General features: G+C 39.1%; 6 protein-coding genes across 10 annotated transcripts; 2 read left to right on the top strand and 4 right to left on the bottom strand.

The window, feature by feature from the left end:
- Window positions 1-1,091: 1,091 nt before the first annotated feature.
- Window positions 1,092-40,806, bottom strand: SARNP (SAP domain containing ribonucleoprotein). 2 transcript variants are annotated; one of them, XM_052001792.1, is made up of 11 exons: window positions 40,694-40,806; window positions 32,759-32,858; window positions 32,403-32,449; window positions 32,051-32,118; window positions 29,641-29,692; window positions 26,721-26,794; window positions 26,277-26,305; window positions 24,719-24,744; window positions 23,328-23,396; window positions 3,357-3,446; window positions 1,092-1,408 (listed from the first exon to the last, which is right to left on the bottom strand). In XM_052001792.1, the coding sequence occupies exons 1-11, from the start codon at window positions 40,727-40,729 to the stop codon at window positions 1,367-1,369; spliced, it is 633 nt and encodes a 210-aa protein (XP_051857752.1). In that variant the 5' UTR covers window positions 40,730-40,806; the 3' UTR covers window positions 1,092-1,366. The 2 variants fall into 2 exon arrangements, with proteins under 2 accessions (XP_051857752.1, XP_051857753.1); XM_052001793.1 differs by lacking the exon at window positions 40,694-40,806 and adding an exon at window positions 38,362-38,438.
- A 215-nt stretch (window positions 40,807-41,021) lies between these two features.
- ORMDL2 (ORMDL sphingolipid biosynthesis regulator 2) lies at window positions 41,022-43,389 on the top strand. Its single transcript, XM_052001794.1, has 4 exons — window positions 41,022-41,133; window positions 41,708-42,013; window positions 42,129-42,280; window positions 42,882-43,389. The coding sequence occupies exons 2-4, from the start codon at window positions 41,840-41,842 to the stop codon at window positions 43,015-43,017; spliced, it is 462 nt and encodes a 153-aa protein (XP_051857754.1). The 5' UTR covers window positions 41,022-41,133; window positions 41,708-41,839; the 3' UTR covers window positions 43,018-43,389.
- Window positions 43,390-43,500: 111 nt separating this feature from the next.
- On the bottom strand, window positions 43,501-48,669 carry DNAJC14 (DnaJ heat shock protein family (Hsp40) member C14). Its single transcript, XM_052001786.1, has 7 exons — window positions 48,571-48,669; window positions 46,786-48,237; window positions 46,029-46,135; window positions 45,634-45,753; window positions 45,188-45,348; window positions 44,671-44,773; window positions 43,501-44,502 (listed from the first exon to the last, which is right to left on the bottom strand). The coding sequence occupies exons 2-7, from the start codon at window positions 48,178-48,180 to the stop codon at window positions 44,277-44,279; spliced, it is 2,112 nt and encodes a 703-aa protein (XP_051857746.1). The 5' UTR covers window positions 48,181-48,237; window positions 48,571-48,669; the 3' UTR covers window positions 43,501-44,276.
- Window positions 48,670-49,645: 976 nt separating this feature from the next.
- On the top strand, window positions 49,646-54,901 carry LOC127564945 (transmembrane protein 198-like). 2 transcript variants are annotated; one of them, XM_052001791.1, is made up of 5 exons: window positions 49,646-50,166; window positions 51,520-51,750; window positions 52,331-52,912; window positions 53,460-53,611; window positions 53,718-54,901. In XM_052001791.1, the coding sequence occupies exons 2-5, from the start codon at window positions 51,576-51,578 to the stop codon at window positions 53,853-53,855; spliced, it is 1,047 nt and encodes a 348-aa protein (XP_051857751.1). In that variant the 5' UTR covers window positions 49,646-50,166; window positions 51,520-51,575; the 3' UTR covers window positions 53,856-54,901. The 2 variants fall into 2 exon arrangements, with proteins under 2 accessions (XP_051857751.1, XP_051857750.1); XM_052001790.1 differs by having other exon boundaries at window positions 53,457-53,611.
- A 130-nt stretch (window positions 54,902-55,031) lies between these two features.
- MMP19 (matrix metallopeptidase 19) lies at window positions 55,032-65,317 on the bottom strand. The gene is given in 10 exon segments (XM_052001787.1): window positions 55,032-57,151; window positions 57,404-57,531; window positions 57,926-58,090; window positions 58,590-58,685; window positions 58,688-58,732; window positions 59,189-59,434; window positions 62,379-62,594; window positions 62,800-62,930; window positions 64,657-64,745; window positions 65,102-65,317. Coding segments are annotated over 10 exon segments (1,497 nt in total). The 5' UTR covers window positions 65,192-65,317; the 3' UTR covers window positions 55,032-56,860.
- A 34,166-nt stretch (window positions 65,318-99,483) lies between these two features.
- Window positions 99,484-111,181, bottom strand: PYM1 (PYM homolog 1, exon junction complex associated factor). 3 transcript variants are annotated; one of them, XM_051962985.1, is made up of 4 exons: window positions 110,236-111,181; window positions 109,777-109,919; window positions 100,923-101,016; window positions 99,484-100,490 (listed from the first exon to the last, which is right to left on the bottom strand). In XM_051962985.1, exons 2-4 carry the CDS (start codon window positions 109,817-109,819, stop codon window positions 100,010-100,012), a joined length of 618 nt encoding a protein of 205 aa, XP_051818945.1. In that variant the 5' UTR covers window positions 109,820-109,919; window positions 110,236-111,181; the 3' UTR covers window positions 99,484-100,009. The 3 variants fall into 3 exon arrangements, with proteins under 3 accessions (XP_051818945.1, XP_051818944.1, XP_051818943.1); XM_051962984.1 differs by lacking the exon at window positions 110,236-111,181 and having other exon boundaries at window positions 109,777-110,229; XM_051962983.1 differs by lacking the exons at window positions 109,777-109,919; window positions 110,236-111,181 and adding an exon at window positions 109,530-109,578.
- Window positions 111,182-112,261: the final 1,080 nt, after the last annotated feature.

Genomic DNA, 112,261 nt, shown 5'->3' with positions numbered 1-112,261 from the left:
CACAACTAGACATTAGCAGCTCACTATCCCTTACTTTCTATCATAACTGAAAAAGAGAATTATACACACCTGATATAGTCTCACATTTGGCAAGATCTCCAGTTCCTCTACCCTTAAGGCCTAGGGATTAGAATAGCTAAACCACTTACTCCTGAATTTTAGAGGAATAAAAGTGTAGGTTACAGAGGAGCTCAAGAATAACCCCAAGATTCATTCCATCTCCATTCTAAAAATAATCAACCCTATGTTCTTCCTTTCTTCAAGGTTGTCATCTTGTCCCAATGATAATTTCTAAGTATGATATCTAAAAGAAAGAGGAATAGGTTACTCTTAGGGAGCTTCTAAAACCTCCTAAGAATTAGGGAAGGAAGATCTAGGATGGGAGTTCAAATATCCATAAGGAAAGCATACAGGTATATAACAGATATGTCAGACATCTGTGAAGCCACAGGCTCAAACTCCTACCTGAAAGTTCTTTGAGGGTGGTAAGTAGGGGGGAGGACAAGAACTATACTTCTCCCACAACAGATTGGAATGTTAACATCTTCCCTGAAAAATTCCAATGACATCATTCTGTCATAGATGAACTCAACCTAGAGAGGCAGTACTAGACTTAAGGGTCAGGTAAGTTGGGGTTGAGTTACAGTTCCATTACTAATTTTCGCACAGAGCTTAAGTTTCTAGTTTGTTTTCTGATTTCTTATGCCCCTTTACTTGCCTCAAGATTCCTAAAGCACCTACCCCAACTTTTCACCCTTGAATTCTATTACTATTAAAGTCTCTGTGCCCATCCCGACTGTAATCTGTGCCCAGCTCCCTGTAGGTAGTCCCTCTTCTTCCTCCAGGCCTTCAGCAAAGAAACTAAAAAATACTATGCATCATCTCCTTGGAATCCAATGTCTCCAACTATTCACCTCTCTCTTACTAACCTCCCAAACTTCAGGTCAAAAACCAAGTAGCCATCTAAGCCTTCATATAGTACATAAGAGAGTGACTCGGGGTGAAGGTGATTTTCAGATCATGTCTCATGGACATTAGCTCCTTCCTCTCCTCAGATCATCTCTAAGTGCTAACCATTCAATCAAACACAATTTCTTTTCTAAATTTTTTTTTTAATTAACAACCAGAATTTAAAAAACAAAACAAAAACAAAAACAACAGGGAAAAATAAAACACCTTAAAGTTGTATAATTGCAAAAAAGCTAAAACTGCTGCTGAGGGCTTGTGTATGTATCTGGGATTCATGTCCCCTCATCAAGGAACAAGGCCCAGGAAGGTGCCTGTCTGTGTACAAGTAGGTATGTGAATGACCAAGAAGAATCAGAGATCGGAATCATCAACAGCAGAAGGAAGCAAAAACTTCTCATCAGGCAATACCAAATCGCTCTGCTCTTTTCCTCTTCTTTGCCTGTGAAAAAAAAATTAGGAGAGAAAAATCAGAGGGTTTAGGGAATGGAGAAGAGTAGCTTAAGCTCCTGGCTTCCTTAGTTTTAAACTCACATGAATTGTCACAAGGCCTAAGCCCAAGTGATAGCTCAGGCTTGGACTTGACAGCCAAGTCTTTGATTCCCCAAGTCCCAGGTCAAAACAGAGGGGAATAATCAAGGGGTGGAAAATAGTAAGATTCCTGTAGGAAGGAGGGTCATAGTAGCCTTGGTAGTATCTTACTGTAGGTCCGGAAACAATGGTCTCTTGAAATGCCTGGAAAAGCCTTCTAGGCATGGGGAGGTGGGGGATTTCAAAGGGCAAAGGGTTAACCCTGTGCTATTCAAGGGGAAGGTGAGGGGGGATGCCCTCCCAGGCATTCAAGCCCTAGCAGCAGCTCCTTGATAGGCCTCCAAGCCTATCCAAGAGAGAGGCATATAAATCTTCATTTCTAACAGAATAAATAGCTAGAGGGAGGGGAAACAGAAGCCCCAATCATAGATCTCTCAAGGGAGGGAGACTGGAGAGAGCACAAAACCTGCAAAAAGATCTTTTTGTTCTGGGAATGACCTCACAAAATAGCAGAGTCCTTCATCCTCATCCTGCCATCTCCCTTCCCCAGCAAATAGGGAGGTTCTTCCTCCACTCTCAATGAAGGGAGTCAGGGATAGGGGGAAGATGTCATGCTATTCACATGGAGGTAAAATTTAGACTTCATCCAAAAAACTGAGTGCATACAGGCCTTGCCCTTTTACCACCTGGACCAATGACCCAAGTCTTAGGCACCAAACAAAAACATCCTCTTATTCATGTGAACTCAAATCTGCCTTCAGAATTATTTCCCATACACAATCTTCCCCTCTCTTTTGTAAAGACAACTCTTCCTTCCTTGACTTCTAAATAACAATCTTTCATCTTCACAGCCTAATCAGTTTGGGAATTTTGACACCAAGTTCCAAATGATCAAGCCTAGCTTAACACTTTTTCCTGGACAAACTAGGTAAACTAATTAAGCCTTAAACAAAATTTTAAGCCAAAAATAAAGAAAATAAAAAATCTACTTCCAAAAATTCTTGCAGTAGCCACTTACCAACTAACATATAATACTTCAGTATTTACAAGTAGCTAATAATGAAGACCCCCCCTTCCCCCACCCCATTCCCAAATATGCACACATTTAGAAAAGGTAGGATATAGGAAAGATGTGAGTGAAGGATTCGATCCTTTTTTGTGAAGTTACTCCTAGAATCCTAAAATCTTCTGACTGAAGTAGATTATAAACAACTAAAAACTTCAGTGTTTTACCAAAGATGACTTTATTAAGTTGCTTCACAGGGACTTTTTTTTTTTTTTTAAACACCTAAAAGGAAGTCACTTCTTAAGCCAGATGGAAAGGTCTTAACCTGAGAAGACTAAATATAATTGAAGTGTAGAATATTCATTTCTTTAACACTTAATCTACTGATTTCTAAAGTGGTATCAATAATCCTAAAGCTGTACTACCTTAAAGATTATTCTGTACTTTTCTAAATTTTTAAGTTTACACACTGGGTTAGTCTTCTTATGAATTATTACCAGTCAAAATATCAGTTCCCAGAAGTAAGAATTAGGTCTAAGATATCAGCATTAGGGAAACTGCAGGAATGAGATTTCATCCATATAGCCATTGTTCCATATCAAGACAAGCTTATGTAAAGTAAGTAATAAGGGTGAAGACTTCATTTATTTGGATCCATCTCCCTGCTGGGTGGGGCACTTTGTAAGTTCAAAAATGACTCAAAAGTTATCTGGAAGGTTACTGATCAGGATTAATATATATAATAATCTCAAAATGAAATGTGAAGCAACTAACAGAGAATTTTTATTAAAAAAAAAGCACCAGAAGGTTTCTGAGGAAGCCTTCTAAAGACTTATCCGTGTCATATTCTTACCTCTGTGTCCTCTGTGGTTCCAGTTCCAGCTGAACTTGTGACAATCCCAAATCGCTCCTTCCTCTTTTTCAGCTTTTCATCATCCTCACTCTGTTTGGGGACAATAAGTAAAGGGGTGAAACAATATGGTTCTTGATAACAAGAACCCTGGGTGTGGGGGAAAAATGGGGAGTAAAACTATAACTGGTTAGTTACTGTTTATGCCCCTACCTCTTCCAAGGTTAGTGTTAAGGATTAGAACGGTATTATCACATAGAATTAGCAAAGCAGGCACCACGTAGAGGGCCATGTGACAAAACTGCAGGCTATAGCATGTAGAGCTATCTGCATGTACATGGATGGTCCTCAGAACCAGCAAAAATTAAATTGGAGTTGAAACTTTTCACTCATGAAAGAGATTGAGTCAAGCAGCAACAATGATAAATAATAATCAAAAGTCAAATCTTTAACTCAAAATATTTGACTCAAATTTCTCAGGCAGTCCAGGGGCAGAGAACAGTCATACCTGCAAAGGATAAAAGACTATCTAAATGGGGAGACCAAGATGGTCAACAGGCCCAACTAACAAGCCAAGGTGAAGAGGATATCTAAAGGCCTACGGAGAAAGAAAAAAAAAAATTGAGGCTACAACTAGAGTCTCTTAGGCTATCTAAGCAACCAAAGAACCCATTTTTAGTTGTATGCCTTGCAAACTAAAGATGTTTGGGCTGCCATTGACTGGAGTTGAGCTTTATTAATTTAATGATTGAAGTTGTTCACTTCCAACAACTTTCAAGATTGGAGCTAGAAAAGTCTTATGAATTTTCCCTCTATGACTTCAAAATTCAGTGTATTTATACGTTTAATGTAAGGAAGAATGGAAGTTGTCAAAGCCCATAAAGATCAGTCTCAGAACAATAAATATCTAAAATTAGAGAAGGGATCTCTGAATACAATTTTAATTTTTCCAAGAAAAGATATTCTGGTCCTTAGCACATCAAAACAGAGGTCTGCCCCCACTGCCTTTGCTTCACACCAACTTGGAGGCCCCCATGGGACAGGACAACTTCTTTGGCTTTATTTACAACCAGTAATAAAGATAACCAACGCCAGGCCAGGCTGAAAGAACTCAAGCAAACTATTTAATGAGCTCCTGCTTAGTGCTTCTGAGCTGGATCTTTTTACAGCCCCCAGGAGTTTATATTTCTTGAAAGCATTGCTAATTCTCCTCATGAAGCCTGGCCACAGGTAAGCTACAGCTCTACGGAAGGTATCTCCCACAGTCAGCCTGCTCTACTCAAGATGTCTAGAAATTAGAGCAAAGTCACGTGAGTGATTCAAAGAGATATGGGAAGTTTTTCTAAGGTTTTAAGGAACCGCTTTTTGTTCCCACATTCCTAGGAACCTCCTCTGATATAAAAAGGGCTGCTGGCATGCTCAACTGTGCTCAACTATTTAAAACTGAGTCAAGCTTCCTGAATGTGATTCTAGGTATCAAGTCTCCTGAGTTCCTAGGGTCTGAGCAGTTTGTCAATTTCTATCCTACTACACTTGCCTTCCAAAGTTATAAAAGTCTGAAGAAATTCCTACTCATACGTACCTCTCGACTCATAATCAGAACATTTTAATTGGGCAGACTCCATTTCATGCATAGTTTTCTTGCTTTATTTTCATAATCATCATCATCATCATCATCATCATCAAGCATTCACTTAACCTCTCTGAGCCTCAATTTCCTCATCTGTAAAATGAGGATACCTATTTCAAAAGGTCTGTTTATAGATTAAATTAGGTATTTTTTTGTAGTGTGCTTTGTGAACTATAAAGCACTATATGAAATCACAGGCTGTGCCAGGTCCTATCATACTGAAAAGATTTTGGTTAGAAGCCAAGCAACAGAATATATTTCTGGAAAAAAGCCTAAACTTTTGGATCAGCAAGTAGACAAGATGTTGAAATTTTTGGCCATAGCAACTTTTAAATAACATCTAAACCATACTGAGGACTTCAGTGTGCACTTACAGAAGGATACAGATAGTCATGGATCCTTGAATAGCATGTTGTCAAGGGCAACACCATCCTCTCAGCCCCTCAGGCTTGAAACCTGGGTTTCATCTTCAATTACTCACTATTTCTTATCCTTCCCCCCATATCCAATTAGTTGCCAAGGCTTGTAAATTTCACCTTTGTACTATCTCTTGAATAGACCATCTTTTCTCCTCTGATACTGCTATCACCTTGGTTCAGCCCTCATTACTTCTTGACTATTACTACAACAGCCTACTGGTGAAGTCCATTTGCCTTAATTCTTTCCCCACTCCACTCCATCCTCCCTTCAATTATTAAAGTGATATTCCTAAAGCACAGGTCATCCTTCCTATTCAACTCCAGGAACAAATACAAATTCATCCATTTGGCCTTCAAAATTCTATATGACCTACTTCCTCCAACCCCCAATCTTTTCAGTCTTCTTATATACCTTACTCCTTGCCAATGTACTTCAACCCACTGACATTGGCCTTATGCTATTCTTGTTTATGCCCCATAACATGTTCTTAAACAAAATACTCCATATCTCTCAAGTCCAAGCATTTTCTCTAACTCTATTCCATTTCTGGAATATTCTTCCTCATCTCTCCATACTGATTTCCCTTGCCTCAAGTTCCAACTAAAACCCCATCTTCTACAGGAAGTCTCTCAACTCCTTTTAATTCTAGCGCCTTCTTTTAACTATTTCCTATTTTTCCTGTAGATAGTTTATTTGTACACATTTGCTTGTTATTTTCCCCATTAGATTGTGAGTTCCTTGAGGCCTTTTTTTGGTATCCACCATGCTTTCCATGGTGCCTGGCACATCGTAGGCACTTAATAAAAGTTTACTGACTGACTGATCTAAGGCAACCAAATGTCATCAGTAAATTAGAAGATAGGAATTTGATTGTATGGGGTGGGAGTATAAAGGTCAGGCTAATTTAAAGCAGGAAGTCAATGAGGAAAGGGGGAATATTCAGCATGGAGACTTACAACTTTATACATCTATATCTTAGAAAGTAATTTCATATATGTGTCAGTGAAAAAGTACACTAGATTTGGAATTAGAGATCACTTAATCCCAGCTCTGCTATTTACTGTGTAACCTTGGCCAACAATTTTCACTTCTGGACACTTTATAAAATGATGGGTTGGCCAAGATGCCTCTGGGATCCTTTTCCACTCTGTATCTATGATCAACATAAACTATTACCATTATACATTCTGTGTAAAACACTATATTAAGCATATTTTCTCTAGTATCCTCCTACAACAAGTAGTTAGCAATGGTTTTCCTCCCTTCTCTTTTGGCTTAAAACAAAGAATTCCTTCCTGAAATTTACCTTCCTGTGATTCATTTTCACTTATTCTATCAACTAAAATTCTTACTTAGGAATTATTCCTCATTCCATTAAATTCCTTATCATCCAAGTTACTGGGGAAAGTTTAAACTATATTACTCATCCTGCCTGCCCCATAACATCTAAGAATGGGAATGATGGGAAAAAAATCTCATGACTGAAAATTTCAAGTTCTCCTTAAATGTAGCTTTGGCAAACCTTCAAGTCTCTCAGTCCAGAAGAAAGCAGGCTGAATGCTTAAAATAAGTCACAATCCTCCAAACAGGACAAGAAATCAAAAAGGGTAAATATCATACCTTTTTGGTGAATGGCAGGAAGCATGGGACAATATCAACACCTTACTGAAATATCACTGAAGAAACCAATTCACTATTACTGATTATAATAGCTCAGTCTCTGTCATGTGTACAGAGTCACTACTTTCAAACCTATGAATTAAAGTAGCAAACATTTAAAATGAAAAGAAGCAAGTACTCTTCTCTAACCCCTAATTGAAACTCAAGAGAGCTCAATCATTTCATATATATATATCTGATTTCCACTTCTGTGGGCAAAGCCAATACTGTGGGGACAAACTCCCATTCCTTAGGCTCTGCCACCCACCTCAATAAAATGTTCACTTTATTGTCTTCTGAAATAACCATTTTAATGATGGATGATGTTTACTGATATTGCCCTTTTCAATCAATGTTGAAAAAGTAAAGCAAGCAGAGCACACAGAAGGCTACTCCTTCAACCATTACTCATCCTCTTCTACTATTACTACTAATAATTATTGTTGTTATTACTATTATTATGTCTACCCTCTAGGGAGATAAATTCTCAGGGAATCCCTCTCCTCCAATGAGCTTCCCTTTTAATTGGATCTTTGGTGCCTCTACTAGAGACCCAGGCAGAGCATCTGCTCCAAATTCACCAGGGGCTCCAGAGAGAACAATATAAGACTCACCCCTCCCCCCGATCCCCCAATCTTCCATACACACCCCCACTACTACCACAGAGCCTACTTTGCCCCCCAGCTTCTCACCCCCAGGGATGCTGAGGGTTTTATTTATTTTGTGCTTTCCTGCCTTCCCATTTCTACCCCTCCAGCATCTACTGTTCCCGGGCTAAAACCTCTTTCCATCTTGCCCCGAAGGGAAAGTGCACAACAGGCCCACTAAATCAACGCAGTTCTAATGATCTTTCTCACTTGACCCTTCTAGCGTGATGGTGTCGCATGGAGACAGACATACAATAAACTTCACTCCATCTTTAGCTCTTTGCTGACAGGTTTTGATTCATGGGATGGCGGGACCCATCTGAGGGAAATTACCTCGATCAAAACGCAGCTCTCTCTACATTCATCAGGCCCACTGCTCCCTCAGGCCATGCTCAAGTGCACAAATGGGGTTGTGCATCTGTGGGCAGCACTGACCCCTCTGGCTTAGTGTCATACCCATTTACAAACCCTTCCCTTACCCATTCTGCATTCCCAATACCTCACCCCCCACCATCAAAAGCTGTTCTAGTACTGATAACAGATCTCTTCTTTCTATGAGTGTTCCTATGGGGAGTGAGAGGAGAGATGTGTGTGGAGAAGTAGCTGAGTCTAGGTTACAATCAACTTTATTGGAGGGGAATGAGTTTTTGATTGGAAATAAACACACACTGCTTCTGAGGTTATCAGAAAGGATAATTCTCTACAAGTAATATATAGAAAGCACCCAAATTATCTTCTATCTACTACTTGTCTTCTCGGGCCACTTTATGAGTTTCAAGAACAAGACTACAGATATTAATAATATGAATATAACCAATTCTGGAAGCCAAAGGAAGTAGGAGTCATCTGGCTTTTTCTGTGATCTTTTCACTCATTCAAGTATAAAACAAGTTGGTATAGTTAGTAGAAATGATTTGGAAAGGAGCAAAAAGTGAAATCATAATCCATCTTTAGCAAAGAGATATTCAAGATGAAAGTCTTTTTTACTTCAGTTAAGGAGGGCATTCCACTCTTCAGCATTCACCTCAACCTTGGTCTCCTCTATGACTTTAATATTCATCTAGGATGAAGCATATGGCAGAGGCTGAGTAGAAAACCAAATGAAAGATCTATAACTATCCCTTCATGATTCAAATCTCAGACTCTGGTTACCAATATGATGTAAAAAATTCAATACAATAATTCTATAAAAGTCACAAAGTCAAAATCAGACTGCAATTAGCATAAACTATTTCTAGGTTACATAAGAACTCAACCATAACCATTTTCTATAGCAAGTAGCGAAATAAATATAAGAATGATCTCAAAGGACAAAATTGAAGGAGTGGTCAAAAAAGAAAACAAGAATTTAGGAATGCAGCAAAAATTGAGTTCTTTCTACCAATCAACAAAAATATATACCATCCACCTTCTCTTTCCAAGTCCTTGAAAATCTGGGCTGCCTTCCTTCTGCATATGAAAGGCACCAATAAATAAATAAATGCTGTAATACAATGGAAAAAGTCAAAACACTTGATTTTGACATGTTGTTTTTCTGTTCACTGCTAAATTGTATGACTCTGGGCAACTCGAACTATCTGGGGCCTCCTTCCTTCATCTGAAAAATTAGGGGACTAAACTAGATTACAACTTCCCAACCCATGATCTCAAATTTCAGAGTTATTGCAAGGGTTATCAAGCAGACAGCAAGTATTGCTATTTTAAACTTTATTTCACTCCAAGAAAATATAAAATGCAATTCAAGCAAACAGATCTTCTAAAGATTTTTTCCAAATAAACATGTTACTATTCTTGAAATATTATACAGATACTTCTACAACTAATAATCCATTCAAATTCATTGAAAAGCATGACTGAATTCAGAATAGTTTTTGGTCATCATGCATTTTCTCAATGAATACTTATACTGGGAGTCATAGCTAATTCAGGCCCTAATCATCTCCCAGCTTAATGCAATAGTCTCCCTAATTGGACTTTTCTTTTCCAGTTTCTTTCAAACTACAATTCATCTTTCCCATCCTGCCAAAATAATATTACTAAAACATAAACCTTACCATATCATTCCCAAAAAATTTTAGTGGCCTCCCTACTGTTTCTAGCATGAAATAAAAGATTCTCAAGTAGGCAATTAAGGATCTTTAAAATGTGCCTTTTATGTTCTAAATACATGCAAAGATAGCTTTTCAACATTCACCCTTGCAAAACTGTGTTCCAAATTTTTCTTCCACTGCCTCATCCCCTTCCCCTAGACTGCAAGTAATCCAAGATCTTAAACATGTGCAATTCTTCTAAACATATTTCTACATTTATCATGCTAAAACAAGAAAAATCAGATCAAAAAGGAAAAAAGTGAGAAAGAAAAAAAAAAAAAAACAAGCAAACAACAACAACAACAACAAAAAGTGAAAATACTATGTTGTGATCAACATTCTATCTCCATAATCCTCTTTTTGGATGCAGATGGCTCTCTCCATGACAAATCTATTGGAATTGGCCTGAATCATCTAATTGCTCAAGAGTTAAGTACATAATTGTTGATCATCACATAATCTTGTTGCTGCTTTGTACAATGTTCTTTTGGTTCTACTCACATCATTTAGCATCAGTCCATATAAGTCTCTCTGGGCCTTTCTGAAATCATCCTTCTGATTGTTTCTTTTGGAACAATAATATTCCATTACATTCATATATCATAACTTATTTAGCTATTCCCCAACTGATGGGCATTCACTCAGTTTCCAGTTCCTTGCCACTATAAAAAGAGTTGCTACAAATATTTTGCACATGTGTGGTTCTTTTCCCTTTAAAATTCGATTTTTGCATATCTTTCCAGTCCATTCCCCTTCTTGGACTCTTATATTATATCCAGAGTGGCCTACTTCCTATTTCCCAAATTCAGCATTGCATTTCCTGCTTCCATTCCTTTACACAGGGTGATGAAGCCCATGTTTAGAACGTACTGCTTCTTTATCAAAAATTTCTTAGAATCTGTATTCTCTTTCATGGACCACCTCCCACAAGAACCCCTTCTTGATCTCTCTATTAGTTAATGGTCTATGTTATATGTTGTATGCCTTAGTTTTTTTTGAAGGCAAGAGCTACTTATATTGGATTTTTAATACTAGCAAATGCCTTATTGATAAGACACAGTAAATACTTACTAAATGGTTATGAATTGGAACTACTGAACTAGATAATCTAGAATGACAGCTATAAAAAGGGAAATTCAAAAAGACTGCATCAATTTATATCTATGGATATAATCCTAAAGTCTCCATTTTATTTGTCTTAATAAATGTATTAACACTTTTTAACATGAAATACTTTCAAAGTATACTCTCCAGAACTTAACTAAGTAAAACCATTTAATAACATGATTATAGCTGAGTTAATGTCACTGATCACTTTTTAAAAAATAACTATTATAGAAGTGAAAGTTATCATTTAAGTTTGATAATAGGACACTAACGTTGTTTAAAATAGTCCTTAACAGAGAAGTGAGTGACATACAAACAAAAGGAATAAATTTAAAGAGTGGTTGAAAAGAACATTGAATTGGGAGTCAGAAGACCCAGGTAACAGTTCCATCTCTAACACTTGCTAGTTATATGACTTTTCCCAAGTTGAAATCTAAGCTTCAGTGTTCTCAAAACTGGGACAATAATTTTTGTACTACCTCACAGGGTTGGGGGAGGAGGGGAAGCATTTTGTAAACAGCAAAGTATTATTGAACATGAGATGTTATTTTTTATTAAGATTCCGATTAATAACAGGTAAGAGATTTTATAGTGATGATAAAGCAAATATATATTGTGAAAAATGGCATCCAAATTCTGAGGGGAAAAGCCAGTAGATGGGATGCAAAATCCCCTTGAAAAGTTATGTAGTTGCTTCTGGCTTTCCTCTAACATTTTCCAAACAGAAAGGGAATCATTTAAAAATTCCTCATTACCCAGTCCTAGGGACCAGGGGAACTCATTTCATGGCTACAAAAGTTAAATTGAGGGCTCTGGCAATGGTTTCCATGGTGCACAGAGTGGTCTGGCATTAGTCTCATCTGGGAAATCAGAATTAGATTCTAACTTAAGGGCCGCAGCTGGCTGCTTCTTTTTAAAAGCTGAACAATAGTTGGCTGCAACAATGGCAGCTGGGTACCACTGCTCCTCTGTCCAACATAACTGTAGCTGTTCCTTCTCTGGACAGAGGTATCAAAAAACTGTCTCTAGCTAGGGTCTGGGTTCCAGTCTTGACCATTCCTTCTGGAACCTATCCCTACTGAATCTCAATTGTTTTTGAATTTCAATCTCAAGGAAAATATTTTTCTAGCCTTTTCTCCTCTAACCTAATGACAATAAGAAATATCATTTTAGATTCAATCACATTTATCCTGTCAAAAGGAGTCAGCTGTGGTTCTATCACTGGTAGTCATAGAATTACATTTTAGAATGGGAAGGGCCTTATGGGATTACATAGTCATAATACCATCCTCAATTTTAAGGATAAAGAAACTCAAGTCCAGAAAAATAAAATGACTTTTCTAAGATCATGCTGGGTTCTTCTCCCAACTTGCTCCTAAAGCCAAATATAACTTATAAGTGGAATAAAAATCTAGGAAGATCCAGGTCATTGTATGAAAAACACATAGTAAACCAGACAAAACCCAAGAGATGAGAGAATATGGACTCAGAATTTCCTAAGAATATAAAGGAGAGACTACTTGTTGTGTTTCAAATTAGAGGAACACTCATTTTAACACTTTCAATTAGATGTAAACCACCCACTGCTCCCAAATTAGTACAAGAAGCCCAGTTGGGTCAATATCCCCCTCATTTTTTTACGTAAGGAAGACACGTAACTAGAGATCCTAATATGAAGATCTATCTCTAGACTATTCTTGGTCTATCAGAAAACTCACTGGAATCTTGAACAATATCACTCTATTTTTTTCTAGGACCTTTAAAATTTATGTTTATTGATGATTTTTTATAACTCATTTCACAAGGGTTTACCTTACTACCCCCACTCTACCAAAAAGCCTCTTTTATAACAAAGTACAATTAAGCAAAAACAAATCAACACATGAGCAATGTCTGAAAATATATGCTTCATTCTCTACATCTACAGTATACTCTCTGCTGATGGGGAAAGGAAGGGATGCTTCACCATCAGTCAGTCCTCTGAGGCTGTAACTGGTCTAAAAGGAATGATAAAAATTGTGATCAGAGATGACCTCCGCTGAATACACACTTACAGTTTACTCCACTATGTCAAGGAATATTTACATATCTGCAGATTCCAAGGCATACTGCATTTTTCCAAGAGAATGTAGAGAAAAGGGGAAAGAGTGAGTCTTGTATTCACTTTCCTGTACATCACTGTCTCATGAAGGATGATGAGATGAAAAGCAGAGCCCAGGGGCTGTTAGGTGACAGGAGATTAATGATGACATGGCCTTGACTTCCCAGAGGTAAAGGTTAAGAAATACTCCAGGGTAACTGGGCTTCCAATTTCATACTCTCAGAAGAAATGACATCAACGGACGGTTTTGCTCTCTGAAACACTCCAATGCTTAAACACAAGGCTGTCATCCCCATCCCCCAGTCTCTGAAATTCATCTACATGTGCTTATTCCTTAGTCTCTCCCCTAGTCAGAACAAAGTATATGGGGGGCAGACTATAAACCACCACACAGAGCTAATAAAGAAAAGGGTGAAATCCAGAAAAGCAATGGATTTTTTCCCAACTTCATTATTAGACACTCTCTTCTAACACTCTCACTCAAACACAGCTATCTTCTTCATCTGAGAGATGAGAGAATCAACTTCTTGGAATTAAGAAGGCGAGAATGAATATCAACCAGAATTCAGGACCACCAGGGAATGAATGACTCATCTTACAGGATATGAAGCTCAAGAACACAGGCACCCCAGAACCCAATATTGTCCCCATCACCTTCGATCTCTATTCTGTCCAAAAAAGTCCTTTCCACGACTGAAGTGACAATGCAAAGTAGATAGAAAAAAGACGGCTTCACACTTGAGACACTCCTTACTAAAGATACCCATCACATCCCTTAACTCCAGCTAGGGATCTGTTATCTTTAAGTTTAAGTTAAGTCAGAAAACAAAACTGTCAAAGAAGCCAACAGAACTAACTACAAATATACTAGAATCAAAGAAGAGATAACGAAAAGTTCAGCTTAAATTACGAGATTAAGGATACTTGTGTATTTATTCATTAGTTCCTGGGATCAAATGTTCTCTAAAAGGCTTAAACAAGTTGCAGATCAATACTAAATTCCAGCATAGAACAAAGAGGGCTACTCTCTGGCTTACCAGTCTTTTGCATGGCTACTTTCTGGCTCAAGCCATGTCCTGGGAAACTCACACAGACACCACAGATTTTCCTACAGAAGCCCTGGTGGGAGCTATGTAAGTTATACCCAGGCCTCCCATTAAACTTTACACTTCCTACAAACAGGATCTCCCCTGCAGGGATGTGGATGAACAGACAGGAAAAGAATCACAGCTGGCTATGAAGAGCACACCTGTGCTGGAGCTTAAACAGAGCTGGAGAACACTTCACCAGAGTAGTTAGGTGAGGAAATCATCAAAGAACAGAGACCAGAGACTAAGAAAAAATCAGGGCATATAGAGAGAAAGGCATGATCAACTACTTAGATTCAAATTGCACATAATGAGTATTTTTCTGAAATTTTGGTAGAAAGAATGTGGGAGGACAGGAGAATGGGGATTAAAAGCAATTTTCCACATTTTTTGGTTAAGCGTACAACACTGGGCAGAGGGAAAAGGGAGTGATAAGAAATATAACCTGTAAATCTGTCATCCTTTCTCCTTAGGTTTTTCATTTAAGCTTGTTCTTTTTTTTTTTTTTTTTTTTTTTTTTGGGGGGGGGGGGCATTATACCAAAGCATTAAGTGCAGCATGTCTAAGGCAATGGCTATTTTAAAAATAATAGTGTTCCCAGAACATATACAAATATTCCAGCTAATGTGTCATGAAGGAAACAAAAAAGAAAAAAGTATTTCTATGAACGATTCTAAAGCCCAGGCATCATCCAACTTTTAAAACAACCCCTGTACTGACCCTTCATAGTTCAAACTTCACTGCCTTCATGATTCAATAAAAAATGTTAACTCCAACTTGGTATCCATTACAAAAACATCCCCACTGCTATTACTTGGTCTCCGATCTGGGAATAGGAAAATGAAACCCAGTTAACCACCATGAAAGGAATATGGGGCTTAGAGGTAGAGGAAAAGGAAATCAAGAGGCATTAACAGCTTCTAGATCCTAACAATGAGATTCCCAAAGGGAATGATTTCATTTGAAATTTTGAGAGGTATATATTACCAGGCCAAAAATTGACTTCCCAACAAATCCTCCAAGTATAATTTCAGCTTTTGATTTTCCCTATCTTTAAAAAATGGGAATATTGGTTTTAACAAAAACCATTTTAGCATAAAATTAATTAAGGTTTTTTTTTTTTTTGGTGACGATTAATAAAAATACCAAACATTATTTGAGCATTAGACAAGGTAATATATTTTTTAAATAAAGACAAAAAAAGTTAGCACAGTCCTAGGCCACCCACATATAAGACTCCTAACAATCTTCCCAGATCCAATCTCTTCAACAGGCAGGTTTAAAATTTTTCTTCTAAGTACTCAGACTGTCACCAATTTCTTCTGACGCCACTTAGGTAAGTACCCCAACCCAGAAACTTGCCTGGCAATATGGTTGAAGGTGTTTAAAAAGCAAAATAGACTCAACAGATTCCAGCCACCCGACTCCCTTCCCAGGCTGTGTTTACTCTGGGGCAGGGACCACAGGGGGACCACAGAGAGGAGTAAAACTTGTTTTTTATCAAAGTCATCAGCTCTGACACACTCCAAGAAGGAATGCAGAGCTATGTGTATGGGGGAGGGGGAAGTCTCCTTCCTACCAATTTTCCAATCTCCATTTCTTCAAGTTAGAGAAAAAAGAAAATTAAGGACAAAGCCACAGGATCTTAATGATCCTGTCCAACAGTTTAGGAAAGTCTTAGCAATTATTACCACAGCACCGAGGGGAAACAAGGAGCATGATTTCTCATCAGAAACTTGCCAAGTATCCAGTTTGTGGTCAGCTGGATAGACAGAGCTCCAATTATGTGGTAAGAAAGAAAAAAAAATTTCACCTTCTTTCTCCAATTCTTTTGTCTCCTCTTACATTGCCCCGACTACATTATGTGTTCCTAAACTCTTCTTGTTGTAATTTCTCCCCCCTAACAGAGGCTTAGACAGAATAAAGTTTATAAGCACCCCCCAGTGCCCTAGGTGGGTGAGCAAGAGGGGAAAAAAAAAAACTGACTCCCATTTCTTGGTTAAAATTAGAATACATTTTCAAGAGCCCTAAGCAGGAGAGAAAAATTCCATTCTGCCCTTTGCTCTTCCAAATTCCTACAGCCAAGTGGTTCAACAGCAGTTGAATGGCACACATAATGACATCATTGATTGGAACCATAATAGAAAAGAGTGAGTGGAGCGGGTGGGGTGGGTAAAGGGGGAGAGTAGGGAGGGAGAGAGGGAGGTGAAGATGTATTTGTGTTACAGACAAAAGACAAGTTCTGTTCCTCAGCAGGGACAAATGAAGAACCAGATGACGGGATAAACTGAGGTCAGAGAGTTTCCCCTATTGTTTCCTCTTTAAGAAGCTTCATCACTACTTAAACATTTGTTCAGAAAGAGATAAACATCACCAAGTCTTCTTCCTACCTGTCCCCATCCAAGCAATTATCACACTCATTTTCAGAATATCAAATATTAGGAAAAGATTAGGAATGATTCACATATTGATTGATTTCCTTTTTCCAAGATGCCAAACCTCCACTGAGAAAGACCTGACAAATCTAGGGTGACATCTTAGCTTTGTCCTGAAAGCATTACCACTCCCCAAAACATCATTTCCCTGACCCCAATTTATACACTTACAGAAATCCCTTGCCCTCCAAAAGTTTCAAGAAGAGTTTTTTGAGGAGAAAACTAAAGTATTTCAGGGGACAGAATATATTAGGAGGAGATTATTTGGGAGGTTATATACCTCCCATAGAATCTCAAGAACTAGACATTATTCAAGGTACTCTAGTCCTTTTTTTCTGTCGTTGCTCATCCCACAGATATCTCACAGAGAATACAGAAAGACATTCATTCAAACTTAATGTTTTTAATTTAAAAAAACCTCAGACCTAACAAATAGCTAATTGTCCAATTTAGCTCTGCTTCTGTGGAGCTTTTTGATGTAGTCAAGGAGATTGACCTCTAATTTATTTAATCCCTATTTTATTTATTTAAAAAATTAAGGTTATATTATAATTTCAAATAAAATTAAAAATTAAATTAATATAAAAGTCCTCAAATTCTTACAAGGCTCTTGTTAATTATATCCTAAGAACTAGCTAAGTACTAATTTATGAAGCTTATTTTGAGGATGGGGACAAATGGTCTTGACCAAGATGCATTACAGTGTGGCCACAAAAAGACCATCATTTACTACCTGTGGGTGCTTAGATATGTCATTTAGCCTCTTTGGGCCTCAGTTTTGTCAACTATAAACTGAGAGCATTAAACATAATGATTTGTGAGTTCCTTCACAACTTTGATTCAATACAAAGTCCCAAGAGGAATCTTTGATGTACTGGACTGAATTGTTGAATTAAAAATATTAGGGATCAAATACTTATTGAATCTTTCATGTGCAGAGCATTATAAATTTTAAATTTAATTGTCCAATTCCCCATTTCTTTTTATATCTCAATGACCCACAGCTAATAAAGCCCACTCTAAAAAAGAGTAAAAGAGATGGCCAGCCCTTTAAGGCTGAATGGAGACCAACATATCAACAACAGGCCACAATGGACATGTATGCTTGGTTACACTGGTGCCCTCTTGTGCTCAGAAGTGACCCTACCGGAAAGCCAGATTCCACTCTAATTCTTTCAAACTCCAAAACAGCAGGATAGGGTACAACATCTTTACTGATCTAAAAGTATCTTTTACAAACTAGCAATAACCTAAGATTTAAAGTTTCCTTAAAGGTACATGAAACCACCATAGCCTCCAGGCTCTATTCCTCATCCACCAAAAGACCTTCTGGCTAACCTCACAACAATGATATCACTTAAAAATGTAGAAGGAGATCCTCCATTGGAAATAGCACTATATTTGAGTCAAATGATTTTGCAATTACTCTTCATCTTATTAGCCCAATCTCTCAACTAGAAAACAGAAATACTAACCATGCCAAAGAGAAATAGCCTAAAGCAGTGGAAACTATACTAGATATGTAAAAAAAAAAAAAAAAAATCCAATTCTTAGTCCCAACATTTACTACCTAATTTTAGATAAGTTACTTAAGCTCTCTTAGCCTCAATTTCCTCAACCGTAAAATGGAGAGTGGGAAAATTGATTTCTTTTCTCTTCCAACTCTGAGCCTAGTCAGTCAACAAGCATCTAATAAGTGCTATGGAACAAAGGGAAAAAAACAAAACAAAACCCAACAACACAGAAAAAGACAATCTACCAGAGCCTGTTCTTAAGAGCTCACAGTCTAACAGTCTAATGGGGAAAGACATGAAGCAAACAACTATAAAGAGGATACAGATGATAAATTGGGAATAGTCTCAGAAGGAAGGTACTAGCATCAAGGGGCAGCTAAGTGGCACAGTGGATAGAGCAGCAGCCCTGAAGTCAGGAGGACGGGAGTTCAAATTTAACCTCAGATACTTAATACTTCCTAGCTGTGACCCTGGGGCAAGTCACTTAATCCCAATTGCCTCTGCATCCCAAAAAAAAAAAAAAAATCAAGCAGGCCTTTGGTAGAAGATAGAATTTTAGCTGGGACTTAGGAAAGCCAGGAGGTAAAGATGAGGGGGGAGAGAATTCCAGGTATGGAAGAAGAACCAGTGTAAATGCCTCCTGAAGTTGCTAAACTTGAGTGTCTTATTGGAGGAAAAGCAAGAAGACCAGTGTTACTGAATTACAAAATAAAAAGGGAAAGGCCAGAGGGTCCTCAAACTACGGCCCTCGGGCCAGATTCGGCAGCTGAGGATGATTATCCCTCTCACCCAGAGCTAAGAAGTTTCTTTATTTAAAGGCCCACAAAACAAAGTTTTTGTTTTTACTATAGTACGGCCCTCCAACGGTCTGAGGGACAGTGAATTGGCCCCCTATTTTAAAAGTTTGAGGACCCCTGACTAGCCTATAAAGGACTTTTAACACCAAAGAAAGATTTTACATTTGATCTTATAAGGGATAAGGTGTCAAGCCTATCATAGGATTTTGTGAGGCTCACAAGAGATAAAGTACACAAGTAAATGCACTTTGAAACAGTCTAGTACTTGATAAATGGGAAACTATTATTTTGGGGGGGGGCTATTTTAAATAGGGAAAAAGTCTATAGACAGTTTCTTATCTATCTATATTCAGACACAAGAGGATAGTAGAATTCTGAACTTAGGAAAAACAACTTTTGGTTTCAGAGGATCCTATCCAAAAACTCACTTGGTGAGGTTCAAAAAGTGTGAAATACTTAGTCAAGATTATTAAGGAACCAAAGAAAATCTCCTGCTAGGGATGAGATACTCCTGTGCTTGGTGTACCTGATTACATTCCTCAGATTTCTCAGTTAAGAAATGAGGATAATGATGACTGGAACCCCAAGGGAGAATAATAACAAACAGACCCTTTCCCCCAAGCTGCCTGAACTTGGTTTTTCAATACCTGAACTGGATTTCTTATAAGGAGCTCAAGCATCAAGTTTCACCTTTCAAGGTGTGCCTGAGTTTGAAAGAATAAACCAACACAATCAGTTCAATTCAGCTGTCTCAGTAACTCTGTAACTCTAAGCCCAGATTCAGTTTTCACACTATGACCATCAAGTCTCCTAAGCCACATCCCATATTCTTATGCCCTTTACCCACCTCTCACTGCTCTCAGAAATGACAGTCTCCAATATGCTACCCTAGGTATTAAAATGCTGGGATCAGTGCTGTGAAGAGTCATTTCCTGAGCATGAAAAAACACACACACCTGTTCCCTTGAAATTCCAAAAAATTTCTTGAGTCAATGATTTGCTAAAAGTCACACAGATATTATATCAAAGATAGCATTTCACTGTTTCTCAGGATTTGTGGGGGAGAGAGAAAGGCAGAGGCAGGTGGAGAAGCCCAGTGGGGAGAATCATATTAGAAAGGCCAACTCCAGTTCTTGGCCCTTTAACTGTCATGTGATTTAAGAAAATTAGTTAATTCCATTCACAAATAACCCAAGGAGTTAGAAGGGAATATATATAATCTCCTCATGTAAAAATGCCTATAAAAGGGGCAGCTAGGTGACACAGTGGATAAAGCACTAGCCTTGAAGTAAGAAGGACCTGAGTTCAAATCTAACCTCAAACACTTAACACTTCCTGGCTGTGTGATCCTGGGCAAGTCACTTAGCCTTAAATGCCTCAGGGAAAAAAAAAAAAAAAAAAAAAAAAACAACCTATAAAAGCCAATATCATTCTTTGCCTTGTAAAGTTTCTATTATCCTAAACCAACAAGGAATGCATTCATAAAGACTTAGGCTAGAAACATGGACTAATGGGTCTTTCTTTGGGGATAAAAGAGGAGAGGAAATGAGGAGAGAAAAAAGATTATAAGGCAAGAGAGAAGAAATATCAGATTATGCCTATGAAATACATGACATATATAGTATGCTCAAGGAATTGAAGAAGAAATAAGCAGGTCCACCATGGAAGAGCTGGTCCACAATAAAACAATAATTAGGCTAGTTCAAATTTGCTGTTTATTCATTATCTACTCCAAGGGCACTGAAGCCACATTTCAACAATTAAAAGTTTATTCACAAATGCTAGCTCTCCCGCTGGCTCTCCTCAGTCCAACTATTGGTCCAACAGAACCCACTGAGAACTGTTTTGGCCAGGGAACTAAGGCCTCAAGCGGGATCAAGTAAACTCAAAGACTATGAAAAAACTATATCAAAAACCATGCAATGGGTTGAGGCATGGAATAAGTCTCTACTCGAATTCATCAACAAGTTATATTAAGAAGCAGAAAGATCTTAGACTGCCCCATTACTGTAGACCTATAGGGGAATGATGCCCATGCAGATGTTAAAGGGTAAAGCATGACCCAATTCTATATGCTTGAACTCAGATTCCAATGAGCAGAAATCTGGGATTCTGGGTTCAAGTGTTGATTAACTGATTGTTTCCTAATATTCATCTGCTTGTTAGATAACACACAAACTTCACACCAAACCACTTATTTTAACCTCCTTACATACCATATAAATGCAAGGAAATATGTGGCCTGATAATGTATAACAGCAATACCGAGTTCCAACCTACTATGAATTTATCAAGTGTCTTCTGTGTGTCAGACACTGTGCTAAGTGTTATCAATTCCTTATTAAAGAACCTGGATTGTTAGATGTAGGGAAGGAACTTTGGCAGCTTTGTGGTTACTTTTATTTCTATTTTATTTATTGATTGATTTGTTTTGGTTGGGGCACGTGGGGTTAAGTGACTTGCCCAGGGTCACACAGCTAGGAAGTGTTAAGTGTCTAAGTGTTAAGTGTCTAAGGCTAGATTTGAACTCAGGTCCTCTTGAATTCAGGACTGGTGCTCTATCCACTGTGCCACCTAGCTGCCCTTTGTGGTCACTTTTAAAAGCTTCATTCTCTGACAATGAATTATAATGAGAAAAAACTCATGTGAGCTTTGAATTTTGTGAAAGAACATAAAAACTAACATTCCCACCAGAATTAAGTTATTTAAGTATTTACTGAGGAACTATCTAACAAGGAGCCTCTGGTCCTCCAAATTCCCCACCAACCTGATGTTTGATGATAGAAAGGAAACAGAAGAGAGTCCAAGTTTCATATCCATTAATCCCTTTAACCTTGTCTGTCCAATAAAATATTAATGGTCCTAGAAACACCTTGCTCTCTTGGTTAATAATTTTCCCAGTCCCAAGTAAACTTCATTCAATTTACATGTCTATGACCTTTTATGCCACTCAAGAAAAATCTAATACTTTATACCCTTCCCTATTCTTCAATCAAAAAAAAAGGTTTAGCAGGATGAATACAGAGGCTTGGAGAGACCTACATGGACTGATGCTAAGTGAGATGAGCAGAACCAGGAGATCATTATACACTTCGACAATGATATTGTATGAGGATGTATTCTGATGGAAGTGGATTTCTATGACAAAGAGACCTGAGTTTCAATGGATAAATGATGGACAGAAACAGCTACACCCAAAGAAGTAACACTGGGAAATGAATGTGAACTATTTGCATTTTTGATTTTCTTCCCGAGTTATTTTTACCTTCTGAATCCAATTCTCCCTGTGCAGCGGGAGAACTGTTCGGTTCTGCAAATATGTATTGTATCTAGGATATACTGCAACATATTTAACATATTTAGGACTGCTTGCCATCTTGGGGGGAGGGGGGTGGAGGGAGGGAGGGGAAAAAACGAAACATAAGCAAGTGCAAGGGATAATGTTGTAAAAAAATTATCCTGGTATGGATTCTGTCAATACAAAGTTATTATTAAATAAATAAAAATAAATAAATAAAGGTTTAATGAGCATCTTTGTCTAGTAATGTGCTTGTAGATACTAATGGTAGCCCATCTATATTAAACACCACAGATTTAGTTTCAGGGAATATGCACATAAGTCACATAAGTACAGGTTAGGTATCCAATCTTTGTACCAGTACAGGCATTCTTCATCAAGCAAACTCATATCCACTACTAGCTGCAATCCTCCTTGAGTCAACCTATTAACAACACATCTGACACTTAGACAGTGGAGCCAAAGATAGTGTTTGACTTGTCTGAAATATTGCACCATGTGAACTTCTTCCCCAAATATCACCAAGCCCAGGAAGTATTTAGTCCTCTTCTTCCTAGAGGAGAACTAATCAGAGATTAAAAGACCATTTGCTATAGATCTCCTTATATTTCTTATCCAAGTGTCCAGTATCAGTCATGAACTGAAAAACTCATCACCTTACAAATTATTCCAACAATCAAATTTTCTTTTATTCACCAAGCAAGAAAGTTATTTTTAGATTACAATTATTCTAAAGTTTCTTGTTCGGTAAATTAAGTGACACTAGAAATATCAAAAGAATGGGAGAAAATGTAATAACCATCTTGCTTTTATTACAAGGAACCCCAAATTTTGGGGTACCTTCTACCTAAAAGTAAGGCTGTCTCTCTTCAATGTAATTTTCATGGAAAGTAGAACAATACAATTACTTAATTCTATTTAAAAGAAAAACAGCAACCTAATGGGGAAAGGCCAGCTATACCTGGCAGAAATAACAAGTTCTGACAATCAACAAAACCAAGATGGGAGTTATTGAAAACTAAAACCTGATAACTCTTTTTGACAACATAACCAAAAGACAGAGGAGGAATTCAAAAGCATTCACCACAAGTAGACAGTAGTTAATTATTTTGTTAGAAAGGTATCAATTCTTATCCATAAAGCTGCTTTAAAAGTACAGAAATAGTTCTTAGGGCCAAAACACCTTACCTTCTTGGAGACTGAGGAGACATTCAAACCAAATCTTTGAGCCCTTTCCTTTAATTTATCCATGTTTACCTACAAAAACAAGGGAGACAGATAAGTAGATTTTTCAAAATTCAAAGAAGAAAATACTAAAATAAAGCAGAGTGCCATGCAAAAACCTACACAAAACAGTGAAGATATTATTTTAGTCCATCAATTTGATATTTCTATGTCTCAAGAATGCTGTGATGAATTTTATCAAGGAAACAATGGCACCGATTTATTCCATTGATCACTGAAATTGAAAACATTTTGAAATTTTGGGTTTATCTTTTGCAAAATGATCTAAGGTAATAATTTTAAGTGGGACTTAAGATCAGGCAGCAGCTTAAAAAATTTATCTCCCGACCCACCCCAACTCCACCCCCCCATTCCCCTGCTACTTATAATATTCATCATTTTTAACTCAAAATGTTTGACTCAAAATATAATATCTGCATGTTATAGAAAATTCAGTTTCTATCTCCTCTTGGCTAAAGTAGAAACTAAATGCTGCTCTCATTGTTTTTTTCAAAAGGTAAATCCACAGATTATTGATATTAACTTATTTTATCTCCCCTTTCCTTGAAGTTCTGGTAGTAAAAACCCAGCATTACAAAAGTCTCTGTTTAGTTAAGGACTCAACCCATTCTAATCACATCATTGAACAGCATCTCCAAAAGGAAGAGTTCTTAAGGGTCAGGTGTGAGGGAGCATTTCCCCTCCATAATTGCTTCCCATTGCTTATGTTAGCCCAAAAGCATCTGAATGGCCACGCTGTGCTACAGGACATCTTATTCCAATTTTCATTACTTTCCAACCCTAATTTTATTGTTTTTAATTTTTCTTCATAATGCAAAACTGTAACCATAAGCAGAGTTAATAAAGAGATTTTTGGAGATAGGAATTAAGTTAGATATCAACAAGGTCTAAAGCTATAGCACCAGAGTTAAGAGATAAGTATGTTCTTCACTGGCTCTGTAGGTAATTAATCTTTGCATGCAGAAGAAAATGAATAAAATATAAATGTGACTCAGAAAAAGTGTGCTAATTCTCTACTCCTGATGAAATGGAGACAAGCAGTACAGAGAGAGATTAAGTTTCTCCAACTGACTACCCACTTCTTCTGACATCAGGATTTTCTGAGCTCAAAAAGAATATGAAGAGAAAGTTTAATAGTCCCTAGATCTAAAAAATAAATATGTAGAGTTAAAATACATGTTCTGTTCCTTTTTAAGAAACTAAGTAAACCTCCAGAATATAAGCCTTAATGTTGCTATAGGCTATCAATTGCTCCTAACTTTTAAAATCTTATTTTCTAAAGGGGAAAAAAATCTGATTCTACTAGGGGAGGGGAAGGGGGGTAGATTTCTTACCATAGGTTTCGTGTCTGACGATAAACCTGAGGAAGCAAAAACAAATCCAATTTACTATTTGAAAAGAGTTATACATAGTCCTCAAGAGGAAATAGCCAACATGTAACATAAAAAGACATTTACTCATTACTCATTACTCTCACTAAGACAAGGAGGAACTACTAATCAAAGTGCAACAAATGGAATCAATTTAGACCAAAAAAAGTCAGTATCACTTTAACAGAGCAGACTCATTGTCAATTTAACTAGAATTATTCTCTCTTAAAATGCTGAAAAGGAAGATACTATATTTATCAATTCTTGATATCAATCTCAAAGGCTAACTTCTCTTAATACCTAATTATGTAGCTACCACCCATAAATTTATCCAAATCAATTTTAACACTTTTTGCTTTTAAAGTTTCTGCTATAAGTTGAGGTACTGAGTTACCATAAATTTCCCTTAGAGTTTAGTAAAAGGGACATGTTGTATCATATACAGAAATAGTAAATGAGACTTGGCATTGGATTTAGGAAGCTTCTCAATATCCCAGGTAATTCTAAGACCATAAGCTACAGAAAAGTGCCAATATGCATTGGCAGAGAGAACTCGCTCACTGAGAGCTCTCCATACTATGAAACAGGACTGATTTAAAAAAAAAAAAAAAAAGTTTATCACACATATGAAAAAAAATTATCTTTAAAATTTTGTTTTAATTCATTTGTTTCAAGAGATTGTCTCTCACTCTAGAACCCCAAGGCTTAATAAGTCTGTGTTTACTTTAATTTTACTCATCTCCTATATTAGGTTTTTCTTTGAAAAGTATCCTAATCTTTAGTCCATCCAAGCAGAATTTCATTGCCCTCATTTTAGTTTCCTTTCTCTGATATTTTTTAGTTCCATCTCTGAGACAAATAAACAAAACTGCATCCATTATTCTTAGAGTAGATATTCCATGGTTTTTATATAGATTTTTTTCTGTTTTGTTTCCAAATACTCTCAGAGTACTCTCATTATCTTGTAGGTTTTTTCTCCCCTCTCTACCCCAACCCCCCCCCCCCCAATAATATCATTTTGGCTGCTCTTTGTAGAACAGTTTACAATAACTCCCAAATCACTGGGAACAACTTCTGATTATGGGACAAAAAGTTCTGCATGTAGGAACTTTTGTTTTTATTCCTCATTTTCTTCTACATGAAAAGACTCTTCCTTTTGTATACTTCACCAAATTAGGCCCATTGCTAGTGTCAATACATAAAATGAATTGTTTTAAAAACTGAGATGTTAGAATTAATTAGCAAATCTGGAAACCATCCTCCCTGGAGATTATCAGAAAGGGGAGGCAAATGCTGGAACATACTTCTGGAACCCCAGAGTCATTTTTCCTTAATTTACCAAGGATGGCTTAATTATAAGCATAATTTAAGAGAAATGAGATGATTTCTCAAGGTCTTCTATCCAAAAGCTATTCTTCTAATTTGGGGAAACCCAGCCTGAGACTCCAAACAAATCAAAAACCAAAAAAATTCTTGAGAAAAATAAGAGAAAACTATGACAGTGTCCCCTCTGTTTTCTTACCTTTTGCTGAAACTGAAGAAATGCCAAATCTATAGAAAGAGAAACAAAGCTGAATTAGGAAGCTGTTCACACTCCTGGCTCTCTCTTGTTTCTTGTCAAGCCTACATATGGCCCTTTTTGCTTGTGATCTCCAGCTTTGCAATCATTAGCTAATTCTAACAACCCCATGAAAGAGATTTAGTTTTTTCCCCCCTCATGCTGAAGAAAAAAAGTTGTCCACAAAGGTAAGCTTACAGAAATCCTTTATAAGAATTAGAACTGGCATTCAACAATATTATCTATTGAGCAATGAGGTCATACCTGTTGATGATAGGTTTGAATCCACAGAAATGCTTAGAAAATGCTCCACATTTTGTGGAATACAGTCATACCCCATAGATATGGCCATTCCTGTTGCCATCCTTATAGATGTTCTTTAAATTTTCATAACTAAAAAATACTCACCGAGCTGCACGGGCAGCTTTCTTGCTCTCCAAACTCACAGGTACATTGAATCGCTCAGCTCGTTTCTGCATCCTCTGAAAGATTAGAAAGAGGAGAAGAAAATCCATTGAGCTTTCAACATGGCCTCTTTTGAAAAAGAAGTCCAGATTATTAGCTCTTTAGAACATTGAGAACTCCTTATAACAAGATTAATAACAATGCCAACCCCAGGAAACTTACTCAGGCAGTATTCAAGAGCAAAGATTGGATTCCAGAGTTCTTTTCCAGGAAAAAAAAACAAAAACAAAAACAAAAAACATGGAAACCACAATGAATTCACCACAACCCCGAAAACAAAAACGAGGAGGTGGGGGTGGAGGAGAAAAGCATGATGAATTTAATCTCTCTCTCCAACAGAATGTAAACTCTTTGAGAGGAAGAATGGTTTCATTTTTGTTCACTACTTATAACTTAATAAGTGCTTCTTGACTGATTTGATTCAGTGAAGAAAAAGAATAAAGCTAAAGATATAAGCTACCTCTGGGTGATTCTCTGAAGGAACCAAAAAGATGACTTGGGTCCAAAACCAAGAATGGAAAATTTCCTGTCAAGCTGGGTACCTTTAACTTTAAGAATGAACAGTACGCTCTGTGTTATCCCAAAAGGGTTTATTAACTCACTATTCTATGAGTACAAAACAAAAAGTTCCTAGTGATATCTGACCTCAAAACTTGAGATGAATATACAATAAGACTTCACAGCTACTAGTAATAAACTTTTAAAAAATCTCTTAATTGCAAACAAAAAAGATGCTCATTATTTGAATAGTTAAATAAACTGTAGTCCATGAAAGTAATGGAACATTAATGTGCTGTAAAAAATGATAACTATAGAGAAACAAGGGAAGACTTACATGAAATACTACAAAATGAATTGAGGAAAACCAGGAAAACAACATACTTAAATACAACAATGTAAATGAAAACCAAGTTTAAAGAAATATGAAAAAGCACTTCCCTCTGCTTCTTTCCAGACGTGGAAGAATCAAGGATGTAGAATATTGTATATAATGACAGATTTTTTCAATATAAAAGTTTTGCTGAATTTTTTACTTACTTAGAAACCTGTTATAAGGTTTGGCTTTCTGGGAGGGGGAGGAATACAATAGAAAATATAAATCATGTAAAAATTTATTTTTAAAGAAATCCCCTTGATGCGGGAAAACGGGGACACTGATGCATTGTTGGTGGAGTTGTGAACGAATCCAGCCATTCTGGAGAGCAATCTGGAATTATGCCCAAAAAGTTATCAAACTGTGCATACCCTTTGATCCAGCAGTGTTTCTATTGGGCTTATACCCCAAAGAGATACTAAAAAAGGGAAAGGGACCTGTATGTGCCAAAATGTTTATAGCAGCCCTTTTTATAGTGGCTAGAAACTGGAAAATGAATGGATGCCCATCAATTGGAGAATGGCTGGGTAAATTGTGGTATATGAATGTTATGGAATATTATTGCTCTGTAAGGAATGACCAGCAGGATGAATACAGAGAGGCTTGGAGAGACCTACATGGACTGATGCTAAGTGAGATGAGCAGAACCAGGAGATCATTATACACTTCGACAACGATATTGTATGAGGATGTATTCTGATGGAAGTGGATTTCTCTGACAAAGAGACTTAACTGAGTTTCATTGGATAAATGATGGACAGAAACAGCTACACCCAAAGAAGGAATACTGGGAAATGAATGTGAACTATTTGATTTTTGATTTTCTTCCTGAGTTATTTTTACCTTCTGAATCCAATTCTCCCTGTGCAGCGGGAGAACTGTTCGGTTCTGCAAATGTGTATTGTATCTAGGATATACTGCAACATATTTAACATATATAGGACTGCTTACCATCTTGGGGGTGGGGGGGAGGAGAGAGGGAGGGGAAAAAACGAAACATAAGTGATTGCAAGGGATAATGCTGTGTAAAAATTATCCTGGCATGGATTCTGTCAATACAAAGTTATTATTAAATAAAATTAAATTTAAAAAAAAAAAAAAGAAAAGAAATCCCCTTGGAGTCAACTGACTAAATTTGTTACCAACCACTTCTCATAAATTCAATCCCCTAGCTGTTGGCCTCTAGTACCTTGAGTTAGGGGACACCGGTTTTTTTTTTTTTAGTCAGCCAAAAGATCAAAAATGTATGTACAAGTTTTGTGCATTTTTTACAAATACAATAACTGATTCGAACTTGCTACTATGACACTAGGCAAACCAACAGTTAGTTGATACAGCAGTATCAGAGTAGTAAGGAAGGTTCTATTGGCCTACTAGGTTCATATGTGCTAAATTTATCAGACCAATATTTTTTTTTTACAGAAAATCTCAGGCAAATTACATCCCAAAGTAAGATGGACTACATCTGACCAAAAGAGCATATAATGGGACAGCTGGGTGACACAGTTAATAGAGCACCAGCTCTGGAGGCAGGAGAACCTGAGTTCAAATCTGGCCTCAGAAACATGACACTTAATAGCTGTATGATCCTGGAAAAGTCACTTAACCCCAATTACCTTGTGCATGCGCACAAGCACACACAAACACATATAGGCTAGCAAGCATACATGATAGCAGGAACTCGCTAAATGTGCACATACACAGATCACATAATGGATGCTTAGATCTTATGTGGTTGCCATTGAATCCATAATGTTAGAAAACAGAAGACTAACTGTCCTACAGAAAAATCCAAATATTTTCCCATAAGCTATTAAACAAGAAATGTACAAGAGAAATTGAGAGGATAGGAAGATATAAAGAAACTATACCATTTCTCAACCTAAAAATAAAGGGTGAAAGAAAACACAAATGGAATGAGGGAATATAAAATAAAAAGACTGCTTCCCAAAAAGATAAACAAGGAGATAAACAGAGAAAAATGTTTACCTCAGTCTGTGGTATTTCAGATGTGATTTTCACTACCTTCTTCTCTGCTGCCCTGGAGGGGAAGGAAAAGAACAAATTTTAAAATCCTGATAATCTATAACTAGACACTATGATTGACACTTGACATTTCCAATATGGATTTGGGGGTCTGCCACCCACTGAAAAGACAAAATGACATGGCAGATAACTAAAATATAATAATTTAAATCAGAAAAGATCCCTTTTTCAGGAATTTGAAAAGAAACATGCATAGCAACACACCAGAGATCATTACCCTTGTTCTAAGAACCTTTCCATTCCTTTTTGACCTAATAACTATTTTCTTGATATCAGTTATTGCTTTTGACATCACAACTCATATGTACACTCCATAAGGTCTGTTTTCCCCATTTCTCAGAGGCTTACAACTCCAGCTGGAACCCTGGAAGTGGGACAAATGAAAATGCCAAAGGGAATTAGGAGGAAGGAGGCGGAGGTCAGTTTGTCTTAGGAAAACATGGCTGAGTCTCTGGTCAAAAGGTTTAAGAGAGAAAACAAAAGCGGGGGGACCAGAGGGGCGGGAGACAAAGTTCGGAAGTACCCAGGATAAATGGAAGGGCATTAACGCTCCACCAAACAACTCCCATAAAACTGTGGGTCATAACCAGCCTCATTAAGGTCCCTTATTTAGAGGCATGGGCGGCTTTTGTTCCAGTCTCCTGGACAGTTTTCCCATTTGATGCCCTGAAAGGTAGTAATGGTTTAATGACATTTTCAGAGGAAGCAATTCTGGAACAGGAACTCGTTCCTCCCCTCCACCCTTTTGTCAGAACACCCTATACTCTGAGTTAGGCAAGAGGTGCCCCCTGCTGACTATAACTTAGCTCTGCCCTATTTAACTGTGCCCAGTTAATCAAACTAGAAACTGAAGGGCATCTGGAGGAATCCTAGACCAAAGTTAAGATAAAGGGAGTTGCTTTAAACCATTCTTACATGGTATCACCATTCTCTTATAAATTTGGAGATCTTTCACCTACACCTACACCTACACACACACACACACACACACACACCTACACACACACACACACACACACACACACACACACACACACACTCTCTATGTGTCTCTCTGTCTGTCTGTCTCTCTCTCTCCCTCCCCCCACTTCCTACAGTTTAGGCATATAGAGCTCAGGAGTTTAATGTCTTACTTGAAGTCCAACGTCATTAAAAGAACAGCACCCCCTACCTCTCACTTCCACCCCCCCACACACATACCGCCATCACCACCACTACTCCCCCAAATCCCCCCTCCCCCGGCTAACAACTTCCTCTACATTCCAATCTTGATGTACAAATCACTTCAGTACTTCATGGTAGAAAGGGAACCCCAGAGAGGGAGCTTCCTTCCTCTCTGCTTCAATTCGCCTCTACTCAATTAAATTCAAGAAGTAAAAAAAGACATCATAATGTCCATTAAACTGTTCCAATAAGAAATCTCTTCTTTCCATATTCATAAATAAAACTATACACAATCTATAGGTATAAATACTCTCTGCACCAGGTTAGTCCAGGTAGCTAAGTTAGTCCAAAAGAGCTTCAAGCAAACACATATAATCTGAAAATAGGTCTTCAAAGTTCCCTTGCCCTAACCTCATTAATTCTAGGAATTAAAATCATCTGATCAAAAAACGACAAAAACCATTCTGTTTGTTCCAGAGGATAATGGATAGGCACTGCAGTTCTCAAACATCATTTCTAGCTACTAAAGTCTTCAATTAACTTAGACTAACAGAAATAACAGAGGTAATACAGCTATAAGAAGCAGATTCAATTGAAATTAAAAGATATTAAAGATACTCTAAATATGATGGAAGCCCCCAAAGGGTATCTGGAAAATAAGACACCCTACCCCTTAAAAAAAGTAATAAGTTTGCTAACAAAATTTAGGTAAACTGAGATCCAATTTTTACTCTAGTGCCCAGGCCTCCCCTACAAAAAAAAAAAAAAAAAAAAAAAAAAGACAGATATAGATCTCCTTTTCTCCTCAAAACCATCTTCCCTTACTCTACCTATCGTAGCAGAGAACATTTATGTGTTCACCTACTGTTGTTCCTCTAATAGAAAAGCAGAGCTTAAAGGCATCACTACAGGCCTAGATATTAGTCACCCAATAACGAATATCTACTCTGTGACGTGGGAACAAATTGTTTTACTTTTCTATAACCATATAGAGAGAATTTGGAATGAAAACATGCAGTCCATTCAAGAGTGGAAAGCATTACAAGAAAGGACAATATAGTGGCCATTCCTCATATATTCTAAACATGCTTTTCTGGAGAAACTCGAAGAGCCATCAAACTCAATCTAATCAAAATTGCCTTAATTCCATAGTCTAATTTTTAAAGGGAGTTGAGCAAGAGATAGTTACACATCAGCAGTTTTCTCTGGAGGCTCTTCCTCTTTGACAGGTATTTCTACTGGCTTTGGTTCTTCTTCCTGAAATCAGCACAAAGTAAATTTGAAACATTCATCAGCAAAAAGATTTTCAGAATGCCACAGTGAGTACCCCTGGAACTTTTTCCCCTTACCATATATATTCTCTCTCATAATTGGACACCAAGTCATCTCTCATGTGCCTTCCAGCTCTGAGACTATTTTCAGGAAAAGCAACAGCCCTTCCAACAAGTAAAGATTATTCTAAAACACACTAATAGTAAAATCATAGAACTATGACATGGCACTAACTGGTCACTAAAGAATATCAAACTTTTCCAAGTTACCTCGGTTTCATCTCCCAGAACATCTTCTTCATTGGCTTCCTCTTCAGCTACAGAAAATGAAAACACATATATTAACACAAAGAATAATGCAAAGCTTAATCTTTATTTAGAGAGAAAAATAAAATTTGAAGTTTAGCCTAAGCAAAAATCAATATGAATGATATAGATCTCCTGAAACGAAAATCAATGCATTGTAAAACAATTTTTTTTAAAAATCATTTTTGCAATTATCTCTACAGTTTTGGATTATCTCCTCTTTCTTGGTAAAAATAACTGATAAAAATATAGCAAATACCTATAAGTTTTCTTGGGGGAAAGCATATATAAGTTACTTTCAAGTTCCAGTAAACACTTACCATGCTCTTCAAGATAAGCCTGGAGTCTATTGATAAGATCTTGTTTAATTCCTTTGGTCTCCAGGCCCCTTGCAAGACATTCCTGCTTCAGCTCAGCAAGCTAGGAAAATATAAGAAATTTCTTAGTTCCAGAGATGCACCAAGTAGATAAAAAGAGAGCTAATCCATTAATGCAGAGTTGAAGAAATTAAGTTAGTTCAATGATTCTAGAAAGTAATTTAGAATTATTCAAGATTCTCTTACTGGCCATATACCAAATGGAGATTAATGATAAAAAGTAAGTCTCCCTGTCCCCCATCTACAGCATCTCTATAATAGCTATAATAAAGCTATAATAAAGTAGATACCAATCAATTGAGGAATAGTTAAACAAACACGGCACATGTATGTAATAAAACATGATTGTACAATTAGAAATGATGAATATAGAGAAGCACAGTTAGACTTACGTGAAGTGATATAAAGAGAAGTAACCAGAACCAGGAAAATAATATATACAATGACAACAGAAATGAAAGAAAAAAAGCAGTAAAAATATAGAAATGAAATGCTGTGAAAAAACTTGGCCACAAAGAAGAGGTAAGAAAAATGTATCTTATACTTTTTTGGAATGCTGCATAAAATGTCAGACTTTTCTTATATCAGTTAGTTTCACTGAACATTTATTTCTTTTTCCCTTTTTAAGATTCATTACTTGTGATGACTTGCAATAGAGAGCCATCTGCATCCAGAAAGAAGACTGGGGACTGAATGTGGATCATAACATAGTATTTTCACCATTTTTGTTGTTGTTTGCTTGCTTTTTTTCCCCTCTCATTTTTTCCCTTTTTGATCTGATTTTTCTTGTGCAGCCTAAGTATGGAAATATGTGTAGTAGAATTATACATGCTTAACATGTACTAGATTACTTGCTATCTAGGGGAAGGGTGAGGGGAAGGGAGAGGGAGAAAATTTTGGAACACAAGGTTTTGTATATCTTGGCATATATTTTGAAAACAAAAAGCAATTATTATTTTTAAAAAGTTCATTGTAAGTATCTCTCCAGGACAGATACTGTGGGAAACGTAGGTATAAAAAACAAAATATATCATTTATATAGTTTTACATTTATACATACATACACACACACACAAACACACACACACACACACACACACACACACACACACACACACAATCATTTCTTTATCTGGAGAGTGAGGTGGCCACCCCAGGATAAAGTATACCAAAAAATGAAAGACAGTCCCAACTTCTAACTGTTATCTTTATCTTATCAACCACCTGGCTAACAAAGCTAATCCATCTTCCTAATATCTTCAAAAACACTTTTTAAAATAAAGCTAAATTCTATTAATATGTTTTCTTCTCATATAGTTACTTCTAGAAATACCATCTCATCCATTTCCAGAAATGAACTATCCTCACAAAAAAAGATATACAATCACATGTGACAATATATAAAACACTCTGCTCTGGTATATCTCTAGCCAGACAATGGCATATGTTTCATTATCTATTCTCTAGAACCATTCCCAAGCTCTTTAGTGAAGTTTTCATTTAAATTACATCATCATTGTGTCTCTTATTCTTCTGATTCTGCTTATTTTAAACAATTCTTCCTATGTTTTATCTTACATCTTCATATTCCTCAATTCTTGCCATATAATATTATATTATTACCAGAATCTGTTCAGTCATTCCCCAAATAATGGACATCTTGTTTCCAGTTCTTTGCTACCACAAAAAATGCCGCTATGATAACTTCCTATTATATTGGAACTATTTCAGTCTTTGATCTCCTTGGGTTATTATGCCCTGTGATAGGATTATTTAAAGGGATAGATTCAAAACATTAAAATGACCTCAATAAAGTTCCAACCTACATATATCCCTATGTGGTATCATAAATCTCTAATTTCTTCCCTTAAATTTTTATCCCTCCTCCCCCCCCCAAAAAAAATCAAGTTTTTCTAGAGGTAGTACTTGTGCTGGCAAGTGTATGAAAATAATCATAAAACAAAAATAAATTTCTTACTTTAAAAACTTCATACATTTTAAAAATGTAACGCAAACAAAAAAAAAAATCTGTTTCTGCATTATCTCTATTGTTCTGAATTATTTGGAACCATTCTCCTCATCCTTGATTTAAAAAAACAAATAAATAACTGGGCAAATTACAGTGTACTAAATATATAGTTTCCCTGGGGAAAGATATATGTAACCTCAGGCCCTAGAAGACATGAACCTCACTCTTCAAGTTATGTTTAAGAGTCCACTAATTGAAATCTCTTAATTCTTTTGGTCTCTTGGAATTAATAAACAGAAATTTCATTCCTTATCTAAGCACCCATTATAGACTTCTATGAATAAGTGTGTGAGTGTGGGCTCACTAGAAAACAGGTACATCCTTCATTTCAGTTTGTTGATTTTAAGACACTGGCTGTCAGGGCACCAATAACATTAAATTAACATAAAGTAAATAGTGATTTTATCCCAGGATAAAAATTACGTCCTGCAGTGAATCCCATACAGGTAATATTACTCTCCAAAAGTTTCTAGTGCTATGGCTGAGAGGAATAAGAAGTCAGTTAAGATAGATGCATAGAAAGTAAAGTATGCATATAGAAATTCTGATAAATATGGGAAGAAATTAGGACCAGAACCATGAGAGCAGGTAGGTCAATTCAGCCCCTTCAAAAAGCAAACAACCAAGCAAACAACAACCGAAAAAATATGCCAGAATCAAAAAACTTAGTTCTTCTACAATGATCATTTCCTTCATCACTTCCCAATGCTTAATACAATTTTCTACCTCTACTTATGCTAAGCTCTGATTACAAAACCCTTTTCCCTATCTATATCCTACCTAGCAGTCTAGATGAAGTTCAAATCCCCACCCCCCACCTCCTTCATCCTAAGTGATCTGTGCCTTAACTGACCTCTCACCAATTTTCTGCATAACTACAGCAAAGGATGTTAATCAGTGACATCTTATTACAATAGTGAATTGTTATTAAGCTTTTCATGTGTTTTCATTCTTCTCTCTCCAACTAAATGTTGAAGTCTTCTATGTGCTACATTATAATATATAGTAGGTACTCAAAAATATTTACTAATGTTATGTCTGGGTATGCTAATTTATAAAATAATCTTGCACATGTTAATATTTAGGTTGTGTTCAAAATTAATTAAATTATTAATTCATAGTTGAGATAAACCTTGGAGATTAACTAGTTCAACCTTACACCCAATATAGGATGTTCTATGCAAGTCTGAAAGACAATCCATTTCAATCTCTGTTCAAGAACCTTAAGTGGACAAGGAGTTTAGTAAGTCACAAAATATTTTTAAACAGCTTTAATTAATAAGTTTTTATTTATGCTAAACAGAAACCTGCTGTCATGAAACTTCTCACTGATACTAAATCTAGCCACCAAGCGGGGTTGAGTGTTAAGGAAATAGTCTGAACTTAAGTAATTGATTTTCCTTTATTTTACATATTTCAATTTATGCATTTAAAAATATTATTCTGAGGAATCCACATAGGGTCCTTGACACAAAAATAAAACAGTTAAAAAAAAAAAAAAATGTTGTTTAAGAGCGATTAAAAAAACAACAACAACAAACACCTAACAATACCTTTAATATTTAAAGGACCACTCCTCAAAAGATAAATAACTATGAGTATACCCACACAAAGGCTACAGACAAACATGTTTCAGAAGAAAAGTAAATGATCAAGTAAGATGAAAAACTGCTCTATGTCAATCAGTATATGAGAAAAATACAAATTAAAACTCTAAAGTTTCACCTTACACCTACAGAAACAGTAAACAGCTTTGGGAAGACTAGCACACTATTGGTGGTACTGTGAAGTAGGCTAACTATCCTAAATATCAAAATATATACCAATGTGTTCATATACTACACTGCTATCAAATACCACCAAGGGAGTCAGTGAGAAAAAGAATTTAAGTATAAGTAGCAGTATTGGGAAGCAGCTAAGTGGTCTTGTAGACAGACTTACATGAAGACTGGAGCTGGAATATTGACTCGGGTATTTATTGGCTACATGACATGGGACTGTAACAGCACCTACCCCACAGAGCTGCTATAAGCTTCAAATATCCTATATATATTAAAATACTTGGCAGATTTTAAAACATTACATAGAGGCCCACTATTATTATTAACAAGAAAATGGAAACCATTACACATTGTGGCATATGAACATAATGGAAAAACTGCAGTAAGAAATATGAAAATTTCAAGAAATCAAAACAACTTATAAGACCTGATTCAAAATGAAGAAAACATAACTACAAGATTATATACAGAATGAATATTAACGTAAAGGAAAATAAGAGTAAAAAAGGAGTTTAACTATGAACTATAATGAACTGTCTTAGAAAACTAATAAACAATGATGGGAACTATTGATGTGGAATACAATATATATTGAAACTTATTACTTGCTTCTGTTTTTTGTTATAGGGATTGACTGGTGAGTGGAATGGAGAGATAATAAAGAGACCTGAGGTAATGATTATGATATAATATACAAAAAAGAAAAAAAAACTTTCAAAATTAAAAAAAAAAAAAAAACAACTGACAATAGTTATCGCATATCCAAGTTTTTTCCCTTCTCTGGGTTAAATATACCTAGTTCCTTCAAGCAATCCTTACATGACAAGGATTCCAGACCTTTTACCAATTCAGCTAATCTAACTACAGACATATTCTAATTTGAGAGGTGATATGGAATAAGAAGAAAGAACATTTGACATGAAGTCAGAACAAAATTCATATACTGGATCTGACATTTACTAGTTGTATAACCACAACCAAATCCAGTAACACGCACTTCAGTTTCTTCATCAATAAAATGGAAATAATAATAGTTAACACTAACTATCTCACTATAATGTTGAGGACATAAACCAGGAAGTATTATATAGACATAAGCTAACAATTGTCCATATCCTTTTAAAATGTAGCATCCTGAAAAGGAAAAAATTCTTTTCAAATAAGTTCATATGTGAACATTTGTTTCCATCAACTATATTACATTTCAAAGACATGTACTTTACCTTGACTTATAAATTCTTTTTTTTCCCCATAACATCTACAGTGTTCCTATATAACGAGCACTCCATAATTGTTTAAGTAATTGTCAAAAGTAGCTCTTAAAATATAAATCTCTTAAAAAGGGCAGAAACCAAATAAGGAATTTAAATGCCAAAGATAACTTCAGAACGATCTAAGTAAAACCTTCTCATTTTACAGGTGAGGAAACTGAAGCCCAGAGAGATTAAGTGATTCATGCCTAAAAGGACACAGGTTAAAAGCATCAAAGGTAGGCTAAGAACCCAAGTCTGACTCCAGAGTCAATGCTAGTCTAAACATTGGGCTGTTTAAATGAATTCCCATGATATAATTTGGCTTTACCTTCCTATAGTGATTTGTGTGGCACCTCACACAAGCTCATCCCAGAAAAACCTGAGGTCAAGTCCTGTCTCTGAAACAATGGCTATGTGACTCTAGACAAGTCACTTAACTTCCTAGTATTCTAAGCAATTCTAAGTTGCAGAGGAGATGCCAACCTGCATTAGAAGAGGGAGTTTCCTCATCCAGGAGCTGGGACTGTAGTCAAGACGTTATGAAAGACAAGCCAAGAAGCTGCTAGAATTAATGGAAAACCACTATGACAATGAAATCACAGATTCAGTCCCCATCCCTGTTCAATAATCATTTCTCTCTACTACTCAACTTTCTCTTTTGTCAGTTTATCTGTGGAGGTTGCATTTCTCTACATTTTTTCATAAGTTTAGAGTCAATAGGGATGGAGGCAAAATAAACAATCATTGCACAAGATAATAGTACTCAAGAGACCACAGCTCTAGAACCAGAAGCACTCTCAGAAGCCATCTAGCTCCCTCATTTTATAGAGGAAGAAACTGAGGCCCAGGGAGAGTGTGTGTCTTACAGACCAAAGAGGAAATTTGAATATTAATATGAAATCTGCATGCCCATTGAAACAATATCTTTTTTAAAAATGAAAATGAAATAAAAGGGTGTTTAGATCATTCTTTTTCAATTATCGCCTAAAACTCCATTTCCTAGTCGCTTTTCCTACCCAATCTCAACATCTTATCCCTAAAGAAAACTATATTGACACACATAAATTCAAAAGTTTATAATAAAGATAGAAAAATTAAAATGTTGAGCTCCAAACCAGGACTTCTTAACCTTTTTTTTTTCCTGTTACAAACACCTCAGCAGTCTAGTAAAGCTTATGAACTCCTCAAAATGTTTTATATGAGGAAGGAAATGCTAACTTTCAGTGAAAGATTAGTGAAAAGATGACATTCCCCCCCCCCCCAACCAAATGGGCCTTTTGAAATCTACCCACATACCCCTCCCCTTGATTAAGAAGCCCTCCTAAATAGCAAATAAAAGCAGGACTATCTCAAGATAAGTAATGAAGTCAAACTCCTTCAGATGTTTTGAGAGTTGAGAGAATATTTCAAAAATTAGACTCAGCTGTTTCTAGATGTTAATCTGGTCTGTGAACTTGTTTTTACAAGTTTTTCAAGATAGCTGTTTTTCAATATAATTGGTTACATCTTATGCATTTGAATACATTACTTTAAAAATTGAATTACAGGCTTCCACCAAACTGCTAATGGTGTTAATGACAGTCAAAGTTAAGAATTCCTATGGCACAGAGACAAGCTCCTCTCCTGCTCCTTATCCCTGGCTTTTAAAGTAGACATCAATGCCTGAAATCAGTCCAAAGGTGAAGGGGAAGTAAAATGATATGGTATGGAAATGTAAAGCTATTTCAGAGTATATCTAGGAAAATAGACATTTTTTTTCCCCAATAAGATATGTTTAGACTGTCAGCATCAATGAGCCAGGTGATGTAGATTTTACAAATCTTGTAGAGCACTTAAAATATTATAAAATAAACTCAGTATTTTAGCTTAAATTAAGCAGCCTGGTTGGCAATTTCAAGTTTCCCAAAGTAAAGTGATTGACCACTATCTAACAGGGGAATTGTTTGCCAAATGCTAAACGAATACCTAAAAGCAACCAATACCTCTTTTACCTAAAAGAGGTTTACTTCTTTCTTCCAAGAAAAATATTAACTCTGAGTCAAGCAGTCCATACTACCCAGAGGATAACACTTGCAAAAAAACCAAACCAAAACAAAACAAGAAGAAAAATTTCTTTTGGAAGAAAACCTTTTTGTACTCTGGAGAGGTGCCAGTGCTTTCTTAAGACACTGAAGGTGTGTAGCTTCATCCAAGACCATCAAGTCCCTAAGGTGAGACGAAGGGATGCTGGGGGTCCCTTAAGCCAAGGCTCTTCCAGGTTCTAGGGTGGACTCGGGTACCATAACATCGCCTAAGTCGTTGGAGGCATCCTTGAGTCGTCCTTGCAAACCGCCCAGACACACAAACATACGTAGATGCCACTAACCCAAGTTTGCTGAGGATTCCAGGACTCGGCAAAGAGAAAGACTGAGGGGAAAGGGGGGTTGGAAAATGCAGAGGAGGTCGGGGACAGAGACGTAGGAAACAAGAAGCAAGGAGGGTACTGACGTGCTATCTTCTCCCGTGTCCCCGGAAGGCGAGGGAATCATACACTCTTGAGAAAGAGCAGGAGAAAGCTAGGGCGGCAGAAAACAGGGAGGAAACATAAGGTGAGGGGCACCCCGAACGGAGAGGAAAGATGGCAGGGGGAATGAACGAGAGAGAGACCAGCATGAGGGGGGAGGAGGAAGGCCCCAGAGAGGAGCAGTCTAACAAGGAAAAGGAGCAGGACAACAGCGAGGGAAGCCCTGGAAGAAGAAATGAGGAGAGGGAGGCACCGGTCACCTCGTAGAGCTCGGCCCCCAGCCATGCCCGGGGCCTCTGCCCCTCACGGTACCTTCAGCTTGTGAAGCTCCACCGTCTCCGCCGCCATCTTGTCACCCCCTCCGCCCCCAGTTTGGCCCCCTCCTCCTGCCTCCGCCTTCCGGAGCTCCCGCCGAGACTCAGAGGATCACCACCACCCAATAGTCGTTGTTTATACTCCCACTCTACACCATCAGCTTTATTCATTCGTCAATAGCCAGCATGGCTCCTCCCCCTGCGCGAGGGTTTGCCTGCTAAGGGGATTGGAGAAGAATTGATTCACTCCATTCAGAGTGACGGGAACGCTGGCTAATCGTAACGCTGAACACTAAAACAGGTGGCCAATGAACCACGGCAGCGCCGGGTCTAGAGGACCAATGGGGGAACAGTTCGAGGGCCCGGCTGCTTCCAGAAAACAGGTGAAGGAAAAGTAGCCCAACTTGAAGCTGGCGGGAGTCGCCCTTGGAGCTCCAGGTGAGGAGAGTTGCGAGTGAGGGAACAGGTCCGAGGGGGAGGAGGACGATCATGAGGGAGAACTCTGAGGGGTAGGGATGGGACCTCGGGCTACCGCCGGAGGATTTCTGGAACTCGGGACGCTACTGGGATCGGGCGTGGGCTGCCGGCTGCCCTGAGGGAAGAAGTCTAAATGCCCCTTCCGGGGAGCGTCCCCGGAGCGCCGGCTGCCCCCGCTGACTGACGGCCCAAAACATGCCCGTAACTTCTAAAGATTTGCGGAAATACTGAAGCGAACGGCAGGTAGCCACGCTGAGGTTGTCGTCCATGGCAGCCCCGGACGAAGGAGGATAGAAGGCTTGTTCTCGAGTACTCCTGCTGCACCTCCCCTCGGACGAGCCTCGTCCGATTCTCTGGTCCAACCCGGAGTACTGGAGAATGGGCTGCGCCTAGAACAGGAGTGGACCCAACCCCTTTCGCTTCGTCTTCATGCCGCCCCCTCCCCTGCCGGACCCTCTGGGCCTGCTTTCCTTGGGCAAAGTCATTCCCTTCGGGCTAATTCCTCTCATCCCAGGAAATGTTTTGTATCTTTCAGGTTTCGGTGTCCCAGAGAGGCGGCTTTTCCACCTCCTTCCCCTAAGTTCAAGGCTCATTGCAGTCACCAAACCGGTAACTGAAGGAGGCCGACCAAAGAGAAACTAGTTCCCTCACTCACTATTGTGACAGGATGAATGTGGGGGTGGCTCACAGCGAGGTGAACCCCAACACAAGGGTGATGAACAGCCGAGGCATCTGGCTAGCCTATATCATCCTTGTAGGCCTTCTGCATGTAGTTCTACTCAGCATCCCCTTCTTCAGCATCCCCGTAGTCTGGACCTTGACCAATGTCATCCATAACCTGGTGAGCCTCCAACCTAAATCCATTTTCTTTCGAGACTTTTACTTCTTGGGGATTTGCCTACCTGCTTCAAATTCATAGTTGAAAAGTTTGTCCTCTACCTTCTCTTCCCTCCTAGGCTATGTATGTCTTTCTGCACACTGTGAAGGGGACACCTTTTGAGACCCCCGATCAAGGCAAGGCCCGGCTGCTTACACACTGGGAGCAGATGGACTATGGGCTCCAGTTCACCTCCTCCAGAAAGTTCCTCAGTATTTCTCCCATTGTGCTGTGAGTTCCAAAAGGGTGAGGGAGAAGCTAAGTAGCATAGGGGGTGGCCTATATACTTTGGTATTGTCATCAAACAAGCCCCCAAGAGGACTTGTTAAATAGAAGGCACCAACTATAAAATTTCTATAAACTCATGATCTAACCATGCTGGGAGGGTAGAGTGTATTCAGTGCAATACTGAAAGCTATAAATAGGCTTGCTGCCTCCCTGTGGTGGCAATGGGGATAGGAGGATTTGAGAAAAGTCCAAACCCTAAATTCAGTGATGCAAGATTCTTTAAAGTGTACAACAAATGAAGGTGTAACTGATGTAAAAGGAAGGGGGGTTAACATCAGAGACAAAGGGACATTTGCAGTATTATAGCTTTGACCATTTTCCATTGGTCATACATTTTGTTCAATCTATAAACTTCTCCAATCATGAGAAATGTTCATGTGACAACAGTTTAGAAGGAGTTAGGATTAGCTGAGATAGAGTGGTCATTTTAATGAAGGAACAAAAAGTCATCGACTTGGGAGGCAACTTTAGGAATATTAAGAGGTCAGGGCAGCTGAAGCCAGTCTTTTTTTTTTTTTAAGTATCATTTTCTTTCTCTCCCTAGCTACCTCCTGGCAAGCTTCTACACCAAATATGATGCTGCTCACTTTATCATCAATACTGCTTCACTACTCAGCGTACTACTACCTAAGTTACCCCAGTTTCATGGTGTCCGTCTCTTTGGAATCAATAAGTACTAAGATTTGACAATGACCGCTAGGGTGCAGGCTAGAGGACAAAATACCGTCAATACCCGAGGAACAACTGACCTTTTTTGTCAACCCCAGGGAGATGAATTTGGGGGCAGTGGAAGGACAATTCCCCTACAAGTAAGGGCAGGTTCCTTAAAATCAAGCAAGATGGATAGGGGCTGGGCCCACACTCCTGTACGGTACTAGTTTTTCTTTTCCAAATCCTTTTATCATTGCTATATATATTTCTTTATAACAAGCTATTTTTCAGATGTTAAATTTAAAGTAGTCAGCAGTACTTTGTGGGAGGCGAAGGAGGGAGAAAAAACTACATTCTTCTTAATCTCAAATTTAAAAATAAAATCTTTTCTTATTGTTATATCCCATGGCTCTTTGAAAAATTTTTGTCCCCATTCAACAAAGAAATAGTATCAGATTAGCAAGCCTCATCACAAAGAGAACAGGATCAGGGAAGTGGGCACACAAAAGAGGTAGGCATAGCTTGCCAGTTGTATTTATAGAAAGGTAAATCCCCTGGCTTTAAATAGATATGTACATATAAATATGAACTTTAAAAAAAAATCTTTGATTACATAAGGATAGCTGGGGAGAACCCCACTACAACCACCAACAAACGTGCTTGTTCTGCCTCCTAGATCCACCCAAGGGCATGGGGACTTGAGTCTGCTTTTTTCTTTTCTTTTTTAATTGTCAAATCAGCCATATTTGCAGAAACAACCCTGAGGTTAGGTAGGAACCACAGAATAAAAAGAGGCAGCATTCCCATTCCCTGAATGGTCCTGAGCTTTTTACCCACCCCTGAAAGTGAGGGCTAACTGCCTCCTCTGCTTTATCTCCCAATGTGGATGGTAGAGAAGAGGGTCCAAAGGTCCAACACAAAATGAATATCACCCTGGCCTTCAAAAAGAGGGACAATGTAAAAGCCCTCCAAATCCCAGAGAGCTCTGTCCCCGACAAAATATTCATCAACCTCAATCTTAGCCATAGTTTAGGCAAGGGCCCTTCCTGCCAACCACCCCACTATTTCTTTGGTATTGTCATCAAACAAGATTCAGTTCTTAGTTCCCAGAGTGGGGATTCAGTGGCTTCCCACAAGTCACTGAGTGAACAGTTAATGCTTGAAACTTTTTAAATATTCAAAATTTTAAAAAACAAAACAAAACAAATTCCATCCTATGCTGTACACAGCCCTTATGACTCCCTGACACTAAGGCTGGGTAGGGTGGAGAAGAGGAAGAGACAGGGCATCAGCGCTGGAAGGGCCTCCTGACTTTTTTCCGACGCTTCGGTTTGGCTTCTGAACTTTTGGGTGCTGTGGAGCTGTCTGGCCTGGATGATGGGGTGGCCCCAGGGCCATGTTGGGAAGCTGCAAAGAAATTTCCGTTGGCCATTTGGCCTGGGGGAACCTGAAAGATCCGACTGAAGAAATCCTGAAGGTCAGCAACTGAAGCAGGAGGGGCATCTGGAGTGGCTCTACAGGAAAATTAAATATTGTGGTGAGATGAACACTCCTAAAAATACATGGATATTTTACTTATTAAGAAAAGGTATTAAATCAGTGCATCTTGATGCACTAGGATATTAAACAATTCTGTCAAGTCAGTTCTCTGAAACAACAGACAAGAAAAAAACATTACTCACCTCTGTCGCCCACCAGGACCAGGAATCCGGGACCCAAATGAGATGTGATAGGGAACTCTGTGGGTATCTGGAGAGATCCCCACACGCTGGCACCCAGCCCATTCTGCAAACATGGGAGGGAATCAGATCAAATGACAGGACTCAAAACAATACAAATCAATATCCTAGCTCCATCCTATGTAAGCATATGTCCCAAGCCTTTCCCAAGACAGTTGTTCAGTCAAATGATTAGGCATGTCCAACTCTTCATGAATCCACTGAAGTTTTCTTGGCAGAGTACTAGAATAGTTTGTCATTTCCTTTTTCAGCTCATTTTACAGATGAAGAAACTGAGGCAAGCAGGATTAAGTAACTTGCCCAGAGACACTCTATACCTACTGTACCCCTCTCCAACTGCCCCCCCCAAGACTAGTTTCCATGTTATCTACTGTAGTACTGTATACTATGTTAACGTAGACAATTAAACATTCTGCTCTGTTACTCACATTCTAACCCCTGAAGTAAGATTGAAGTATACCTGTGATGTCATATACTTTTCCATCCATCATGGCAAAATAAGTGATCTTGAGACCCAACATGCTTGACTCTGCCCAGAAGTCACCTTCCTCAGCAGAATGCATCTTATTGCACTCAGCACAGTATCGAGCATTCTGAGACTCTCGATCCATTTCAAACCTCCTGTCATCCAACACAAAAACCCCCACATTAACCCTGAGTGTAGCCAAGGCATATTTTGACTTTAACAAACTATTTGTTACAATGATACCAATCATTAGACATGTCCAGGAGCCACATTTCTTTCTAATTAGTAATTAAATTACTTTTCTTCCTTTGGTTCACAACCACTAACTCCAAATCTTTACAAAAAGCCATAAAAAGCTTTAAAGGGAAAACCTCAACTGTCCTATCGCTAAGCTATACTGCCCTTCCATCTCTGACATTTCCCCCCCTCACATTTCTCACCTGTGCTTCCCTTGACACCGGCTGCACATCATAGTATTCATGGCCTCTTTGAGTTCATCCTGCAGCTTGGACAGAAATTCATTCACTGACCTGCTCAGCTCACTCTCTGCCATTCGTTTCCTGGGGTAAAAAAGAGGTATGGTATAGCCTCAGGGCACTTCCAGAAAAATAAGAAAATCCTTGAGTAAGTCATCTTTTAATCTCAGTTATCCATCTTTAAGGAGATTAAACTAGATGGCCTCTGGGATCCCTTCCAGCCCTAGATGTACCATACTTCTCTTTGACCAGCAACAGAAGTCAAGGAACAGCCTACTCTCCTCAGTCACGGGGCCCTCTCTCTGCTTCTGACACACTCCACCCTTGTATGGCAATTTTTTTTTTTTTCCATTTCTCACATCTCATATTCTTTCCGTCTCTCAGGATTACTGACAATATCCCAGGCAGCCCTCAACACTTTGAAGGCCTCCTCAGCCCTGGGGTGGTGGTTCTTGTCAGGATGAACCTACAAAGTAAGAGGGTGAAGAATCAAATTCCTGTTTCAAAGCCAAAATGATTCCATGACGAAAGTTGGGAAAATCACATATATTAAAACACTTCCCAAAGATGTGACAACTCTAGTTAGTTCATCTAATCCTCTCTCATAAGATAAATGGAGAATACTCATGCCTAAACCTGCTCCTCAAATGTCTTTGACTAATTTTTCATTCCCTCCAAATGGAACAAGCAAAATATTGATCATCTTCCTCCATTTCATACCTCCTTTAAAAAATTCCTATTTACCTATTCTTCAACTTCCTCTTCTTTAAGCTCAATCCTTTTTGCACCTCCCCTTTTCTCACTGTTTTCCCATTGTTATTCCAAATTATTTTCACATCTCAATGAAAATGAAATACCAACAGACTAAATTTCCAAGTGTTGAAGTCTCCCTTGCTTGATCACCCAGGTCACTGGCAATATGGCTGAATGACTCCTTAAAAACTAGTAAAACAAGACAAGAAACCAAACCACCAATTGGGGCAATAATGACGAGTTACCGAGAATTAAACTGCGCTCCCCCTCAACTTTCTGCCATGAAATTACACACAACCATCCCATTCTCTCTACCCAGGAGAAAACAACTAAAATGGGGCAGGGAACAAGGGAAATACTTACCATCACTGCCAGCTGCCTATATGCCTTCTTCAGTTCTATATCTGATGCTGTGGCTTCTACCCCTAGAACCTGGAAGGGGTTTAGCTCATCTTCTGGGATCCCAGCCATGGCCAAGAGCCGAGACACCTCCTCTCCAGGTTGGCAGTATCGCCCACTAGATGCTGGGCCATCCCCTTGCCTGTTGATCCTCTGCTTGACCCAAGGAATCTCCAGCCAACCCCTCTGCACCAGCCCCACCAACTGTTGCCATGTCCTGCTTTCTTTGAGGTAAGTCCAACATCGGTGTACAACAGGTGAATCCAGCCTGGAGATAAGCCAGGAGGCCTGAGCCCGCCAACCCAATCGATCTCCCATACACACTAAAACTCGCCAGCTCAGCTGAAGACAGCCCAACAGCAAGGCCAGAACCAATAGTAGCACAGCACACAGGAGACGGAGCAGGTGGGAAAAAAGCCCTGCCCCATAGCAAAGTCCCCGGCACAGACACAGGAACCCCAACTGAGCCCAGCTCCCCAACTGCCCTACCCAGCTTCCCACCCATACTCGAAGCAGATCTAGATCACTGCCTCTCAACTGTCCACAAGAATAGATAAGGTGCCCACCAGTTTCCACATACTCCCCCACCAACACCAACAATTCAATTAGCCACCAGAACCCTTTCTGCCCCAGTCGGTACAGTTCCTCTGATCCCCACACCACCAAATACCGACGCCGGTCTGCCTGGCTCCGTTTCCGGCCAGATCGGTGTCGACCGGAAGCCCGGGGGTCTCTTCGACCACTCTCCCTAGGCTCCTCTTTGGTTGGCATACGATGCCGCTGCCTCTTGGGTGGAGGCTTTTTTCCACTGGACACAGGAGAAGGGTCACTGGGAACCCTGGAGGACCCTTCCTCATCATCTTCATCTTCTCCCAGGGCTGGGGGGGTACAGCAGGTGCAAAAGTTACTAAATGAACCATCTCCTCCCTCAGAGAAAGGCCCCTCAGGGACACTGGGAGCTCCCTGACAATTACAGACTGATGGTACAGGTGGGATGGAAGAGTCCCTGTCCTCCAGGTCCCCAGCCCCATTGTCCCTTGAAAGTTCCTTGTCCACTCCCGTTTCCTCTTCTGAAGATGCTTCAGTCTGATCAAGGTCTTCTCCCTCCCCAGGGGGTCCTGGGTCCCCTGGAGTGCCTTGGCTTGGATCCGATTGGTGGGTGGGGCTCTGGGGAGGTGAATTTGTGTCACAAGGATGTCTTGTAAGGCAATAGGTACCATTGGGTGCAGCCTCCACCGAGTCCCCAAATCCTGAGAATGAAAGTTTGTCGGGGCCCACAGTGGGCCCTGAAGTCCAAACTGAAGAGCCACTGTGGGGTGCCCTGTATAACTTCCTTTCCCCGGGGTGCTGCTGGGCCATGACCCCGGGGCTTCCTGAAGGAATTTAGGTCACAGCCATCATGAAGACTTCAGGTGCCTGCAACAAAAGGGAGGCGTCAAATTGGGAAGCTTCTCCCTACTCCCGGCTCAGACCCACTTGTCAAAGAGCAGGAACTGCCACAGTCTCCTCCGTCCCCCATCATGAAGCCCTCAGGCAAACCAGAGGAGCAGAGCCTCACACACGTGCGGAAGGAGATAAACCCGCGAAGGGGAAGAGCTCCTAACGGGAGAGGGCGAGGAAACAGGGGAGCCGCGGGAAGAGAAGGGAGGGGTGGGGCGGGGCCGGAGGGGTTGGGGGAAGGCGCCCCGGAACCCGAGGCTGGGTCTGACGCGGGGGTTAAAGCGGCAGGGGTGGCGAAGAGAGACAAACCAGGCAGCGGCAGTAACGCCCTCCTTCCTGCGAGGTCCGGAGCCCGGGGGAGCTACAAGAGCCGCTCCCCCGGCTCGGCCTCCCGCTCAGACTCCGCTTCCGCCTTCCGTCCCCGCTGCTGCCGACCTCCGCAGACTTTCACTTCCGGGGTCGGCAGGGAAGGGAGGAGCAACAGCGGTTGGTTTGGGGCACGCGCGTGTCCGATCCAGCGAGAGGCAGTTCGTGCTGGCAAGAAGACCCACCCCTTTAAAGGGCCCGTGTCCGCCCGAGCTGCAATCTGGAATTTAGAGCACAGTACGGCCCTGGAAGATGGGGGGGAGGAGACGGGTGCTACAGGCAACTGTGGAACGGGAGAGCTGCGATTTCCGAATCTTCGAAGAGACTGAAAGGCTCAGCAAGAGCCCCGCCCCCCCATGCCTCAGTTTCCCCTCGGGATCAGAAGAAAGCGAATCCCGCCCTGCTCCTTTTCTCCCATTCCCCGCCCCCAGACCGCAGCCTAGGGGAACTTGGCTTCTTTGTGTCCCAAGGAAATTGGGCGGAGAGGAGACCACCCCTGGCCCATCCTCTGCCGGCCTCCGAGAGTCCGGTACTGTTCCTCCCTCCCCCGCAACTCTCGAGACTCCCCAGCGCCTGCCCAGGCCGGGCCAGTGTGATGGGGCGGGGGAGAGCTGGCGAGTCGATCTGTGCTGCCCAGCGTAGCTCTGGCTCCCACTCCGGCTCTGGCTGCCACTGTCCTCCCCGGTTCCCTCCTGACTCGGCTTTCAGGCCACGCTACCGACAAGGCAGGGGTCGGAAGGACAGAGGACGTGCGGAGCGGCTGGGGGAGGTCAGCGCGCGAGCCTGGAGTCTGGGAACCCCGGCTTTGCATCTGGTTTGCATAAGTGCGAGTCTGATCCAGAGGCTGAAATCCTCTGAACCTCACGGAAAGGAAGACCTCCCGCCCTTCTCCCCCTAACGAAATTTCTTTCCCCCGTCTGAGTCTTTCTCCCAAGGGCTTCCAGATACCCCAGTCTCCGCCTCACTCCCTGTCGGCGCCCCGAACCCTTGACTACTGCCCGGGGGCCAGGATGCCGACCCCTTTTCTCCAGGAGACAATACTCCAATTCTCTGGGAAGTGGAAGAAACCAAACCGGAGTTGGGGGGCGCTGGGACCCCAGTGGAGATTTCGGGGAGTGCGGAAGCAAAGGAGTAGCCCTCAGAGTGTTTCGAGTCCCTTGTCCAAGAGCGTCGAGATGCCCTCCTCTCCAAACCCTTCCTGGACAAGGTTTCGGGTCTCAAGACTCCAGCTAGGGGAGTGAGTTCCCTGTTTTACGCCCCCCCCCCCCGGAGGTGGGGTTGGCTAGACCTGCCCCGTGATGTCACCCCCCACACACGCACTCCATCCCCCTCCCCCACCGCAGTTCCCAGTTTCCTTCCTCCCTCCCCCCTCCCCCCAGCTGGTTGCATTGAGTTGCCTGGGCTTGGACTGCACTGTTAGCAAGAGTTTTGAGTGCTACCAAAGGAACTACTTCCCCCACCGTCCACCACCCATGGTCGTCCCCCGAGCCGAGATGCCACTAGGAGTCTAGGAAAGTGTCCCCAGGTCCAAGCAGGGTGGTGAGTAATTGCTGCCCCACTTCCCATCCTGTCCTAGGATGGAAGCCCCAGACATCAGAAGGGGGATGGGGTGGGAAGTCCGGAGCTGGAGGCTCCGATTTCTGCAGCTGGCTGAGAACTTTGATAACCAAATGCAAGGAAGGAATACATTCTTCCCAGACCCAGTGCCCCCAAATGCAAACCCGTTTTAAACTCTGTCCCTATTCAAGGTACTCATTAGTTCTATCAACTTGTACAATGTACTGGCAAAGGGGGGAGAACGGGAAGAATGCCATCCTGAGTTGGTCAAAGGGGATTTATGCTAAGACATGGGGTGCCAGTGGGCAGAGTGCCCATTCAGACAGGAACAAGAAGGAAGAGGGATCTTAGAGCAACGGCACTGTTCTCTCCAACAACTCTGTCCCAGGATCTGATCCTAGACAAGGCTCCAAAAAGCTGTAAGATCTGTAGTCCTACAGACTTTCTATGTCCTTGTTTCTTTCTCTGGGTCTCCAGAAGTGTGTGTGTCTGTCTGTCTTTCTCTCCCTCTCCCTCTCCTCTCTTTCTCACTCTCTCTTTCTCTCTCTCTCCTTCTCCCTCTACCTCTCCCTCTCCCCTTCTCTCTTCCTCTCTCCCTTCCTCCCTCCCTCTTCCTGGCCCCTCTCTCTCATCACTTTTTTCCTTTATTAACTTTTTCTCTTTATTCAGCTGCTATGAAGATGCTTAGGACCTCCCCCCATCACCACCATGAATCATTTTTCTTTACTTCCCCCCATTAACCTCCAACCTTTTTATACTGTGCAGAGTTGGGGGTTTAGCACACATGGGATCTTTCTTCCAGAACTTGCTTCTGGAAGCCCTAATCAAAGCTAATCAAAAAAACTACTCTATAACCAGCATTCCTGGCCCTTGTATTCCCATTTCCATCCCACCCCACCCCCAAGAAAGACCTGAAGTCTAATTTTACCCCAACATCCATCAATCCCTCCCAAATTATCCAGAGCTTGCTTAATAGGACCATAAGATCCAGTTCATTCCCATCAATTTACAGATGAGTTTACTAGATCTCACAGAAGTTGTGATCAAGGTTACCACAGAATTTTGTTTCACTGTTGCAAGACAATTCAAATCCAGAATCTCAGATTCCAAATCTAATGCTCATTTATATCACACTGCCTACTCATGATATTTTTCACTCTATTCATTAGAATATTTCCAGCAGATTTAGGCATCTCCATCCCAGCAAAGATAGGCATCCCCATTCCAGATAACTGGGTTGAAGAGTTAAACTATCAAGACATCCCTCAAGGCCCTCTGAGTTGCCAACAAGGCCTCTCAGGGGTTTCTCTGAGCAGATTCTGCTCCTCCTTACAGGTTGCCCAACCCCCTCAAACTTCTGTGAATAAACAGAAGAGCTGGTCACTTTGGCCATGGATCAAGCTCCACCCTCCTTGACTGTGACCTCGGACCCCAGACTCTTTAATCAGCAACTCCCAGAGCCTCCAGAAGTACAATGTGTCTTGGAGCCTCAAGACAACCCTGAGCTGGGTCCTGCGCTGGCCTGTGCTCTCTGCTGTTTTTTTGGAGTCATCTACTGCTGCTTTGGTGAGGAAAATAGAGACAAAGACAAAGCTGCATCCTGGGCGGGAGCTGCCACAATCTGCCGGCTTCTCAACATTGATATCTTTTTCTTTCAGTACCACACTAATGTATGACACTAATATAGTAATCACAACTCATAACATCTTCTCTTCTCCACTTTTCTGCTTCACTAACAGCTTTTTTCTGCCTTTCCCAATATTTCCCGTCCTTCTGGCTGTTGTCCACCTTCACGGCATCCTCTCTTCGCTTATCACTGTTCCCCACTAAACTGAATTCTTTGTCTTCTAAGGGAAGGTGCCCTCTTTCCCTCCTTAGTTCTTCCCTATTTATGCCCACTCCCCTCAGCAAGGCTTCCATCCCATTATTTGCCTCTTCTACCCAGTTCCTGAGTCTGTCAACACTCTCCTCTGCCTCCCACCCCATGCCTCCAAGTTTTGCACATTGCCTCCTCCTTGCAGCACCTGTCCCTGCTGTACCTCCCATTCCTTGCTGATGTTATCCTGCTCTGGCTTCTCCCTGTCTTGTCTCAAGCTCCTAGTGCCCAACCCCTTGGGTCCTGCCCTGATATCTGGTGTCCCCCCAGGCTACCGATGCTTCAAGGCGGTGATGTTCCTGTCCGGGCTGCTCTCTGGAGCCTTGGTAATCTTCTTGTTGTGCCACAAGGAGCGGGTGCTGGAGACACAACTGAGCCTGGAGGTGAGCGCGGGCATCGCGCTGGGCATTGGCCTCCTCTGTGGGCTGGTCACCATGCTAGTCCGAAGCGTGGGGCTCTTCCTGACAGGCCTCCTGCTGGGCCTGACCCTAGGGGCAGGCGCCCTTCTGGGCACTGAGCCCATCTACCAACCACCCTCAGCTTGGGTGCCAACAGGGGGCCTGGTGGGACTGGCACTTCTAGGTGCCTTGCTTACCCTCCGCTGGCCCCGACCTTTCACCGTGTTAGGCACAGCCCTTCTGGGAGCGGCTGTACTGGTGGGCTGTGCTGACTACTTCCTGGAAGGGCTGGCACTAGGTGGGCGCCTGGGTCAGCGGCTTCAGGCATTGCCTGCCCTGCCCCCCCTCTGCTGGTACAGCTGGGCCCTGCTGGGTGCCTGGCCTGCCCTGGGGGCACTTGGGGCCCTTGCTCAGTGGAGACTCACAGCCGAGGAACACAGAGGCCATGATGATGGTAAGTTAGACTCTTGATACTGACACTATCTCTCTCCCCATTCTCTTCTGCTACCTCATTCCTGACCTCAAATGCCTGGTTTGGGGAGAGGGAGGAAATAAATATATATATTTGGGGGGGATGCATGGGACTCTCTGACCTGGTGAAGGTAGCTTCCAAAGGTTATCAGGGGACAAAACGAAGGGTATTACTGCCACATAGCAGTGAGAGTAAGAGTGTAGAATTTGCTAGGATAGAAGTCCTGGAGGTTAGTTAGGACTTTAGAAAAGAGGAATAGAGAAAGTTATTATTAGGGGATATCCTATATGAAAAGATTTTATAGGAAGTAAAGGAAGATTAGAGAGAAAAGAGAACAGAAGGAGAAATCTAAAAGGAAGGAAATCTCTGAGGAAAGTTGATGGGTAGTTCATCTTGGGACTAACTGAAGCATGTAGGTTAAATGGATATTTAACCTAAGTAAAATGAGAATCTCCCTGAAGTACTGGAGATTGGCTTTGAAATGGATTTTGAAAAGGTCCCAATTTAGTCCCTATTTCTTCCAAAGCAGTATTGAGTCATCGACTAAAGGGCCTCCAGCTTCTTAGGATCCGCCAGCAGGAGGCCAAGTGGCAGCAGAATTCTGGGGCAGCATCCAGTGAGGGCAGCTACCGTCGACAGGTCCCACACCGATCCCGGAGCCCAGCTGACAGCCTGGCACCCGTAAGTGGGCAGGGAAGGTGGGAGGAGAAAATAGGAAGAGCCAGGCCCTCTGACCTCGGCCCTTCTCTCCCTTCCCCACTTCTTCCTGGTCTTACTTACCCTACAGAGCTATCTTCAGAGTCTCCGGGATCGACAGCTGGGGCCAAGCACTGTGGGTACTCCCCATCATGCCATCCTGGACGTAGACTCTGACTGTGGTTCCACCGTGCCCCTCACCATACCCACTCGCTCCAACCAAACCTGAGCCTGTACACACACACACACACATACCCCCTCACACACACACCCTACACTTGTGCCTTAGAGAGAAGGTTCAGAGCACCAGGTGGTCAATGCTTGGACAAAAGAGGTAGAATTTTCCAACAATAAACATATATGGAAATGCATATTTCCTCTGGGGGTGGAGGGAGAGGGCATGAAATGTAGTCTAGCCCAACCCTGAAGGAGAATGTACCAGGGTGGAGCTGGGGACAGCTGGAAGGAGATTGAAGGAGAAAGGGGGGAGTGGAAGAACCAAATTTTCACCTCTGCTCAAAATATAGAGATGGTCCTGGAATTCCTGGAATTCTCTGTCAATCCTAAAACTCAATATTACTGCCCAACCAACCATGACCCCAACCCTGGAAGGACCTTTCTCCCTTCTACAATATAACTTCCTTTTGTACCACCCAAATTCTGTGCCTCAAAATGGGAGTATGGGGTAAAAGTTTTTGAAGATCCTGTGAAAAATCAGGGAATCTCTAAAGATTCTAAAGACAAATATAATTCCTTTCTGGGAAGAAAGGGAAAGGAAGGATCCCTTTTGGCTCTCCTTAACTCCTCAAATCTCAGGCTAATGAAGGGAGTGGGTTATAACACTCAATATTCTTTTCTCCCCGACACTTCCAGTGCCTGAGCCCCATTCCTACCTCATTTGGGGGCTCTGTCCTCCCTGGTGCTTCCTCCTTTGCCTCCTCTCCTGCTTGTATATACTGGGTCAGAGTCCACGTAGACTCTGCCCCTTGCTGGCTCCTTTCGGTGAAGAGAAGGAGGCAGCTCTGGGGAAAGCTGCAGGAAGTATAAGGGTGGCAAAATGGGAGACTGACAGATGCCAGCAGCCTCTCAGCCCTATAGGACACTAACATGCTAACTGCATCTCCACTTCAGCCACTAACCCTGTCCTAACATTTCCAGTCGGTTCTAGTGTCCATAAACTTCCCCCCATGACGTAAAGGAATACAAATGGATACCAGGGCAGAGGGAGGGGAGAGATATTGATGGTATGTAAATAAAATGACATTGAAGATTGAACCAGGTGCTCCAGACTTTCCCTATTTCCTCTTTTTTTTCTTAGATGGAATTATTTCAATCTAATTCAACAAAGATTTACTAAATGTCAATTAGGTACAAGGCACTTCTCTAAAGGAAAAACAATTGCTACTTAGAGATATGAGGTTTTATTTGTGTAAGGAATTCCTTCTACTAATGCAGATTAAGCAGCCCACCTATTGAGAGTCAAGAGTTCCCCTGGGCGATTCATGGGTCAAATGAAATTCCCAGGTTACCACTGATAATATGTCTCTAAGGTAAGACCAGGCAGGATTCTGGGCCAAAGCTAAGCTTCTATTACACCAATATGCCTCTGAAACCTTGTAGGAAAGCTTAGGATTATGTTCTGATTTTCAGCTCTACAGACTCATGAATTCTATTTCAGAATTTTTTCATTTTTTCTGAAAGAACTTTCAGATTTTTGCTTAATGGATGTTTCCACTTTTTTTTTTTTAGTTCCCTTCCCCATTTAATCCTATAAAATTTGTAAGGAAAAAACAAAATTTGAAAACATGCTCGTATCTTTAAAATATTTAGTAATAATATTGTTGGTTAAAAAATATCATTTGGAAATGATAAGCTCTGAGGAATTAGTTCATTTAAGCAGAAATCACAAGTCATCCCAATTATGGATGCCAGTTTATTCATTGGCAAAAATAAATATATCCAACTAAATAACCAATACCAATCATAGGCATTCTCATCTGAAAACCGAATTATAGAGATCAAAAGTTTGCACGGTGAACATAGAAACATTGCAAAGAATTAATGCTTTTAAAGGACACTTTCATCAAGATAAGCTAACCTGACAAATTGCTCTCTTCTATCTCTACTTCTCCATATTTCCTTCTAAATGGAACCAATCATTAGAATCAGAGGTATACTGACAAATTTGATCCTCCTGCAGACCAATCTGTTACCCAACTTATTTTGTGTCTTCTGGTGCCCAGGGGAGTAGATCCTTGCTTCCTTACACTTAAAATTGGCATCTAGTTTTAAAAGTCTCATCACTTATATTAATAGCCTATTCTTACATTCTTTTCTTCCTTAGTCCAGTGCTTAGAGTTTAATAAATGCGTGATCTGATTTCTTTCTTTCATTAGTTCAACAAACATACTAAGCATCTAATTTTGAAAAGCACACTGCTAGGTGCTTAGGTGGATAAAAACTTAAATAAGACTTAGTCCTTGCCCTCCAGGGGTTTACAATCTAATAGGAATAATAAGACATTTACAACAATAATTTTTATAAATTAGTGTATGATCAGTGCATAAAAGAAACACATCTGTGGTGAGAGATCACAACTCCCAGGGAGAGTTGTTTTATCATTTGATCACTGAATCATATTAACTTCACTTTAAAAAGTGACATATTTTGTCTCAATATCTTTGAGATATTTTTCGGAATATCTCATTCGAGCTCTTCAAGGCTATGCATTAATTACAGCAAGAATTGCAAAGAAAATTTAACCACACCAAGCTCTAGAAACATTTTTTGGTCCCAGTTGGCAAACATCCCTTTCCCTCTACTCCTAATCCTGAAGACATAGTCTGTGTATAGTCAACAGTTAAAATGAGAGATGGCCCCTGACATCCAGAGCTGTTCTTAGACAAGGAGTTAACTGATGGTATCCTAGATAAGGAAGAAGTTATGCCTAGCTAGGGCGTGGTTAATGTTAGATAGAAAAGAAAAAGTAGCCCTGCCAAGGTGGGGAAAGTGTAGTGGTCATCCAGGAGGGCTAGATGCAGTGTAGGTCAAGGCAAGTCTTTAACCCAGAGGCAAAGTGCTACTGCCAGGACAAGAGGTAGGTTGTCCATCGCTGATGGTCCTGTCTTTCGCAGGGTACAGAAGTAGGGTCAATTCCTACTCCTGAGCAAAGATGGTAGTAAGAAATGAAGAGGCGTTATCTGGGACTGAGAGAGATGTGGTCCTGTTTGTGGCTCAGTGGGCAGTTATTGGGGTGGAAATGGTGGTTGAGGTTGAGATATCCATGGTTGGAGGGAGACAGTGCATCCAGTGCTGAGAAGTGTCCTTGGGAAAGCCTTTCTCCACTCGGAGCTGCTGGTTCAGGCGCCAGTACTTTTTACCCTTAAAGAAGTAGACTTTGCCATCCTGCCAGCTCAAAGCTGCAGAGGGCTTGTCCGGCACTCCAGTGAACAGCTTTCCTATTGGCTTGGGGTAACGGCTGAAATCATTCACTGCCAATTCATCCCACTGCCAATACCCAGAGCCCTAAGAATAAAAGAAAAAGTGTCAAGAATTTCCTGCAGCACCTTTGTAGTTCTCCTTTCCAGGGCAGCAGCCCCTCCCCCTTAAAAAGTATTTTTAAGGATGCTGTATTTCCACTGGGAAAGGATTTCCTCACCACCATCACTATTCCTAAAGGGAATGCCAATTCCCTTTATTGGCAAAGCAAAGCCCTAAAGAAAAAACAGTCCCTCCCGTTAAGGCACTTATACTTTTACAAAGTTAAAGATTTTGTACCTTGAAGAGGAAAACTTTCTGGTTGAGGGGCCAGTACAGAGCTGCATCCAAGTTGGGTCCCACATCTCTTAGCCGCTTAGGGAAGCCAGGGACCAGTTTGAAGCCCATATAGCGCCAGATCATATTGCCTAAAGAGATTAGGGAGAGAGGAAAAGGCCTTCAGTATATCTTTATCCCTTCCTTTCACAATTTTTCTTTATTTTCCAGGGAATCAGAGAGAGGATCTAATAGAATCAGAAAGACCTGGGTTCAAGTACTACCCCTGACAAAAACTAGCATTATGATTTTAAGGCACTAAATCTCTCAGTGCCTCCTGGTAACTCTTTAAGACAATAGCTAAAACAGAAAAGATACTAGTCTACAACAATGAAAGGAGTTTTCCATACTGGGAGTTCCCTATACCAAGAAAACCATAGATCTGGACTTCTCCCTTTTTCCCCTAGAAAAGCTCAAATGCCAAATCTTTATCTTCTTAAAACAGACTTTATTCCCTTTTTTAAAAACACCTTATTCCTTCCTCACCCTTAAAGAAGTGGATCCATTTTGTACGGGGAGAGTAGACAGCAGCATCCAGGTTCCCTGGCAGCCCCTTCCATAAAGTTGCCACATGGAAAAGGGGCCCCAGTCTGGAACCAGTCACCGTCCATACGTAGTCTCCTTTGAAGGCATATGTCTTTCCATAAGGGCCTGAAGAAGGGATGATGGGTGAAAGTGAAAAAGCAAAGCCAGGTCCAGTCCACACACACACATACACAAACACACACACACCCTATCTGAAGTTCAAAGTTTATTTCAAAACAAGTGAGAGACAGTCTGTAGATAATGAAAAGGCTGCCAGCCTCAGAGCCAGGAAACCCTGGAGCCTGGCAAGACCATATTCTGCAATGCTTGGACACATATTCTGCAAATCATTTCATTTATCAATGTCCAGGCCTCTCTGGCACAATAAGTTACATTTGAACAGATCTGTAGCAGTAAAGAGAATTTTCACACCAGAAATCCCATACACAGATGAAATCACAAGTCAGAACACTCCCTCCCCCACCCTTTCCACATGTGTTCATTCTAGAGGTATGGAGTTCTACCTTCCAAGGCAGCCCTGAATCATTCCCATTTTTCCAGTCCTTAGGGATAAATGGTCTGAGCCATTTTACTGAACTCTATCCTCAAGGGGGGAGGAGCTTACCTAGCATCATGGCATCCAGCTCTCCACTGCAGGGGTCAGGCCTAGTTCCAGGCACTGTGGGCCCTGGGGTTACAATGGAAACTTCATTCCCTTCCTCTCCTCCTCCTCCTCCTCCTCCTCTCCACTGGGAGGGATCCTCTTGCCTGCAAATTAAATACACATCAGGGCTGGAGGAAAGGCATTTAAGATACCACATGTGAGATACAAAGTTCTAAGGATCCTCTCCCTATCATTTGCTTAGAGATCCTGGGAAAGGATAAAAAGTCCATTTTGGCTTCGAACAGAAACAAAAACAAAGAAAATCTGATGACTTTGGGATATCAGGAAGTGGGAAAAAGTTAAATAACTAAAATAATAAAATACTTTCTATTCCCAATAAGGAAATTGAGGGCACTGGGCTTAAAAGACTGCAGACACAAGGTTAAAGCCAAAGGAAAGGGGATCCCAATGATTGGGTAAGAGGGAGCCAAGGTATGTTATTCCTAGAAACATCTCATTATAAAAAAGAGTCCTATTTGGGGGGGTTGAGGAAAGAGAATATTCACTGAAGTAGGACACTTGGAGAAGCAAACACTTGGGAGTGAAAAGGAGAGACTTACCATAGAGGGCCTGAATCCCTGCCACATCATCGGGATGAAGCTGAAAGTGAGGTCGGAAGCCAGAATAAACAGGTGCCATGAGAGCCTGTGGGTATCGGGAATGGCCTAATCCTAGTGCATGGCCAAGCTCATGAGCTGCAATGATGCGAAGATTCACCCCCATTTTGGTCCCTTCTGTCCATTTCTCTGATTCATCAAAGTGCACACTGCCCGACTCAGGGATGTCAGCATGGGCTAAGACTTTTCCTGGGCACAGAGCATTGAGAAAGGGGAATTTAGTAACTGTTGAGTTTAAATATATAATTGCCCTCCAGTCTTCTCATTTCTCCATCCCTTCAAGATCTTCTAGTTAATCCCCCAAGTCTTGTTTATGATCTCCATCCCCATCCCAAACCTCAAAAGTGTCCTCTGGGGGAAAGACATGGCTCAAAGGATGTGGCACTGGAGTCTATGTGGCCTTCAGATCAGTTTCTTCATTTCAGAGAAAAAGAAACCAAAGGTCCAGGTAGTAGGGTATTTATATAGCAACTACTATTTGCCAGGTACTTATTAAGTGCACTCAAAATATCTCATTAGATCGTCACAACAATCCTAGAAGGTAAGTGTTATTACTACCCTCATTTTACAGATGATGGAAGTGTGAGGCAAACAGAAGTTCAGTCTCACCACCATTACCTGAGGCCTGATTTGTCCTCTGGGCTTCCTGACTCAAGGCCAAGACCACCCAGAGGCCTCAACAGGTAGTACATGGGGGAGCCAAGAGTCCAATCTAACCCTTCTAACTCCAAATGTAGGACTCGTTCCATAATGCTATCCTGTGTCTAGAAAAGAAAGGATCAATCAATCATTCACTATCCATTAAGTTCCTACTATGTGTCGGGCACTGTGCTCAGTGGCAAGAATACAAAAAAGAGGCAAGATGTAGTCCTTCAAAGAGCTTGCAGACAAGACAACTCAATGGGAATGTAGAAAAGGAGCCCAAGGGAGCTTTAGGAAGCTGTCAAAAGGGGGAGAGATAATCAGGGGGAGGGGAGCAATGCACACAAATGTAAGGAGTTCATAGACTAAACTGGTACTTAATAAAATCAGCTATTTGAGATATAAATACAATAAATACCACAATCCCTACTAGCAAACAGTTTATATTCTAAAACAGCACACAACAAGGAGAAAAATAGAAATATAGACATAATGTATATACGGATGTACAGAATAAATAGGAATAAATACAAGGTGACAAGAAGGACGACACAAGTAGTTGATAATCAAGAAGGACTTCATGTAAAAGTCTCTACATCTATATCTACATCTCTAGAAGACAGAAGTAAAAAAAGAGGGCATTCCAGACATGGGAGGATTAGCTAATCCAAAGGAATGGAGAAGGGAAAGTCATGACGTATGAGAAACAAAGACCATTTGGCTGGATCATGGAGACTGAGACAGGAAGAAGTATCCAATGAATATGGAAAGATAGGGCCAGATTGTAATTGCCCTTAAAAGGCCCTGAAGGAAGAAGTCTATATTTTATTTTAGAGGCAATAACACGGCATTTAAAATAGTTTACTGAATAGGAGAAGGACCTGACCCCAGGCAAGCCTTTTAACCTCTGTGTTCCTCTTTCATCTCCTATAAACTGGATATAATATTAACAGTTATCTCCCAGAGTTGTTATGAGGATAAAATTAGGTAATATTTGTAACATGAATAAATTCTAGCTGTTATTATTACACCACATTTGGCAAAAACTGGAAATTTGGAAGAGGGGTATGTTTGAAAGGAAAGATGAGGTTTTTTGGGACATGTTTAGTTTGAAATGTCTTATAGGTCATTGGTAATATGGGACTGAAGTTCAAAAGGATGCTAAAACTGAATCTATTGATCTGGAAATCTTAAACTCATGGAAATTGATAAGATAACTATCTAAGAATAGAGAAAAGAAGGGAGCTTGGACAGAACCTAGAATACTCCCAATTAGTTAGTTGTGTGACCTAGGTCCTGCCAAGGATACTGAGAAAAAAACAGACATAGGAGGAGAGCCAGACAAGGAAGAGACTAGAGAGGAAGAGAGAGACAGAGACAGAAGAGAGAGAGAGAAAGGGAGGGAAGGAGAGGAGGGAAGAAGGGGGAGAGAGAGACAAAGACAGAGAGAGATGGAAGGGAGAGAGATACAGAGAGACAGACAGAGATGGAAAGAGGGAGAGACTGAAGGAAAGAGAGGGAGAGAGATCCATCTGCACCAGATTGAGGACTGGGGGGACTGAGTGTGGATCACAATATAGATATCATTTTCACTCTTTTTGTTGTTTGTTTGCTTTTTGTTTTTTCTTACTTTTTTTCCTTTTTGATCTGATTTTTCCTGTCTAGAATGATAATTATGGAAATATTATAGAAGAACTATACATAGTTAACATATATTGGATTACTTGGGGGAAGGAAGGGAGAAAAAATTTGGAACACGAGATTTTTCAAGGGTGAACGTTGAAAATTATGCATGTGTTTGAAAATAAAAAGATTTTTAAAAAGAGAGGGAGACAGAGACAAAGAGATAGTGAGATTGGAAGGGAGAGGAACACAGAGAAGGAGGCAGAGAGAAACAGAGCAGGAGAGCAAGAATAAGAGTGAAGAGACAGAGACAGAGAAAGAGAGAGACAGAGACAGAAAGAGGCAGACAGACAGATAGACAGAGAATGCAAGAGAGAGAGAGAGAATTTATCAAGTACCTTCACATACTAGGCACTGCAATAAACTGTGGAAAGTAATGTCACAAAAACCCAGAGAAGAGAGAATGGTCCACAGTGTCAAATGGAGCAGACAAAATGAGAAGAATGAGGACTTTAAAAAAAAAAAAAGAAAACCATCATATTTGGTAAATAATATTGGTAACTATAGAGAAATAGTTTCTGATGAATGCAAACATTTGGAGAGTGAGAGGAAAGAAAGTAGAGGCAAGAAATGTAGAAAGCTTTTTTTATGAATTTGACTGAAAGGAGGAGAGATATAGGATAATAGTTTAGATGATATGGTAGGGCCTAGTGAAGGTTTTTTAAGGCTAGGATAGATTTGGGCATGGTGGAAGACAGGGAAAGAACTAATAGGAAAAAGTTGAAGAACATAAAGAAGAGGGAGAATGATGATCAAGTTCACAATCTGCTGATGAGAGGAGACAAGATCAAAGGTCACAGGGACTTACCAGGTCCATCAAAACCTTGTGAGCAATGGGCGCTGTTTTGGCCATGGAAGGAGAGACGAATATCTGCCCAGCCTGCCCGAACCTCTCGAAAGCTCAGGGAGGCCACCCTGCTCCAGTATCTGAAGGCAGTATGCAGGGCTGTCTTGGCAATGTGGACTGGGAGGGTAGATGGCCAATTCAAAATACGGAATGTTAGATGCCTCTTTCTCCAACGACCTGGGGAGGTTGGATATGAATCAGAAATCAAATGTTCTTACCAATCCAGACAGGGATGGAGAGAGAGAAACTCAAGTCCCTGTGTCCTTTCAGAGTCAACTCAGAACCATTTTAAGCTTAGTGGTCAGTCCATCTCTCCCCATCCCATAGCTTACAATGTTCCTCACTCTACCTTCCACATTCCCTTCTGAACTTCAACCCTCACCTAAAAGCAAATATTTTTGGGTCTTCTGGTTGAAAGGATCCTCCAGACCACAGCGGGGCTGCCTCATTCGTGCCCTTGTTACCCAATCCAACTCCCCAGAGACTGGCAGCTCTGAAGCTTCCTGGAAGGACCTGGGGAAAAAAAAGAGGGGAAACCCATTTGGGTAAAGAGGATGATATGGTTGACAGTATTATGCTACTTGCTGCTTGAGACATTGTTATCCAATATAGAAAGTCTGAGGATCATTGCATTTTTGTTTTGTTTTGGTTTTTGCCTTTAGTCCATATAGTTGAGGGTTGAGGAAGAGATTCTTTTCTGTGTCCTTTAAAAAAAGGAAATGTTCAGTCTCCTATCATAGACTCCATTTCCAGCTCTTTCTGACTTGGATAAAATTCCCCTTTATGTCTAAGCAACTTTCTTTTCTCTAAAGCCATAGCCTCTTCATCTTGTCCCTTGATCTAGATTAACCCTCCTCTAAAGATTCTCCTATGAGAGTTGCCGGCCATACGCAACATTCTCTTCTGGATCATACTCTTCCTCTTCAGATCTGTATTTCTTTTCCTCCTCTTCCTCACCTTACTTCCTGAACTGAATTCTACCAAAGTCTAACTGGAAGTGGGGAGAAGATGAGGAACAGGGTAGCTGAAGGTCATTGAAGAGTCAACACAGAGATTTTTTTTTTTAAAAGTTGGGAGGCAGAGAAAATGGATTCCAATCTTACCAGCTGCTTTCAGAGATAACCTTAGAGCATGTTTTCTGCCCTTCAATTATGTATATCTTCAACTTTAAAAATGAAGAAGGAGGTTGAACTGGATAATCCTTAAGATCCTTTTGAACTGTGAAAGACTGTGATTTTGATACTCTGGAATACTTGTTAATGTTCTGAATTGAACTCCATCCCCTCTAAAGTTGTTTTGCTTTTTTTCCCCCTCATCTTTAATTCTATGGATTAGTCAATGAGTATTTCTTGGCCTGGACTGGGAGAAAGTGGATGAACTCAGGCACTGCTAAACCCAGAATGGAATCAAAGGAAAAAAATGGACTATGCTGCATTAAGGAACCTGTATCTCTCTCCCTCTCTCCTTTCCACTTTCTCCCTCCCTCCTTCCATCCCTCCCTCCCCCCCCCCCCCCCCTCTCTCTCTCTCTCTCTCTCTCTCTTTCTCTCTGTCACTCTCTTCCCCTCTCTTCCCCACTCCCCCTTTCTCCTCCCCTCTCCCCTCTCTCTCTCCCTTTCCCTTCCTCTCTCTCTCTCTTTCTCTCTCTCTCTCTCTCTCTCTCTCTCTCTCTCTCTCTCTCTCTCTCTCTCGGGTGTGTGTGTGTGTGTGTGTGTGTGTGTGTGTGTGTGTGTGTGCGTGTTTCTCTCTTTGTATTTATCTCTCTTTTGGCAGTTAGGCGGTGTGCCATGGATACAGCACTGGCCCGGAGTCAGGAAGATCAGAGCGCAAATCTGGCCTCAGACACTTACTATCTTAATTTTTATTAGTATGAGTCACTTAATTTTTGTCTGCCTCAGTTACCTCAACTGTAAAATGGGGATAATCTTACATCACAAAGTTGTTGTGAAAATCAAATAAGGCAACATCTATAAAGTGCTTAGAACAATGCCTGACACTTTCATTCTTAATAAATACTTGTTCCCATTTCCTTCTTCACTATGTATTTATCGATCATTTATTTATCTATACATAGGTATGTAGAGTATACATATATACATATATATATATACACACACTACATATAGATAGGTAAATAGATAATTTGCCCATATATTTAACACCAATATTCTTCCTCAGTGCTTTATAGCTGAGGATCATAACATGCTACTTTGCCAACATTTCCTTTCTTTATCTCTTACCTTATCGCTTCTGCCACCTCTTCTGGTTCAAAATCATCTGTCATTCTTTCCAGAGGCTTCTGAAGGTATCCATACTTTACAAGGTAATCCTAGGAAGGACAGCAATAAGGAATGGATCTGCAATTTTATTGGTGAAGGGAACTCCTAGTTAAGGAAAATCTTTCTACCTCTCCTTCAATTTATGGCATCAGAGCTCAGGCGTCTTCTGACTGATCAAACAAAATCCATAGGGAAACAAAAAGGAAAGATGGAGAAAACTATATTGCAGAAGGGGAGAGAAAAGAAAGAAGAGAAGAGCAAATCAAGATTAGCGAGAAGACAGAACAGTGGAAAGAGGGAAGATTAGAAAGAAGGTGAGAAGTAGGGAGTAAATGGAAATTTTGGGGCAAAAGCTGCCCCATCTGCAAAACCCAAGGTCTTCCCCTTACCATTAACTAACACTCACCAAAGCCTCCTCCTCATCCACTAGTTTCACAGACTTTCCTGCCACCATTATGGGAAGGAGACATTCCAGCCATAGCAGCTCCCACTTCATGATCCTATCACAGACTGGGAACACCAAATCCAGGGAGAGTGTCTGTCTACTGCAGCTGAAATCCCTGAAAAACAGGCTGAATTTGGGACTGAGAGATCTCCCAGGACTTTCAGTCCCCCGCCTTTGCTTGTAGTCCCTCTTTATAATATTTTAGCTGGGACTATGGAGGGGGAAGGGGGCAGAACAGGGAGGTGACTCAGTCTAGAAAAGAGATATGTTGCAACTATTCCTTTTAACTCTTGCCCTACTGGTCAGGAAAAGCCATTTTCCGAAGATCTCTTGCATCTATACAGTCAGAAAGAGGAAGCCAAATATCTGAATCTAAGCTGATCAAAGATTGCTCTGATGGTGGTAATCTGGGAAGTATCTGAATTGGTCATCAGGGTTAGGTAACTCTAGGGAAAAGTTTAGGCTTGCCTGAAGTTGAGTCATTGTTAGACCCCCATCTAACCCAAACCCCAACCTATCTTGTGGACATCTTCATGAAGATTATTTAATCTTTTAGCATTAATGGAACTGTCTAATTCTCCCTATTAACTGTTCAGTAAGAGGAAAAATATAACTAAGAGGCACAGTGTAGCTGAAGTGCTTGATTTGGGGTAATTTGTAATGTCTGGAAGAGTCACTTCCTCATTCCTCAGTGTTATAACTCCTGCTAATTCACTGGACCAAATATAAGTTAGTATGGCAAAAATGTCCCTGAACTTGGAGCTAGGAAAAAAATGGGTTTGGATCCAGAGATTGATGCCTGTCAGATATAAGATTATGGGCAAATTACTTATACTCCCTATGCTTTAGAGTGTTGATCTTTAAAAGAGAAGTGACAATACCTCTTTTGAACAGTTTAAGGATTACATGAGACCATAAACACTGAGTGCTTTATAAACCTTAAAATCACTATAAATGGTGGAAGTGAGAGATAAAGGATAAATAAAAGATACTAGGAAGAATATGATATACATACATGAATAGTTAATCAGATAAACATTTAAGTGTCTAATATGTGCCAGGCATTGTGTTAAATTGCTAAATGCTGAAGTTATAAACAGAATCAAAAGATGGTCTTTGACCTCAAGAAATTCACAGCCTAATGGGGGAGACAGCATACAAACAACTACTGACAAGAAAAATGTAAGATAAACTGGAAATAAGGGAAGACATTTGGAAAGCTTATAAAGAAATATGTTCTAAGTGTCAAGTGGTTGGAATAAACATAAACTATGGTGAGTTCAGAGAAGAGAAAGAAAGGAGAGCCCTTCAAGTGGAGGTGTTTGGGGAAGGTTTCATGGAAAGAAGATGGTCATTAAATTGGCCTGGAGATGTGGAGCAGGAGAGGAAAGAGTAAAAAATTTCTGATGTGAAAAACATTATCTCAACAACAGCTTGAAATTAATAAAGTACAAAAGATTTGGGAGGGAGAAGGAGGAATGAGTAGACCAATGTGAGTGAAGCAAAGAGGCAGCTTTTGTAAGGGAAGAATGAAGATCTGTCTAGTAAGGAAAGTGAAGAGCAGACTTAAGAAAGGCATTGAATGTTAGGCTAATAAATTTATCAAATAATGATCATGATGATGATGATAGCATACCTTGATTAAATTTATTTTTTTTATTAACAACAGTAAGATGCTATATAAATTTGATGCCTTGTGACTCCTTTAAAACATTTATTTTCACATAATCTCATCTGATCCTCCTAAATAGCTTAATGAGGTAGATAATACATTTGTATAACTCAATTCTACAAAGGGAACTGAAACTCGGAGTAATTAAGTGATTTGTCCAAAGCATACATAGAGCCAGATTAAGCCCTCCTTCTGATCCTGATCTTTCTACCTGAAACTTCTCTATTTCAATAGGGACCTCCTAGAGACATCTTAAACCCTGGGAATAGGGATTGGGTTATTTTGTTAAAGTTTTCACCAGTAACTAGTCCTGACCTTTCTTCTCAGTTCTGATATATAAATACATAAAATAGGAACCCTGTAATGGGAAGAAGGGAAGGTCCTGATTCATCTGCCTGTGCATATATCGTTGTATTCTTGACTCACCCAGCATCCAGCACTCAATTGAGAAACAAATGTTCTGAGTCACAAATATACACATCCCAGGGGTGGCCAAAATAAAGTACAGAGAACAAATGAGATCCTTAAGAGAGACTCGTAATCCCATATCATACTGCCCCATTCCCCAAAGATAACCTGTCCAATATGAGGAGGGAACAAGGTGGGAGAGAAGGAATCAGTGGCATTCTGACTTCCTAAATATCATTCTCTGTAGTCTGATCTAGAAGTATTACACAGCAGTCTTTGAGCCCTAACCTTAACCCTCAAGTAGAATTAGATGGGAACAGTGAAAGCAACTAGGGACTAGATAGACAAATCATATTAAGGAAATGTAAATGAGTTGAAAATGATCTGTCCATTGAGCACTGATTAAATAAAGGGTATGACTAGGATGACTGGGACTTACAGGAGGGCAAGATGGGGTACTGACTCCCTCAGATGGCTCTGCAGGGGAGAACCACAATGAAGGACCAGAGACATATGGTTAAAGGACCCCCACCAATAGTCAAACATGATGTGCTTTTTGATTATTTGGATCCCTTGCTGCCTCAAGTTTGGGAATCAGCAAAGACTGAATAATAAATGCCTTTAAAGGATACATGGTGACTCACTTCTCTATGACCACATACTACACTAGTTCTCAGTCTCCCATGGCCAACAAGACACAGGTTTATTCCTTCAAAACTTTGACATCTGGACTAGGAATTGAGGTTAGGGTCAAGGCAGAGAATGGAGGATGTGATCATAGGGTGTCGGAAAATCCCACCAACACAATTCCATAAGGCCTGATTCCCCCAGTGATGCCAGTTTCCTTCTCTGTCCCCAGGGTACAAGATAGCAAGAGGAGGGGGAGAAGGAAAAGGTTATATTTCCCAGAGTACTTTTCAGTAATTAGAAAGACATGAGAAGCAGGATGGTGACATGAAAAGTTCTCTGCATCAATAGAAATCCAAGTTCAAAACATTCCTCCCACATTTACTAGCTAAATGACCATGAGTAAGGTCTCGAATTTTAATTTCTACATCTGTAAAATGGAAAAAAAATGCTAGTTGCACCAACCTCATAGGACCTTATAGAGAATAAAATATAATGGATAGAAAGAACTTTATAAACTCGAAAGAAGATTGGGAACGACGTGAAATCCATGTCTTCCTCAGAGATTTCTCAGCTAAGAAGAAACTAAAAACCTTTCCTCTGACTTATCCCCCTTTCTTTATCTTTGACAAACCGTCCTTACTTTAAAAAATTGGCAATAGGTTGAGAAAGTCTTAGTCATCAATGGAGGCAGAGGAAGAAATGGCCCAACCCCCAAAAAGACTGTACATCTCTGACTACAGAAAGGACAAAACCTAAGACAGGACACAGGAAATGAGACGCCAGGCCCTCATTAAGTCAGAGTCAGCCTAGGGGGTTACTCTGGATGTGAGGGAGGAAAATAATTCTTTTCTTTAATATTCTTCTCAGAACTTTGACCGAATAGAGCTTGGAAGGGGCTTTCCTTTTCTGAGTATGGCTGTTAGCCATCTCTGTTGCCCTAGAAACCTCTATTTTTTTGAGAGGGAAATACCCCCTCCCCACTTAATTAGTCACGAGTTTCCTAGAAGCAGTATGGGAAGTGCCTGCCAGGGCTGTACACACAGCTGGAACTCATTAGACAGAATATTTGGAATCTGGATGAAGGGGCTGAGCCAAGACATTCAGTTCCTATGATTCTACAAAGGCTCCTTCCATATTCAGCATAGCAAAGGATAAAACTTCCTGCAAGTCTGCTGGTGTTTCCAAGATGCCTTCCTTGGGAGGAAGAAGGCCTGGAGGATCATAGCCAGTCTCTCCTGATCCACAGACAAGAGCCTGTTCCTGAGAAGAACAAAGAAACAAAGTAGGAATAGAGCAAGTACATAAGGGAATTTTTTTCCCCAGTATTATCTTAAAAAGTATGTATATATCCAGTTCTGAATTTTGAGAGAAAAGACTTCTGGGAATAGGTAATATGGGGTAAGAAAAAATAAAACAAAAACCAATGAGTCTAGGCATGTAGAGCTACCTTCACATACTAGTTCTGCTATCTGCTACCTGTATAAGTTAACCGTTCTGGACTTCATTTTTTTCATCTATAGAATAAGGGAATTGGATGAACCACTTGGTCTAAATAGTCCTAATATAGTTAGGACTAAGTAGTCCTAAATATTATCCTTTGAAATAGAATCTAAGATTCTTCTTAAGACTGGTCAATGCAATGACCAACCATGCTTCCAAAAGATCATAATGAATCATGTTACCCACCACTAAACTGAGAAGTGATAGATTCAAGATGCAAAATAAATTCTACATTTTCCAAAACAGCCAATGTAGGAATTTGCCTTTGTTGTTTATATGTATTGTTACAAGGATTTTGTTTTGTGCTTTCAATTTAGGAGTAGAATGAGAAGAGGAGGGTGCTAGAGATAAGTGGCCAAAAAAGAAAGAAAGAAAGGATTATTGATTCATTTTTATGCACAGAAGAGAGTAGAAGAAAGGATCAAAAGAAGAGCAGAAAAGCTGGATAGCTTTGAAAGACACATGTTGAATATATTATATATTTTAAAAGAAAGCAAACTGTATAATAAAGGCTTGCAGTCTCATGTACTGTCCTCTCTTTCTGCTCTATTAGGTATATGGAAATTCTTGTTTTATTTATTATTTGTTAAGTACAGAATAAAAACAATTGAATTCTTTTTTTAAAAAGGGAGAGGCTATAAGGTCAAGGACAAGGACTGTTTTCATTTTTTGTCATTGCATGCCCAGTTTGTACCACAATTCCCTGTTCATAGCAGATACTTAATAAACCTTTATTGAATTTTAATCACTGACCTTGCAAATTTCCTTCTCAGTTCCTAACTCTAGCAGGAAGGATGTGAATTTAAATTTCAGGGGCTAAATTTTCCAATGATCAAAGAGACATGGAAAGGTTATTACTATGGTTTTTCCTTAAAAAAAAAATTGCAAGTTATATATAACAGATTTCCAGTTTCATGTGCAATCATTTTTTATTAGACTATATTATGAACATGATTATGATTGTTTTATTCCATAAATTAAATAAATGAAAATTTAAAAGTTCACACCTAGCAGCTTAAAAAAAAAGAAAACTAAATAAGAGAGCTTCCTCTGCTCCCTAGGTGTTATTAAATGAGAGGTCTTCCAATAAGGACTAGAGGAAGGAGAAAATCCTCTTCTTAATGATTTGGATAAAGGTATATCTGGCTTCCTTCTCAGATCTGCAGATGACACAAGGTTGAAAGGACTAGTTAGTCAGATAGTCAATAATCATTTATCAAGTGTCTGCTGTGTGCCAGAAACAGTGCTAAATGCTGAGGATACAAAAAGGACAACAGCCCTTGCCCTCCAGGAACTCCCAATCTAATGACTAGCTAACATACTGGAGTATATTATTGGAGTCAGGATCCCCAAGAATATTAACAGGCCAGAGTATTTGCCTGAATCTAGCAGGATTAAATTCAGCTGGGATGAATGTAAAGTATTATTCTTGGGCACACACACACACACACACACACACACACACAAACCCTTCACAAATATAAAATTGAAGAGTGTGCTAGGACATTAATTGTTTTAAAAAAGTTCTGTAGGGCTTAGTGGACTCCAAGCTCAAAATGAGTCAGCAACATCCCCAAAAAAACTGATTCAATTTTGGGCTGCATTAAAAGAGGCATAGTTTCTAGGGAAAAAAGAGGTAATGATCTCACTTTTCCCTGACCCCCTCTGACTTCATCTGGAGTATTACATTCAGTTAAACACGTATCATAGTTTAAGAGTCAGCAACATGATGTAGCAGCCCAAAAAAACCAAAATAACAAAAACTGATTCAATTTTGGGCTGCACCCAAAGAGGCATAGCTTTTAGGAAAAGGTGAGGTGATGATCTCACTTTTCCCTGTCCCCCTCAGACCTCATCTGGACTTATTATGTTCAGTTAAACATGTTTCATAGTTTAAGAAGAACATGTATAAACTGACAAGTATCCAGATCAGGGAAATTGGGTAGTTAAAAAGCTTTGAGTTTGTGTCATAATACAATCAGTTGGAGGAACTGGGGATATTTAAATTGGAGAAAAGAAGACTAGGAGATAGCTAGTCTACAACTTTTTTCAGATATTTGAAGGGTGTCGTGTGGAGAAGGAAATCAGACATGTTCTGTTTGACCCCAGACGACAGAACCAGGAACAATGGATGGAGGCTGTAAAGAAGCAAAATTAAGTGGAATACAAAAAAAAAAAAAGAATTACAGTTGTCCAAAAGTGAAGTTGGCTACATAGCTAGGGAGTTCCCACTCTTTGGAGGTCTTCAAGCACAGGTTAGAAGGCTATTTGTCAAGTTTAGTGTTGTGTAGACTCCTTGTGTGAATGGGTTGGACTAGATTGCCACTCTCTAATTTTGAATTTCTGTAATCCTGTGAGTCAATGTCTGATGACAGTGGTACTGAGGGAAGTGTCAATCTGGTAACAATCTTAGAGAGATTGGCTCTCTTCCTGGAATATGTATCTAAGATGTGACAGAAATACTCCCAAGACTTGTAGAACCAAATGATTACTGCTAACGTATGGTGATTCATGTGGGCCCACATGATACTTCTAAAAGAAACTTAGAAAGCATTACTAAAGATTACAAAATCTTGGGTAAGAAGTTGAAGACCTTAAGGGTGCAGATAATATTTTCACCACTGTCCATGAAAGCAGAAGCATAACCAGGGTTGGGTGATCAGAATTTTGCACCAGGATGCCACAATTTAGAGAGTACTGGTGATATCTGAATAGCTGGGAACTAAATTTGGAATCAGGCAGACTTCGAATTTCAATCCTGCCTCAAGTGTCAAATAGTTATAACCTGGAGTAAATTACTTTGAAGAACCTTTAGGAGTCCATTACTTCATTGTTGATGGGAGTTGTGAAATGATCCACCGATTCGGAAGAGCAATTTGGAACTATGCCTAAAGGGCTATAAAACTGTGCATACCCTCTGATCCAACAATGTCACCACTGGGTCTGTATCCAAAGAGATCATAAAAAAGGGAAAATGGCCCATATTGCAAAAATTTTTGTAGCAGCCATTTTTGTGGTAGCAAAGAACTGAAAATCGAGTGGATGCCCCTCAGTTGGGGAATGGCTGAATATGTTATGGTATATGAATGTAATGAAATATTATTGTTCTATAACATGAACAGCCTGATTTTAGAAAAGCCTGGAAAGACTTACATGAGCTGATGATGATTGAAGTGAGCAGAATCAGGAAAACACTGTATACAATAATTACAAAATTATGTGATGATCAACTGTGATGGACTTAGCTCTTTTCAACAATGAGGTGATTCAAGGCAATTCCAATAGATTTGGAATGGAAAATGCCACCCACATACAGAGACAGAACTATGGAGATTGAATGAGAATAGAAACATAGTATTTTCACTTTTTGTTTGTTTTTTCTTTCTCATGGTTTTTCCCCTTTTGGTCTGATCTTTCTTGCATAGCATGACAAATGTAGAAATATGTTTATCTTTTAAACATTGTACATATTTAACCTATATCAGATTCCTTGCTGTCTTGGGGAGAGGGGAGGTAAGGAAGGGAGGGAGAAAAATTTGAAACACAAAGTCCTGCAAAAATAAATGTTGAAAGCTATAAAAAAAAAAATAAGCCTATGACTTTAAATCCTTCATTTTATAGATGAAGAAATGAAGATCTAGAGGGGCAGCTTGATTGTAGAATAGATTGAGACTTGGCTCAGGAATCAGGAAGTAGAGTTAAAATCCAGTCTCAGACACTAGCTATGTAATCTTAGGCAAATGTCTTAGCCTCTGTTAAGACTCAATTCCTGATCTGTTAAATAGGGATAACTATAGCACCTCCTAACAAATCTTAAAGTACTAATGCACGCTAGCTATTGTTATTATTATGATAACTTATCTATAGTCACACGGGAAATAAGTGGCAAATCCAGGATTCAAACCCAGGTTGCTTTGTCTACAAATCTTATCTTCTTTCTACTAAAGTATGATAATACTAATTATTATTATTAGCATCACCATTATCATTGTTATTATTACTTGCCCGTGGTCAAAAAAGAAGTAACTGACAGAACTAGGACTCAAATTCAGGTCATCTGACTCCTAACAGAACCTTATTTTCCCCTATAAGATGGACAGCTTCCTCTCTGGTAAAATGGACACAATAATCGTATAGCATCTATTTCACATGATCCTGTGTCAGGAATGCTAAATGAATAAATGAAAAGTACATAATAAACCCATACAATCAGCAAGAAACCATATTTAAGCCCTTTGAATATAAATAATGAATTCCTGTTCTTAAGAAGCTTATGTTGTAGTCTGGGGAGACCACACATATAAGAGAGAAGCAGCCAGGGAAGGTGTTTCAATTTAGCAAGTCAGACAGGTAGTGAGGAGAGCCAGTGGGGAATCAATTGACATCCCTTTCCCAGAAGCAATAGTAGTGTTGATTTGATTATTATTCCCTGAGAAAGAAGTAAGGGAAGGGACACTTAGCAAGGTCAATGGCAAAGGCATGAATGGGGATAAATGGTTGGATGGGATGTGAAAACACAGTCTGGAGATAGACTAGATAGAGCAAACTACATGTGTCTACACTAACTAGATCACCAAATTGGTGTAGCATGGACCCAGTACACTGATTCCAGGACTGAGTAGACTATCACCCAGGGCATGGTTCCCAGAGGTCTGGTAATTCAAAGGTAGCTCAGACATAGCTGAGGCTAGTAAGAAAAGCTGAGGATGGTACAAATGCTTTTTTTTTTTTTTTAATCTTTTAGCTTAATTAAGAAAAAATGGGAAATTCAAAAAGGGATACATTTGCTACTCCATGTGGATATGGCAGTGATGAGAAGAGATGGAACTGCTCAGCTCTTGTTTTTGTTCTTTTTTTTTCTCTGCCAAGGAGAATGATCTTTGCAGAGGAAAGGACAGAACCTGAATAGCTAATAGGGAGTTGATGCCCTAAATAAATAAGATAGTAAGAGAGTACTTAGCTGCCCTTAATGAGTTCAAGCATCACAACTAAATCACAGGATATGGGGGAAAAAAAACCCAATAGATATGATTGCTGAGTGACTGTCAATGATTTTTAGGATACAAAAGAAAAAAGAAAAAGTATTACTGGATTGAAGGAGGCCAAAGTGCCAGTTTCAAAAGAAAAGAGGAGGGAGGAAGAAAGAAAATGAATTCTGCATCCTAGAGGTCAGTGAGTTGAACTCACTTACTTACTGACAAAATTCCAGGACACATTATTACATGGTTAGTAAACATCTAGAAAAAATAATTTGTGGCTTCATTAAAAACAGGTCATGCCAGACTAACTTAATTTTCTTATTTGACAGGGTTACTAAACTGGTAACAAGAGAATGAATAGCAGCAGATGAGGCTTACTTAGATGCTAGCAAAGAATTGACAGTTTCTTATGCAATTATCTAGTGTCAAAGATATATATTAATACCATAATATGTCTTATTGACATAAGCTTGCCAAAAGCAATTTTTATTAATTTATCATTATTTTAAATTCAAGCATTGGTTTACTTAGGAGAAATATTTGAACTGACATAAACACCTTCTAATGTCTTCAAACATCTTTCCCAAACAGAGGTTTTTAATCTTTTTATGTGTCCTGGATCTCATGGGTAATCTGGTGAACCCTCATGGATCCCTTCTCAAAACAATGTTTTTAAATACCTAAAGTAAAACACTTAAGATTACAAAGAAATCAATTCTATTAAAATACAATTATCAAAATATTTTGAAAAAGCAAATTTAGGTACCTCAGTTTAAGAAACCCTCTCTGCTCTAAAACAAGACACTTTCAAGTAGCATTTATAAGAATGTTTACAAGAAAAATTTCATAAGATAAGATATAATCGTACAATTTAGTCACTAGAATAATAATCTTTTGAAAAGCCCCAGAAGACTCATTCTCCTAAAATCACTCAATCCCTCTTTGGCCATTTTCTTCAAAAGCTATCCACTTAGAGCCCATAAATTACAGGAAGTGATCCAAAGATTTCACTTTCCCATTAGGCATTCCTAATGCCTTTTAAGTCAATGGTTCTCAAACTTTTTGGCCTTGAGATCCTTTTATGCGCTTAAAAAATATCGAAGACCCCAAATGAGCTTTTGTCTGTGTGAATTCTATCTAATAATATTTACCAAATTAGAAATAAAACATGTTTACTAATTCATTTTAAAATAACAATAATTTGTTATTCCATAACATATTTTTATGAACTTTACAAAGTAAAAAAATTAATGCAGGGGTAGCTAGGTGATTCAGTGGATAGAACACCAGCCCTGAAGTCAACAGAACCCGAGTTCAAATGTGACCTCAGACACTTAACACCTCCAAACTGTGTGACCCTGGGCAAATCACTTAAGTCCAATTGCCTCAAAAAAAAAAAATTAATGCAAAGAATGGCACTTAAACATATTTTTGCAAATCTCTTTAATGTCTGTCTGGTTTAACAGATGACTGTAAAATTCTCTTATTGCTTCTGCATTCGATCTTTTTTTGATATGCTGTTATGATTGAAGTACATGAAGAAAATGCTTCTATGTAAGTATTTTAATAGGCAAACAACAACTTAATATTATTCTGAAAGTAATTTTTACTTAGGCCCCCAAAAGGGCTTTAAGGATGTTCAGGGATCCATAGGCCACAATTTAAAAATCTCAACTCTAATCTTTTCAGGGATCTTATCTAAATCTAAAGCATTTCTCTTTCTAAATTTGGTTAACTGAATTAATACATTTTCTAGGTCCTTAGCTTTTATTTTTGACTTTTATGAATGTTCTGAAAAGAAAGGAATTGGATCTAAGCAAAAGGAAAAAAAAATTTACTGGAACTCATTTTTTTCCTGAGAAATGTAAGTATTGATAAAGTCTTCTCTTTTTCCTAGGAAATCTGGGAATTATTTTAGACTGAAGAAATACTTGTTTCTTAATACTTTCAATTGAACTAAAACTGAGTCAGTTCATTAAGCACTTTCTATGTGTCAGTTACTATGCCAAGTAAAATAAGGTTTTAATTTACTTTTCACACTGTCCTTTTGCAAAAGATGGATAAATGGGCCTAAAATTCAATGGATTCAGAAATTAATGGTTTGAGGTCAACTTGGAAGAATGATTCCAGTGGACTGCCCTAAGGATCTGTGTTTGGCCTTTTATTATTTGACTTTTTCTTTTTCTTTTTTTTTTTAAACAATTACTTGGATAAAGGTGTGGATGCATGTTATGGAAATCCACAGATGCTATTATATTGGAAAACAGATTGAAGATTCAAATTGAACTTGATAGGCTAACATTGGGACCAATAAAAAGAAGAAATTTCATAGGGATAAATGTAAATGTAAATAAATGTAAATTTGAACCTTTGGGTTCAAATAATCAATATCACAAGTACAAGATAGGAGAGGAGTAGTTGGACAATAATTCATTTGAGAAAGATAATGGTGTTTTAGTAAAGGGGAAGCTTGATATAAGTGCCATTCATCAGTCAATTTTAGGCTACATTAAAAGAGGAATAATATTTAGATGCTATAGAGCTTGTCTAGCAACATTTATACTTAAGACACCACAAATTAATAGAATTAAAAAGCCAAGAGAAATCAAACCATCAGAAAACTGCAAAGGTACTGGATAGTCACTCTACAATCCATTACTTCTTCCAGAGAAATAGGCCTATTAAAAAAATACCAACATTCACTAGTGTTCTTTCTAGCTTTAAGACATAAGTATATTATCTGAAGAATAAAATACATATGTGTATATATATTTATAACAATAATTTTCATAGTAGGAAAGAATTGGAGACAAAATAGATGCCAATCAATTTTAACTGGGAAATAGTTAAATTGTGATACATAAATGTAATGGAATGTTACAGTATCCTAAGAAATGAATCAATATGATGAATACAAGGAAGCATAAAAAGACAAATATGAACTGATGTCAAGTGAAGTAAGCAGGACCAAAAAAAAAAAAAAACAGTGTATACAATGACCACAACAATGTACAAACAAAAAATAACTAATCAAATTGTTGCAAAATTATGACAACCAAGCTTGATCCTCAAAAAATATCTGAAAATGTATTTTCCCCAAGGTACTTTTTAACCAGAGGTGGAAAACTATGGGTATAAATACTGTATATGTCAGAATTTTTCAGTAGGCTTAGTTTTGCCAAACTAATTTTTAATTTTTTTTTTGGTAAGGGCTACCTCTCTGGAAATGGAAAGGGAGGTATATGGTAGGGAATATAGGTGATATAAAAACAGGAGATATCAATACAACTTCATTTAAAAAAATAAATATAACATATAGGTCAATGGAAAAATTAATTGAAGGTATCTACCTAAAGTAACTACTAAAGTAATTTATAACTTCACTGAGACTTTAGAAACACCCTGAACATCTTCAGGGGAACATCTTGTAGAAGTAGGAGTGGTCATAACAGGAAAGGAGAGGGATGCTAGGTAAAAGCGTGCATTCCACTAATATCATTAAAATATTAGGAAAAATTGAGAAAAACCTGAAGCATGTAAGGTATATTATTGTGGTGATAATGTTATAGGGAATCACACAGAATATTCAGGAATGGGTAGATTACAATCTGCACATCAGGAAAAAAAATATCGAAAATGATTAAGTCATAGATTTATTTGGGTATTGAGTAATGTGCTGGAAATAGGAAGAATATGAATGATCCAGAGGAAATGCTCCAAAGGAGGTTAATCATGATGAGAAATGATCTCAAATTTATGCCATAAGCAAAATGTTTGAAGGAAGTAGAAATGTCTGAAGAAAGAGGGCTCAGATGGTATTCAATATATTCAAAGATATATCTTCAAATATTTGAAGAGTATTATGTGGAAGAGTACTTTTTGTTCAGAGACAGAACAATAGCTAGATGTTACAAAGAACAATAGAAGTTTTATGTAAGAAAATATTTCCTAGATAATACATGTTTACCTCCTTTGGATTGCTTGCTGATTTGGGAAAAGGGGAGGTGAGGAAGAAAAATTTGGAATACAAAGTCTTACAAAAATGAATGTTGGAAACTATCTTGACATGTATTTGGAAAAATAAAATACTATTAAGAAAAATATTTCCTAGAAATTAGAGTTATTGATAAATGGGAAAGATTCCCTCACAGTGTAGATCTTAAAGCAAAAAATTGTATGACAATTTCTGACATATATTGTTCAGGTTTAGATTGGACTAGTTGGCTTCTAGGGTCCTGCCAGCTCTGAATTTCTGTAAGAATATGTATCAGTGGAAATCAGATATGGGGTAACTAGCTTTTCCAAGCCTAATGCCTGCCCATCAGTAGCACTTTTATTTCTGGCTTCCATGATGAAAAGAAATGGGATTTTATATCATTTCTTTATTTATTTTCCAAATGGGAGATAGGCACATTAACTCTCTCTTCCTTCACTTTGCTACAACAACTTCCTACTACTTGAGTTTTTAAATTGATAATTTTGTGTGACAAATGATATTATAAATATCCAAATGGGCCTTGGCAGAAAAAAGGTTCTCCACCCTGGCACTAAAGGTACAAACCCTAGATTGACCACAATGAAAAGAAATTCCCTATCTTCATGACATTCCTACCATCAGACCTTAATCCATTTACTAGTCCTGGTCAATGGCTCATGGATCCATAAGGCATGAGTAAGGAAAACTTGCTGTTTTAATTCTCATCCCTTGGGTTTTTTTTTTTTTTTATGAAAATAGATAGTGCCCACAAAGGTACAGCTGCCAAGAGTCCTAGTCCCAGCTCTGGTCAGTGATTAATGGATTAATTAATTCATGATTAATCCCTTGTTTTCCCCAGAGAAGACAGTAGAGCTGTCTGTTTCACTTTGTCTATGGAGGTACAGATGTCAGAAAATTCAGTCTCATTTTTGGTCAATGGCTCATTAGCTAAGGGGAGAAGGATGGTTCAGGCTCAGTTTTTAACTCTGACTGGTCCAATTGGATTCTGACAACAGGGAATGGCCCCAAGTTTTATTACAAGAGGCTTTATTAGAAACACAGTAACACTTGCCACTACCAGAAGCTGGTGGTGGGTGTCAGAAAGATCCAGGGACCAGTGACACAAATGTCTAAATCTTTGGGAAGGAAGAGAAGGAGCATATTGTAATGGGAGAAGGGTCTCACTCAGGGACTTAGGTAATGCTTGTGAGAAAAGAGAGTTGATCTCCAACCATCAACTAAGGGTAGAAGGTGTCCAACTGATGACTCCACTGACTATAAATTTGATTGTGGTTTTTTAAGGGTTATTTTAGGGCATTTCCACCAGCCATATGGATGGAGATGGAGTATTTATCTCTAGCAGCTGAATAGTGGTAGGACCTATCTCTAGGTTGTAGGATGTGTCTAATGATGCAGAATAGTTGAACTATTCTAACTTTGAATCATCTTGACAAGGATGGTCTGATGCTGAGGAACAGGGTAGGAGATGGTTCCCTAAGCAAGATGTGAGAGTTTAGCAAGTGAGCTAATAAATTTTTATAGCAAATGAAAGCTGAATCATAAGTCAAAATCACAAGATGGACTCTAGATTACAAAATGGAGTCTAAGAAATATCAAAAGGTTATACGGGCATATTTCTACTACAGAATCTCTATTATTCTTCAACATCAAATATAAATGCTATTTAACACTTAAAACCCTTCACAATCTGGTCCTTTGCAATTTTTCTCCTATTCTTATATTTCACTCTCCTTCATGTACTCTAGGATCAGCTACACAGGACTACTTATAGTTCCTTGAACATAGCATCCCATCTCTTGATTTTCATGTACTATCTATTTCCCAAACCTAAAAATGCTGTCTCTTTCCTCACTTCTACCTTCTGGCTTCCCTCATCTCCTTCAGCTCAAATCTCATCTTAGGCAAGAGACTTTTCTCAGTCACTCTAACCCCTTCACTGCTAGTGCTTTTCCTTTGAGATCACTTTTATATATATACATACATATCCATATATACGTGTATGTATGTGTACGTACACATAATCTTTTATATATGTAGTTATTTATATATTATCTTTCCCACCAGCATGTAAACTCTTAGTAAACCTTTTTTATTTTTTCTCCTTGTACTTTCTTTATATCATCAGCAAATAACATTATACCTAACATATAGTAAGTGCTTAAATATTTATTAAATGACTGATTGTTACATCTAAGGTAAGGCATTAAAGATCCTTTTACTCATTTATAAAGTAGTATAAGGCATTACCTAAACCTCTATCCAACATGGCAGTTCTAAGCTACACCAATCTCTGTATGCAGACTTGAGAAGTTTCTTTTGAAGGTCAAGGCTAAAGTTATCTCGAGGCTAGGATCTTTCTTAGCACTTCAAGGACACTGAGACTAGAGGTTATATGCCCAACTCATCATAGTAGCATGGAAGGGAGCTATCAAATACATAAGGAGCTCATGAATAACAGCAGTCTGTTTACTATCCATACTAGATGAACCCCAGAATTGTAAATAGAGACATCTCAGTTTCCATATGGGAGTTGAGAAAAGGAAAACATTTCTTGTCTGGATCACAGCTCTCTCTCTGGAAGCTATTTGGAGTTTGGTGTATTGTAGGAATGGGCTTTATGAATTTGTGAGAATCAATAATGGTAAGAGCCTTTGGGCAACATCCATGCTGGTTACTATTAATAGGGTCAATTGGAAATCCTTAGAGTTATATTTAATATCAGACAATAGCAGGTCCTCAGGATGGTGAGAGATATTTCTTCTCTGTTGTAGAGATTAAGGTCAGATTTTGAAAAATCAATTAATCAATAAACACCTGTTAAGTGTCTACTTTGTTCCATGCACTGTAGTAAGTATTGAGGATATAGAAGAAGCAAAACACAGTCTCTGTCCTCAAGGAGCTCAAAATTTAATGGAGGCAATAAACCTATCATAAAAACTATATACAGAATAAATATGAAATATTTAACAGAAGGCACTAGAATTAAAAGGGATTGAGAAAGGCTTTCTGTAAAAGAAGATTTTGACTGTGACTTAAAGGAAACAAAAAGGCAGAGATGAGGAATGAGAGCATTCTAGAGGGAAGAGCCAGAGAAAATGCCTAAAGTTGAGAGATGGAGTGTATTATTCATACAACAGCAAAGAGGTCATTAGACTAAAGATTACCTGCTAGGGAGTAAAGTATAATAAGATTGTATGGGTTATGAAATATTATGGGCCAGAACTCTGTACCTGAAACAAGGATTCTTACAAGGTGTTAAGTCAGCAGAATTGATAAGACCATGGTTATCTAGTTTAGCATGGTGATTAATAGTTCTCTAATTCAGTATGATTGATTTAATCTTACAACAAATAATGGTTCCCTAGTGATAATAATGATTTATTTATACTCAATATACTGCATATAAACTGGGACAAACTCAGTCAGACTCAGAAGGGGCTCAGAGACAGACTCGAAGAAGACAGAAGACTGAAGGCTGGAGCACAAAGCTCTTAGACCGAGACAGACTTCAAGACAGAGACCGTCATGGTGCCTCCTACTTCCCCCACAGAAACCAAGACACATTCTGGAGGACCTCCAGAAAGCTCACCCGAGCCCCAGGCAAGGAGACAATAAAGATTTTTGGACTTTATCTCTAGCTATTCTCATGGGTGAAAAAAAGGCTGGTCCAGAGACCTCCAGAAAACCAACCAGAACATTACAATGAAGTGCTTTGAACATTTTGTATATGATCTTAGGGCAATAGAGAGCTCATGGAGTTTAATGAATAGGAGGGTGACATGGTCAAATCTATTTTTTAGGAAAATTATTGTGGTGACTGAAGGAAAGTGGATTGCAGTAAAGAGAGATGAGGTAGTCAGACACGCCAGCTGGTTATTGCAATTGTCCAGGTATGAGGGGATGAGTCTTGCACCAGAGTGACGGCGATGTCAGCAGAAAGAAGGGGGCATATTTGAGAGATGTTGCAAAAGTGAAATCAATAAGCCTTGGCAACAGATCAGCTATGGGGAGGAAATAATGAGGAATAGATTGTGAGGTACAGGAGGAAGGTGTTGTCCTCAACAGTAATAGGGAAGGGAGGCTTTGTGGGAAAAGATAATAAGTGCCAATTTGGATATGTGGAGTTTAAGGTGCCTATTACACATCTAGATTGAGAAGTCTGAGAGGCACTTGGAGATGGGAAATTAAGAGGTCCACAGAGTGGTTGGGCCAGGATAGGTAGATTTGAGAATCATCAGAAGAGAGATGTTAATTAAATCCACTGGAGATTGATGAGATCATGTAGGGGAAGGGGAAAGAGAAGAGGATCCAGAAGAGAACCCTGAGGGACACTTTTCTTTGCTTAGAAGCCTTGATCTCTGCAAGCATCCAGCAAAGGAGATTAAGAAGGAGCAGTCAAATATGAAAGAGAACCAGGAGCAAATGAATTTTTCCCAACTAGCCTTAGCCATAGGAATAGAGGGGAACAACAAAAGAAAACAAAACAAGAACATTAGCCTTCATTCCATACTCACACTGGGCCCAAGCTACTGGTTTTCCACATTGATGAATCAAGTTAATAAGTATTTATTAAGGGCCTATTACGTAGGCCCCATATTCTGACACTCTGATAAGTATTAAGAAGTCAAAAATGGTCAAACAATGGACGTGATAGCTTTGTTCAGTTTTCTATAATCTACTACAAGTCACCAGGTGCCTTTTGTCTTCCCCAGTGACCATAACGGGAACTGGTTCTCTAGCCTCTTTCATTTGTTATCTTTCATCTACCTAAAGACCTGATAATGTTGGGACTGACTCTACAGGATAAATGGGGAAACTCTAATGGTTGGGACAAAGGTTATCCATAGAGGAGTTTGCCTTGACCAGGAGAAAAACTGCCTCTTCATGTGAGATGGGTGAAGGAAGAGCTGCAGTGAACATCCTAAGTGATATAAAATGATGAAGAAGTGAGAAGTGGTGAAGCATGAGAAGATTCTCAGCTGAAAGGTTAGGACAGATGTGACAGGACATTTGAAAAGAGATGAAAAGGTTTGAAATAACTACTGTGGTGAGTGGACTAATGGCTCTATTAGGAAAACATGAAATGATTGCTCTACTGTAGTCTCCCAGGTGAGACTATGCTACATAATTTTGTATTGGACCCAATAGTACAGTTTCAGGATTTTCTTCAGTTCCCATCAGGAGCTTGTCAATAAGAATGAAGATAGATGGTGGGAGTAAATCCAATTGTTAGATCTGGCAAAGAATGACCCGTGAGTGATAAGACAAGAGTGCAAGAAACTCTAGTGAAGAGAATAGTATAGAGTTGAAATGATTAACAGTTTGAGATAGGGAAGGGAAAAGAGAGTTATCAATACAGGGATGATGATTTGGGAAAGAACTGAGGGGTATAAGGATTGGAGGGATAGGGCTAGAGGTCATATTGGGCAGAATACAACATAAAATGATAAACAATTATAATCATATAAAAGAAGTTTGCAGTTCATGAACATGATCATGAAGTTTTGGATGATGGCAAGATCAAGGGTAAAGCCATCTCTGTGTAGCTGGAGGAGGCCTACATGATAGAAGCTGAGTTGACTAATTTGAGAAGTAGCAATATGTATGTTGAAGTTCCCTAGTATGAAGGCAGAAATTGGGCTACAAAATGACAAAAAAGAAGCAAGAAATATATCATTTTGTGACATGTTTGTACTGGAAAGTCCAACAGGCAACTTGGCACACACTGCCAAGCAGAACAGAGACCTCATGGTGAAATGTAGATGAAGAGGGAGAATAAGAGTTAAGAGCATACATGCACAGTAACAGGCTAAGTAGAAGACCAGAGAACAGAACCAGCAGCTATGACATTTGATGAAAGCAAATCCAATCCATTGCTCCTTTCTCAATCCCACTTTCCCAGAGAATAGAGCTGGGAAATTGTTTAACCAGAGTTTTAAGTACAATCTTTCTTTCATCCATTTAGACCAACCAAAAGAACAGAGAAGAGACAATCCTAGCTACAATTCCTATCATAAACACCTATGCCTTATTTGAATTCTAATCTATATTTTCTATGCTACTTAATAATTAATAATAACTTACATGACTACTAACAGCTTCTTTTCTCCTAAAATCTATAAATTCATGGTTCAAATTTGAGAAAAGATAGCTCATGGGGGAAAAAAGATTTCCCCTATTTCATTTGGAGTGAAGGTACACTTATTAGAAAACTTCTACATGTTTGGTAATTTCTAAGTATATTCCAGAGCATGCTTCCTAGAATTCCTTTGAACCAGGAGAGAGAGTTAATACAGAGATAAGCTTATGCACAGAGAGGTTTGGGGATTGGTATGGTTGGCCCTTAAATACATCTTTTGGCTACTATTGCTGACAAGTTGTCTTGCCTGGCATCAGATCACTCTCTAACTCATATATTCTCATCTCTGCTTCATGAGAAGATTCAATGAAATATAGATGTGGAAACCGATTGTGGAATCATGTTTAGAGCTGGATCTAATTTTAGAGATTATCTTGTCCAATCTCTTACAAATAAAGAAACTGAGATCTGGGGTGATAAAGTGACTTGTAAAAGGTTACACACACAGTAAGTGGTTGGCAAAGTGAGAACTGAATCCAAATCCCTGGCTCCAAATTCAATATTCTTTATAATTCTTTATGTATATTCCCTCTTTTTACTGCCTAAATTATGTTTGTCTTCCACTTAAATCACTATTCTTTCTAGAGTCTAAACTACATCCTTTCTGATAGTTTATTTTATTCCCTTTCACTGAAAAAGAAAAATAATGTAAGGCTGAAAACTAAGTGTGCCCAGCCCACCTCTTCCATAGCCTTTGGTCCCTGTTCTATTCCATATAATCATGACCTTTCAGTGGTCTGAATGACTAAGTTATGCATGAGAAGAGTTTAGAGTTCTAACATAGACATAAAGATTTTTGAAAATCAGCCTAAAGGCCCAGGAACTTCTTTCCCTTAGTTAACCAGGGGCAGACTAATTAAACAGTGCTAAGAAGGAAAATCAGATCCTCACCACCCCACCTAGTGGAGAAAAATAGTTTGAAACTTGAACTCCAATCTCAGCCAAGAAAAGAACTGGGTCAATCCCATTACTAACTTTCAGATCTCTGGAGTTTACATCATAAGAAGGAATCTTAGGCAAGAATGAAAGAAACAGGATGAAGAAATAGGGATCCCATCCTAAATTCACTGAGGATATGCCCCAACAATACCTCACGATAAACTCATCTATTCCATTCTGAAATATAAAAAAAAAAACCCTAATCATAATTTTTATTTGTAGCTAAACATGTCTCATATGCCTCAACATATATAGGATCAGTTCTCTGTGAGAATAGTTAAAACAGTCCAAAACTATAAAGTTTTTCTTCTTTGAGTCATCCCACTTTCCTTAATAGTTATGCTTAATTTCCATACAGTGTAATGAGACTTTACATGACATTAAATACGTACCAAATTAACTTTATTGTTTTATTTGATCAAAGAGAAGCCTGTTGTAGTGTGAGCAATACAATAATAGCTGAGTTAGAAAAAATTCAATAAAATAAAGAGAAACGTGATAAAAGAAAAATTCTAATAACAAAGTTATAAGTGATTTCCATGAGGAAAAAAAGGTAACTAAAGAGGTCAGATTTTTATTGGTTCAAGATGAAGACCATAGAATTAAAGAGAAATTGAAAAAAGTAGCTCAGACTTTTAAGAATATTGGAAGTGTCAAGAAGGCTATGATTTAATAGAAGAAGAGACTTTTTAAAGTGCTAAGGATTAAAAAAAAAAAAAGATCCTAAAACTATGTTGGGGGCAAAAGAAGAATGAATATCCTGGGTATTAGAAATGGTTTCCTCTGAAGAGCACTTCCACATTGGAGATTGCATGGTTCAAGTTTGAGAAAAGGTAGTCAGCTCATGAGGAAAAAAGCTTTCCCCTCTATTCCATTTGGAGTGAAGGTACACTTATTAGAAAACTTCTACATGTTTGGTAATTTCTAAGTATATTCCAGAGCATGCTTCCTAGAATTCCTTTGAACTAAGAGAGAGAGTTATGGGACTAACCTTCCCCTAAGCTAACTCCAAGTAACTTCAATGACCCTTCCTAAGTGCCCCACAGGGGATTGTGACAGAAAAAGCTCTTCCAAGCTCCTCTAACACATGGGAATTGTTTATCTAGCAGCTTTAGGAGAATGGACATCAAAGTGATGTCCAAATCATGAGCCAACATGGAATTAAGGAGAAAGGATTGCTTATAAAATGAAAGGGGAGATGTTTCCTCTAGATTTGGAGTACAACAGGCCCAGGACAGGATAAAGAAACACATTAGAAACAGGACTGAATTTAAACTGTAATTTAGATAAAGAGGATGAGAACTGGATCTCTGGGAAACACTATTCACCTAGTGAGAATTTAAGAGAACCATAAGAACAGATTACAGAATCCTCTGAGAGAGGCAAGGAACTTGAGCTACAGGAAAAATAAAACAACATGGTGCAAACAGAAGAACAATGGATAATAGTGATATAGAAGAACTGTTCCTGGACATCTTACAAGGGGGAGAAAACAACCAAACAACCTACAATCAAAAGCTATTGTAAGTGAGTGATAGTATACTAGCCTTTGGGGAGGGTTAATCATGAAGTGTAATTTTCAATGCACTTTAATATAAATTTATCTGTTCCTCTTCTCAATAAAAAAAAAATCTGTTGCTGCTTTGAGCCTTGTGAACCTGTGTGTTGGTAAGGGAAGTTGGTTATCACAGGAGAATCATGCACTTACAGATTCAGAAATTTCCAAGTTACCTAGAAGGGAAGAAAAAGCCAAAGCACATATTGGCCCTTTATAGCAGATGGAAGTCATTTACATAGTGTTTCATAAAGAAGGGATAGGTTCAATGCTTGGGGTAAACGCAAAAAGAGGACAAATAGAAAAACTATATATTACTACTATTTTGCTTTTGTTTTCTCTAAGAAAATGATAAAAGGAAATTAAAACCCAAGAAATGCTTTTAATTTGTAGAAGTCACTTGATATAGAAAATTAGATCCCAAAGTAATGAAAAGTTTCATAGATGTGATTTCTGAACCATATCTGTATAGGAGAGGAGAAGGGAAAGATGTCAGATAAACAAAGGGAAAAAGAATGGATTCTTCTAACATGGGCTGGTAAACGTACATTCCCAGGAAAATTTTAGAATAAATCACTAAAGAGATTATTTGTTATCACGGAGAGAATTGTGGTAATTTAGTGAACCAAATCAATTAGTTTGTGATTCAGTTCTGGATTTGGCTCAGTTCCCTTTCTATTTAATTATGGGCCTAATGCAATCTCTGTGTTGTGAAAATTTTTTATTCAATTGTGGAAATCGTGAGAAAACTTTATTGCATTGTTTGAACCAAGTTCTGCCTAGCTGGGAAATTGAACCTTCTACCTGTTGCTTACAAACTTTTAACTAATGACCTAAATTATGATGACCAGAAATCCAATCAGATCTGAAGACTGATGAAAAAAGTTTTCTCACAATTATAGATCTCAAGCAACCCATATATCTTATTTTAAAACTGATCTCATGCTGTTCCTGTTACTCTTTCCTTGTTCCTCTGAATACAGGCTTTTGGGTAGGGAAAGGACATTTTTCCTGATTTCAAAGAATTGCACCTGTTTGCTCTCCATCACTCAGTTCAGAAAGACCCTAATCTTTCCTCCACTTAGAAACTAATTATACATCCTGTTTTATATCCTGCTTATTGTTCTTTTAATGCATAAATGCTTCCCCCAGTATACCAAGCTGAGGAGATCTGGTCCCAATTTCTTATGCAATTGACATGCATTGCTTAGTGAACATTAGAAGCTTGAACCTTTGTTTCCCGTTATTTCATTTTTCAGCTGTCACAATTATTTTGGCAAAGTCAACCAGCTTGAGACAGAACTCAGACCCCAGGATGGATTTTTCAGAAACTTCATTGAAAGACTACTCCTGGAGGTCAGACTTCCCTCCTTGATCTCAAATTTTCTGAGCTAAGGCAAGATTTACCTCCATATTGCTGGGAACAGTTTGCATTTCACCATACTGGGGAAGAGATACTCCCTTTAGGGGAAGGGATTCCAGTAATAGTAAAATGCCAAGGAACTCTTGTTGGAAAAGCTGTCTTGAGAGTAGGAGAAGAGCACATTTAAATTGACACCACTTGTGGAGGAAGAGAATGTATTTGGACTCTGGGTTAGATGTCTTTATTATTGACATTGCTTTGAGTTTTCTATAATCACTTGGGGTTTGTACATGAGGAGGCATAATTAAATCTAATCTAGTTTCAGAACAAATTTCAATCAAATCCAATCTGGATTTATAACCACAAAATTAAAATTTGTTTTTCAAAGCTATTAGCTAGCCGTGCTTTATTTGTTATGATATGGTGAAAATTGTTCTATTAATTTTGCCTCACTTAAATCCAAATCAAGACATTAACCATATCATCAAAAGTGCAAAAATATGCAGAAAAACCTGAGTTATATTCTGGTTTCAGAAATTTAATTGCATGATATTAAACAAATTATCTGATTTCTATTTACTTCAGTTTTCTGCTCTGCAAAAGGAGGAAATAATGAGCACCCACTTCCCAGAATTGTTAAGAGGATCAAATGATAGAACAATTTTAAAGTACTAGCATATGGTAAGCACTATATAATTGTTAACTATTGTTGTTGCTTTTTTGCTGTGATGACTCTATACCAACTTTTAGATATATATTTATATATTATATATTTATTTATATTATATTATTATATATTATATTTTTTATTTATTTTAAATATATTATTATATATTAAATATATATTATATATTTGTATTATATTATATATTATAATTTATATAGTAATGTCAAAGGTGATGACTTTTTTATGTAAGATAATTTGAAAATGCATTAGGTTATAGTGATGTAATCTGACTGGTAAGTTTTGTTTCATGTTTTAAATATATGAGATATTGTATGTTAGTGTTATCTTTCTAAATTCTCTTTTATGTTGTAAATTTTGGAAAACTAGCAGAAATGCTGTTAGAAAAAAACTTTTTAAATATGGAAGCTTAAATGATGAAGTGAATGATTAAAAGAATGTGATATACATATATTTTATCTAGAATATACTGTGACATATTTAACATATATAGGACTGCTTGCCATCTGGGAGAGGGGGTGGAGGGAGGGAGGGGAAAAGTCGAACAGAAGTGAGTGTAAGGGATGATGTTGTAAAAATTTACCCAGGCATATGTTCTGTCAATAAAAAGTTATAATTATTAAAAAAAAAAAAAGAATGTGATAAAAATAGATAATTTAATGATAAGCAAGTTAACTTCAGAAAAGCATAAAAAGTCTTACATTAATTGATACTGAATGAAGTGAGCACAACCAGAATATTATGAATAGTAACAATTAGATTATATGATGATGAACTATGATTATCTCAACAATTCAGTGATTCAAAGCAATTCCCATTGACTTGGGATTTTTCCATCCAATTACTTTCAGAGAACTATGGAGACTGAACATGCATCCAAGTATTGCATTTTCACCTTTGTTGTTTTCTTTTTTTTTTTTTTTTTTCTGTTGGTCTGATTTTTCTTGTATAACATGGCAAAAAGAAATGCTTAAAAGGATTATATATATTTAACTTATGTCGGATTGCTTCCTGTTTTGGGAAGGGGAGAGGTAAAGGAGGAAGAAATATTTGGAACACAAAGTCTTAAATGAATATTGAAATCTATCTTTATGTGTATTTGGAAAAATAAAGTATTATTAAGATATTTGAAAACTGTTTAATATGTAATTGGCTTTATTTTGTTTTTAAAACTGATAATAATAAAACAATAATAATGATTTACTGCTTGGAGAAAAAGTTGCACAGACCCTTTAAAATATCCTAATCTGTTAGGGTTTTTTGAGACTTTTTATTCAGGCAGGGTCATAAGAGCTTATCATCCCTACTGATTATATGCTGCAAAATCTAAAATACTGAAGTTTGAGAACATAGAACCAAAAAAATATGATTTTTTTTTGGGGGGGGGGCAATTGGAGTTAAGTGACTTGCCCAGGGTCACACAACTAGGGAGTGTTAAGTGTCTGAGGCCAAATTTGAACTCAGGTCCTCCTGACTTCAGGGGAAAATAGGATTCTTTTAGCATTCCTTGTAAAAGGGGGAGAGATTGCAAATTTCCTATAATAAAGAATGTGTTTTCATTTGAAAATTGTTTATGAAAATGTATAGGGTTAGTTTGGGGCAGGTAGGTGGCGCAATAGATAGCTCCTGGGTTTGGAAGATTCATCTTCATGAGTTTAAATATTGCCTCAGATTCAAGTTGTAAAATGTGCTAGAGAAGGAAATATCAAATCACTCTAATATCTTTGTCATGAAAAATCCAAATGGAATCACAAGTTGGATACAACTGAAATGACCAAACAACATTGGGTGACTTAAAGATGTAACTTCGATATATTAATGAATCAACTATCAAGTTTTCTAAATATGATACTAAATTTATTAACTAATAGACTGGGACTAGAACATCTCTAAGTTACTATAATAGGAAATAAGCATGAAAAATCTTGCAATTTTAACCTGTATTTGTGGTCAAATTATAACAGGGATAATATCCTACGGGGGAATTATACAAAAACAGATGTAATGTAAAACTTTTCTTAATTAAATGCGATAATAAATTTTGAAAAAGCAATAAGATTAAACTGTTTATTGACTTCCAAATGTATCTAGCATGGAAATTCAGGATTTGATTATGCTTTAGTAATAAAATTTTCAAAATTGAATTAAGGATTTTACATGTAAAATTGCATTAGGAAAGTGAAATTATTTTCCTATTTAAAAATATGTCCGTATTAAAAGACAAAACGATTCATTTTATTAAGTCAGGACTTCTATGAATTTTTTTTTAAGATTCTCATATTAGGCACAGTGTTCAGATAAAGATAAAAAATGGCAAATGATATATAAAAACAGGAATTGTTTTTGGTGGTTATTTTTTGTGCTCAAAGAGGATCAGAATGACTATGTTGGGGTCAAGTGTGTCCAACTTTGGCCAATCAGACCAATACAAGATTTGAAAGCTTGAGCACAAATAGTTATACTGAGTCTTGTTACTGGAAGATTTTAGCAGAATTACCTAGGAGTCTCTCTACAAGGTAGAGCACCCTTCAGAACTGTCTTGAGAATGAGGCTTCTTCCAGAATGTTCAAAAGAAGCTATTTCCAGGACTGGATTATTACATGGAACAATTGAAGATGAAATAATTAAATGGACACTGGGACTGAGCCTGGTGGTGGCTTCCTTCAGATTACATACACAATGTGAACATTTTAAAGTTTCATACAAATACCATTTATTATCACATCCTTGAGGATGAGGCAACCTGTAATGAACCAGCCACAAAAACCTAGCTTCAAGCCACTGATATGTTCCTGAACAAAACATTTAAATTCTCAGTGTCTCAGGCTAATACCACTCATTCTTGTGACACTCATGGGAGAAATTATTTTCCCATATGTAATTAGTGCTTGTACCATGTACAACAGATACTGTACTACTATTGGTGAAGGCCCCCATTCCCTTACGCCTAGATTTTGAAATAGCCTGCTGATTGATCTCCTTGCTTCAAGGTTTTCTCCATTCCTACACATCCTCCTCTTGGCTGTCAAACTGATCTTCCTAAAGCCTTTCTGACCACATCATCCCATCCTATCTTATCTGCTTGACTTTTAAAACTCTTCATACCTTATTTCCCAAGATTTGATATTAATCTACTTGCCATTTTTCACATTCCATGTCCTAACTGGACATTTCACTAGCTATCTTCTTTATGCCTGTGACTCTCTCCTTCCTCATGTCTACCCCTAGGCTTCTCCTACTTTCTTCAAGGCTCACCTTATCCAATAAGCCTTTCCCATCCTCCCTGATCTTAGTGTCTTCAATGAGATTCTCTTCAACTTAGCCTGTACATAGTTTGTTTGAACATAACCGTTTATACGTTGTCTCTTCCAATGAGAAAGAACATGAGCTCCTGGAACACAAAGACTTAAGTGTTTTTTGTTGCTTGTTTGCCTTTCTTTGCATCCCTCGTGCTTAGCACATCGCCATAGCACATAGTAGGAGCTTAATAAGTGCTTATTAACTAAGTTGCAGAAGAGGTCAATTTGCTTTGTTGAGGGAATTCATTGCAAATTCCCTATAGCAATTAAATCACTAAAATGATTTTTCTCTCCCCAACTCATCCTCCCCAAATCCTTGTGGACCCAATGGAAATATGTGAGATGGAGTCAACATAGGTTGAATAATGATTCAAAGAGTTTTGAATAAAGGATCAGTGTCAATTTTGTAGAGTGTCTCTAGTAGAGTATCCCAGGATTTCACCTTTGGCCCTTTTTAATTGAACACTTTTATTAAGGATTTGAATGAAGGTATAGATGACATTAATTATCAAACTTGCTCACAACAAGAAGTTGAGAAAGCTAGTTAACATATTGTGTGACAGAATCAGGAAGAAACAAATTTATTAAGCATTTACTATGTGCCAGGCTCTGTGCTAAGTGCTGTGGATACAAATACAAGTAAAAAGAAAGATATTCTATGGCCACAAGAAGCTTACAGTAGGAGAAGAGCAGACATAAAAGGGTAGAGCACAGGTAGAAAAGAAAGAAGACAGGGGTATGAATGGTGACATCTGGCCATCATCATAGCATAGGTGGCTGCCAAAAAAATCATTTTATAGAGCTAAAAAAAAAAAAAAAATAACAAAATTCATCTGGAGGAACAAGAATATCAAGGGAATTAATGAAAAAATATACCAAAGACAGTGATCTAGCAGTACCAGACTTTAAAACTATATTATAAAGCAACAGTTATCAAAACCATTTGGTACTGGCTAAGAAATAGAGTGGTGGATCAATGAAATAGATTAGATACATATGAGACAATAATCAATGATTATAGTAATCTAGTGTTTGATAAACCCCAAAACTCCATTTCTGGGATAAGAGTTCACTATTTCACAAAAATTGATGGGAAAACTCAGCATAGACTTACATTTCATACCCCATACCAAAATAAGATCAAAATGAGTACATGATTTGGGTGTAAATAGTGATACCATAAGCAAATTAGGAGGGAGAATTTACTTCTCAGCTCTTTGGAAAAAGGAGAAATTTATGGCCAAAGAAGAACTACAGAAGCAAAATGGATAATTTTGATTACATTTCGAACAAACAAAACCAACTCAACATTAACAGGGAAATACAAAGATGGGAAAAATTTTTTTTACAACAGTGATTCTGATAAAGGTCTCATTTCTAAAATAAAGAACTACATCAAATTTATAAGAATACAAGTCATTCCCCAATTGATAAGTGGTCAAAGAATATAAACGGACAATTTTCAGATGATGAAATTAAAGCCATCTATAATCATATGAAAAAATGCTCTAAATCATTATTAATCAGAGAAATGCAAATTAAAGCAACTCTGAGATACTACTTCACACCTCTCAGATAGCTAAGATGACAGGAAAAGATAATAATAAATGTTGAAGGAGATGTGGAAAAATTGTGCTAATACATTGTTGGTGGAGTTGTGAAATGATCCAACCATTCTGGAGAGCAATTTGGAACTATGCCCAAAGTGTTATCATACACTTTGACCCAGCAGTATCATTACTGCGTCTGTATCCCAAGGAAATCATAAAAAAGGGAAAAGGACCCACATGTATAAAACCGTTTGTAGTAGTTCTTTTTGTGGTGGCAAAGAATTGGAAAATAAATAGATGCTCATCAACTGGGGAATGGATGAATAAGTTATGGTATATGAAAGTAATGAAATATTGTTGTTATATAAAAAATGATGAACAAGCTGATTTTAGAAAGGCCTGGAAAGATTTACATGAACTTATTCTGAGCAAAACAAACAAAACCAGGAATACAATGTATACATTAACAGCCAGATTGTGTTCTGATCAACTATGAAAAACTTGGTTCTTCTCAGTAGTTCAGTGATCCAAGGCAATCCCTATAAACTTTGGATAGAAAACACCATCTGCATCCAGAAAGAGAACTATGGAGATTGAATGTAAATCAATACAGGCTATATTCACTTCTTTTTTCTGTTTTTTTTTTCCTCCTCTCATGGCTTTTCCCTTTTGTTCTAATTTTTCTCTCCCAATATAATTCATTAAAAAAATGTATATTTTAAAAGTTAGCATACATGTATAACCAGAAAAAATAAAACAATTAATTAAAAAAATTTTTTTCAAAGAAGGAAAACATCTGATCTCTGTCCCCAACAAAGCACTCTTCTGATTCAACATTCTTGTGACCAGATCTTTTCTATATGGAGATAGTGCTGAGTAATTCCTTTAGCCTTGTTGGAATATCCTATCCATGATATTATTAAGCTTCTTTCTCTTAAATATTGAATGATCTCATTTCATTCCAATCCAAAACTGCTAGACCAGATTTCCCAGCTAGCTTTGTGTCATCCACAAATTGGACAAACATGTATCCTATAACTTTGTTTAGGATCTTAGGTTAGAGATTGGGAGCTGTAAGGGCCCTTCAAAGTCATCTCTTCCAATCCCCTCATTTCATAGGGAGGACATTAGGGCCCAAGAAAAATGATTTGCTTGAGGTTTCATAGTAAAAGCTAAGATTTAAATTCGGGTCCTTAAATCTAAATCTGGCTCTCTTTCCTCTATACAATGCTGCATCTAGATCACCAATAAAACTGTTGAAGATCACATGGCTAATCACTAGGATAAAATCCCGATAACCTCCCTCCAACAGCTCTTCCTTGTATCCTGTTATTCAACTAGTTACAATTCCACCTGTAACAGGTACTATAATCTAGATTGAATCTTCTCATTTTGCTCAAATTGAAGTATACTTTGCCTGAATTTCCATAATCTAATTCTTAGTCCAGTTATTTTGCCAAGGAAATTAACTGGGGCAGCTAGATGGCACAGTGGATAGAATGCTGGCCCTGAAGTCAAGAGGATCTAAGTTCAAGTCCAACCACAGACACGTAATACTTCCTAGCTGTGTGACCCTGGGCAAGTCAGTTAACCTCAACTGCCTCAGCAAAAAAAAAGGAAATTAACTTAGTTTTAGGAAGGCCTGTTCTTGCTGAAGCCATGTTGGCTTTTAATAATCACTATTTCCCCCTTTAAATGATTAGAAACTATTTCTTTTAAAAATCACCAAGAATTTGGCTATTGGCTAAGAAATAGAGTATTAAGACAGTGGAATAGATTAGGTACACAATACACAGTAGAAAATGAACATAGTAATCTACAGATTGATAAATCTGAAGATCTAAGCATTTAGGGTAAGAACTTACACTGAGAACACTGTAAAGAAGTCTGGCAGAAAATAGGAATAGACTAACTTCTTACATAATATACCAAGATAAGGTCAAAATGGATAAATGATTTGGACATAACAGGTGATATCATAAGCAAAGTAGGAAAGCACAGAAAAATTTACTTGTCATATCTATGGATAAGGGAAGCATTTATAACCAAATAAGAGATAGAGAGGGTCACAGGAAATGAAATAGATAATTTTGATTACATGAAATCAAAAAGCTTTTGCACGAACAAAATTAATGCAACCAATATTAAAAAGAAAACAGGAAACTGAGAGGCTTCATTTTTCTCAAATATATTAGGAATTAAATAAAATTTATAAAAATAAGAGTCATTCTCCAATTGATAAATAGTTGAACAATATGAATAGGCAATTTTTAGAAGAAACCAAAGCTATCTATGGTCACATGAAAAAATGTTCTAAATCACTACTGACTAGAAAAATGCAAATTAAAATCTTTCTGAGGTACCATTTCAAACCCAAAAAAATAGGTAACATGATGGAAAAGGAAAATGATAATGCTGGGGGGGATGTGGGAAAATAGATACACTAATGCACTTTTGGTAGAGCAGTGAACTGGTCCAACAGTTCTGGAAAAGAATTTGGAACTAAAAGGACTAAAAAAAGGACTATCCTGTGACCCAGCAAAACCACTACCAGGTCTGTATCCCAAAAAAGATCAGAGAAAAAGAATCTCTTTCTTTCTGTATATATGTGTATACACACACACACACACACACACACACACACACACACACACACAATATTTAAAGCAACTCTTTTCTGTGGTGGCTAAGAATTAGAAATTAAGGGTATGTCTATCAATTAGGGAATGGGTGAACAAGTCATTGTATATGATTGTAATGGAATACTACTGGGCTGTAAGAAATAATAAGCAGGAGTTTTAGAAAAACCTGGGAAGACTTATATGAAATGACATAAAGTGAAGTGAGTAGAACCAAGAGAACATTGCACATATTAACAACAATATCATAATGAAGATCAATTGTAAAGAATTTAGCTTCTCTAATCAATACAATCATCTGATATAATTCCAAAGGCCTCATGATGAAAAATGCTTTCCACCTCCAGAAAGAGAAGTGATGAACTCTGAATACAGATCAAAGCATACTTTTTTTCCACTTACTTTTTCTTGCTGCTTTTTTTTTTTTGTGCAACATGGCTAATATGGAAATGTCTTGCATAACTTCACATGTATACTTGATATATTTCTTGCCTTTTCAATGGGTGGAGGAGGGGCTAGAGGGAGAGAATTTAGAACTCAAAATCTTTAAAAATGTGTGTTAAGATAGAATTTTGCTAGGAACAGAAGACAAGTTTGATGGATTACAGTTTGTAGAATCCACCCTCTTCTTTTTTTGAAAGTCAGGATATTTGCCCTTCTTCAGTACTGTAGCACCTCTCCTGGTCTTCCTAATATGTCAGTGATCAATAGTGGCTTAGTGGCTCAGCAATCACATCTTCCCCTTCTTTCAGTATCGTTGAATAGAGTTCATCTAGGCCTGGAGGGCAGATAGATGCTGTCTCATTTATCTTGAGTCTCCATTCCCTGCTAATCAATTTTGTCCTGTCTTTTCCAATCCTAAAATCATTTTCCTTGGAAGAGAAATAAGAAGCAGAGTAAGAGTTGAGTACCTCAGCCTTTTCATCACAACCTATTACCACTATCCAATCCCCTCTGTACAGTAGTCCTTTGACCATTATTTTGCCTCTAATAAAAAAAAAAAGCCCTTTTCAGTTTTGAGTATTCATCATCAAACTAGGCTTATTCATGTCTCTAATTCATAAAACTCTTCTTGCAGAACTATGCTATTCTTAATTCTTTCCATCTTTTCTCTTTTAAAATTCTTTTTCTATTGAGATGTTTTTACATTAACTAGATTTCCCCCCATATCCCTCCTTCTGCCCTTGAATCATTCCTTATAAGAATTTTTAATGGAAAAAGAGGGGAAAAAAAAACACAGCTAAATCATCCACAGTCAACAGATCTAATAACATATACAACATTCCAAAGCAGCAGTCCCCACTCCCTATCCCCCCCAAGTCGGCAAAGGAGATAAAGTATATTTTCTCAGCATTTTAAAGCTATTTGTCTTATTTATATTGTTTTTCTGGTCCTACTTTACTCTGCATCAAGTCACAAGCTTTTCTATGCTCTCTGGATCCCTTATTGTTCTTTTCTCATGATATATTATTTCCATACAATTTATTTAACCATTCCTCATTACATAGTCTTCAGTGTCTACACCCTACCACAAAAATACTCTCATTATTTTGGCATAGGAACTTTCTATCTATGACCTTCCTTGGGATCCATGTGAAGAAGTGGGATCCGTAAGTCAAAAATACGGATATTATTTAAAGTCATTCTTCATAGCATAATTCTTAATTGCTTTCCAGAACAGTTAATTCATAGCTCAGGTCTACCTAGTGTTTTAGTGTTTTCATTCCATTGATTATTACTATCTTTTGTCATATCTTTACTAATTTGGTACATGTGATATAAAACCTCAGGGATATTTAGATTTACATTCTTGTTAGTGATTTGGAACAATCTCTAATATAACGGTTTATAGTGAAATTCTTTTTTGGAGGAACTGTTTAATGTCCCTTGACCACTTTTATGTTGAAATGCTCTATATTTCAAAAAAAATCTCAATGAGTTGAGTTCCCTCCATAGCTTAGCCAATAGGCTTTTAGGCAGTTCCCATTTTCTTTCTAATAAGAATTATTACAATTTGTCTTCAGTATTTTATTCTCAAAAGTTTTCCTTCATTTAGGGGCCAATTTCTCCAGCAAAATATTAAAGACAACTGGATCTTATCCATGCCTTATCTGATTTCTGTTTGTCTAGGGGCTCCCCTGCTCAATAACCTCCTGTGGATTCCTAATTACCTCTAGGATAGAATACAAACCTCCTCTGTTAGGCAATTTAAGTCCTTCACAATCTGGCTCCAGCCTCCCTTTCACATATTCTTCAGTCCAGCCAAATTGGTCTTCTTGCTGCTCTTCACATAATATTCTATCTCTCATCTCTGGGCACTTTGCATGGCCTTATTAACCCTTTTTGCTTGAACTCAGGTCAAGATCTAGTATGTATATACTTCCCTGATCCCCCCGGGCCTTTCTTCCAAAAATTACCTTGTATTCATTTTGTAAAATAACATATACTTAGGTAACAGAAGTGACTGGAGAATTCCTTGGTCTAATGAATTGAAGCACTGTCCATGAAGCCAGGATGAAAATCTTAGTTCCATAAGGACGTAAATGTGCCCTGGCCCTGGGCTGAAGATTTGACAATTTGAAAGGATGAAGCAATCCCTTACTAGTTGTCATGACCAGGGGCTGTGTCAAAGAGAACTGGAAATCAAACCAGGAAAAATCACCTACTCAGTATAATGAGGATGAGGAGAAATGTCTTCTGGTATCTTTCCATTTAATAATAGGGAGGGACACTTATGGAGGGAATTCATAATTCAGATAGTTAGGACTAGATGACTTCTATAATCTCTTCTAAATTTAAAATTACACCAATATTATAAAACTAAGTGATTCTTATATGCTCAGTCTTCACAAACCAATGGTGATGGAAAATTGGTATCTGCCAAGAAGACAAGTAGAGGGGAGAGATGGGCTTAATCAAGCTTGTGTATAGGAAACAAGGCATCCCTAACAACCTTCTTGTTATCGCAAAAGAAAGGAGTCACAGTCAGACATCTCTACTTGGGATTTATTATCTTATTTAAAAAAAAAAAAAGGAAAAAAGGAATGGGGTAGAATGGAAATTACCCCAAAACACTAAACAGAAACCAAAAATCCAAGAGTTTGTAGTCCCCATCCCCACCCTAAGAGTTCAGCCCTTCCTGAGAACCTGACCCATCCTTCCCATGCCCCCCAGATTAAAAAAAAAAAAAGAAAAAAAGAAAAAAAAGAAAAGAAAAGAAAAGAAAAACCCCAAGCCAGGAAGAGTGGTACCTGGGACAGTCACTGAGATTCCAGACACAGGGAAAGGGAAGGGTAGAGTCCGAAAAGTAAGGGCTCAAGGTGAGGATTAATGGAGAGGCGAGGCTCTGGAAGGAAAGGCTGGGCCAGAGACAGCGGGGCAAGAATAAGAGGGCAGAGAGCAGGACACGTCCCTCCTGGCTGCTGCCACTGCTGCCACCACCACGGTCCCCGGGCCCCTCAGAGGGAACATCATGGTTTGTCCTACAGTCCACATTCCTAGTCCATGAGGAGCCTCATAAGCCTAACTCCAAGTCCTCCAACTCTTCTTCTAAGGTCCCCCTCCTCGCCAGTTTTTCTAATTGTTCTCTGCTGGGATGACTGATCTCCCCACTCTGGATCCGCTGCTGCAGCTCCACTATCTGACGAAGTTTTTTCTTCAAATTCTTTATCTTCTTGGCTTTCTCAGTGGTGGAAAGTGTGTCAGGTTTGTCAGGGTTTGTTGCAGGGGTGGCACGGGGAGCAGGGGGCACACTTGGCAGCTGCGCTGGTTCCTTCAATGACACTTTATCCAGAGTCCGGCTCAAGGCCTCTACTGCCCCCTTCCCTTGCTGCTGCCGCCTCTTCTCCTTGCGTTTCAGGTTGCGTTTGGCAGTCTTAGAAAGGCCTGGCTCACCACTGTCTAGACGGGGTGGGGTTGGGACCCCAGCCTCAAGGCTCAGCCCAGGAGGTAGTTCTGGTTTACTCTTGAAGAACTTTACATACTTGTTTTCATACCTGAGAGGAACAAAGGCTGTCAACATGTCTTCAGTTTCCCTACCTCCCAAGTCTGACATTCTCTCCAACTATCTGACTTCTTCTTCTCATCCCTGCCCCTAGGGAAATAAGCTTCCCCCACTGCCCTACTCTCAGTGTACTGTAAGTTGCACCCCTGCAGAGGGGTTATATTAAGGTCTTGGGATACGAGCTATAAAACTACCTAGTACACTGGTGATAGTAATAATCAAGCATTATAGGAACTCTTACTCTGACAGGTAAGATCAGTAAGAACCTTCTGCCTCCTCATCTACTCCTACTCTCATGCCCTATCTAAGGTTACATCCTTTGGTAACTTAAAGAGAAAAATCCCCCAGCACATACACACTACCCTGACTCTCCTGGGATAAATTACCACCCTGCCTCCCTCCCCACTTCCAGCCAACCACATACACAGGAACTTCCTCCTGAGGCACGTAACCTTCTTTTACTTTCCGTTGCTTCCTCCAGGTCCCGTCCGGTCGCTGGGTTGAAGCAATATATTTACCTGGAATAGAATATATCAAGTTATGAAGACAATCTCCAGATAATAGCGACCGAAAGAGAATTAAATCTTTGAATTTATTTAATTGTATTCCATTTTCTTTTAGGTATCATTTTAACTCTATTTAACTGATCTATTTTTCTAAATTTTTTTTTAACCAGTACCAAACATATGCTAGTCACCTATCAATTACACTGGGGAAGACTCTTCATTTGATAAGAAGTTCTTGGAATACTAGAAAGTTGAAGAGGAAGACAGGTTCAAACCATTCATACATCTTGCACCACGTGTCACAATAATGATCAAATAGATAGCAATTTAAATGTAAAATGTCACATGATTTAAAAAATAGAAATGATGAGAAAAAAACAAAAGACAATTTTGTTATAAAAAATTAAAAGCTTTTGAATAAACAAAATGTAGCTAGAAAAAAGATAAGTTATAGAGTGGAGAAAAAATCTTAGCATCAAATATCTCTAATAAAATTCTAATATTCAAGATATATAGGGAATTAATACTAATTTGTATGATTAAGGCATTCCTCAATAGCTCAAAGGGCTGTAAGGAGATAGGCACACTCAGATACTGCTGATTGAGTCAGGAAATAGACAAACTGATGAAGAAAACAGTTCAGAATTTTTTTTAATTACTAAATTCTTCATACAGTAATATTAAATTATTTATGACCTACTGAGCACATGTCTAATAAAGTCACTGACACTGACAAAGAAATGTCCTATCTATACCAAAATGGTCATAGACATATTTTTCATAATTACAACAACCTAGAAACAAAACAGAGAACAAATGAACAAGCTGTGATAAATGAATGCAATAAAATGTTACTGTACAACAAAAATAGTAAGTATGAGAAATCTGGAGAATCATGAAAAAATGTGTATCAATTTAAGCAGAGCAGGGAAAGAAGAATCTATAGAATATACATACAAAATCACTAAAATAATATAGATGAAAACAATCCTATAAACCATCAGAAATCTGAGTTAATGCAATCAATGAATGATGGTGTTTCCAGATAACTGTAAGCAGGAAATAAATGTCTTTTATCTTTCCCTGTATCCTCAGGCTTTAGCACAACGTGTAGTATTTAGAGGCACTTAAGAGAAGAAAATAACTAAAACATAGTTTGTTCTCCTCTCCATGGAAAGGGTAGTAAAACTATGGATACAGACTGCTTTGTTAACTAAATCAGCTGATTCATCTGTCTAATCATTTCTTTGTTACAATGATGGGAAACAGGTTTATTGGATGATAACTATTATCAAAATTATTTTTTAAACAATATCAATAAAACTTTTTTTAAGATAAAATAAAATCCCATCAATTTCCCTCAATCACTTAAATGAAAATTTTAGCATGTCACTTTTCACATCACATTTTTCTACAAGTATCTGTGTGGCATACACTATGAGCAAAATAAAACATACTCCTTTCTTTAAAAGCCTGTTTTACTTGAAGAGACAAGACATACATTGAATCACACCAAAAAATATCCTCTTTAACTGAGCACTATTGTGTCTTATATACGTGTTACATAAGGCAAATGAATGACATAAGTATATATCATAGATATGTATTGTCAAGAAGTTCATGGTATTTAATCTAGTAGGAAACATAAGACATACATACAAATAACTAAGTATTTAAGAGATGTATAAAAATGCTGTGAGAGTTCAAAAGAAGGAGAAAATCATCCCTAAATGATCAATCAAGAAGATCTTCAGGGAAAAAGGACCACGTAAGCAGGATCTGATAACAGGTTGAATTTTAAAAGCTAGAGATGAATGATCCAGTCAAAAGGAACAGCATGAGCAAAGGCTCAGAAATAGGAAAGCATGGTACATGTCCTTGAACTATGTTTCTTGGCTGAAATATAGCTATGTGGTAAGGCATGTACAAGGGAAGAAAGGTCCTGGGTCCAGCTCATGGAGGACTTTCAACTGGCTAAAGCTGTGGAAATCACTAGTTTTGAAAAGATGAATACTGTAACAAAAAATTGTTAATGATCATTATATATGGCCTAATGGCTTGCAAAGCACTTTATAATTTCATTTAAACCATATAACCCTATGAGGCAAGTGCTATTGTCACCCCATTTCACAGCGAGTAAACTTAGGCAATTTACAGCTAGTCGGGGTCTGGAGCAAGATTTGGGCTCAAGTCTTCTTGACTCCAACCTTAACACTTTATCTCCTTAACACTTCATTCTAACACCTAAAATGATACACAGCAGTGGCCTCTAATCCTTGACTGTGTATTCTATCAGTAGAAATGTTTGAGCATGTACCCCCAATGTTTGCTTACTTACAAATGATATAGTACTTACAAATGATATAGATAATAGTAAATTATAAAATTTACACAAAAAATAGGACAAAATAAAGCTAAAATAATAGTTGCTCCTAGTCACTAAGGAGTTTATTGAATAGGGCAGTGATATGGTGAGCTATCATTCTGGAACTGTGCACAAATTCTGAGATTATTTTAATAGGACAGACATAATGACAAAAAGGCCCCTAAACTAGGATGGTGGTTTAGTGATTGTAGAAAAAAGAGAAGAGAAGAAATACCAGAGGAATTGTGGGAATAGAAACGGTAAGATATGGCAATGACCGGCTTTATGGAGATGAAAATCAAGGCATTATAGATTATATCTAAGTTTTGTACCTGGGTGGCTAGAAACATAGTGGTATCCTTAATAAAAAGAGGAAAACTGGGAAGAGGGATGGGTATTGGGGGGAAAGCTCATGTAATGTGATCTAAGATCTATTGGAACCCATCCATACTTGTTCATCCTTTGCAGGTCCCACCCAAATGAAAAGGGGGTAAGTGGAACTCTTCCCAATCACTGCCCTAAAGCCTGAAAACTACCCTCTCCTAGGGGCATCTTCCATAATTCTAGGTCACTTAGGAGGAAGGGGAAAAGTAGCCTGGGGAAGATAGGCAGAATTTTTCGAAAGGCAATAGCTCAGATGTTAATATGAATAACAGAGTCCAGATTAGGTCTGGTCCTGAAAGACCAATTCCTGGGAGTAAGGATAGGGAAGAATATGTTGAAAGCTTGTATAACCCAGGAAGGGTGTGTATGTGTGTTGAGAGAGAAACAGAGAACTGAGGGCCAAAGATACATATAACTGTTGGAGAGAAGCCTCATGACAAATGATTGCTAGAAGGATAGGGATTGACCCAACTTCCCATCCCTGAAATGCCTAATCACATACTCCTTTCTTAGAGTCAGAGCACAGTAATCATCACTTTAATGATTCTAAGTATTCAGGACAGATTAGAAGGAATAGAGACTATCAGTGAGACTAATTAGAAAGTTATCCCAATAGTGCAGCTGAGAACAAATGAAAACTTGGGCACAAAGGCAGCAATAGGAATGGAAAAAAGGGAGTGAATGTGATGGATTCTGGGAGAGGCAGAATGGAGATGATTTTGATGCTGGGTAGATATGGGGGGGGGGGGGGAGTGAGAGAGAGGGAGGAGTCAATGATAGGAAGAACAGTAGAAGAATAGGACACAGGTCTTCAAGTATTTGAAGGGCCATCACATGGGTTTAAATTTATTCTGCTTGATTTCCAAAAGGATAGACTAGGAAAAATGGATGAAAACTTTAAAGAGGTGAGAAGATGTCTCAATTAAGGGGAAAAAAAAGATTTAACAATTAGAACTGTACAAAAATGAAAAGAGCTGCCTCAAGAGACAAGAGGATTGATGTGGGAACCAGAGAAGAGAAATGGGGCACTATGGGTATAGAATGTTACCTATCAGATACAGTTGCTATATTGTCAGTTTTTAACTGCTTTCTTTGTTACAAAAGAGCAAGTTTGGCATAGGATAGAGTAAAGATGCATAGGAAAATTTGCTATTAAAAACATCAATAAAATTTTAATGAAATACATACAAAGAAAGTGGGATCTCCCTTGGGGAGATCTTCAAGTAGGGGCTGGCAGGATTAGTTGTAGGGAATGTATGGAAGACACTCATAATTCAATATGGACTGGACCTCTGAGTTCTTCCCTCTCAGAGATTCTGAGAACTACTGGGAAGATGATTACTTCAAATATGGATATGTCAAGTCTGAAACATCCACAGATCATTTAGGTAAAAATGTTCATTAACAGATCTGGAGCTTGGGAGTGAACTCAGGACTACAAAAGTAGATTTGTTTAGAGGTGGTATCCAAAATGATAAGGACAAATGACATTACCTAAGAACTGGGTATATTAAGAAAAGAAAAGATATTGGAGCTTTGGACAATATTAATTTAAAGTCAACCTAACAAAGCATTCATTGAGTACCTATTGTGTGCTTGGCTCTGTGAAGGGCACAGAGGATACACGAAGACCAGGACAGCTCCTGCCCTCCAATTTAGGCTGAGAATTTGGGATTGATAGATCCTAGAACTAAAATTGCAACAAACCTCAGAGGCTGTTTATTTGAACTCTCTCATTTTAGAAATGAGAAAAAATAAAGGCAAAGGTTAGGTGACTTGACATTGGGCAAGGAGATTAAACAGGCAGGATTTGAATCCAAGTCCTTGTACTTACTTATTTCCAGTGTCTCAGATAGTTTCCCACTCACCTGGTAGAATGGGGTGGGTGGAGAGGTTTGTGTGGGGAACAACATGTATGTAGATAGTAAATTCAAAATAAAGTCATTGGGGGGAAGCATCAACAACTTTGGGAACTACGGACTTGAGCCTTGTGGAGTTAAGAGGAAGAACTACCGATAAAGTAAACAGAAGGAATTGACCAGAAAGAGGATTATATAATTTGAGAATAGGAAGGGACTTTCATGGTTATCTAGTCAAACACATATCTAGCCCTATTTGCAAAAGGAATCCACAAAATATATGCAACAAGTGATAGTCCAAACCCTAAGAACTTGGAGGGTACCGTGTTATAGAAACAAGAGGAGAAAGCATTAATAAAGGATGTTTCTAGGTAAACAGGTGGGAGACTATAGGTGCTGAATGTGTTATACAACGTCAGCTGATGAAGTTGCTTGTCAGCAAATCTTAATATGTTGCTTTATTATGAAGGTTCACAATGGGATATAGCATATCAGAAAATGTGACAGAAAAGAAATAATGTATAAGTCATAAAAAAGACCCAAATACTTTCTGATGCTGAAGAGATTAAGGAAGATGAAGACTGAGAAAAGAATGTTGTATTTAGTAATAACTGATGACTTTTAGAGAACAGTTTTAACAGTTATTGGGTGAAAAGACAAACTATAAGGAGTTAATATACAGATGGTGAGAATGGAACTATCAAATACAGATTTCAAAAATTTTTTAAATGTCAAGGAGAGCCTACTGGATGGTACCTTGGGGAAATAAAGGCCAAATAAGGGTTTGTTTTTAAGCATTGGGTGACATTTATAGGTAAGTGGCCAGGTAATGGTCTAATGACTAGAGGTCAGGCAAAGATGCATGAGATACAGGAGAGGGAGAGAGAGGAAGGATGCTTGTTAGAGCAATGTTTTAGAATAGACATGAGAAGCATATGGAATCAAAAATCAACCTTAGTAACATTGAATCAGGAGGAAAGGAGGCAACAGGAGAAGACCCTATCGCGTTTTTAAGTGTGGTAGCGGACAGCTAAGGGCCTGGGTCTTTTCTGGGTAGCATCAACCCAAGTCATCTGCCAGGAATACGAAGATGGAGATACCTCTATGCCAGCTTAAGAGAGGAAACATTTTGGAAAAGCTGTTGTGGAGGACGAGATAGGGAAACAATAAGAGAATAAAAGGATTACTATGCTGCAAGCCAAGAAGCATATTTGGAACATCTTAAAGACACGGTATGGATGCTTCATATAAGCACACAACATACAATTCCATTGCACATCACAGATATTTTAAGCATGTTATAACCAAGGAATTATGCTAGACTCTGAGGATACAAAGATTTATATGTAACTGTTCCTTAAGAAGTTTCCATTCTATTGGTGTTAGAAGTAGGAAGGCTACAATATATACAAAGACACTTAAATAGTATAAATAAGGGGATCCTATAGCATACATAGGAAGAACATACAGCTACTTATAATAAAAGGTGAGTTGTGATGGGGAAAAGAGATCCAGTCAAATGTTTTTAAATGAAAACAGAAGTAACACTTCTAGCTGGGAGGAGGGGAGTAGTAGAGAGAAGAGGCACAATCCAAGCTTCTTTAAAGGTAACACCTGAGCTGAATCTTGAAGAAAGGATTCAGAGAAGAAGAAATGAAGAAGCAGTGTTTTTTAAGAATGGTGGAGGGTTTGTGTAAACCATGGAGATAAACTGGTCATAATTCAGCTTCATAAGGCATAAAAGGGAATAAGGTAAAATAAGGCTGAAAATATAGATTGGAATAGATTGGAGAGGACATGGAATGGCAAGCAGAGGAGGAATCTGTATTTAATCTCAAAAACAATAGAGAGGTCACAAGATTTTTTGAGTAAAAAAGAGATAAAATCAAATTTGTGATTTAGGAAACTTATTTTGACAACTGCCAGAAGGATGGGCTAGTGAAAGGAGAAATCAGAAGGATGTAAGGAAACCATTCAGATTATTACAAAGGACTTCAGGAGGGAAAAAGTGATGAAGAAATGAATCAGGGTAATGGCAAGATGAAAATGGGACAGAAGAGAGATGAAGAACCTATAGAAATGGGCAACTGCCTGGACCTTGGGAATGGAAGAGAGGCAAAAACATCAAGGAAATTCAGAGGTCTTAAATTGGGGTTGTCAAGGATCCAGGGAAGTGGCATCTTCAGAAATCAGAAAGTCTAGAAGAAGGACAAATTTGATGGGAGATGTTGAGTTCAGTTTTAAAGGAACCTAGGACATTCTTAGGGATGAATCAGCAAAGAACAGAGCAAAGGACAAAAGAGAGAATAAGAGAACCCCAACAGAGCAGTATCAATGAAGATAAGCGATATAATAGCATCTAGGAAAGGTAAATTACAAAGTAGTGAATATAGCAGAAAGGTCAAGAAGGAGGAAAATGGGAAAATGACCACTGAATTTGATGATTAAAAAAAACCCAAAACACTGGACAGTTTTAATGGAATGATGGGGTTGGAACATAGACTGAAAGAAGCTGAGTGAAACAGAAGTGATAAGTGGAAGCATCCAAGAGGGACTACTCATTCTTATATGTTAGCTAAAAGAGGGAACAGAGAAATAGGAAATAGTGTGAGGGATTGGCAGAACAAAAGGCAGATTCTTTAAACAACAAGGAAACCTGGAGATATTTTCTATCAAGATACAGCCATATAAAGAGAAAATAATAGGGAAACTCCCAAAGGAGTTAGAAAGGAATGGTATTAGGCACAAAAGAAAGGGTTAGCCATGCTAAGACTACAGCAAAGGAGAAAAAGATAGATGAAATTCTAAGAAAAGAGGATGACAGCGTTCACAGTCTCAATATAGGGGGAATGGAGGTTATACATTGACAAAGAGTACATCTGGGGTTGAAGGCTTTAAAACAAAGTTTGGAATAGTTACTATAGGGAGTCAAAGATGACAGCAACAAAAGCTCAGTTAAGGTTAGATAACTTTATAATGTATCCAGTATGATTTCATGACTTATACAATGTTTGCTCTACATGGAAACACACATACACAACATGTACCCTACACATATTTTCTATATGTCTGTTTTGATAACTAGACTAGAAATTTTTTCCCTGGAGTCCCTGGGCAGAATGGGTTACCAGTACCAGAAGCATTTAAGGAGGAGACCTCACTTTCCCTATCTAACTTTTCCCAGGACCTCATCTTAGCACCAGGCTGTCGGGGCCTGACCCCAACAGGCCTTCATACAATTCTTTTCCACAACTTAAGTGAGCCGGAAAGCTGAGGATGGGTGACTTTAGTAGTTTGGTTACCAGGCTGAGTTCGAGGACCCTTGTGTTCTGCTCTTAGCATAGTGCCTGGCACACGGTGCGAACTTAGTTAAGTGCTTATTGACTTGATCCCTTCCCCTGCCCAGGCTGACAGTTTCCCCGGGAAAGTAGAGGACTTGCTGAAACTGGCGATTGGGTCTCCGAAGAAAAAGCTCAGAGTCGGTAAAGGGAAGTCAGGAGGGGAAGAGTTCTTCCCGATCCTTCACACCTAAGAGTGAGGGGAAAGGGGGGGATTGAAGCTTGAGGGGGCGGGGGGCAGGAATTGGAAGGGACATAACAGAGCTCCGCGGGCTGACGGGGTCAAAGTGGACACTCCCAGGGGTCAGCGGAGGCCCGGGGACTAACCCTGGCCAGCAGAGACCCTAGCCTAGAGTTTGGGTGACCGGAAGCAGTGGGACCCCAGCGCCACAAGACCGGAAGGGGGCGCAGGTGCAGCCCCGAAGGAGCGAATGAATGGGGTAGGCGGTCCGGGGGGGCGGGAACAGGGGAGGGGCCCCGGGATGGGCGGGGCGCAGGTCCCTTCCAAGTCCGCCCTCCACCTCTACCCCCACCCCCCAGAAGCCCGGGGAGAGGAGACACTGCACCGCCCGCACTCACCGCCGGTCTCGTCAGTTACATAGGGAGTCGCCATCTTGGAAACGAGAACCACTTCCGGCGTGAGGGACACCCCCCCCAAGACCCGCCCCCTTCTCCACCGGAAGTGGAGTCGGGGCTTGTCGCGAGCTGCCATTTTCGTCTTAAAGAGACAGAGCGTCCTTGGATTTCATGCCCGGGGCTAAGAGAGGGCCGAGGAAACGAAGTGGAGGGGGGGGGAGGGGGGAGAATTACTAAGAAGGGACCGTACCTTTCAGCTCGTCTTCGGGAACGGGCTGGCGGCTGGACGACATCCCTGGTCGGGCGGTCCCGCAAAAGCGGAAGGAAGGAAGGGAGACGCTGCAGGCCCGAGCAGTCGGCGTGCGCGCCCCACAGAGACAGAGCTCGATCAGTCTGTAGAATGAATGAAACAAGAGGCCTGAGGCCGTTTCTCCTGGGAGGAGAAAGCCGGGGTGCCGAGATCCTCGCGGCTGGCCTTTAGCTCCGGGGCCCCGCGCAAGGCCCCTGCCACGAGCTTCCCCGGCTCGGCCGAGGCCGAAGATCTTGGTTCAAATCCTGACTGCTCCTCCTTCCCCTGGTGACCTTGGATTAATCTCACCGGAGGGGCGGGCTCCTTGACCTCTACTCTCCCTTCCGGCGTAGGCCTCTCCTCCCCGCCCCCAATCCTCCCCTTCCCGCCTCAGTTTCTTTCTCTGCAAAACATTCCCACCTCTCGGTCTACGGCTCTACCCCGAGGGTGCTGGAAGAAAGAGACTGAGGGAAGGAGGGAGGGGCGTGATCGGAGGGGCTGGGCTTGACCCTACAGCCTTTCCTGCACTCCCCATTTCTGCCCTTCTCCCCTCCCCTTTTACCAACTGCAAATCTTCCCGCCCTCAACCGCGTTGTTCCCTCGGCTCTTTTCCGAGGCTTGCTCCCCCGGAGGCTGGGAGGCGCCGGGCTACTAGCTTCTCTTTCCCGGGCTCCGTTTTTCCCTCGTCCTTCCCTCATCACGCCCCACCCCAGCCCACCCCTCATTGTCTGCAGATTGCTGACATATATGTAGCACTTTACCACAGAAATTGTTTCTGCTTTATCCTGCTTTGTCTAAGGCTAACGCCCAAGAATCTCCCTGCCGGGGGAGGACGAAAGGCGTTCGGGCTGGGACTAAATCGCTTGGAAGCCTTTTTTTCCCCAAACCGAATGTCATTCCGTGACTTAGAAATCCCACTCTGAAAGGTCCCAACCTAACAAATCAGTCGCTTCCTTTTCCCATCGATCTTCGGCTGCCCTCTAAAACAACGGTGGAGTAAGAGATCCATTTGAATAGTGTTTTGCATTTAATTTTCAACTATTAAAATGTATGCATTCCTTCCCCCAGTCCTCTCCCTCCTAAACTTTCCTCTCTCTCCTCCTCTCCTTCCACACACACAGCCACTTCCGTAATTGCCTTTGTGCTTGAGACTGGGGGGAAACTAGAAAAACTAGTAGGGCTCTGTGGCTCTTTGGCAACTACGCTTGGCATGGTCTCCTCAGGCTGGGGTTACCCTTTCAGTTCGGTGTTTGTAAAAGGGAAACTCAGGAGACCTACAACAGTTCCCCTCCGGGCCTGTCCTAGCTCGAGTTTACGGCCCCTCCTCTTGTACTTCTTTCCACCCCCAAACATCCTGCCCTAACTTCGGGGCTGGCAGGAAGTGAAACTCGCGAGTCTAACAGCCCGTTGGGGGACTTGCAGACCCTGGCCTGAACTGGGGTGTGGCTCGTGTCCCCACCGAAGGAGGGAGGGAGGGAGAAGTGGGGGTGGGTGTAGAAATGAGGCTGTTGTTTTTTCCTCCCTTTGTTCGCTGTGGTTTCTTTTTCTCGCTCCATTTTGTGATGTGGCCGATAAGAGAAAATGTGCACCTGGGACGTGGTGCAATGAGCCTATCGATTATACCCATTTCCCACACAGTTACTGAGGCTGGGTAGGATGGGAGATAAAGACTGGAGAAAGGTTTACACAAAGATAATTTTCTGAGCATCTCAGAATGAATTAAATTCCCACGGAAGGAATGGGAGCCATTCACCCTACTTTCCCACACTTGAGATCACCTGTAGTTTCCCAAAGTGGAAACTCTGAGGCTCTGCTCCTAGGAAGGGAATGTCAGAATGGGATATGGGTAGAGTGAGATCAGGAATGATACTTCTACACTATTTGACGCTTTCAAAACAATGCCTCTCCCACAACCCTATAAAGTAAGTGATATACATAATTCTTTTGCCATTTTATAGGTAGGGACTCGAGTCTCCTAGGGGAAGGGAAGAAAAGGGAATGTGACTTTATATAGATCCTGTTATGTGTCAAGTGCTTTATAAATATCTTATTTGATCCATATCACAATTCTATGACGTAGGTACTGTTAATATCTACATATTTCAGTTGAAACTGAGGCAAGTGACTTGTCCAGGGTCACATTGCTAATAATAGCTAACATTTATAAATGTTACTTTGAGTTTACTCAAAAGTAATTATGAGCCAGGCATTATGCTAAGCCCTTTACAGCTATCTCATTTGATCCTCATAAAAACCCTGGAAACTAATTGCTATTATCATCTCCATTTAACAGATGAAGAAACTGAGGCAAATAAAAGTTAATTGATTTGCCCAAGTTCATAGAGATAATAAGTATATGAGTCTTTCTGACTAGGCCCCATACTCTCCCTGCTCTATCTAGCTGACTCATAAAGTTTAAATATATTGCACATAGCTAGAATTCTAA

This window comes from Antechinus flavipes, chromosome 5 (assembly GCF_016432865.1).
Source record: "Antechinus flavipes isolate AdamAnt ecotype Samford, QLD, Australia chromosome 5, AdamAnt_v2, whole genome shotgun sequence".
NCBI lineage: Eukaryota > Metazoa > Chordata > Mammalia > Dasyuromorphia > Dasyuridae > Antechinus > Antechinus flavipes.
This window is presented reverse-complemented; position numbering and strand designations above follow the sequence as displayed.

What these genes read in the sequence shown, in the direction of transcription:
- SARNP (XM_052001792.1), bottom strand. Translation starts at nt 40,729, where the DNA reads ATGGCGGCGGAGACGGTGGAGCTTCACAAGCTGAAG. An exon ending in CGTCAGACACGAAACCTATG is followed by an intron (nt 23,397 to 24,718) that starts GTAAGAAATCTA and finishes TTGTTTTTGTAG; the next exon opens with GTAAACATGGATAAATTAAA. An exon ending in TCTCCTCAGTCTCCAAGAAG is followed by an intron (nt 3,447 to 23,327) that starts GTAAGGTGTTTT and finishes GTCCCCAAACAG; the next exon opens with AGTGAGGATGATGAAAAGCT.
- ORMDL2 (XM_052001794.1), top strand. Translation starts at nt 41,840, where the DNA reads ATGAATGTGGGGGTGGCTCACAGCGAGGTGAACCCCAACACAAGGGTG. An exon ending in CCAATGTCATCCATAACCTG is followed by an intron (nt 42,014 to 42,128) that starts GTGAGCCTCCAA and finishes CTTCCCTCCTAG; the next exon opens with GCTATGTATGTCTTTCTGCA. An exon ending in AGTATTTCTCCCATTGTGCT is followed by an intron (nt 42,281 to 42,881) that starts GTGAGTTCCAAA and finishes TTCTCTCCCTAG; the next exon opens with CTACCTCCTGGCAAGCTTCT.
- DNAJC14 (XM_052001786.1), bottom strand. Translation starts at nt 48,180, where the DNA reads ATGGCCCAGCAGCACCCCGGGGAAAGGAAGTTATACAGGGCACCCCAC. An exon ending in AGACGGAAAGAATATGAGAT is followed by an intron (nt 45,754 to 46,028) that starts GTGAGAAATGGA and finishes TTTTTACCCCAG; the next exon opens with GAAACGAATGGCAGAGAGTG. An exon ending in CGGTGTCAAGGGAAGCACAG is followed by an intron (nt 45,349 to 45,633) that starts GTGAGAAATGTG and finishes GTTGGATGACAG; the next exon opens with GAGGTTTGAAATGGATCGAG.
- LOC127564945 (XM_052001790.1), top strand. Translation starts at nt 51,576, where the DNA reads ATGGATCAAGCTCCACCCTCCTTGACTGTGACCTCGGACCCCAGACTC. An exon ending in AGTCATCTACTGCTGCTTTG is followed by an intron (nt 51,751 to 52,330) that starts GTGAGGAAAATA and finishes GTGTCCCCCCAG; the next exon opens with GCTACCGATGCTTCAAGGCG. An exon ending in ACACAGAGGCCATGATGATG is followed by an intron (nt 52,913 to 53,456) that starts GTAAGTTAGACT and finishes TTTCTTCCAAAG; the next exon opens with CAGTATTGAGTCATCGACTA.
- PYM1 (XM_051962985.1), bottom strand. Translation starts at nt 109,819, where the DNA reads ATGTCGTCCAGCCGCCAGCCCGTTCCCGAAGACGAGCTGAAAG. An exon ending in TCCCGAAGACGAGCTGAAAG is followed by an intron (nt 101,017 to 109,776) that starts GTACGGTCCCTT and finishes ATTCTATTCCAG; the next exon opens with GTAAATATATTGCTTCAACC. An exon ending in CCTCAGGAGGAAGTTCCTGT is followed by an intron (nt 100,491 to 100,922) that starts GTATGTGGTTGG and finishes TGTTCCTCTCAG; the next exon opens with GTATGAAAACAAGTATGTAA.